The sequence below is a fragment of the Rhea pennata genome, chromosome 2 (genome assembly GCF_028389875.1).
Source record: "Rhea pennata isolate bPtePen1 chromosome 2, bPtePen1.pri, whole genome shotgun sequence".
Taxonomy (NCBI): Eukaryota; Metazoa; Chordata; class Aves; order Rheiformes; family Rheidae; genus Rhea; species Rhea pennata.
Window position 1 is genome coordinate 143,205,840 of NC_084664.1, and position 144,179 is coordinate 143,350,018.

The 144,179-nt window shown below is 39.6% G+C and overlaps 2 protein-coding genes across 2 annotated transcripts; one reads left to right on the forward strand and one right to left on the reverse strand.

Annotated features, from left to right (window-relative positions):
* Positions 1-3,183: 3,183 nt before the first annotated feature.
* NECAB1 (N-terminal EF-hand calcium binding protein 1) lies at positions 3,184-65,036 on the reverse strand. The gene is made up of 13 exons (XM_062568557.1): positions 64,991-65,036; positions 49,716-49,824; positions 35,744-35,769; positions 32,425-32,522; positions 32,243-32,296; positions 19,692-19,873; positions 17,140-17,327; positions 13,883-13,959; positions 11,028-11,078; positions 9,386-9,498; positions 7,171-7,248; positions 6,112-6,203; positions 3,184-3,247 (listed from the first exon to the last, which is right to left on the reverse strand). Exons 1-13 carry the CDS (start codon positions 65,034-65,036, stop codon positions 3,219-3,221), a joined length of 1,143 nt encoding a protein of 380 aa, XP_062424541.1. The 3' UTR covers positions 3,184-3,218.
* A 40,686-nt stretch (positions 65,037-105,722) lies between these two features.
* TMEM64 (transmembrane protein 64) lies at positions 105,723-119,231 on the forward strand. The gene is made up of 3 exons (XM_062570527.1): positions 105,723-106,472; positions 112,288-112,443; positions 116,638-119,231. Exons 1-3 carry the CDS (start codon positions 105,738-105,740, stop codon positions 116,830-116,832), a joined length of 1,086 nt encoding a protein of 361 aa, XP_062426511.1. The 5' UTR covers positions 105,723-105,737; the 3' UTR covers positions 116,833-119,231.
* The last annotated feature ends 24,948 nt before the right edge of the window (positions 119,232-144,179 follow it).

Sequence of the window (144,179 nt, forward strand, 5' to 3'; positions counted from 1 at the left end):
TTTGCTTATTCCTTCTCTCTTCCGTGGCAGTAATAATGGAACAATAACTACCAACTCTAAGGTGTACATACATACTTCTTCAGCTTAATTTTTTGGAGGGTCAAAACTGCAATTGTTTTTTCTCTTCATTTGATAACTCCCTGTTGACACAAGAGATGCCTTAATCTTCTGTGCATACATACCTTTTTTCAAGCTATGAAATATCATCTTATTAACAATTTCTCTAAAACTAAAAAATCCTTCCTTGCTGGTCAATGCAACAGAACTGTCAAGTGCTGCAGTTCTTAAAATTCTTCATAAATAATGTCTGGTGTTTTTGATTTCTACAAAGTAGAAATAATGAGAAATATTCCAGAACGAGACAATACTTAATCACTTGTCTCATATGAGGCAAGTTCATATCAATATGAACTTCTTAGTGGGTGGTGTAACTTTTTTCTTGAAATAGAATAGTGTCAGAAAGAAAAGTGGAGAGCAGTAGATTAATGTGTGTTTTCTGTAAACATTTTTTCAGTTGATAAGCTTCAGTAATAGTTATTTTATATAAATACAATTATTTTCAAAATTGTATGCATTCAGACTTGCCATAACATGCTTTTGATGCCAAAAGAACTCTCTTTTAACCTTTCTAGCAAATGATAATGGAAACTAAATTGGAGTATATTGGATGGGATTGCAGTAGCACTAAAAACTTGCAGGTTACACTTGATAAATTGTGTTCCCCCTCCTCTGAAACTGCAAATAACCTTTCCTACAGATTCTTTTCCTTTTATATTTAGAAACAGTTGACAATCGCTTTAAGTCCTGTCAGTGTGAGTTGAGATTATCTTAACAAATGTATTTTATTTGTGTAGTGTCTACAAGTAATGTTACAAAGAACTGAAATCTGCTCAGATTTTTATCACTATGAATGTTTTAGAGTAAATAATATGGATCATTTCTCCAGTATGTGTTGAAGGCCATTGCTATAAGTAGCTATCTCAAATCTCTTAAGTGAAACTCAGATTTGTTCTTGTCTATTATTCATTCAAATGTTTGTTTACTAGTAAATATATAAAGGAGAATAATAAGTGTTGGTGATGATGATCTAGTAGATGATCTGCTAAACTTTTTTCCCAGCGTTTTTCCATGATGTTCCTCTCCCAGAAAGACCTTCAAAGATACGTTTTTTCATGTCTAAACATATGTTATAAAACAGTTTCTATTTTAGACTTTTTCTTCTTTTTTTTTTTTAACTAGCATTCATTAAACACAATTACACATGGTAAGGCCTCTTCTTAGCTAAGATTATGATTCTATGATTTTTATCTTTTCTACTATTTAGGCTGGCTCTCAGGCTTCCAAGTTAATTGATGTTTCTTATTTATGGTTGCAGAAGGCAGTGGATGTATTCTCAGTTGTGTAACGTACGGCCTCATGAAAAGTAAAATGGTCTAATATGTGCCCATTGAGCTCTTTCTTCTTTTTTCTTCTTCTTTTTTTTTTTTTTTTTTTTCTTTTTTTGGACATCAAACTCCCCATTTATTTGAAATGTTGTGCAGATCATGGTCTACCCTGGACATGTGCAGGGCAAGGGGAGGTATCCGGAAGACATCTGAACCGTTTGTTCTGATGTTATTGTAACACAGTGCTAAAACATCTGGGAGCGTATGCAGGCAAGGTTGCTTACGTGCCACAACTCTGAGTTGATGAGAGAACAAACTGCCCACTAAATGGAGAACAAACACAGTTCAGTGTGGATACTGTGATGCTGCCTTTTGCAGCATTTTCTGGAACAGGCTCATTTTCGATGTTAAAGAACGAGTACTGCCATTTCAAGGTTCCTTTTAGCATAACAGGAAATATCCTGAATGCTGTTTCTTTTGTGACCTGGCAGATGTAACCTGTTTCTGTCTTTGGAAGAGGATGGTTTATTGAAAATATGGGGTCAGTCTAGTGACCCTGCTCTCTTTGCAGATTGCAGGCAGTTGACGGATGGGCTAAATTTCAGCAGATTACTGTGCTTCACCCCAGGCATTCCTGTGTTCAGAAGGTAGGGGTGATGATGGACTTATTAGAGGCATTGGCTTCGTAACAGCTGGTGACTTCTGGATAAATGGATTGGTCTCCCCAACTCCATAACCAGATAGAGAAGAAGATTGCTGCTTGTCCTGTTTCAAATTTCTCAAGGGAGTGTTTATTTCGTATTGATCTTCCCTGGGACTGCTAGATAAGTGGAGAGTGGTCACTTGGTACATAGAGCTTGTCAACTGTCATGGGGTTGCAAGGTTACACTAGTCTTTTCCTACTTCCCCACCACCCCCCCAAATGAGCTATGAGCATAATTGCTGGCACAACATCCCAGTGGGTTATTTGGACTCAGAAGTGATAGATGTCGTCGAGCTGTGTGCATTTATTTCTGGGCAGAAGGGCACACCTACTACTTAGATGCCAAAGGGACAACAGCATGACTTCTTGGGGAATATAGTATTTCTACTTCTAGGTTTATGGCTGTTTATGATCTAACAGTAGTTTCTCTTACAAGAACCAACAGTGAACTGACAGTTTCAGGATCTGATAAAATGAAAATTGTTTCTTGAGTATCAGGATGTGGGGCTCAAAGCACACTGATAGTGAGGGATCCAAAGCAATCTGACAGACATGTTTCAGGGGAGAGGAGGAGGTTGGAGGAAAGGAAGGCAGGAAATGGGAAGAGAAAATGGTACTCCCTTACTTTTTCTTGGGCAGTTTATCCCCTATCTGGGTGAAGTTCTGTGTTTATTCTCCTAACATTGTGTTTATTCTCCTAACTGATGACTTTCTTTAAGATAGAAGACAAGAAGTTCATGACAATACACATGTTCAAGTTCATACTCCTTTCTTTTGAAGAAAAGAAGTATGAAGTAACAACTCTTTATTAATATAAGGCTAAAACTATTCACAAATACTTAGTCACATCAATAAAGGCATGCTGCTTTGACCATTTGTGCTAGGTTGAATGTACACAGAAAACGGTTTAACACAGTTGTCCTGTTTTGGCTTTTAGAAAGCATTGTTTCACTGAGCTAATCACAAGAAGAGGATATGTAACTTTTCATGTCTTAAAATGGAAAGAGCACACTTACGACTAACTGTCACATGATCATTTCTTATCCAGGATACGTATATACTACTATATGAATGTTGCTGTAATGAAAAAGGTAATGGTATTCTATTAGCATTACTTGGAACCACAGCTTCTAGTTGTTATTGAGGACCCACCACGATGCTGAAAGAGAAGAGAGTTTATGTAAGCAATGTTTTTTCTGCCTCTTGTAAAACTAAAGAAAACATCTCTAATACATATGTGACCACTGGTATGAAGATGTGGTTGTTTATATGCACAGCTAATACTGTTTTATTATGAAAAGTAGTATACTTTCAAGGACAAAACTGTGTACTTCCAAGGAGAAAAACACTCCATACATGGGGAAAGTACTTCAAATGGTAGGAGAGCTGAGCATATTTGGTGGGGGAAGACTTAAGGAAAACTTTACATTTCTTAAGTGCCTCTTTAGATAGTCTCATAATATGCCTTACATATAGTTGCATAGAATTCAGCATAGAAATCCCAGAAGCCAAACTATATAAGGCCTCTCAAAGAGTGAGGATAAAGAGCTACTGCATGGGTCAGTATTTTAGAAGAACAGTGTGTTCCCTGAATGACTGTACTGCCTTTAGTGACTGTTACTCCTGGTGACATCATTCAAACCTGCTGTTATCCTTACACTATTCAAGGAATTGAGTCAATTGCAGAAAAAGAACTGCAAGATTTGTGGAGAGAGACAAAGCAAGGAGAGGAAATGTAAATGCTAAGCTCCTTTAGTGGAGGGATGGTAAGGGCTCAAGGACCGTGCTTTTTGCACTATGTATTTTGGGGATTAGATTCATTAATAGATATGTCTCTTTGGATGTGTTCATAAATCCTTCAGTTTTTGCAATTTTTCTCAAAAACTTCATTCTTGAAGAAGAATCTTAGGATTCATAAGAATCATACCTGTCTTTGGGTGTTGAAAGTCTTAGTCCCTGACACATCAGTAGATTAGTAAATTTTGGTCATATGAATGTTAATTTAATAGTTAATGTCATAGTGCCATAAACATTAGAGCGTTTTTCCTCTATCTTTTGTTTTCTTCCCCCAAAGGTTCTTTAGTGTTCTCAGAGTTCAGATCTGTATATGCAGATCAGGCTTTGAATTAAAGATGGAACCAAATGATTCATGCCACCCTTGCAGATTGAACTGAAGCAGCTTGGTCAGTTAGCAGGTGTGCAAGTGATTATAAAAGATCATGGTTCTATTAACAGAGAGTAACTGAATTTGCAATCTCCAGAAGTTACTGCTTTTGGATAATACTGGATCTAACAGTCCTGAATCCCCATGTCTTTCTGAATCATCCTTAGCCAGGTAAGTGTATCAGTCTTCATTTTAATTGCTCATCTGAGTAAAGATTCTTAGGTTGTAATCTTCTATTGAGTCAGATGCAGAATATGACATAAATTGTTTCATTTCTTAGGAACCTGCATGTGTAAAAGAGAGTAATTGCATTTGAGCTGGGGTAAATTTGTTTTTAAAATACAGCTTATGTATTAACTGTAAAAAGGTGGTGAGTTTTTTTTCGTTTCTACAGCAATATCCCTTTGCACTGTCTAAACTCCATAAAACGTACTGGCCATTGCGGCCATCTTTTTTTTTTTTTTTTTTTTCCTTCCCGTGATGAGACCGAGCATTTTCTGTCTTTCAAATTGAATGTGCCCTGTATAGTTTATACATAAGAAGTGCTTCCCGTTAAAATGGTTCAGATATCTACATACAGATTTCTAAAATACAGGTAATCTATAAAACTGTAAAAACAGCTGAATGCATCACTTCACCTTCACTCAGGGAATGCATGGTGAGAAATGTTGTTTCTATGGCAACTATCTGCTGGGGTAGAATGCTATAGACTCAAATCCTATTTAGCAGTCTGAATGGTTGCTGTGATGATTATTTTAAATCCAATTTCAGCCATTTATGTTTAGGCACTTTAAAATAATGTTTACTTTTTATTTGCTAATTGCAATTTCTCTAACCATGAATAACCCAGCCATGGAGCACTCCTGGCTCCTACCCACTCTAGCCTGTGGACACAGAGAAGTTTGGGGAAAGGCTGCATTGTTTTCTAGAGGCAAGTTTTTGTCTTACCACTATCAATTTTCGAGTAAGAAATTTGATTTGAAGGGATTCTGAGTTCATTAACTGTAATCCTCTGATATGGCAGGAGTCCCCGGCAGGAGTCTCCAGCATGTATTTTTGTTTGTAGCAGGCTTGTCAAGTCTGAAAATTACTTGTCTTGGCTGATTTATTTTAAGGAGAGACCTCAGGTCATCTAGGAGTAAGTAATTCCTTTTACTAGGTGGATTTTTTTCCCCCCCATGTAGACAATAAAGATGTGGGAAACTAGGGTTTCACTGTAACAGATTTGTGCTGTATAAGGTAAAATACTTAATTTTTGCTGTCCTCTATCTGCAAACAGGGACTGATGTTTGCTGTGCTTCCTCCTTGACCTCTAATTATTTCTTCTTTTAAAGAAGATTTTTTTTTTGCAAGTTGTATGCTCATTGGCTTGTATTAGAAAGAATAATTTGGAATATTTATCATTTTTCAGAGTAGAGCTTTTTCTTTTGCTTTTACATAGTAGGAAGCATGTACAATCAATTGATTGGTAAACATCAGTTATTGGTAATTTAAGGCTCCATTCAGTCAACGCAAATATAATTAAATTGAAGTCTTCATCAGAAAGGGTTTTTTGTCTCCAAATACTTAATTGGATCCATTTTACTATTCACAAACAAATATTGCATCTTCTAGACATTTTCTTGAACAGTGTATGCTAGCATAATACTTTGTAGTACATAAAGCAGTGTGGGTTCTACTCTGGCTGATACATTCTTGTGCTTAAAATACAAATGTCAGTCTTCCTTTCCTCTCCATATCTTACAAAAGAAGATCTGACTAAGGGTGATGATACCCAGTTGCTCTGCATGTAGAACATGCTAATACAGTGGAACTCTTCATATGGATCAAATAAAAGTTTATGAAAAATTGGCATTTACCAGGGACTAGCATGGTTGTTGTGAGTTCGGGTGTTTCCAAGAAGTCCACGTTATTTCTTTGGAATGTCTTGCTGTAATTCATTTGCAGGTGGCTAAATAATTACAAAAAAAATGACAATATGGTAAGCTTTTAGAGGCACTAAATGTTCATGCGTATATCAAGAGTATCTAGATTTGTTACAGTTAATAAATACTGCAAGAGTAGAGTACACTACTTATTCTGAACAGTGAACCGTCTTTCTCCTCCTGATGTTCATGTCTTGGTTGTGGCTCAAGATAGGAGTTCTTTGTGTTCCAGATGTGTTGGTGTGTGTTACTAGTTTTCAGTCTTTTTGAAAATAAACTCACCTGGTTTGAACTGGGCTTTATTCAAAAGCAAAGATACTAAGCTTCAAGAGTTCTCCATCTTCATTTAGAACCATTTCTGCCTAGATCCTAGATTTAGATCTTACATTTTAAAAAAACCAGTAAAAATAGTTAAGGAAAAACTTTCTGTCTCTACTCCTTTTTTTTTCAGCCATGTGTGCTATAGGCTAGAACTTAACTGTTAGGACTTTGAATCACTGCAGTTTTGGGGGAGCCCGAAGAGATGCTTTGGGAATTGGTCTGAAGGGGTTTTGCAATGTGGGTTTGGGAGATTTTGAGAGCTCCTTATTACTTCCTGCATACTTAAGTGGGTTGCTGGAGGATATGCTTCCTGTCTCATTCATGGGCTTTTTTCTTTGATTGTTCATTCTCATCACTGAACTATATTGTTCAGAAACAATATTGTTGTTTCCTCGTTCTTTAGTCTGCGGTAAACTACTGTCCATCTGATGTCGTATCTTTGTCTTCACTTTCAGCCTTTTTCTGCACTGTTCAGACTAGTCGTGTCTCTCTGATATTTTTAACTAAAATATGTTTTAGTCTTAAGTGCTTGAACTCCTGTTGTGAACTGTTAATGGTGATACATTTAGGAAGAGATCAGTTAGCCATATTTAGAGTAACTTATATTCAGCACTTCTACACATTTACTCTATAACCTTCAAAATTTTCTCTAATATACAAGATAATACTTACATATTCCAGGTACTGCTGTTCTCCCAGAACTCATAAATTATGAAGCAGGAGTCATTTGAAAGCTTCTGTATGGAAACACTAAGAATTGTAGAATAGAACTAATTTAATTAAATCATGGCAAAGCTATCAGGTGTGCATATTTTTTTTTTCCAGCTTCCTTAAGGGTGAACAAAATAGTGATTTTTTTTTAAAAAAAATCTTAAGTAAATTTTGAAAGATATATATTGCAAATGAATAAACTTACAATTTGTTGCAATCTATTGCAAAATAAAGCTTTTAAACCTTTTGTCTATGAGATAATATTTTCATGGCTTTTTTAGTATTGATTAGTATTTTTACAGTTACAGATGCTTATTTATGAAACTTATTTTTCATATTACTCCAATAATTAATGTAATTTATATAAAGAAATGTCAATCAGTAATACAGAAAATGAATCCAATTGTGGTTCAGGGCAAATCAGCTGATACAGCATATTGCACATAGAGAACAGATCAAGCAAGCTTGAGTAAATCATGCTGTTTCATTGAAGAATTACTTTGTAGAAAGTCTATCCTTCTGTGGAGAAATGCATCAAAGTGACGTTAGGTGCTTTGGAAGCAAATAGCAATGGAGCATAAGAAAGGTATGTTGAATCGTGTTGCAGATGTGTTTTCTAAATATTATCTTGCATAGCTGTTCTCATGCCATTTGGCAATCAATTTATGAGTAAAAAGTGACCTATAGAGTGTCTGATCCTTCACACAAAACCATCCTGCTTATTATTTGTTGGAAAGCTGATACGCTCAGGAACTTCTGCACTTGGGTACTCAAATTGGTGGTTAGATGTATAGCACATAAAGTACAGCTGTCTGAGTGCCCAAGTGTGAGATTCCTAGTCTTACTACTAATGTGCTTGAAAACTGGTCTCAGATCATTTCATTTCAGCATGAAATATAAAGGTAATAAATTAATGAGATTTGTCCGTGTTACTATCTCCTGTGTGAGAAAGTACATCGTGAAATGCTAACAGTGATCAAGAACTGTAAATGTGGCTGCACTGAAACATAGATAAACTCAAGAACAGTCGGTAGGTGGCACCACTGACATACCAAATGCTTGCAAACTTGGGGGAAAGAAAGTAATTTTTTGTCATCTTTTGCTTAAGTTGTGTTCTGCAGTAGTTAGGCTCTCTCCACGGACAATTTTGCAGTCACTGCAGTGTTTTGATGGATGTTAATTTTCAGAAGGAGAGGGGCTTCTCTTTGCTTTTTCCACCTTTTGGCTCATGCGAGAATTCTATTTTCCTTGTAAATCCACCATTACAAGTGAGCCAGTGAATGGTCACTTTTTCTTACTCCAGCTTACGTTTTTTTTTTCCATGTTTGTATAAATCCTACCTATAAGATCATAAGTGTGATGATCTCATAGTGACAAAGCCCATAAATTAAGGACATGAAAGGTGGTAGCCTTCGAATGTATGAGAAGATTCCATATTTGTACACATTATAAAAATATTTGTTTTGTAATTTTCTCTAGTTGCATATATTAGTAGCTTTTTCAAAAAGGTTTCATTTAAGAAATTCAGTACAGTGGTGACTCAAAACTAATTCCTGACCCTGTTCTAATGCTTTATTTCCTTCTAAAAGGAGCAAAGCAGAACCACACTTTCAAGGAAACTATGCTTTTCAAAAAATTTGTTTTATTCTTCATTATGACTGGAAATCTAAAACAGATGAGCAAAATGGATGATTTTGAAAACTTCCAAGCAGAGAGCTGGAAACCAAGCTAATAAGTTGCTCCCTTACCAGGGTGATCAGTTTTCCCATGGAGGTTGTCAGCCTAGGAGCCTCAGGAAGCTGTGAACTGGCAACCTGCACAGCAGAGAAGCCTTAAAAGAGTGTGTGCTATCTTTGGAATATCCTGTATTATTATTATTTTTATTATTTTTTAAAATGAGTGATAGGATGCCAATTTTTCATAGTAAGATTCAATTCTTATTCTGTTCATAGGTTCAGTTTTTATTCATTAAATTTTTGTGGTATCAGTGAAGGTACTTGCATATACTTTTGACGTCTCTTTCTGGGTTTACTTTTCTTACAACTACTCTATCTTAATACACACACATAATCCACCCAGGAAGGAAGATGTTGCGGATCCTCTCTTCATAAATAGTCCACTGCAACTTAGAAGTTATTCAAGGAAATATATTACATCCCAGTACCACTGTACTTACTGCAGGCAGCCACCCTGAGCAGAAGCGGATTCCACGTACTGTTTCAGAGCAAGCTGGAATGCTTCTCTCTCCTCTTCTAGCACAGACATTTGACGTTGAACAATCATTATATGCTGATACAAATAACATCATAGTATTATTGTCATAATGTGCTATGGATTCCTTGTACTTTAAGAAAATCTGTTATAAAATGATAAAAACATTGAATCACTGAAGAAAAACCGTAAGTTTCCTTAAAAGTTCGCAGTGCCTATTTTAGTGCTCTGAAATGGATAAGTAGAGTAGCATATGACTGTAGCTTTTACACCTAGGTAGGCTGATGCACAGAATGGAATTCTAAAAAGGAAAATGCCCCAAATGAGCATCCACCTCAGAGAAATGATGCGAGTTGTTCAAACTCTGGATGAGAGAGTCTCTTTGGAAAAGTGTAAAGCAAACATTGATCTTTGAAATACTTAATAATAAAGTGAAAATATTTCTTTGGGTGAATGTATATGCAAGCAAGAATGAAGTCTGAGATAAGAGAATATGCCCATAACTTGAATTAGATGCAATGTTAAATTTCATTGAGGTGTTCTTACCTCCTTTTCTGACTGCTTAGAAAATGCATTAAAAAAAAAAAAAAAAAAAAAAAAAAAACACCTTTCAGAGCTCTGACTCATACCTGAATGAGAGGCCTAAGGCAGCCCATGTTAGTTAATGAATAGGAGTTTTTTTCTCCACATTTCCATAAAAAAATAAAAAGGATAATATTGACAAATAGCAAAAACCATAGAAACACTTAGCACTAGAGAATACCTATTTATCCTCACTGCTGTGCTTATCGTTCTGTTTCATCATTTAAGTAGCTTGCCTATTGGCTCATCCATTTAAACTTGCCAATTGCCCTGACTAAATATTTAAAGAAAGACCTGACCAGTACAACTTCATTGTAGCACAGGTTTGACTCTTTTCTGTCTTGATTCTTGATGCTGTTGTGTCATGGCTTACCCCCTCATAAAGCAACCAGTCTAGTAATTTTGTTTGATCTCATTTAAGAAAAAAAATCAAATGTAACTCTTCATAATCAGCAGTTTGATAAATATCAGTTTTGGTTATTTTTTTTCTATATGTATTTGATTTTCATTTTGTTGTTAGATTCAAAGTCTGGAAATTTAGGAATACTAGGATATTTGAAAAATTGAGTTGAATCTTGGGACATGAACACAATTATAGATGTTTTCTTATCATCTTAAGGTTTGCTGTAGCAGTTTTGTGAGCGAGGCTGTACAACCCTGATGCATGCAGCCTTAAGTGATAATAAAGGAGAAGAGAAGCTACAACCCCATAAACATTGTTGCCAATGTGAGTAAATCTTTTTAATGATGCCCTTTCTTCCTTTTGTGAGCTGTTTTTGGCTCACTGTACCTTTTGAAAACAATGCAAAAATTGCTGTAAAAGTCATGCCCAAGTATTAGAGGTTTTGCTTTGCTTTGTTGCTTCTTGCACAGTGCATTTTGTGGATTTAAATATATTAATATATTCTTACCACTTGGAAAAGTGAGAATTAAAAAAAAAAAAAAAAAAAGCAGGTGAGATTGTTGTCTCAATACCTAGAACTGAAAATCAAATGTCAAAAGTCATTATCTTGAAAAACACTTACAGATCTTGCATTTTCTTCCAAAACTTCTTCAAATGGCTCAACCTTTAGGTCCTTTCAGGCAATTGAAAACAAAAAAATAGAAGTGTAAGAGGTAATACTACAGATGTAATCTTGACTTTCTTTCTTAGCAAACTAATAGCTCGGTTCTGTTTTATCTCCAGAAATTTTAATTAAGCTCCTTGTTTAATAGCAGGAACTCTAATATAAGCATTGTTTGGAGTGTTGCACGGTTCAGTGGTTAAATTCAACTTAGGCTGTTCTGTATACTCTTACTTAAAATGTTTTGGCTTTTTCAAATCAAGTAACTTAAACCAAGAATGGGTAGTTTTTCATTTGTAACAAATCTGTTCGCAAATATGTTGGACTTCATTTAGAAAAGACAGGTGTCTCCTTGAGTTGTGGCGGGGAGGTGAGCAGCATGGTCATCTGGAATAAACTGAATGTTAGCTACTCTTCTATTGTAATGAAAAACTTTATACAAAAGAAACATTTCCAGAAACTTTTACAGTCACAAGTGACTCTCTTCTAGGATTGCAAAGTAGCGTGCAAATGATTCAAGGTAGGTTTCTGCGCTCCTCTGCTGCTCTTGCTTCTGAAGACAGACTAAGCAGCAGCAAACAGGTATGTTCGTAAGGAAGTGATAACGCTTGCTTCGTATGGAAACTAGATGTGTGTTTAATGATTCAGTGATTTTGTGCCAGCACCATCTAGTAATGCACACACAATTATAATTTATATAGTAGATCCATGTGATACCCAGTCATACATAGATATTTTAGCACCTGAAAAAGCAGAAATAGTTGCAATAAGCAAGCAGAGCAAAATTCACTGTTTGTCAGTGGTGCTTCACTTATTGCAAACAACTCTTGTGTCACAAAGATAAACAGATTTTTCTACATTCAAATGGGTAATTTTGCTGGTATTTTGCCAGCACAAAATACTATACTTCCTGAGAAGATGGTAAGAGGTGTGTGGCTAGAATCCAAATGAACAGGGAAACTCCACCAACAGCCCATGGCAGAGCAAGTCAGCAACAAAATAGTATTCACACGTTTACTGCTTGTAACTGCACCTCTCAGGCAGAATTTGCATAGAAAATCATGTGGGGAGGAAAAAAAATCTTTTGATAGCTCATTTCTCAGTGCAGACACTTCAGATAGAGAAGAAAACTGTTTTCTGTAACATTTCTGTTGCATTATTGCCATATGCCAAGTTTCATTTTTCAGTAAAATTCTTTTAAAGTTTCCATAAACTCATTTTGGCATGTCAGGAGGTCACTGGGGTAGGCCTGCAAACTGCTGTTTCCAAAGCGGAGTTGGAAGTAAAGCTGGACCAAAAGAGATTCATGAAGGATTTTAAAATTTCAAAATGTACTTTATTCAGAGAAGTAAAATTGCTACTGAAATGCCATTAATACGGCAACTGCTGCGTAATTGCTTTTCTGATGCAGAAATGAACTCTAGGAAAGCTGTGGTGTGCAGGCGGGTGGCTATGCCCTGGCCCGAGCCTTCGCTAGGCCGCGGTCGTGTGCGCGTGCGGGCTGCCCGCGCGTGCGTGGTGCGGGTGAGGGCCCTTGTCTCGGGGTGCGAGACCAGCTCTGCGTGCGTGTCTGCCTCGTGCCCAGCCACGGCCTGCACCTGCGGAGAGGAGCAGCAGCAGCAGCAGCTGTCAGACCGAGGCACGGGAAACCTCCTGGGTCGGAGAGTGCACTTGGCTCTAGTAGGCCAGGAAGGAGAAATCTCCCAGGTCCCAACATTCATGGAATTCAGCTTCTTCCTTAGCATCTCTCTGAAATCTGTCAGCTGGGACACTTCGTATAGGGAACTATATAGGAGTTTACACCTCACTTCTGCCCTCTTTTCCTTCCTTCTATGAAAAAAAAAACTTTTCAGATCCTAAAAGGAGAGACCCCTGTTCCCCAAAACAAGCAGAAGTAATGTACAACTGGAAGATAGTGTTGCATTTAATGTGGCTTTTCAGATCTTAATGAAAAGTAGGATCTGTGGAGATGTCCAGGGGAGGTGTGGAAACCCGTGTTGGATAGCTGGCAGTGAGAAGATCGTGGTGTGCTGTGTTTGGGGAATGGCTGGAGTTTCCACTGGTGGGATTTGTGACACTGGGGGGTAACTTTAAAAATGACCAGTAATTTTTTTTTCTGACATTTTGAGAACCTTGATCAAATTCAGTGCAACAGCTTTACCTGGGGGAATTGAAGGGGAAGGAAAGGGTGGAAAACCCCAAGCTTTGAGTTCAGCGTTGTTGGTTTTTTTTAATTTGGAGTTATGCTTTCATTTCCAAATTGTTACTTGTTTTCTAGAAAGGGTGAAAACATCTCCAAATAAGATACTTATTTTTGGATTTGTCATTTTGTTTTGTCAAAATCAATCCCGTTTTTTAATCCAGAAAATCAAAAAATCTGACAGCTACACAGCTTTACACAAAGCCTGAAATGTACCTATTTTAGCCATTTTGTGCACAGCATGTCACATATACAACAACCTTAAGGGTCCCATGGCAATGTTTTTGTAGTTGTTAATATATGCAAGGAGCGCGCTTTGTGTATATACAGCATGTGCATGTCCAGCATTAAATACACTCATTTGTCTGTCAACTTCAAAATATAGCTGTGTAAATATTGATTGGATCTTGCACTCATGAAACAGGAATAAGCAAGGTGAAAGGAAAATGTAGGCATTTAATGAGCTTTAGCTCACTTAGCTGATGCTGAAGTTTCAGTCATTACTAGCTGGAAAGACGGTATGACTAGGACATTGATAGGTATTTGTGGTTTTAAGAATTCCTTCAGAAATCTTTACTGAAAATGAGAGAAAGAACAGATAAGAAGAAATGCATACCTTCTTTTCCAGTCTGTTAATCAGCTTTTGGAGTCTGTTTACCTGGGTTATCCACTGACTGTCTTCCTCAGTCCAACCTTTGGAAAATACAAATAATGAAGAATAAAATGCTATCAAGTGTGTTGGGATGTGGTATATTCATTTATTATGTAAAAAAGAAGTTTAATTCAGTTTGCAATTAATTTTGTTTCCTGACAGAAGATTGTGGTACAATTAATTGAATGTTCATTTAGGTATAACTAGTTAAACGTGATTTTAATTGTAACAATGATTTTCTTCCTTAAAACCAGTAGAAATCCAAGACAAAATGCAAATCCAATGCAAAATTACATTCTATACTAACTCCAGTGTTTTTGAAATCGCTCTGACAGCTGGAGAAAGGAATACCCTCCTCTGCAGAAGGAACCAACTCATAACCCGAGCACATTCTACTCAAAATGCAAGGTAACTTTTTAGGGGGTTAAAGCTTTCTCTTTGCTAGCACCTCTGCTAGTTTGAGTGGGTCAAGATAAAATGTGGGGGAGAAAACATGAATCTGGATATCCTGAAGAACTACAGCCACACTCTGTTTGGACTACTCTTTATAGTGACTGATAATTTAGGAAAGGAGTCTAGGTATTATTGTTCCCTATTTCTTAATCTTTGCAGAAAGGAATTTCTGTAAGTCAGCTCTGCTGTTCCATGGCGAGCCGGTCTCTGGGACTCCTTCCACATGCAGCCCACGAGCAGATCATGCAATACGTCTTCTCTGCAATCCCTCTTTTCCCTGAGAGCACTGAGGAAAGTCAAAGAAGTGTCGTCAGCACTGTCTTTAATTGTCCCGGCATGGCCAAGGCAGCTTAAGCTACTGGATCTTTCCAACACTTGCAGAGAGACACCAGACCTACTGTTAGGGCCCCAACCCCAACAACCTTACCATGATCAGCCTGTTGGTGCTCTCAGTGTCCCCACACAGTGCTTTTCTCAGTGTGATTCCCAGATTATTCAAGGGTCAAGAGTGTACCTGTTCCTTCCCAAGAAGGACAGCAAAAACTGACTTAATCAGGTGTACATGTGTAGCTAAATGATCTGGGTTTCAGGCACGGTTTGTTGAGGGATCTGTAATTCCTGAAGGAGCCTGTTGACATGTTCCCCTACAGTGTCTCTCTCCTCTGTATTAAGAATATGGGGTTTTATTAGTTCCAAAAAGTTTCATTTAGCAGCACTAGTTGTTTTTTTCACTTACTCTGATGGGGGTTTCAGCTTTGTTACATTCATCTGCAACATGGCATCTTACAGGTTTTTCTTGTGTTCTCATACTAATTAGGTGTATAGTCTTGCAGTGGACTCTCTGTAGTAGATTTGCTAACAGTACCGGGGTGTTGCCTTCAGCCAACGATCCTTCTTTACCTTTCCAACCAAACAGTGCTCTTAGGTGCTATTACGTAAGTTTGGTGAGCTGGAGAAATAATGACCATTAGGACTGATCTTTCCTACACTACATTTTTGTTTTTGAGTTTTGCTTTGAGATTTGAGATGCTTTGGAGATATGCAATTTTTGCCTGTGGTGACTGCAAATTTTGACCAACTTAAGAGTGGTTACATTTCATTTTTTTTTTTTTTTAACAAGTCACAGAAGTCAGCAGCAAAGACTGAAGCCACTGGATGTTAACTGTATTTTGAATCTTTGTTTGGATGTTTGGATATGACATGATCCTTTCAGAAGAATTCTTAGATCTGCACCTCTCCTATAGTGATACCTGTTATCATCTAGCTAGTAAATGTAGTTATACAAAAGCACAGGTATCTCTGAGCCTCCCTAAAGTCTCTAGAAAATTTACTGTTCTGTGATACCTGAGGCTTTCAGACGGAAAGGGCAATATTCCAGAGAGCGTGTGTGTGTGTTATGAGAGCACTTCCTGCAGTCACCTATAGTATGAATGTTCACGTAAGTGATTAAAAGTTGCTTTTCAAAATGGAAACTTTTCAATGTGCATTATCGATACACATATTCATAACCCACTCCTCTTCCAGCTCAGAGCTCTTGTGATATTTGGAATATATTTTGATCAAACAAATCCTAATGCTGAGGGCATACCACAGGTGTGATTCATAGGGGAGGCAAAGTATGGCTTTACCCCAACAGGTAGAGTGGCTGAAGACGCGCTGGCTTGCATGCTCGGGGGTATGCACCTATGGTACAGCTGTGCATACGGACAGCAATCGGTAAGCAGGAAGACAAAATGCTAAGTCAAACACAAATCGAGATGAACTTATCTTTTGCTGACTTATCTAGCAAAATACACTAGAATAGCTGTTGAGAAAGCTGTTGGCTCGTTAGGGCTGCATTAACACAGTAGCACGTTGTGGTATGGTATGGGTATGTGTGGGTCCCTCTGTACTCTGTGAATCAGGAATGCAGTAACCACAGCACGAGACCTTCCTTGTCACAGGCGCCAGCGGGTCACAGCAAGGGGCCAAAGAGCAGCGTGTAGCGCTGCGTTGAATGAACAGTATCATTTCACTGAGTGGCAGAAAGTGAGTCACGGAAGCACATGGGAGAAGGGTCTTCTAAATGGCATTAAAAAGGAGGAGGTAAGCACGCGGCTGCAAACAGCGAGATCTATGTGACAGGTCAAGAAATGGGCTTGACCTATTGTGGTGTTTGATATCTCAAACATATGTGTGTATGCCTTAACTCTGAGAGCTGTCACTAAGCCTGAAGATGCCTTCACTGCAGCCTTGGGTTTAATATTACTGCTTCCAAAGAATCCACTTTTTACCCTCTTATTTTTTCCAAAGCGGAAGTCGTGTTTCAGATTTTTCATGTCATCTTAAATTAAATCTTCTCTTCCTTCAGATTTTGTATTTTCCCCTTTCAGTATCTTGCTTGTTCCCCTCAGCTGTGATGTAAGTCATGATAGACAACCTGGTTCTCTATAATCTCAACTTTTCCTTCATCTGCAGGCTATAAATATTTCCTAAGAAATGCTGAGTCAACCCACAGCCCCAAAATAATATCCCTGTGCGCTGTCAAAGAGGAGTCGGTGCAAAGGAGAATTTGGCCCATAATTATGTATGTATTTTTATCGATTCAGATCTATGGCTATATATTTGTTTTCTTTACATTTTGCACTAATACCTGTTATGTCAAATTGAAGGTTGATTTCTGTTAGTAAAGCACTTGAGTTGATTAGCATTTCTAGATTAAGGCTTTGGGGTGTGTGCGTGTGTTTGTGCAGGTATTTAAAGTGCATTTAAAATGTGAAATACCAAACCTGCATTAAAATGAGGGCTGTTTGGCGATAGGCTATTGTTTCTTTGAAGCCTTTGAGCCGAACGTTTTCCTGGCCATTGAATTGAGAGCACTTCTGGTTTTGTGGGGCCTTGTCTGTGTAGAAAAAGAGGACAGGTCATAAGGTAATACATGTGAATGAGCAACTCTTTTCTTTCCGTTTTCACAAAATGCGTTAGTACGTTCTTTTCTTGAGTGAAGAAATACCTTTTGAGACTACTAAATTATTTTCTAGATTTTTCACAATTAATAATTAAATGTGCTTAGATTGCTAGTCATTACAGAAGGGGAGGGGGGAGATGTTAAGTTGGTAACTTACACCAGTCTTTTACAGTGATAAAGCTAGATAAATCAAGTCAGTGATGTGATTTTTTTTTTCCCTAACCCAAGCAATCATTCACATGGATCCTTCACAATTCCTAGCATCTCTGTGGCAGACCTGGAGTCACACAAGCAGCTGACAGTCAGGGATCAAACTTGAACTTTTAGTTGAGAAAATACGCTTACTCTTTCAGCTTAACGGTAAAAAAGATAAACAACAACATATACCCATTGATAAGGAAGCAATGATTATGAAAATTAGTTAATACTGGATAGACAGCAAATGCATTTCTGGGACCAGTACTGAAACGTAACAGATTGAGAGTTGTATGTGCACTGAGGGCTGTCTCTAGTGGTTTCTTCTTCATGGTTCAAGTGAGGAGTACTGAAGGACCAGGACTACGTTTTGAATGTTCGGTTAGCTGCAAAGAATATTAGATAGGAATCTAAACAGTTCAGGAAATAACTTGTAGATAACTGCTTTGGAAGGCTGTGCTGTTTCTTGAAGCACAGAATGAAGCCAAACCTCATCAAAACCTCACGAAATATCTAAAGGGATATTTCAGGATGTTATTTACTGCAGCATGTGAACAGGATAAAATGCTTTAACAGTCAGCCAAATTGTGGCACTTTCCCAACGTGAGAAGTTTGCTTCTGAGTTAAGTTAGAGGCAAATAAGATGAATTTGACATAGGGTATCTGTTTACTGGGGCATCTGCACTAGGAAGTCTCCTCATTGCCTCCAAAATAGCTGTAAAGTACTGAGATGACCTGGCTTTTGTTTCTTGCACTGCTATATCAGAAAATTGGGGAGATGGTATTTGGATCAACTATATCTCAACTCCTTCTTCTAATTTTATTTGCCACAAACCATAGTGGAAATCCAAGAGGATATTTCTCAACAGCTATACTGACAAACCCAGAAAAAGAGACGCTCTGTCCGAAGAGAAAGCTAACAACAAAAGGGATTCTCATGTTACCCAAATCTCAGCACCCAAGTTAGTGATTTGAGTTACACGGATGGTCTTTCTAGACTTTATTTCTAGGGAGGCAGTCCTAAAAGGCAAGTCAGAGCAGAAGCCAATGATTAACCCAGAGGATGGCTTAGCATGCCCAAAATGGGCTCCAGCTCTGATTCTGTGAGAGAAATCAAATCAAATTTTAAAATGTTTGTTTCATTGCTCTTTTGCAGTATAAGAACTGGTCTGAACTTCTGTTTCTTAAGCTTTCTGCTTCTCCCCCTTTTCTCTGCCTTTCCTTTAGACTATAGGAATGGTTTGAATTGATGTGGAATGAAGGGTAGGGCCCAAGTCACGTTATTATATGTGTACTTCCGAGATCTCACTACCAACACCAAAGCAAGCAAGAAACTCACATTTTCGAGAGAAAGAATGAAAAAGTAATGTATTTTATAACTCATGAAATGTTGAGATCATCTTTATCCATCATAAAGGGCAGACACAACAGCTTTTGTTTTTTTGTTTTCCCTATCATCTTTAACAATAACATACTGAGGAAAACACATGAAGCCAAATACATTTTCAAAAAAGTTGTTTTGGTGATTGATTCTCTAAACTCTCATCCCTAAGGTGATGCTATTAAATTCACTGAAACCTTTTGAATGTGTATGGGTTCCCCAGGTTGTTGAAAGTTTATAGGGCTGTGTGTAAACCAGTATATGGGTCCTGTGTTCTAGGAGGAAGCTGTAACAGGCAAGACCCTGGCTATTTCTCCTGTGAAAATTGGGACTGTTGTGTAGCCACAAATGAAAAAAACTCATAGAGGCTGAAGAAGCAAATAAGGAGACTGTCTGTGGTCTTAGTAATTACAAAACTGTCAGCACTGCAGCGGTCTGGTTTTTGCATGTGATATTAAATAGTCAATAGTTATTTCTTTTTTAAGTTAAAGAGCAGAGAACAGGATGTAACAAAATGCTCACAGTCTCAGCAATCTCTCAGTCCTCTAACAAGCTATGCACCAGAGGATTAGAGAGTGGAGTCTGCCTTTATTCATTTTAAGGAAAACTCATATTAGTGTCAGTCAGTTTTTATATGGATTTTTTTAAAAAAAGTCCTTATTTCTCCTGTTATTCCCTTCACTGGGGACCAGGTGAAGCATAAAACAGTCTTGGGAAGTTCAATGCCCAAATCAGCTTCCTAATATATTTTGCATCCACATACAGCTTACCCATTTCTAACACCGTTCTCGGTCCCCAGCTCCTCATCCCCTTGCTCCACGTCGGGTGGAAAGCTGGCTCCCCTTTCTTGCTGAGTCTGCTCCTCTGTGGTTTCCATGGCACACTCTAGAGAGGTCTGGAGGGACTGAAGCTGATTCAGTGTTTCCTTCAAAAGAAAGCGAGTCACAAACTGCTCCAAATTAGAAGCTTCCTGATAGTCCTAAAAATAAATTAAAAATTGGTGATAATTAGCCTAATATGTTAAAAATACGTGAGAGGAGATTCAGATTTAATTCAGAAGAGAAGAAACATGAACGTTCTGGTGCTTATGCATGCAAACTGCATAAGCAACTTTGTATTTTGAACAAAAAGATCTCTGAATTTTCAGGTTTATGCCCTGTTCCCACACATGCTGAAGGTAGCACATCTTATTATGCAAGAAGGCTAATTTATCCTAAATTTGCTGACTTCTCCATTCTAACTGATTTAAAACGTTGTTGCACGTGACGGAGATCATTTAATTTTTACTGATTTTGATTCTCTGTGGCATGTTAGAACAACATGTGAGAATTTGTGTAACATGGGCAGCTAAATAAAACCTGATGGTAGAAATTGATGGTATGCTTTAATTTCTCAGCTTTCATCAGTGCATTTGGAAACAAATGAACAAAATATGAATGAATAGAAGTGATAGAACTGACCGTTTATTGCAAGCTTTTGAATGCCAAAACAACCTCACCAAAAGAGGATAATCAAAGCACATCCAAAGAAATAAATGCTACAGATATCTCTGCAGAGTTTCAGTTCATAGTCATGCTGAATCTGTTACCAGCATTCTGAATTACAACTGAAAATGTCTATCAAAATGATTCTTTTACAGACTGTTTAGGTGGGCCCTTGTAGCCTGTGCGATGGGGTAGACAACATGTATGTTGTCTCCAGCTGGCTGCTTTTTGACTCCTTCAGAAATGCTTTCCTGCATCTGAAAGTTAATAAGCTTTTTCATTGGAAGTGCTCCAGGTTTGTACATGCAGTTGGATTTAGCCCTTATTCTTCCTGTTCTATTGTCCTTTGGGTTTTATTTAAAGGTTTCTTTGAAAATAGCTTGGGGCTACTTATCAGACATGCACAATCTTTTGTAAAGATTGAGTAGGCAGGATTCTGACATAATCTCTGGGAGCCTACAATTATCAGAGTCTCTTTCCTAATATATTTTTTTACCCAAGTATTGGTGTTTGCAACTCTTTTATGCAGAAATATTTAACTCATTGCACCCAATAGGTCAAGTGACTATTCAATATTTTTCTTCATATAGTTGGAGAATTCAATAAAAATTCTCTGCATGGATATCACTTAAATTTCACCATATTTGCAAACATTGCTTACCTGCAGACTGAAATTAGTGCGAATATTTCTAGTGATTGTAATGGACATTAAATGAGGTCTCTCTATACATCCTAATCAAAGGGTTAAACAAGCCACATCCCTTTGGTTGGGAATTAACGTGGCTCAGTGGCCTGTAAGATGTATTGAGAAGGAGGAATTTGGCTTTAAGGACGACAGTTCTGAACTGACAATGACACCAGGCAACTCTGCCCACCTTGTTGAGCGTCATAGTTCCTGCATGTTGAAAGACACCTGTTTTACTCATCCTTGTAAGATTCTGTGATGACTATGGAAGATACTTAACACATATAAGTTGTCAATATTATTATCATTTAAGTCTTGGGGAAAAAGATTGTCCATGAGAATTCGAATTAAATCTCAACTCCAGTTCTTCACAATGAGGTATTACCAGTAATGCTTTGTAATCATTACACCACCGTATATTTCCTAGAGAAGAATGCCTCACTCTCCTTTTACTACAATATTTCTCCAGAAGAGAGAAAATGTTAATTCTGAGTTAAGAAAAATGTGTATCAATTCATTAAGCATATACTATGTTAGAATCAGATTAACAGACATGCACAGCATTTGTATTACCAGCATACTGCACTACCCATTAAAAATAGGATGAAGTCTGTAAGTGAACTAGAAAAATGACCTCTTTCTTCAATTTTATTAACTATGAATTGCAGTTCATTATGCTGCACAGCACTTTAGGTGGTCCAGATAAAATAAGTCTGTGTTAACCTATCACTCCCATTTTTACTTCTATTGATTGTGAGTGAATGAGGGTAATTTTCCACATGTCCCCTCATCAAGAGTTGTAGAACTGTGACCTTTGTGAGCAGCTAAGATTGAGCTTCCATTATGCAACTGAAAATAGATATAATTGCAGATTTTCCCTGAAAAAGGTCTCAGTGATCTTTAAAACTGGCTTGCAGGTACCTTAAAAGGAGCAGAGGAGGCTCACCTTTTGTAAAGGTGGAGTAGGAACAGTTCAGGTATCTTCTAAGAGATTCCACATTTCAGACTTAGTGATTCTTTTGATCCCTTTGAGCCCTAGCTCCAGCTTTGATTCTCTCCCCTGACACAGCGCTGATCCACCTTTTGGAAAAGAAGCTCCTTGAGATGGTGAAGGACAAAGATAGCTGCGTTTGTTTCTTTGCGGCAAGCGAACTGAAGCTAACTCAGACAAAAAGGTAACTGAATTCTTTCAGAAGGACTGAGGCAAGAGCCCTGCAAACTGAAAGGGTGGAACCTCTCAAGAAGGAGGAGGAAGGACCCGATGAGTGATGGATGGATCCAGTCAAGTAAGGCACCACCAGGAATCAAAATGCAAGCAATAGCAGAGAACAAGTTTAGAAGAAAAAGAAGGGGGGGGGGGGGCAAACGTCTGTGTTTGGTGGGGATAACCAATTTATCTGGTGTGGAAAAGGCAAATCCAGAATACCTTGGATTACCTCGGGTATGTCTATCAGAACTTGCAGAGTGTCAGAGATGGTGATTTTAGAGACAGAACTGAGTAACTGTGGGCTAAGCCAAAGGCTGATCTGTTGGTAGCTGTGTCACTTATGTCTTTGTGACTGTGCAAGTATTTTGTGTCTGGACTAGTAGCCTTAGTTTTGAAGGAATCCCATTTCTCAAGTTCTCTTTTACATAATTTAGTTATATATACATGTATCTGCAAAAAGCATAATAATGCATGACAGAAAACAAATTTATAATTATTCTTTTTTATTAAAAAAGAAAAAAAGAGAAAAAGCACTGTGAATACCTAGCCTGTTGCCAAGATTCAAGATGTGTAAAGACTACTAGAGTGTGACAGAATTCAATTATGAAGTTTATACAGAAAGACCCAACCCCCAAATCATTAGGCTAGAGGGCTGGAGATCGTATTTTGTTCTTTTTGCTATGCATTTGAGTGGCCTAGTCTTTATGCACAGATATCTTTTGATCTTACTAGGGAACTGTTGCAGCAAAGTCAGATCCTCTCTTCTCAGTAAAAACCATCTCACTCAGCATCTAGAACCAACAAGCTGAATTTGTCAGCTGAAACAGCAAAAAGCTTATTAATAATGTGTAACAAAAAAATCCATTTAATCAATCATAGAATAATTTAGGTTGGAAAAGACATCTATAAGTTATCTAGTCCAATCCCATCAAAGCAAGGACAACTTCAAAGCTAGCCTGGGTTGCTCGGGGCTGTGTCCAGTTGAGTTTTGAACATCTCCAAGGACGGAAACTCCACAATCTCTCAAATGCTCCTGGGGCTACATAATAGGAATACAAGTAAAACATCAAAGCTGTAGGTGGAGTGTTTCAATAAATATTGGCAGAGGAATGGATGGATGAAATGCTTTTTTTTTCTGCTATGAAGTAATTTCTATGCCCTTTTGTATTTAAAGGCATGGATATCAACTTAATTAAGGTTGTGTTTTTTAAAAAAGTTCTGACTACTTAATACATCTTCTGCTACCAGCAAAATTTGAGTATTGGCTTCTTCTGACCCATTAGATCTAAGACTTCCACAAGAAGATCAAAGAAGTTCCCAAGAGCTTTTATTACCCTGATAAGGAAGTAGGAGGAGGGGAAGAGGGTAAATATCTAAATTATCCTTGCACAACTTCTCTGAATTCATTACTTGAAGCTCTTTGAATTTTTATGTATTTGACCTGGCTTACAGTAAAAGCCATGATCTTAAAATTATATAGGAAATAAGTAGAAAATCCGATGCAATGAAATTCCAGAATTTCTCATAGCATTAATAGTGTCCCAGGATAAAAATAGCTGTTCAGTCACAGGATTCTCTCTGCCTTACAGCAGAGGGTACTACTGGTGATATATTTAGCACTGTCACCAGCATTCCTCTCTCCGCATGAACTTACAGCAGACAGCTGATGAGCAGTTGTGTACGTGGATTTATGCAAAAACCTCCAGACTCCAATTCTAACCACTGGCAATTGTGTCCCATCAAAAATTAGAGAAAGAAAAAGGTATCAGGGGAATTCAAGCTAGACATCCAAGGTCAAAAGAAAAGACTTTTGGATGGTTTGTTTTTAGGAATTTGCAGATTGCATTTAATCACTTTTGTAACAACGGAAAAAGCAGAATATGTGAAACAACTGTGTCTGCGGATGGGAGTATTTCTTTAAGGCCTAGTATAGCTGAGATTTTGTGGAAATTTGATATTTTGATGTCATTTTTTATCACTTGAGTTCTGATTCCTCAAAAAGGATTGGTTGAAAAATTCTCACCAAAATTTTAACTTGATAAAGCTTTGAAATTTATATAACATAAGAAAGTTTGAAAAGCATCTGTTTTCTTCATTTTCCCCCCTCTTTTTTACTGAAAATTTGTTCAAAATCACTGAAAGTGTTTTCAGAGTTCAGTTAAAAGAGGCTGGTCTTTAGGACTTGGAATTTCTTTACCATATCAACATTAGCTTTAGAATCTTGTCTCATTTCACAGATTTAACTATGGCCACAGTTAATATTGCGAAGGGATATGTTTGGTCTGATATTAGAGCCAAATGAAATGCCTATGTGAGAAATGGGGGTGGGAGCTTCACTGTATTAGTCCTTTCTTTGAATGAACTGTATATATGAAATTATGAAAAGAGCTACAATATATGCCCAATTTAATTAGTGCAGTGGTGCAAACTTATTAAAAGCTAGCTTGAAACAATTAAACAAATAGGCAGAATTAACTGTGTGCAGTTAAAAAATACGTCAGATTGCAGTGATGTAGATGTACAACGTAGCTCCTTTCATTACAGACAAGGGTTTTGTGACTCTATGCAATTATTTAAGAGGGATATTAATTATTATCAGCTGGTTTAAAGTATTAAAAATAATCATTGCAAGCTGCTAGTACGTATCGCTGCTGCTCTTTGTTTTGAACTTCATGTATCTACCCTCAATCCTTTATGTAATCTTCATCCTGAACAGATTTCTTTTTCTATGCAGGAAATACTAAAAGGAAAAACTCCTTTTTGTTCTGACTTTCCATTTCCAGCTGAATCTGGCCATTTTGTCCACTTAAAAACAGAAAGATGATAGATAGCAATGGTATTAGACTGGTGCTGACTTGAAAAGAAATATTAATGAATGTAAGGAGCAAGTGACCTGCATTCAAAATCAATATATGTAAATTCAGGCAGCAGCAGTATAGTACAGTTATGTGTTACACCAGGGCACATTTTTCCTGCAAAAGAGCATATATAAAAAGGGCACTTTCAAGGAAACTAAGACCGTGATTCTGTGAAAGTTGTTAATAAATTCTAGTGATATGTAAAAACTAGTGTCAGCCAATTTAACACGAATTTCAATGAAACAAAAAACAAATTGAAATTTCATTTTTTTCTCAAACAGAATGTTAGTTCTGGAACTCAATTACTGACATATTTTTCTAGCTTTTTCTTGGTTATTTTGTTTTAGGTTATTTTGTTGTACTAATTTACATAATCATTACTACCTTACTATTATTCAAATATACGATTAAAAAATCTAGATATTCTGGTTTATAATGGATATCAAGCCACCAGAGTGCAGTGTTCTCTATAATTACTATCATCAGTATTGCATGTCCTTGTGTTATTCTTTCAGCCTGCACAATCTTTTCTCTATTTTAACTTGTTCCTATTTTTAGCATATTGAAGAAGTTTTCTGTAACAGTAAGGCTGCATTGACTTCACTTAATTTTTCTGAGTGAAGCAGAGAAATTGAGTCATTTCCATAGGAGTGGAGAATTAGAGATGCTGTGTTGGTGACTGAGGCTAATAGCACTCTGTTGCACAGCAGGCACCCTCCTTCCTAAATCTTGGCAAGCAACAGGTAAAGGGTAGTTACATTTTTTTGGCCTCAAATGCTGGGGTTGAGAGGCTGTTTCAGAGCTTGTTTCACCTGGAGTGAATTGGGATTCTCTTTTGTTTCTATCCTAAAGTTATTCAAGGCTGATTTACGTTTGCATATTTAAATACTGGCTATAAACCAGCCATGGTTAGTGCTGTAGGAAGAGTGTCTGCTAGTTTGCTTGAGCCTTGCTCCCAGCTATCAGAGACCTATCTCCTCATCTCTTTGATAAAATATTTGAAAAGCAGGGGAACCCCCCCCCCGCAAAGCAAAGACTGTTTGACTATATCAGAGCCTGAAAAAGAAGTTGTGTAATCTCCATCCCTTATTTCCTGCGTTTGTCTGCCGTTACTGGCCCATTTGAGTCTGCAGTGCTTCTGTCTCCAAAAAGAAGTGGTACGTTTCCACCAGCACGAGGTGTGCGCACCCAGAGGTCACCTGGCCCCGACTCAGCTCTGAAAGAACGTACCGTGGCTACTCTAGCCTGAGAGCTTGCTCGCTGCTGCGGAAGAAAGAAGATCTTGCTGTATGCATGAGGAGAAAAAGAGACTGAAGAAATGGAAAAATGAAATAAGGGTGATCAGAGGGCGGCACAGGAGACTAGACAGTGGGGGGATCTCTAACATTTGTCTAAACAATTTGCTACTGTGCTGACAGTCCTTTCTGGTTATTGTGGTGCTTCCTTTACTTCAGATTTCAATTTCTCATTTTGCTGCAAAATATTCATAAACACTTTCTATTAGCTATGCAAGAGCCAGCAAGTCCAAGTCTGTCCGGAGGCTGCTCTTCCTAGCAGCCAGTACAGCTGGCAAGGGCTCAGGGAGGGGGGTGGTTTCTACATTTCTTAAACATTTTTTACTCTAAGATAACCATAGCTAAGTCATTTGGCCACCAGCCAACTAGGCTTTTAGCAAGACTGTAGGATGAAGTGCCTTAGGGAGAAGAGGGTTTTAAATCACCTGAAGCAGCCCTTGCTTCCCCTTCCAGCCTCAGCTGCTGGTTTTCACTGTGCAAGTGCCGGTGCTCGTGGGACCTGTGTCCTCTCTGCCAGGCTCGGCAGACATCCTGGACATCCTCATAAAGACCCTGGACATCCATCCCCAAGGTCTCCATATCACTAGACACCTATGTTCCATATTATCCTTATTTCCTATGAAGATGATATTTTTGGTAATTAAATGACTCCCTGAAATTCTTTTTCCTGCTTTGCTGACTAGTAGAATAATTTACCACTGAGAGCAGGTTGCAATTGCAACAAATTATACTGGTATCAGGAATAAAAACGATAGAACAAAACCTGTTCTTACTGAATAACTGACAAATAGCAACAATTTTACAGCTTGATAACCTAAGGAAGACATGTTCCTTGGTCTATAAGTTTCCTCACTTTCAGCATTCACAAGTTGCCAATAAAGGTTACTAGAACTGAAGTCCCAAGCACCTTAAAAAACCTGCGGTCCATTTTTATCTACATAGGTAATTACTCTGTGATAGACATCCTTTTTATGTGCTGTGGGTTGCAAAGTTTCTCTTCATGTATTTGTATGTGACTGCATGCTATGGAATGGAATAAAAATGTAGCTTCCTAAAAGTGTTATGTACAGTTGAGTAATAAAAATGTTGTTATTAAATATTTTAAATATTTTAATTAATAGGTTTCTACATCTTGCTATAAATGATGTCAGAAAAAAAAGGCTTCCAGTGCCTCCACAAAGTTTTGCTGAGTCTTTAATTTTTAATGCTTCCTGTTCATAAGACAAAAAAGAAATGAGTTAAGCATAGCCATCCCAGCTTGTACTTTGATCAGGAAAACAGCAACTTGCCAGCTACAAGAAAAATAACTGACACCAATGATTAATCTATCCTTTTCCACCGCTGTCTCTAGCAACGGAACCAACTCATATGTTCTCTCCATGCCGAGGATAGAAACAATCAAATACCAAATGCCACCAGGCTCCCTATAAATCCTCAGATAAACATTTCCCTTCCTTGTGTAGTGGTAAAACACCTGGAGAGCAGGACCACACAGAAGGGTTGTAGCTATGCCAGTATCCTCTGGTAAGATGACTTTTGCCTTTAAAGTGCGTTGACTGCAAATGTAATTAAACATTTCCCCTGCTGAAAAATGTTTCTTTTGGTATGTATTTCTCTGCATGCTTTAGGCTAGCATTTTCCCTCGAGACAAGGACCACAGGACCTGTGCCATTCCTCCACTAGTGAGGGCTTCCTGCGTTCCTGTCTGATACACTGACCCAGAACTGTTCGTATTAGGAAAAAAAGTCAGAAATTGGGATTTTGCTGCCCTCATGCTCACTGTACAGCATCAAGATCTGCTAACACTTGTACTCGTTTGAATGAGACCACAGGAAGAATAAGCTGCTGGTTAGTTTGGTTAGACTGAAAGGATGTGGCTCCAAAGTAGTAAAAGAAAGGAGTCTGGATCCAAAGTCCCTTGAAACTGCTAAAAGGCTGGAACATTTTCTCCCTTAGGTAACTCAGGTTTTTCCTAGTACAAGAATGGTAGCATGGAGAAAAGCTCAGTTCAGGAAAGCTGCACTGACGACCTTTCCAAACCACAGTGAACGCTGTTAAATCCTTCTGCTCTGGCTTTGAATCGTTCAGAGAGTGCCTTGCGAGGAAGGAATCTTGCTCTTAAGACATATGAGTATCCCCAGAAAGGCAACTACAAAAGCAAGCGATGTAAGAAAAGCAAAGAAATTCCTCAAGCAGGCCAAATAAATCACAGAAGCTTTGGAGGGAAGGCATGGTAGCTCCTCTAGCCTTTTGCTTTAGTATCTGTATTTCTGCAACTATTTTAAATGCATGTGGATTAATGATACCTGCTTTCTCTTACATGCACCTAATCACTGCCTTTCATTATGGATAACATTTTATGCCATCTTAGTTTCTTCTCACAGTATTTTTAAACCTGCTATTTGCATTTGAGTGAAGTTTTTCCCTTCACAGTTCTCTCATGTCTCTCACATCTGTTCACAGCGGGCAAAGCAGTGTGAATTTTGAAGACATTTTGTGTAAGAAAATGTCTGTTTGTAAATATTATGGAGGTAGATAAAGTATATTGAAATTATACTGTAACTACCTTGGAGGAGTCAGTTATCTTCTAATCTGCTGAGTAAGAAAAAAAAACCAAAAAGACAACAGAAAATCATTTGGAATGATGCAGACAATTTGATTAATCTTGATTTCGATCTAGGAATCCATGAGCCAAGCTCAAATTGCTCTTGGTGAGAATTCTTTCTGACTAAAGACTGAAGGAGCTCACGGGTAGAAAATACTTGTAAACAAAAATTATGATTTTTATTCATTAACGCATGTGATTTCCAAAATTTATAGAGAATTTAAAAAGCCAACATAAAGACTCAAAACTGTTCATGAATAAAAACTATTCGATGTACACTTTTGTACTGGCTTTATGGATGCGAGTCAAATAACATCTTTCTTTTTCATGTTTTCAAATTTAGATTAATACACGCCAGGAAGCAAATAAAAGTATATTCATCTTTACTTTTTCTTTTTAACTTTTAATTCTGTTTGTATCTAGAATAAGGAAGGTTTAGAGGTTTGTTTTTTAGAATTTCAGACATGCTGGTCCCCTGTTCAGAGGACTGCATGCTGATCTATGTTTTCTGCTAAAGTCTGACACTTCTGGGTTTCCTTGGAAACAGAAGATGAGCAATTTAGCTAAGAATCCGACTTTGCAGATGCCTCTCATGTAAGGTATCTACTCAGTAAGGACAATATGAATTGGTAGAATTGGTAGGAAAGCAGGGTTTTTCTGTATGAAGCACATATTGGTGATTCTTTATATGACTCTAAACTGGATAAATAAAATGAGTGGAGTACCAAACAGCTCCTTTTTTCCCCAAATGCTTAGGCAGAATTAGCTGCCTCTCTGAAGTGACACATGATCTGGAAAAGTTTTGTAGAGGTGCTGAGCTTTCTCAAACCCAGGAGAGGTCACAGGGGACAGAAAGCCCAAGGCAGCCCTGAGGACCAGATCTGTCATCAGCCCCATGCCCTGCAGACTGGGGCTCAGGTTGAGCCTGAGAAGTTCTTGCCACCAGCCAAAGGACCCTCACATGTATATATGAAAATGTATTCCAAAAATAACTAGTAGTCCATTAAAATACTCAGCTTTTACTGTGTCTGACAGCATACACTATCTTTTCATTCTACCGTTGATAATAAGATGTAATAGTGAATCATTTATATACTATTTATTGATTTTTGGAAGGACAATGTTCCATCGTCTCTTTTGTTTGTTTTTTTAATAGGAAAATTTGAATTAGATTACTGGAACCTGGCCTAGTCACTGTCGATAACCTGTGTGTTTGTAGCTATCAAAGTGTAGGTCCTGAGTTTTAGGCTTTTTTTTTTCTACATATGAATTCTCCAAATAGATTACAGCTTATGTGATTGTAATAAACGCTGACTGCGCTCAGTGGTTGTTTAAGGGACCAGGCTGGTGCAATGGCAGAGCAAAAACAGTGTGTTCATGGGCATTCAGAGGAGGTCCAAGCCTTGCTTTGGGTGCACACCACCGGCCATTCACTGTCAGCTCACTCCGGCCCGAGTAGCTGCACGTTTGGGCTGGGGTGTCCACTTTACCTGCAGCCAATGCTAGCTGCATCACTTTGGCTTGATGGTGATGGGACTGGCCACGGAAATCACTTAACCGTGCTATCTCAGCATGCTAACCAGCCAAAGCTGCACCTCCAGCTCTGAATTTAGGTGGATATATTCCAGCTTTTAGACCATCAATTTCAATAAAAGGTTGGACTATTTAAGATGGGAGTATTTAGTATTTTTACTCCAATGATTTGTATGTAGGTCATATAATAATTGAGAACTGAGTTCCTCTTGGGAGTACTCTAAAGGTTGAATTTAGAATTTAATTTCTGTACAAAGCCAGAATTTCTGTACAAAGCTGGGTATATCTTTGATGGAAAACTATGTTAGGAGCTTTGTGGACACATGTTTTGTTTGATTAACTGCATTCATACACTTTGTCTGTTAACTGGAATTTAAAAAAAAATTCTTGCAGTATTTGCTTTGCTCTAGTCTTACCACCTTGAAAGAATATTGTCAACTGGGATATTCCCACAAGAAGGAAAAACCACTAAGTTTGAATCTTCAGACATGAAGATAAAATTTAAATGAGTTTTTCTTTTTTTAGATTGGATCCTCAAGCAGACAAATGCAGCTTGTTAATATTCCAGCTTGCCTTATTCATTGTGTAGTCAGTTCAATGCTTACTTCTCATAATTATGATTACGCTACTGAGACGCCTCCTCTATAATTAACTTCTGAAGTTATTCTTAAATGCCTCATTCTGTTTACTTCTAGTAGCTATCAGATGACTTGTTCTGCCCTTTAGCTATGTTTCATGCATGTGGCTAATTAAGCAGTTAATTTTTTCAAGTTATGCGTAGCGAGAATAAACCGATCTGCTCCTTTTCAGTGTCCAGGCCAGTAAGGCAGTGAGTCAGCCTGCATTCACCTCGTTAGGAATGGAAGAGGCAAAGCATGAACTGAGAGACATTCAACTTGCTGGCTCAGGTTCTAAATAAATATGATACCCTTTCAGGATTTTATTTTGGCATTTTATGAAAAATGTATGGGTGCTGTACTCTTGCAAATGCCTGAGTGCCAGAGATAACGATTGCACTAGAGAAGCACAGTTTTCTCTGTGTTGATCACTGACTGAAGAATACAGTTTTTGTTGCCTCCACAGGATCTCACCAAATAATTCTGTCTCAAATTTATTTTCAGGACTAGAATCAAAAAACCCAGTGTTTATGGTTTGCCTTTCAGTGATAACCTAGTGTTGATATTGTCAGATACTTTCATGTGATTTTCACTGACCAATTGTATTTTGTAGAGTTATTTTGGGCCAGTCCCCCAGCATTTATACGGCCACCACCAGGATCGTTTTATAATCATGGGAGTACTGGGATTTTGTGGGCTTCAGGGAATATGGGGGAAGACAATCCTTTTTAATCTTTTAAAAATATCCTGGAATCTGCATTTAACCATAACATAAATATGACTCCCCACTATGTCTCCAAATGACTCCTGCTTACCTAATGCAATAGAAATCATTACTATAGCTGAAGTTATTTACATAACTTTTTGCTAACGTGTTTACTACCTCCACAACTTTGGATTAGTTTTTCAACTTTGGACTATTTTCAAATGTTGGTAACACCTACCTGCATTCAGAGCGGGACATGGAAGCCTCTCTGGGCTACCACAATATGAAGAAAATCTTTCTGGTCATTCACACAGGTAATTCTGATCTTCTCTGAACTGTAACACTTTGCAGGCAGAGCTTTACCACGGTGATACCTGACCACTTTGACAAGCCTCTTCCTTCTGCGTCTTTGCTACAGAACCATATATATGTGGAAGAATCTAAAGATGAATTAGCAACTACATCTACATAACAAAATACTGGATGCATGTTCAGTTGAACAAAATAATGTGTAAAGAAAACCCCGTGACTTTTACTTACTTTCTTTGTTTTGTCCATTGCCTTCAGTATGGTAATGTTTAAGTCTTCCAAGACAGAAAGAACATTTCCATACTCTCCTAAGTGCCGGGAAAAATATTCTAAAAGAAGAAGAAAACCCGAGTCACCTATTTATGACCTGTCAAAGTGATATTTTGTGAAACTTCAATTTAAGTGAGTCTGAGTTCAGTTACAGTATCATTATCTGAATGTATAACGTGAACAAGATCTACAATAAAAGAATGATTTTACTTTTAAATTTTATCATTTTTATTTCCTTCAAAAACATGGGAGTACCTAAAATACCAAAATCAGGGTTTTGAAACTTTTTTCCCAATAAATGAGCTGCCAAAATGACAAAAATTAAAATATCAGTTTGACAGCTGAAACAGACCTATTTTCAAAATGTCTACATTTTATTTCTAAAGTAGATTTTCAGTTTAACAATCTAATTCACAGTTGTTGGCAGGAAATATTTTTTTCGTGGATATGTACTGAAGCTGTTAATTTTTACATTGATAGAAAAACGAATAACTCTACTAAAGCCCTTAGAGTTGGAAGAGAGAAGATTAAAAGGGGCTGCAGTCAGCTGAGACCAGCCATTTCTCCCAAGGCTTCTGAGAAGTGGAGGGAGTGTGAGCTGGCCAGTTAAGCTTCTAGTCGCATGTACCGTGATTCTATTTTCAGTGACTATGATTAATATATTTTTTAGATTAAAAGCAGAGAAATAACATAAGTTGCAGAAGATAGGTGCTATTTAAATAAAGGACATATAAACAAAAAGAGCCGATATCAAAGCCAAAGACATACTTCAAGGTAGGTCAAGAATAAAAGTGAATTAAGTCTTTGTGTGAAAATTGTATTTACTCAAATCCTAGTTATATTTATGTCTGACTAGAATAGCATAAAAGCAAATACAATTACTATTGTATCAGCTGACTTTAGGGATTCCTCTGTGTAAATGCTGAAAGTTCTTAAAAAAGGAACATAAATACAAAGATTAGCTGATAGATGTTTACAGAGTGGATCACATGGACAAAGCCAACGATACACATATTGTCAGAAGGTTAATACTGTATGAGAAAAAGATTTATATTAATACAGGGAATATACTAATCAGGTGAGAAGAGCAACATTGTCTGTAAACACAGTAGATATTAAATCAACAAAACCTAAGAGAGGAAAAAGGCTGAAATGGGATCAGTGAGGCATTTTGGAAGGGTTCAAACTGTGAAGATAGTTCAGAGACTAAGCAGAGGCTGCATAAGATCAAGAAGGATGAGTAGCTGTAGACGTATTTCAGAGTTACTGTCAGATAAAGCAGGCTCCATTGACAAAGCAGTGCTAAAATGATCCACATACATTTCCTTTACACTCATTTCTCTTTCTCATATGACAGTCTTATTATCACTACCTGCCATACGACAACGTCTGTATCAACCAGAGGGCTTTGCTGCCGCGAGTCCTGCTGCAAAGAGGGACTCAAGGAACCAAGGAATAGATGAGTGAATGACACCAAAGCGGCTCGTCGGGGGAGCCGTGGTGCCGCACCGTTGCGGTTAATGGGATAGAGTCAGAGGAGGCAACGGTGGGAGATCACCATGCAGATGTGGACTTGGTGAATATGGAGCTCAGGGAGTGAAATATAGGAGTGAGGCACAGGCATGGAAGAGCGTTAAATAAGACAGAAAGTGTTAAAGCTAGAAACTGTTTTAGAAAATGCATTTACAAATCAGATTATCTAGAAGAATATGAAAAATAACAGGCAGAACAAAATTAGAATGGAGCCTTCTGAGACAATAAATAGCAATATTTTGAGGTTGTTAAGCGGTCAGAGCAAGTTTCTCACGGAAACCATGAAAGCATAAGATTGCAGGAGCACTGATTACAAAATCTGATATTCCTGAGTGCTTGAATGAATGATACAGAAATAAAATGTATTGTGAAATAATATCCTGGAAATGAGCCTTCATTTTACTGGAGAGAATGGAAATAAATAAGAAAGAGCTGCATAATCACCAGATTAAATGTGTGTCTCCTAGCTCTGGTTTTCAGGGCAACTGGCTCATGTGGATTCAGTACCAGATTCATAAATAAGGAACAACCTAGCAGCAATTTATGAAAGATTTACAGGGAAGTTGGAGAGCTCAGATATCATGAGGACTGCTAAATCAGCTCGTATTTAATCAAAACAAGCAGGAAAAGAAAGTAAATGTCAGACTGAGACCCCACGTAGTGCCTTCGGTCTGCTTGGGTCTGCTTGCTTGGCTCACATTGCAGAGCGGGTGCTAAGGAACCGCGTTAGCCTCTGGTGTAAAAAAATCTATCAATAGCAGTAAATCACTTGTGAGACAAAGCTACTTTCTTTCTTTGCCGCGTTTACATAATTTGGGCCAAATTCTCAGCTAGGAAAAGTCATCATAGCTTAGTTAACTTCAGCTGCATCATCATATATTTCTAAGCTACACACAGAGACGCTTCAATGGGTTCCTGACTACGGACAGAGTCACCTTAGGGACGAGTAACTGAGTTGGTATTCAAACTGACAGTGTTTTGAGCTTCCAAAGTCTTCCATATTGCTGATCCTGGGAAAATTCAACAGGCCATTATTTACTGACACCTTTTCCCAGGAAATATGCAGTCTTTGACAAGTATAATTGATTTTTGACCTTTCTGAGAGGACTTGCAGAAGTTTTCTGTTAGTTATTTTCCATTGCAAACAGTACTCCTAAATCAGGTGCTGTAAAATTAGCTAGAGAGCAAAAAAGGATTTCAGGGAAGCTATTCCATGATTCACAGCCTAGAATAGCGACTAAAATAGGTCGCTGGCCAATTTCTAGGCCTAGCAAGAGTTTTTCTTGATGAAGGATGACAGAACTTGTCAAACTGCTGTTTTTACTGAACCAAGTTGGAGGAAGCAATGAATGCCAGTGAAATGTTAATATAACAATCTTCTTTCAAAACTGTCAAAACATTTATACCTTTGAAAGTAATGTACTAACAAAAAAAATCTTGAATGAAAGTGGAATAAGACAAAAGCACTGATTTTTTCATCAGAGCAGAGAAAGATGGAACTTAAAGCACAAACAATGAGAAACATGTTTTAGAGGAAAAATATTTTCACAGTAATTTCTGCATCTAATGGAATCAGAAAGATTATGAGCTGGTATCTGCACTCTCCTAGGAGTTCTTTCCATGTAAGTTGTATTTTTTCTCTTTCAACCATGCAAGCTAAACAGAAAAAAATTGTATCACAATGTACGTTCACTTGCATAGGGCTGTTGCAGGTATGCGTTGTGTTCTTGTTCAAAAAGGAACTTACCACAGAGCTCTTCTGGGTCAAGATTGCTAGAAAGATAAGAGGACAGAAGGTTAGTCAGTTTAGTAACAGTTTGTGTTGGATTGGTAAACAGAAGGGCTCAAAAAATTAAGCTTTTTGTAGACAGGAGGACTACTTAGAGACAGAACGGTCTGTTAAAAGAAAAAGATTAAGGAGGGAAGTTCTCCTCCTTCCTACCCAGCAGGAACTAGGTAATGGAGTTACCCGGCAGCGAGAGATTCAGGCTCCAGACTCGGTCACGGATCACCAAATTCCTAACGATCATCAAAACCAGCCTGAGTCGCGCAGTCCTGCAGGGCTCCCGGGAGGCACCGCGCTCCGTTCGCAGGTGCCGAGCAAAGCGGCCAGGATGCGGCTCCGGGGCGCAAGGCGCGCGTGCAGGGGGGCTGCCCCCTCGATTTGCCGCTCCGCGCCGGCCCCGCCGCGGGCACGCAGCCGCTCTGGCCAGGCTGCGGCAGGAAATTTCCCCCCTCCCTTTCCGCGGGCGCTCTTCCGTGGCTTTCACAGCCGAGAGCGCGCCCAGACAGCTCAGGTCTTCGTCTTTAGCAAGGGAAAACCCAATATCTTTTTTCCCATCCTCACCGGACGGGAGCGCTGCACAAGCCAGGCAGTAAGGGGGGAGGCTAAAGCTGGGCATAGCTTCTCCAGGCAGCTCAGAAAACGCACAGTAACGGGACACATTAGCGAATCGGCTTTCTCAGCACCATATTCTCTCGCAATTTCGAAGTCTTTGTGGCTGTGTGGAGCAGTCTCACCACGACTTGCTTTAGCAGGAAGCAAGAGCAAAATTGGTGATATGAGGAGAATAGTTCTTCTTGCCATGCCAACATTATACAAATGCTTAGATAAGTATTACATAAAATTCAAATATGTTTATTTCAGCTTGATCAACTGTCGAGCAATATTTGCTCTTTTAATAATCAAAAGATAAACAATCTGACCTCCAGCTCAGTTGTAAAAGTTACAATACACTTACTTTTTCCAAGAAAGAGGGGAAACTGATGATGAAAGAAAATTAAAGCTTATGTATTCTTTTTGAATTTTGCTCATGGGTGATTACTGAATGGCTGATTGCATTTAGAATTTTTTCACTTATATTTTTTATAGGATTTTTGTATTTATTTTTTAGAAATAAATCATTATCTTAATGCCACTCATCCATAAAATAGCGCTAACTTTCATACATCTTGTTTTACGTGTGTGTGTGTGTCAGAGAAACAGACAGAAATTGCAGGATCCTGGGCTGTCACAAACTCGCATTCTCAGGGCTATAAAAACATCTGGATGTTTTAAACTGATGATGTAAATGAGATTTTCCCAAAACTTTCATTAACTAAAGGTGACCTGATTTGCATTTGAATGGAGTAAGGTGGATGGCTTCAAATACATATTGCCTCTGATTTTTCCAGTGACCTTGGTGGCAGATATAGTGAAATCCATAGCCTACAGGATTCAGTGCTGAAGCTGGGAAACTTAACTCGTGGGTCAGCAAGCCATGAGGAAGACAGGGAAAACAGTGTCTGCGAGTCCTTGAGGCTGTTCAGCACAGATCGCTACGGCATCAACGATCAAACCTTTCTGACCTCTCAGCAATCACCTCTGGTAAATTTTCAGATAGTCCAGGCTTTCACTCCTCAAATTCAGGTTGAACCTAGAAAGCTATAGAGTAGCCTGAGTCAATAAGAGGTAACAAACTACCATGATATTAATCGACGGGAGTTTGCTATTACGACCCCTTCTCTTTATTCATTGTCATCCCTACGTTTCTTGCCACCGCACATCATCTGCCCTAATTCTTTTTCTTTGTAGAAGACATTTTTGTATTTCTCAATGTACTCCTTGACAACTAGGTTTAAAATAGCCTTAAACATTGCTAGCAAGTCAGATTTACTTTCTGTTTTCAGATGTCACCGTAAAACCCATTTCTTCCACTCTGATCCCTGTTCTGCAGTATCCTCAGTGGTGTAGCAACTGAGTGGCTCAGCTTAGAGGCTTTTGGAGTTGATAGTCATCAGATGATCACTGTTAGTGATACAGTGCAAATAGACTATGAGTAAAAATGTATTCAGGTGCCAAACTAATTTTTAGTTAGGACTGGGCACGAAAATAATAAGAAGACTATTGTCCAGAGTGATTTGCACCATAGCTTTCAGAAGCCTATGACAGAACATAGAGCTGCCATAAAGAACACAAATTTCACTCTGACAGCCTTTTCTGTTACAACAGTCCCTCTGAGGATCCACTTTCCTCAGCATTTTCTTTGTTGTTCTAAGCAGGGACATTGTAATTTTGTGCATCACTGAATATATCACTCTCTCAGAAATAATAACATGCTTCTTCAAACAACACAGTCATGAATAAACGTAGAAAATCTTTCACCACGCACAGAAATTTCTGAGCTACCTGCTACAGATGCTACAGAAGCAATTAAAGAAGATTTGAATGTATTTAATTGTACAAGGGCAAGATGTACACTGGGGGCTGTTTCTGCAACACAGTACTCAGATTTATAGCGGGCACCTGTTCATCACTTCAGTGGGTTATATGCCAGGGATATGCTTTTGCTTAGATCTCTAATCTGGTAATGTCAAATATGTTATTTGCAATATTTGCTGGAAGATTAGGATCCAGGCTCCAGCACTGCACTCAAGATAAGCACATGAGGCATTGGGTGCAGCCAAATGCATTCATGTCACGTCAGCACAATCTTTTCTTAGATCTCTGCTCTCAGTTTGTCATCTGACTACTAAATGTCTTTTTAAATGTCTGACTTTATGTCTAAAATGCTATCTGCCTAATAATATGAGCTTTTTTTTAAAGGACTGTTATAAATAACCCAGTGAACAGTCCTGATCACTGCAAAGCTGGTCATACCTGCTGCTCAGTGACAGACACAGCAGCAAATGCACTTGAACGAACTCTGGCAAAACTGCCTATTTGGGGTACTTCTTGGAGAAGTGAGGGAGCAAACTACAGGAGTGTAAAGGGGCTATGGTCACGTCTTAGTTCTGCCTAGTGCAGTTAGGTAGGACTGGGGCTGGCCAGGACAGAGGCAAGGTTAAAGCCAATCTAATCTGCTGACATGAATCCATCAATCCTCAGCACCACCAGTCAAGCTTTACACAGGCTATCTTCTGGTATGAGAGGCACCTCTAGGTAGCTATATCAGCAGAAGATTTACACATTTTCCCAGGACCACAAGAAAGACATTTTGAAAGTTATCAGAACAGGAATTATATAATGTGCAACTTCAGTCATCTAAAGCAGTTGTTTTATTGAAGAATCAGAAAGATTTTAGGAACTAACTTCATTTATGACTTTCATTGCCTTGACATAGAGCTGGAGAAGGATAATGCTTACTCCTCCCAATCTCTCTACCTTCTGTAGAGGTCCTTTTTGTCCAGCTTTGACACAAGCAGTGGAGTCATGGCTATTTTACTGTACCAAATCCTGATCCCTTGAGTAATTGCCTGGTTGCTTATGCTTAGCTCCAGGCAAAGTGGTAACTTCAGAATCAACGCTTATTGCTCTACATGTGGCAGGGATAGAACACAGACTAAAGGTTTTTCTCCTGATTAACAGCTCACCAAAAATCAACTCTTTCCTTGCATTAGGCAATTTTCACAAGGATGCAATGACTACATAGCTGGCTAGCTACCTTAATTGGTCCAGTTCTGGTCCTGCAAGAGTCTTGGTGATACTTTTAAAAGATGGTGTGCATTGTAAAGATTATAGAGAATTGTTCAAGGGCTGCAGAGCCATGCTTTGTTAGTACAGTCTGAATCACACCAAACTAAGCTAGGAGATGAGTGCAACCTTTTGCTACAAGCTGAGCAAATTTCAGAGTTTTCACTCTGTAGAAGATCATAATATTTCAACTTCTGTTTTTCATTCAACTTTTTTTATGAGATTCAACATTTCATTCTTACCCAAAACAAAATTTTTCATTTTGGCCTATTAAAGTCCTCTTTAGCAACATGTTGACAGAAATACCTTGTCATTTCTCTGGGAAACCCAACATATGAAAGAGAACTTCAAACTATACCCACCATTAAGCAATAAGCTCACTGCTGAGAAACTAATGTAATCTTCTGAAGAACTGATCTGAAACAAAGCATTTGAGGTCATCTCCATTTAGGTCAATGTGATTGAAACTGCTCATTTCATTTCCATTTTCCCAGTGTGAGTGATTCTCATTTTTTTTTTCTGAAGGAAACTGAATTTCCCATTAAAATAACCATCCATATGGAAAATTTCCAAGCAACTCTATTTGCAGTTTGTCTGTCTGAGCAGAGGATCTGTGTTAGCATCCAAACTGTATAAATCATTCTCAGTAAACTTGCTTTATTCAGTCACAAAATAGTAAACCTAACAATCAGCTCATTCTGGCTGGTATCTTGCCCTTTCCTCTGGACCTCATTCCCAGACTAAATTCTGCAGCTACTGTCCTGAAAAACGGGAGAGCTAGAGCGAATATCACAATTGTTTCTCTTAAATAGCAATGAACACTCATCACTAAACAGTCATGACATCCTTTCTGATGTCAGTGCTGCACCAAGTACCTGAGACTGTCATTTAATCCTAAAAATCTAATTTTAGAAGATGATTAAAGTCTACTGTATTATTTTCCTCCTGATTTTTTTTTCTGTTGAATAATTCCTTTATGGAAAAATACTTTTTGCTCCCCTGCAGTTTACTTAATTACAGAGCTTGCCTGTGTTCCACACTGTTTTTTAATAAATCTTTCTTGTTTCTTCATTTTGCTTGAAAGTTAATTCTTTTTTTTTTTTCCTAATTGTATTGGACAGTGATAAATCAGGAACAGCATGACTGTGCCCTCTGATTGAAACAAAAGCAAACCAGCCAAGGAACAAATAAATCCTATGCTTAAACTACTGTTAAAATACTGAGGATTTGTCATTATTATTTTTACCATGGAAATCCTGAAGGAAGCACTGTGGGGCCATATAGCACGCGTTGCACTTTAGTTACAGTTCAGAGCCCTGGATTCCACACTAATGCAGACTGATGGATTCCCAGGATTGCAAGGTTAATGTTAACCATCCTTTTATTCAGATAATGTTAAATTGGCACAATTTGAGGTTTTACTTTTATGGCAGGTGATCTCAACCTTTCTCCTGTGACCCAAAGGAGGAACTAGAGCTCTGCTAATGAAGACCTGGGCAGGCAGGAGGGAGGGAGGAGCATTCACTTTGGGGCTCAGAGTCCTAAATACAGACATGCACATGTGCACTGGTTGCCTAATTGCCCCATCTAGCCATGGGAGGCCCGTGATATTCAACGCAGCTGATGAAGCCTTGACAGTGGGACCAGCCAGTAGGTGCTTGATTGGCCTGATGTAACATGGGCAGCATCTAGCACTGTTTCAGGTGATCTAGGGTCTTTCCCCCAAGCCTGTCCAACTGCTTCTCCTGTGTCATACCTGTCCACCTTGTGCAGGTGTCTCAAGTGAGAACACCTTAAATGTCTTGTGCCTTGGCAACTAAGTCAACACCAATGTGAGCAGAATTGCTTCCTAGGTGTCAGTAACTTTGTGAGTATGATGGGGACTTGGACACCACACTGGCATGTAGAAAAGGACAGATGTCTCTGCAGAGCCAAGACCCCCCTAACATGAGCATTACACTCAGCATGACAGCCAGCCTCTGCTCAGAGCCACAGATGCTGCGAGTTGCCAAGGCTTGCAGGGCTTCACCAAACTCCTCTCTAGCTTCTGCATAGTTTATCATCTTTAACTTATGCCCCACAGAAAGGTTTAATCAGATACCTACCTGCCTTCGGGAGCTTGTCTGTGCCCCAGGTCTGCTTAGTGCTCCTAGCATCCTTCCTACCCTGTAACTAAGGTCTGAGCTGAGGATTTCGTTTTACCAATAAAGAAAGTGAGAAAAACAAGTCTGCCTCCCCACTGACTTACACGAGTCAGTAATCAGCATTGCATTTTTTGCACTCTCTCTCAAACAGTGCTGCACACTGAATCCCCTCAAGATCCTCAGCACATCTCTTAGTCTGTAACTTTGCCAAATATTCTCACTATCTTCTGACACCTTTTCCCTGGAGATGTCATTATGTAAAAGCAATTTCCATGAGAGTTATGACTGGTGGGGAGGGAAGGGAGAAGGGTAAGAGAAAAAGGGAGATTTACATTTGTAATGCCTGCTGAAACCTATTCATTGAACCACTACCTATTTCAAGGGTTCTTACTCTGCTGAAACATAGGCTCATCACAGCTGACATTAAAATTAAGCTGGGGTAGATTTACGAAGGAAATTAGAGGTAAAAGGATTCACCCCATAAACCACTAATTTCAAACTTTTCCTGCATACTTCTAACAATGTATCTATGTATAAAAAGACCTGTGTTGCTAATACTTTTTTCTACTTTTAATACTATTATTCAGGCAATAATACAGGTAAGCAAAACTGTATTTCTACAGAACTGTTCTCTCTGAAGCTGAGCTGTGCTGCAATACTGCCTTGCATACAAGCTGTCTAGCATTCAGTAAAGGCAGATGAAGTCCAGGTAATGCAATTTATTAATTGTTTGGATAAACTCAGAAGTTAGTGCTTTTCTGAAACTCAGAAGTTAGTGCTTTTCTGGCTTGGGACAACTGTGAATTTAATTAGATTCTGCAACAGTATTACAACCTCCAGGTGGCTGCACTGAACACATACACACACACACACACAAACACACACACACACACAGGATTTATAAAGCAGTTAATTATAGAAAATGAAGATATAGCGAACTCACAGAGCTCACAGAAAGATTAAGATACAATCTATGTAGTATGAATGATGCACACATTATGAAAGTACTTAAAATATTAATTTTACAATTAAAAATGCTACTTTATTAATGTACTTTATTGTACTTAATGTACTTAAAAATGCTACTTTATTAAATGTAAATTTGGGAAGAAGGAGATTTTTCAGATTTGGACTTGGTATATACATTGATTTACTGATTCACAAAGGCCAGGAATTGAAATAGTAACTAAAATAATATCAAAAATATTCTTTAATGTTGCTAAAATTGAAAGTCACCAAAGCCAGTCACATTCAATGATTCTCTTTTTTTTTTAATTCCTATATAATACTTTTGTGCTCCAATCTGCTCCTGAAAATAATGCTTAGGTGAAGAAACCCATAAAAGAAACAGTGCTTAAAGTTGCAAGGCAACTCCACTCCATCTTTCTCTCCTCTGATTTAAAATTCCTAGATTTTGCCTTTGTAAAAGTGTAAGATTTTTGAAATCATGTTTTCTGTAGTTAATATCATCAGGAAAAGTAAGCTTGCTTTTTCCATCCTCAGATGGTCTTGAGCATTGGTAACTGACAGCCCTTGCCTTGAACTGTGTGCAGTCATTTACACTTGTGTCAACACCGTGCAAGATACTCCCAACTGAAAGGGGCGCGTTTGACCTTTTTTTCGTTAGAGGGGTTAATAACCAGGATGCTCCAAGACAGCAGACCATGTGGGTCTTGAACTTCAAAATTACTGCAGTGATGGCCTGCAGACCATGTCCTCCATGAGCTGCCTTTTGTCTGCCCTGGGAAGAGCTACTGGTGCCTCTGCAGAGCTTCTGTTGACCTCTCCCATTGGCCCTGTGGGCCCTCGTTGAGCTCCCTAGCAATGCCCAGAGCAGAGCTGAGGCTGTGATGAGAAACCACACCATGCTTCCTTCACCCTCACAAAACTCCTCCAAAAAAATAACTCTGCTTTCACATAGAGTGGACTGGGTTTTTCAGTGACTCAGGACAAGTGATGAGAAGCATCCAGCTATGCTGTTATAGATGTATTTATGCCATGTCAAATATATGTAAAATCAAGAGGCGAAGATAGCTCTTCCTCTTGCACCTTCCCTGCTCAGAGCCATACTCTCATGTTGGTCTCACTTGTGCTGTGGCGAGTTGGCTCCTACCTGACAAGCTGAGGGGACCTGCCTTTGCCTCCTGATACTGTCAGTATAGCTTACGGCGTAGCCCAGATGCTTGTAGTGTGCTTGCTTCTTGGGCATCTGCAAAATGTTTGAAATATTATGAATGAGGGAGGATAATCACAGTACAACTCTAGGCTGAAGCTGGACTTTTTCATAATCACTGCTCTTTCTTTCTTTCCTGTGTTTTCACTGTTTTTTGAGACCTTACGTATAAGATACTGCTCAGTAGTTGATGCAAAAGCGAAGTACTCCACATTAGAGAAAAAAACCTCAACAAGCTGAAGCGTACACCTGTAGCACTCACATCCAGCTGAACTGTGCTTTTGGGGCAGCACGAGCAGATGTCTGCCTGGCTTGCAGCCTGAGCTGGAGTGACACAGAGTTAATCACTGCTGCACAGAAATAAAACTTTTTCTTACAGTGGCAAAGTGTGAGCATCAGCGCGGGGACCTTCCATAACGACTTCATACTATTTACTGACCAGTGTTTGTACAGGGAATGCCCCAAAATTTCATGAGCTCACAGAAGGCAAAAATAGAAATGACTTGCAGTAGAAGTTAAATGTCTGAATGGCTTTCAGCTTTAATCCGAACTAATGACAATATTTGAAGTAGCATTTAAGAAAGAGGAATCGTTAACTGCTACGCAGTTACACAGGCATCTCAGGCTAATTACATGTCAGATATGCTAGTTATATGGCCTGATCAAAGCAGTTCACTGTTTCTTTATGCACCTCTAATTCCTTTTGAAACACAGTAATCTGAATAACCGAAAGTTGCCTGTTTTCCTGAAGACCGTTCAAATTAAATTAATATATAACAATTCTCTATCTTGTCTCTCCTGCCTTAATTAGCAGCCAGGAGACTGAGATTTGCTTGGTCACCACAGAGACCCACTGGTCCAGCCTCCTCTTGCTTCTCTGTGGTCCTAGGAGGTTTTTTTGAAAGGAAAAAAAAAAAAAAAAAAAAAAAAAAACTATGTTAAGCTGCTGCAAAGAAATATTAAGTTAGTTTGCCTGTGGGGAGAATTTCTATGTAACTCTGCACAGCTAGTAGTTGGCTTGCAAACTAATTTTTATAAAATGTTATGGTTCAGCAGACAGAGGACCCTTCAGTAACTCAGATTGTTTACAATTTATCTTTTTGATCATCAGCTCTTACCATATAATCCTTATATTAAAACATTGCCAACACAGGTAAAAATTTTTAGTAGTGCTAAAATGTGGGGGGAAAAAACACTCTTTCTAAATGGACATACTACTTCACCTAATCTGATTGTCTGCATAGTTATAGCACCATTATTAATTTGCTTTGTACCTGGTATACATTTGCTTATATATTTGTTTCTGATTCTATCAAAAGGAAAAAAATAATGGAGATTAAAACCATCAAGCATTCATCTTGTATGTTGTGTCTCATTGAAATTTATTTAATGCAAAATCTTTATAAAAATGTAGTGTTCATTCTATGAAACAGAGAGAAAAAAATTATTCAGTCTATATATATGCACATTCATAAATTGAAAGATATATGCCCAAAATGAAGTACTGAAGAAAGATCCATAACTAATATAAATCGCTAATAAAAGCAATGATCTGCCCTGGTTGAATGGCCTCTATTTCAGGGTCTAGATGAGTTGTAAAATTTAAGTTCAACCTGTATAAGTAGTTATATGAGCAAATATCAATCAATTTTTCCCACCATAATGACCTCCAGTTCCACCTGCCGTTTTGGAAGCTTTGTGCAGCGGTATCTAATTTCTGCCCATTTTTTTCCCTGGTAATTATGGTCACTGCAGTAGCAAGTGACTTTTCTTTTACTTTGTAAAAAGATATGATCTGCATCAAATAAGAAGGTGCAGCAATCGTAGTCTGTTAGGCAGACAAGACCTCAGTTCCTGGAAGTTTAATTCCCTATTATTTGCCTTAGCATCACACTGAAAAAGGTAATTACTCACTTTAGCAATCTGCCATAGCTTGTACACTTTGTAATAGATGTTAAATGCGCTTGGCTTATCTTTTTAAAAGCTAAAAATCTTCTAATCCTCTTCTTCTACAAGTCTGACATTAGGACCTGAGTAACAGGGTTTTTTAAATACCTAGTTAATTTAGCGCACTTAGAAGCATTAAGCCAAGGGCGATCTTTTATGCTTCGAATCCTTTTTTGAAAGCTTGCTGTAGCAGAGCTGAGACTGGAATACAGATTTCCTAAGCTTGAGGTCCATGGAGATCACCTGAGGCCATCACTCTTTTTTATCTTTCAGGCTTTGAAGTACAAAGACTCACACACATAGAAAGTGAGGTTTTGAAAGCTGGCAGAGTTAAAATATTTAGTGCAAGTGGAAACAACCTGAAGTCTGCTCTTGTGAAAAAATGGCTATGAAAGTTTGAGATACTCCAGAAGTGATCCAGCTGATCATGGCATACGTCTTTCTTTAGCTAGCTACCCTAGGCATTCACACGCAGTGCAAATCACTGTAGTGTATGGACACTGCGCATTCTCAGTGCTTACAACACATTTGCGGGATAGGGAACTGTAATCCTCATTTTGTATACAGTGATCTGAAGCACAGAGAAGATTCATTATTTGTCCACAGTTTATCAGAGCCTGTATTTAACTGACTATAAAAGACAGAATAACCTGTGTGAGTTTTCTCCTGCTAGACACACAGCTAAGTAGAATTTCTCATCCTTCCCTACTAAATAAAGCCTCCCTACTAAATAAAGCCATAAGCTACTTGGGAATTACAGGCACAAGCCAGACTTTCATTCCTTTGGGTAATTTGTAAGAGAAAGCATCATATAATAGATGGTTTTAGGATTGTTTGATATGTACATGATCTTCTAATGCTTGCATTACAAAACTTCCAAGGTTCAGTGAATTTTTTGCTCCTTTTCTTAGTCAGTTAGTTAATTAGACACATTTTACATAACCTGTCCTTTTCAGCAAATGCCAGTGAGCCAAGTTTTGGCCTCCTTATTATATCTGCTTCATGTGATTTTTGCTAGAAAGCCACACTAGCAAATAATTTATGTCATATTGCCCAAGCTGTCTCTCTTTGCTACATCCTTCTGATATCTGGCATACTTCGTCTTGCTTCCCACTTGATGACAACATTTTCAAAGGCAAAAAGGGTCTATGGAAAGCCTTCAAAATGTATTTGCTGCACTTCTGTTAAAAAGAAAGATCAAATGGTGTAGAATGTTTTTCAGCTGCAAAAAGTCAGACATTAAGCCTTTTATCAATTAAAGACATCATGAAAAAGCATTCCAAAAGTTTCTTATTGTTGTTTTAAATTTAAGCTTATTTTCTTATTATGTACAGCTAAGTTTTGTTCTATAACAAATGTTAAGCACACAAAAGAAAGGCCCTTTTCTTCTGGTTGAAGGATGTAATTAAGTAGGTTTTCTTAGCCTTCCACCTATCCAATTCCCTGAAGCCTATGAAAGTCTAATATTTTGCATTCCTTCCCAGTCCATTTTTTCTGCAACCCTTTGTGCTTTGCTTTCTGCTAGGCTTTGGCTGGATAGTGAGACATATCACGCTCTCAGATAGCTCCTGTGCCAGTTTCATCGCCTATTCTCAGTTGTTAACTGTAGCATTTGACAAAGTCCCTTCTGTTCTTCAGGTACACCTATCTCCCAGTAGGAAAATCATAATATTATTCTCACTTTTCTACATATTCTACAGGATCACATATTTGCTGGTAAAGAGAAAATGCTTGTGTGTTTTGTTACAAATAGAAAGAAATGAAAAATAGAGGTATAACAACTATCTTTTTTTCTTAGAAGACCTACACAGCCATCACAGACATCTGCCACCGTCAGGGCACTCCCTGACAAATGCAGACAAATGGAATCACGATAAGCTAAAACTGCTCTGGTGCACATATGTGGTAACATGAAAAAATCCAAAGCTCTAGGAATGAGTTTCTCATTCTGAATATGAGCATTAAGTACTACTGACACACTATGGAAATATGACAGACTCTTTCTTCTTTTCTCAGATTAAAATGCAACTTGTTCATATTGCTTCTTCTCCTTTATTGTCTGCTAGTGGGAATGATATATCAGGGAAATCTGTTCCTCTGTCTTCATAGTGTCTTAGTACTGAGATACTCTTCAGTATGGAATGGTTTAATGGATGCGTTAGGACGGCCTTGGGATAAGGACTACTATTCCTCTCTTCCACTTTGTGCTGACTCGAATCTATTGATCCTGGGGAGGTTTTGCCTGATTTACAGAAGCATAAGTGAAATTTGTTTATAAAAGGTTAAAAACTGAGATACATATTTTCTAGAATTTATTTGTACAATATTGATCAGATTTCACTTGATTTCTTTGCTAAATAAGATGTTTTTTGTGAAAAGCTGCAGTGGTTTAATAATTCCATCTAGACTGAAGGGAGACAAAATTTGTAAGAAGGAGAGAGAATATATTAGACTAACTGATAAAGGTGGAGAAAATAGACAAGCTTCCAAGCACACAAGGCCTTAGATGAGGCTTGTTTGGAAGAATAAACTTTGAGATATTTCTCACAAAAAGCATCATTTGGACTTCCAGACCTTCTGCCATGGGGGAAGTTGGCACTTCTTGCCAACTGTTGACACAGTCTCAATGCCTGGTCATCGATATGCTTCCAGGATCATGGGCTTGTGGTTGGGTTGGCATCTGGGGCGGAAGATGCACAGCAGTCATTTGGAACTGGGACTCCAGTGAGAGGGAGCTTGCTTCATCACCAGTAAGAGGAGAGACAGAAGCTGAGGAGGACGGGAATGAGGTAAGGTGTGATGTTGTGACACAGGCATAAAAAGGAGAAAAAGCCATAGGAGAGTCATGGTTAGGAATAAATGGCCCAGGAGAAAAGCCTATCTGGAGCTACCTGAACTAATGTGCGAGCCCCAAGGAATTAAGGTGATTGCTAAATTCATGAGTCTGAGAAAGAGGGCTAATAATTTCTCACTTTGTGTTAATGTCTGTATGATTATGCAGTATATGTAATTACAAAATATCAGCGGCCTAGTTTTATTTCCCTGTGGAAGAAGGAAAAAAACAAGGATGCATGAAGTAAAGTCAGGTCCTGTTACACTACTCCTAGCTTTTCTACATAGTAAACATACAAAGCAGGGCTGTAATAGCATTTTAACACATATTGCTCCACTGTATGCAGCTGAGAAAAACAAAATTGGTATACAGCGTATTCACTGCTTTTAAACAGAACCACAACCCAGACCATGATTGCCACACAATATTTTCATAACCTCCTAGCAAGGGCAGTAAACGACGTCTCCTTGGGAGTTTTTCTACCATGGAAATGGTCCAATTTAAAAGGCACTGCATTAGTAGCAGTCTCCTAATTAACAATAAGTGGAAGACCTGCTATGAACAATTGTTGATGGCCAAAAAGCAAGTAAGAGGAAGTTCAATATCTTCTTCAATCACTGTAGATAAAGAAAAGTATAGCTTAAAGAGAGGATGTGGTGGCACAAATTTGGTTCTGCTGAAAACAATAAGCACATTTGCACCCATATCCTGTGGCCTCATTAAGCCCAGCTGTAATGGGGACATCCAATTTGCCTAAATGACAATACCAACTCAGTTCCCATGCCAGCATCAGACATTACTTTTTCTGCTCTTTGCTATCTGTGACAGCTTCAGCTATTTTTTTTCCCTGCTCAGTATTTGATCAGCTGAATCAGTGAAGAAAAGTCAAGAGGAGGAACTTATATTTAAGGGCTGGATGAGGCCATAGCCCCTCTTCCTTACTGTAATGGGAGGGGAACACAGAAAGCATCCAGTTTCCACCCTATGTTCTCAAAGCCCAAATCACATTCAGCAGAACATGCACACCAGCTTCAGAAGCACTGCAATCACACAGTTCAACTTCCCCGAAGCAGCCTTCTCCATCAGCTTGTTTTCTAAAAACAGGCTGATGTCTTGTTTCCATGCTCAGATGAAGAATGTAGCACTTGGACTGTAAAAGGAGATACTTACTCAGTACTGTGTGTATCGATGGCACGAAAAAGTTCATGCAGTTCTTCTCCACTCAGAACTCCATCAGCAAAGTAAGCTTTGAATTCGTCGAAGGATAGTTTTCCATCATCTGAAGCAATGAAGAAATGGAAATTGCCTTAGTTTTGTTTATGATTTTTCTTTTTATTCATGCAATAGAAGAGGAAGCAATTAAAAAATTAGCTGTTTGGATTAATTTAGATGTAGAAACATATTCCGATCAAGACACATAAAGGATGTGATGTTAAACAGTTCTGCTCTTTTAGTAGAATTCTCAGTTTACCCAATAACTCTGTCACTCTTCATCCTTCTCATCCTTCAAACACAGACAGTTTGGATTTGGTACATGTCTACTGACACATTAGCATGATTCTGTCCTTCTCCTGATCCCATTCACTCTTGCTTCGCCTCAGCCTGCCCCACGCTGCCCCTCCCTGCTCCCTGCCTCCGCATGAACATCAGTGACCTTCTGAGACTGAGAGGGCCAGAGAAACCCCAGGGTTTCAATTTTTGAAAGAATATGTTGGGTCAATGGAAATTTCCTCACCTGTCTAGAGAATTTATTTCTTATTCTTTCTCATCATCTCATCACATTCTTTCTGCTGCTCCTTGCCCCTCCTGTGGGACAGTGAGACTCAATAACAGCAGGGATTTGAGCCCGGCTCTCCTGTCTAGTTAAGGATGCTAATCAATACACTACACTGGTTTGCATTTTTTCAGTCTTTTTTTTCGTAAAATGTCTCTTTTTGAAAAATGCTATGCTTGGTGTGGAATTATCAAATAAAAATGTTTGGCTTCCATGGACTAAGAAGTTACTTTTGTGCCCACAACCATAAGGAAGAATTTCAACTCATTTTCTCGGTCAGCATAGAAAACCAAATTTCAACATGTAATTTTTCTAGAAAGTAATATAAATTTAGACCTAAGAAAACTGAGTTGGACATATATCAGTAGTCTATCAAGATCTTCAAATGATTTTTCAGATGGAATTTGGGTTGGCCATGTAATATGTAATGAAATCCAAATATGAAGAAGTTGACTTTTTATCGTCTAAGTATCAGCTATTATCATTTGTTTGGATGAAGAAAAGTCATCACCACATGGATCTTGACACATCAGTAATATGTTATTGCATTTAGGAAGTGTCTACAGACTAATGGGACTTGAAGTGAGAGGAAGTACTGTAGGATAACATTTAGAAGAACAGTAATTAGATGTGCCTTAATTCAAGAGGAAAGACTCCCTATTACAAGCCCTTTGGCATTTAGTGGAGTCTGTTTCATCTGTTTCTTAATTTAGCTTTAATTATAGCAAGTCCTTGCCTACATGAGGCAAAATCCTTCAGCTGAGATGTGTGACGCAGAGATTAATTCCTCTGTTATTTTCAGAATGTTATCAATTCATGTTGAGACTTGACCCTCTGCCTGTCAGATTAAACCCTGCACAACAACAAATGTTTTCGAAAGGGCGTATCATTACTACAGTACTTCATTGCAGCAGGGATCATATTTGTATCTCAGATCACTTAACCATGTCTGAATGTCCCAGAGAGTGGATATACAGCAGATGCTTTCTAATAAACATAGATTTTGATTTTGCATGCTTCTTTTTTTTTAGTAGTGATTTTAAAAATGAATGAAATGTGTCTCAATTTGAACAGTCTGTCTCATCCACCGTGTGGCTCTGACTGCTATGATGGAAGCTGCAGACTCAGACTATTGTCTGTTTTGAAGCATTTGGTCCTATTATTAACTCTGGCCTCTAATTATATCACACCTACTATTTAAACAGCATAGAAAAGTCAGCACAAGAACTATTTTTTTTTTCCTGAGTATATGATTCAAGGCTGAGTAGAAGGAATCACCTACAGGAAGAAATGTAAAAGAATTCTGGCTGCCAAAATGAACCAGAGCGCGAATAGGGCTGACATTGTACAGAAGGCGGCAATGGAACCAACGCTTGTCAGCAGGGAGAGGATGAGAAAAGTAAGAGAAACATGGATATAAATGGAAAGCTGGCCCCACAGACGTCTGCGAGATTTTGGCAGGCCAGGTGATATTGCTTCTATGTGGAAGAAGAAGTGTCCTGTTTTGTCTGTTGGACAGCCGCGATTTCAGGAGAAGTCCGTGGGTGAGGCTGAGGCAAATCCACAACTCCACTTACACGGTTATGGCAATTTGTTCCTCATTGACTAGCATATCTGAGTGAGTTTTAAATGTAAGATTGATAACTAGCAAACAAAAACCAAAGAGAGAAGGAGCTCCACCAATTATTTTTACTTAGAAGAGGTTGGAACCTTAATAGTAGTTAAATGTTAGTTTATCCAAACTGATTCAGCTTTTGCATGAAGTATAAAGAATGTTTTCAGAGCCTGATACTTTGTAACACCATTGAGAATTCAATTTAAATTCACGTGCTCTTTTTCTTCCTTTAACAGCATACTGAATCACTCCTGGGGCACTAACAACTGTAGAGGATAAGGTAAAGTGCCTTGAGCACCAGCAAATCTACAACATATTGCAGCCTAATTTTATAGTGGTCAAGAACATGCTTTGAAAGTAGTAGTACCTGAATCCTGTAACTATATACTATACTGCAGTATAAGCATGGTGAGTAGAGCTGAGGAGTTCTTCACTCTCTTGCTTGCTCTGTAATCTTCAAGAAGATTCCATATTGGTCAAATTGAGTGTTTCAATAAAAACATTTTGAACTGTTTAATATGAAAAGACAGATTGTAGCTGGTGATAATCATCATGATAATCAAAATGAAATGTCAAGATCTGTAAGAGCTAAAAACCAAGATGGCATAATATTGCATTTAAGACACACAATTTCCTTTGCCAGAGTGGCCACAGTTACCCAATTAAGAATTTAAATACTTCTGCCATTTGGCACTGGATACAGTGAATGACTACCAAATATTGAGCATGATAAAACAAGCTTCTTTTCACAGATATGCTTTCTTTGGCTCATACAAATACAATTGATGTTTTAATCAAATTGCTTCTGCAGCTTTAGCCTTTGCTGAAAAGAGTGATTCGCATGAGTTATACAAATATCCAAGAAACTAGGGTTTTCTGGTAACTTTCCTGAGATAAACATGAGTTTAGTCACATAGCAGCAGCCTGAATATGATACAAAGCTTGAAACGTCTATTTATATTCTATCCTTCAGATTCATTGGCTTTAGACTGATCCAGAAAATTAATGTTCTGACAATGCAGCCAGATTGGGCACTATAACTATTTTCTTTATATTTTATCATACAAAAGCAGACATTGTCTTTTGCTTTATTGTTTTTTATTCTCAATCACATTTTGCAAAGTCTATCTTGAACGTATCACAAAACTCGCCGCTGGCAAAAGCTAAGGAGATTTGAACATGCTGAGTTACTTCATACAAACACATTTACTGAGAAGCTCTGATTATTCCACACATTTCTCCCATATACTATGAGGGAAATTCTTGCTAGTGTAATCTGCCACCAATGAGCCAGGCCACCCATATACATCTTCCTTGTCTGGATGAAGCCCAGATCCTAACAACCTTTCCTTGGCCGATTTAATAAAAGACACATTTGTCTAGCCAGGGCTTTTTTCAAGTTTCAAGAATAGCTGTTGTTTTTAAGGATGTGTTACACATCCTCAGCTCTGCCTCTTCTGTGGTGCACTTCCCTTCCTCAGAGCTCCCTGGCAAACATGGTCCGGCCCAAGCACTTCAGAGCAGCTGGGATGAAATGCCTAGTGCAGACTCTCTGATCGCTGTTACAGGTAAAACCAAAGAGGATGATGATTCATGAAAAACGAACTTATCTGAAGTCATATATTCCTCAGAAAAATCAAATTTTAGCAACATTTGCCTTGGCAATCTTATAGCAGCTGTGTTGCAAAACTTGCTTGCTTGCTTTTGTGTATCTTCTCCAATGTCTTTCATAATCATGATTTCTTCAAAAATAAGCACAGTTGCCTGTCCTTTTTGGAGCAAAAACATTCCTGACTGGCAGACAGAAATATAGACAATAAAATGTATCTCCTTATTAGCTCTGATAAATTTAGAGGTATATTTACAATGTGTTTTATAGAAGAGTTTTCCTTCAAGTTACAACTGACTTCTTAAATAAATAGAAATTCACTTCTCTGTTGAATAGATGGTTTTATGTGCAAAATAAGCATGATTCTATCCCCCAGTTAGACAGTCAGTAGCATCACAAACACTAGCAGATTGCAGGAGACACTTTGAACAGTGTATTATTTTAATAGATAACAGCATCTCTCACAAAGGATATCTTCGAGTTGAAAGATGACCTCTAGGAGCAAAAAGACATCAGCAAAAACTGAGCAAGGCCATTTATAATCTGTATTTCAGTCCCTGTCCCCAAAGAAGACCGTGAGCCTGCAGATAGTAAAGGATGTTAGGGGGATGCAGCTGAGCAGGATGGCAGTGAAGGCAATGGAGCAGGGAAAAGAAAAATGTGATTCTTTGGCATATTGTACATGGGCAGCATAAACATAGGTCCTCATTCCCACCTCAGCCGCCTCCAGGGACCTGCTCTGTCCCTTGCCTTTCTGGAAGCAGCCAGTAGCCAATACCTGCTGCAGGAGGTTCAGATCAGAGCACGCTAAATGATATTGCCATTTCTCAGCTCTACTTACAGAGAAAATAGTAGGGAGGAAAACTGAACCAGATGCAAAAAGGAGAACAAAAACGTGATTCATTGGAGTATGATGCATAGTCTAGGATCAGACCAAGGGTTACCAAAATAATAAACTTCTGTGTGCTAAAGAGCATGTAGAAAATATTTAGGTCCCAGGCACTTGCATAAGAAAAAAACATGAACAAAACTCCTTTATTTAACACTTACACTCTTTTGTTAGACTAATATTTGCACAGTTTTAGAGCTGGGCTGAAATCTTCAAGCAATCCGCTGCAATCGACAAGAATTTGGCTACTGCTTGAGTGCTATGTGTTTTACAGTGGGCACAGGATGACATTTCGTCTATAATTTCATATGTTAAAGCCAGATGAGAAGGCACTGATAATACCATGCTATTTTATATAGTTTTAGAATTCTACACTTAAAATGTTATTTCCCTGCTCTGTATCATGGACATCAGGGCATGATGAATGCAGGCAGCTCACACAGCAATAAGATTAATCATTTCATCTGACTGTATTTTTTATTTAAAAGAATGTGTTTCAGTAAAATGATTAAAAAATATATATTTTTAGGGGAAGCTTTCAGTATGCATTTGTTTCAAATGTCAGAGAGAAAATGAAATCAAGCATAAACATGTTGGTCTTGGCAGTAGACCAATTTGCGGTTGATCTGTGCTGGGTGTTTGATATTCTGGCTGGGCTGTCTCTGGAGCTTTAATCTTGGTCTGTTTAATCGATTTTTTCATTTTCCATCATTTGATTGCAGTCACTCATGATTGCCTGCAGCATACTGTTTGCTGTACTCCTTACAGTTATGGCTTTTGGGGGGAAAGTTTCTTCTTCTATAGCAGATCTTACCTCTGGTGTTTTCAAGTATCTTCCTCTTTGGAGTTTTAAGAATGTCTGAAATATAAGTTATATTCAGTGCTTTTTCACAACGGCAGATCCCAATTTGCAAATCAATGACAACATTATACATAAACCATCGTTCTTAAATCTGTCATATTTGCTGCCCTTGTCAACTAATCCCTGTTTGGAGCTGATCTAAGGGTTTGGGGATGGGAGCTGTGAGTTTGGAACAGAAAAAAAAATCCATCTAAAATTGTGGAGGAGACAGACAGCAAAATGATTCCCTTTTTGGAGGATGTGGCTTGGGAGAACTTTCTCCTCCCTCCAAACTTGACTGGATGGCTATTTGCACACAGAAGCATGCTAGGGGAAGCTTTAAAGGCCAGGACATGCTTTGCAAGCCCAACTTCCCAGGGCACGGGGTTAGGAGCAATGTATGTTCTCCTTCGTAAGAGAATAGATGAGAAAGAGCCAGGCCCCCCTCAAGAAAATGCTGCAAATGATGAAGCTGAAAGAGTCTATGAGCAGGGAAGAACGGCCCTTTCTCCGATCCCACTCGCAGAGGGAGGGAGGGAAGGGAAATGAAACCCCTCAGGGTGCAGCCAGGACAAGGCTCTGTCATTGTTACGCAGTACTTGGTGACTCCGGTCAGCATCGAAGCATCTTCCATCCAAAAGAAGACTGCTACTCTTGTAAGGTCAAGGTCTCTTGACAGATTATTACCTTCTTCCTTCTGCATTAAGACAGTCAGACTGTTTGCTATTGGATTTCTGCAAGACTGCCTGTATTTGAGTTTCCATTCCTGGGCTAACAGGCGGGAATTATAGTAGGAGACTTTCTTAATAGGGTACATGTCAAGGCTGCAAGGTCCAGAGGGCCCTAGGGTGAGCTTTACCAACAACTAGTATCATTTCACTTTATCGCAATCAACTGCAAGGCTCATGGGGTGCCCCATGTCCCTCTTAGTGTGTCAGATAGTAACTGAAACACCTCATGTAGATGAGCAAGAGGATAAGCACATACAGGTGCTGCAATCACACACGTGTGTGTGGCAACCACTGTTGGTTGTGAGATGAAGGGGTAAAGAATTTTCTAGGTTGGAAAAGACTGCACTTAGCAGTTCCAGTCTTTTATATTTCTATACTTCCCTGGCCAGGGGCAGGATTTTACTTTCTGAGAGGAATTTGTTTGCAATGAATAAGTTTGCAAAAGGAGTGAAAAAAAAATATTTTTTTCTTTCCTCGCTGGAGTTTTGCCAGATTAGTTTTGTGTCAAGTCCTTATGCTTTCCTTAGATCATACAGAGTTTTGTAAAGAAAAACTAAACAAATGCATCATTTTAACATGCAAAACTGAAACTTCTCTTTTCTAGAAAGGTCAATACACAACGTCTCATCTTTATGAAATTGCTTTTTTTACCCCAATGGTTTTTTGTGACTTTTGTCAAGATTATGAACTGTGTATTTCTTAGAACTATGATATTCCCTGCTTATGCCTTGTGTTCTAAGAAATTCACATGACATTTTCAGTTACTGGAGAAGTGCTGATCTAATCCATACGAAGTGGAACTGTTCAGCCACAAAATAAGAACTACAGACAGAGTCTATGAAGCTGACCTTGTGGAAGTTGGGCATAGCTCATACTTCCAGAAATGGCATGGTAACAGGATGATATATGTATCTGGACGGACAAAGAAAGAAACCACTGCTACAGCAGAAACAACATCTACATGACTTATTTTAAATGGGGGTTTGACTGTATGATAAGTTTCTCATTTAAACCCCGGTCATAAACATTTGCAGCATTTCTGAGTAATGGCAATTCAACAGGATTTCTGTGCTCTTTTGATCTCTTACTTTCTATTATCTTTGCAAGAATAGTTGTCTTTCCTTGTCTGGAGGGTTAAACTGGAGTCCCGCAGTCCTGAAATTCACAGAAAGCTCGCTGGGTTACTTCAGCACCTATTTACACATGATTTGATCTGTGCCCTACATGAGCCAAGTTTGGTCCCGACTGGTGAGCTCCCAGGAAGGATGAGGGCTGAGCAACAGCAGCCAGGCTCGCTGTCTCGTGTCCATCTTGTCCTTGGGTGGCTTGAGGTAGGCTAGTGCACTTACCGTCCCAGAGCTCCCCTTGAAACTTATACTCCTTACAACTCTCAGTGGGTATTTAGTATGAACTTCAAATACTTGAGAATAAATTTTATCGAAACTGCACAACACCTATTCTTTGAGAAGTGACTGAGGACTACATATCACGGTTGAACCTGTCTAGGCTGTGAGGTTTGACATTGTGTAATTCTTTCAGGAAAAGATAAGTTTCACTTCTTTGATCAGAAGCGCTGTGTCCTCCTGGTTGGCTCATACAAATCGATGTGCCATAGTCGGGGAGCAGGGCAGGCCAGGTCTCTGGTGAACATGGGCCAGGCCATGCCGTTTTCTTTCCCATACTCATGTAAGTGTTAAAGGAGACTCTCTCCTGCTGCTTTGCTGAGAGGGAGAAGAGAAGATGCTCAGTTTCTTCCTGCTCCCGAGCATCAGGACAGGGCAGGTCTTACAGCAAGCAGGTGCTCATGGACATGCAAACACATGGCTCTTGAGGAGTTCCTAGAAATAGTCCCTCTATGTTTCTCTCCTAACTGCAGCAGCAACGATCTGGAGCTTTGACTGTGAATAAAGAATTTTTATTCTCAATACGGTCTCCTATAATACTCCTATTTTCCAGCTTGATCCACTTTTTTTTGGATGTACCTTTCTTCTCACTGTCAAGCAAGTACCTAACTAGGTTTTGATGATAAAGTATTCTGAATATTTAATCTCTCACAGATAAAAAATATGGCAATTTTCAAAGAGCTCTATTAAGCATGTATAGCAGAACTTTAGACATTGTGTCACATATTTGTTACTGTAAAGCAATGCTTGGTTCCTGTATCTCATAAAAGGTGACACTGAAAGTGTAAAGTATCCTAGTCACTGTGAATTATTAATAAGCTGAGTTGACAACAGTGTAAACATATTAGATATGTGTTCAAATATCCAACAGTCTTTCTGAGAAGGTACCTAATGTCTCAGCCTTAAAACAAATTTTCTTCCTATTAATGTGGTGTAAGACTATGCAGCACTGGACTAGCAGAGTAGAAGTCCCACAGCCAACTGATGGTTGAGCAAACACATTAAGCACTTAAGAGCTGAAATCGTTTCAAGCTTATGGACTCAAATTAATAGAACTAAAATGGTTGAGCTTAGACACATTTCTCCTGATAATATGTTATACAGCATCCATATATATGAACATGAGCGAACAAAGTCTCCAGGGCTGATGTGGCATTGCATTGTTCTGGAAAGGGAAGCAGGTTTGTCATTGATTGCATGAACTGTTTCCTCTACCTTAACAGCAAAGTTAAAGTTAACATATACCAGAAGGAGGATTGAAAGTCTTATGGGCCACAGAAGTGATATGTTTCTACTGGGGCTGAAACAGGCCATGATTTCACTATCATGACACAGGCATTCAGGATTAAGAAACAAAAAGTCTTTTTGACTTCAGTAGCCTTCAGTGGGGTCTGACCATAGATGGAACCTATCATGGTGACCAGAAGAAGAAACAGGAGATCTGTGACAGAGCAGGTAACCTGGTTAATGCTCAGTCACATTCTGGGTCTCTGGGGGGATGAGGACCACTGTTTTGCACCACATACGACTGTGGTTGTATTAGTCTTCAGTGCAGACACATAAACAACTTTTCCAAAAACTGTTAGGAGGTCTGTGGGAACACCAGCAGAGTTTGGGTTGCATCTAAGCCAGCAAGGCACTGCTGAGGAGGGAAGATCTTTCTCCTCTTTGCCCTGACGATGGGGCTCTGCTTGCACCACTGCTGGCCTTGCAAGCCACTGGTGAGCTGAGTGAGATAACAAAAAGTACTACCAAAAAATCCTCACGGTGATTGGTTTTGTACCCAGTTAGCTCTCTGGACTAGCCTGCCGTGTCTGAGTGGGAAGCCAAGTGCAGTCCCAAGCTGGGGCAGGAATCCACAGCCAGAGGTGAGCTGGTGCATCTCTCCATTCTGAACTTCATTTGCACAATGCCACACAACCACAAGTTTATATTTTCTTCCTATTCTGTAAGATTTAACTCTGATATCTGAATTAAGTGTAAATATTATTATGGTAACTGCAGCACTGCAGCACTACCATGGCCATACTGAATCTCACACTCTGCAAGATAGGATGGTAGTGGTATTGGCTTCATTTTTCTGATGGTGGCATGTGGCACAAAAAGACAATGTAACTCGTCCAAAATTGTGCATTAATTATTAGCTGGGAGAAGGAGTTGAAGTTGGGTTTAAGACTATGACGATGTGTACCTGCAAAAAAGACAGTGATTGCCCTTCTGGCCCATAAGGCAAGATCCTTCCCTTACTGTAGCTGAAATGGGAGCACGTGTGTGTGAGAGGGCTTCCAGTGTTGTGATCCAACTTGCTGTTTTTAAATACAGGAAAAATATACGTGGAAGGAAAATTAAGTTTGTAGTACAAGGATAAAACTTTCCATAAGGAGCATATTAAAAGCTCATGGTTTTCTTATTATAGATATGCAAATTGAATCCAAGGTTTTATTCTGTTTATTGCCATACAGAATAAATACACATCTGCAAAATGTTGGTGAAAAGCAAGTCTGATTGACAGATATAGTCTATGGTGTTTTAAAAAAGTAGTAAGATGGAGCTGTTAATAAGAATTTCAAAGCTTCTTGTGAATACAATACTGCTAAGAAAGCACACAAATGCAACAGTGCAAACTGCAAGTCAAACACACAGGCTAATCTGTGAAAGCACAAGATCTGCCCTTAAAGAGCTTGTTGGATGGACTGGTCCCCAGCAATGTACATTGCACTGGGCCTGTACAAAGCATCAAAGAACATGACAGAGAGCTGGTTTTCATGTTAAGATGTTCAGGGCATGACTTAAAATGCTGTATCAGAGTGATGGGGTTTTTTGCAAAGTTGAGAGGGAAGAGAAGTGACTGGTCTTACCATTCTTGTCTGCTCTTCTTAATATCTAAATAAAAAGAGAGAAAGAAAGGAATCACTCTTTTTTGTATGGGTTAGTGGCACACTGATATATTTAATGAGCATTTACAGTTTGGCCTTTGTATTACATTTTCACAAGGCTGTATACAGTTGAAATTGTGTATCTCGATCCTACTCTCGCACTGCTCGTTTTAACTCCTCCTGTGCTGTGTGCACATAAAACCAAGACCATAATAACAACAAATCTTATTTTCCATTTTGTGTATGGCTTACAAGGATGGTACTCAAACACAAAACCTGGGCACCTAGACATAGCTACTATGCTGCTGTGCTGATAGGGCTGATACAAGTGGTTTAAAGAAGCAGAGCAGGGGTGATAGCTGGGAGGATGCTCTAAACATCAGACACAGTGAGAAAGACCCAGGATTTGCATGGGGGAAGGAAGCCAAGGGAGCAGTCAGGAGAGGAGCTAGGGTGAAGTGATGGGATCAGACTGGGTGTAGGAGGCAGCAAAATCACACTGGTGGGAGAGAATTTGAGGATGACTCTGGAAGCGGAAGGGGAAGAGGAAAGTACAGACATTTATAAGCAGGGAAAAAGCAAGATGAGAGAAACAAAATAAAAAAGCATATTAGTAAACAATCTAGATAAAGAGGGAGATCAGCGGGAAAAAAAGACTTGTAATCTTGACAAGAGTGGAAGCAAAATAGAAATCACTTAAGAAAGCTAATAATCTCTTTTAATGTCAGCAAATGGAAAGAGTTTGCCCCAGTGCATGCTGTAGTTCCTTTGCCACACAAAACCTTTGAGAGCTGAGATTATCCACATAGTGTGCAGGCTGCCTTTTCTCCCTGCTGTAAATGGCCCATGCTTAAATATGTAAATATGTTTAAATATGTAGGTGAGACTCTCTAAGCCCTTGTGCAAAGCCTGAGAAGAGGACCCCAATCAGCATATCCCACGAGGAAAGGGTGACAGATTGCCAGAAACAGTCCTGCCACCAGGAGCAGGGACACACAATGCCAACACAGCTGGGAAAAAGGGGCAGGAGGAGGGAAACGGAGGCACAACAGGGCTACTGTGTCCAGAGCAGGGCTGGCTGAGCCTCACTGGCAGGACACTAGACTAATTTTGCAGATATCATGGCAATATCGGCACTTAAACGGTTGGGACCATATGACATTTCGAATGTGAAGAGCAACCACCCTTCTGTGACACTGTAGCATTCCCATCATAGTCGCTATTGCTACTTCAGCCTTGGGATTTCACCCTAAGCAGCAACGGAAAGTTGTCTGGGCAACGTTATAAACAGGTTCATGAAAAGGAAAAAAGAAAATAACTTCCATTAGTGTTAGGAACATCAGTAATGGGTAAAAGTTTCAAAATGGGCACATACATTTCTCACAGCTGAAGGCAATGCAAATGTTCTCTACTTTGATAAGTAGCAGAGGCATGCTCTGCTCTCAGAGGTGAATCCAAATGAAAAACTGGGGTCCAAGTGCCACCAAGTGCTGTTAGATCATGTTTTATTATTGTGTACTGCAGAGTAATGGAGGGAAAAAATAACAAAATTGGGATCCAAATTTGGGATTTCACTTACAGCTTCTGAGCTGAATTTTGTGATGGACCAAGTTTAGAGCATGTGCAGTATGAAATAAACCTACAAGAGGATATACCTCCTCCCTTTATTTCCAATAAATGATATATTGCAATTCAATTTACAGTATAAGGGTTAGACTGTTTAGAGTCTGAAATTTTTGCTCTAAAATGGAGATTTTTCTCCTAACACTGACAAAAGCCATTTGGCCAAAAGCCAAAATCCAGAGCAAAAGAAAGTGACTCTGAACAACATAAAATCTCTCTTTACAATCTCTGTCATATAAAATATAGTCCTGGATCCCTGGCAGATTTGGCTGGATATTTTGGGGAACTGTTTTTGGTCTTCTTCCTATCTAACGGGCAAGCAGTCTTGTTTTGCTTGTGCCATCCGAAGCAAAAGCCCATGTGCTTGTCAGTACACCAGCCACGGTGATGTGTGTGCAGGACAGCTTGCCGGTCTGGAACTGGGGACTGTTTTTCTTAATACAGACAGCAAAGACAGACAGGGAGCCAAAAGATTTGGATGTTTTTCAGCTGGAAGTGGAGAAATCCGTGAAATTTTGGGAAGACAGAGAAAAATAATGTTCTGAGATCAAAAGCAAAGAACTGTGCTTTGGTCTGCACAGTTACACCTGGATGAAAGGAAGCAGAGTGTGCCCCCAGACAGACGCGGATCAAAAGGACTAGTGCTGAAGTCCTGCTTCTCGACGCAGAGGCGCCTGGGCTGAGCTGCCTGTGGGGCCACCTACGCACGCACGTCCCATGGGAAAAAGCAAGGCGTGCTTCAGAGAAGGCAAAAATATGCCCAGCACAGGCCCAAGCAGTATCAACAGATCACAAGTGACTTGTGCCATGAGCCTCAATGGCCCACGCAGAGCCACAGTGGGTGACATGGCTCACACCCCATGCGAGGTATTATGTGCCCTGGAGCCCGGGCACCGCTGGGACAGACAGCAGGTCCTCAGAGGCACCTGCAGCCAGGGTAGCGCTGATTTACAGCTGCTAAGCTGCCCCAGAAATCCAAGCAGCGCTAAGTCTTGGACAAGCGTGAAGCAGGGAATCACTGGAATATTGCTTCGGATATGGGAATAACACAAGGAAATAAGGCTCAGTCCACACCGGCTAATCCAGGCTGTGTAAATGAAGAGAGCATGACTCTCAAGAAAGGTTCCTGTTCTGCAGCAGGTACAAAACACACACATCTAGACCTCTGCATGTATAAGACACATACTTGTATCTAGACCCACACATACACAGAACAGACCTGGGAAAACCCCGCATTCCTGTGATTACTGCATGCTGTGGACATTTAGTAGGGATTTTGACAGAGAAACAGGGGAGGTTGTGTTAGAAATCAGGTCTCATTCTCGCAAGGTCTCTGCTTAATTCACAGTGAGACCGGGACAGTGTCCTGTCTTTCTTCTGCGGTCTCCTGCTCAAATATACAGGTAAGTGTCATACGGATGGAGGTACTTCAGCAAAGGGTGATGGGAGAGCTACACACCCCAGAGTACCTGTGATACAAGTATACACTGCTTTGAAGCAGGCAGGGTCCAGATTTGAATCCAAGCTTTTCCTCTGCAGGTAAGAGCAGATATGTGGGAGGGATAGGTGGCAGTAACCACTCTCCCTCCTCTTTGCCAGTTTTCCCAATTGCACCTGCTTCTCTATAAATATTACCCTGACAATGGCTTAAAAATTGCTGAAAATTAAACAAATAATTTTGATTTGAAGACATTTTTCACTTGGGCTGAAATGAGATGTTTCCAGGGAGTCTGGCCATATGCAGGTTCCTAACTGCTGAGCTGAACTGGGGAACAGGCTCCATCTGAACATGTCCTCCTCTTTCCTAAAAACCTATGTTTCTCTTCTCTTTTCAGTATATGCTTATAATTTTCCTGTTTCTTTTACAAGAGCTATTTGTAAGATGAAAAAGTTGCACATTCATTACACACTCAAACAGAAATAATAAAAGTCAATTAAGAGTCTAACTCAGACAATTTCTTATGGACCCTACAGAAATCAGGAGGTGAACACACATGACTTTTATCAAAGGCTATTTGAAATATTTCAGGGAAAAGCTTGGGGAATTTAATGTGGTCACAGAGAAAGCATCTGGATAGAGAGTCCTTAAGACAAGCTTTATTACATAACATGCTGTTTCCAGCTGACACTGTGGACTGCCTCAGATATGAGTTGTTTTGAAGTCAGTCACAGTTGGGACCAGAGGTGGTCTGTAGATCTGCATGTCTCATCAAAGATAGAGGATATTTTGGATATCTTTGGGCTGGAGTTTGCCTTTTATCTAGGACTTACCTTTACATTTGGACCAAAGAAATACTCTTTGCTCTGCTATTGTCAGGCAAGTTTAGACAAAACTCCATCTCAGCGACAGGACCAGCTTCAAGGTCCCCTGAGGGTTGAAGGGTTGGGTCCTTGGTGCCGAGGGAGGGCAGAGAAGGGTGCAGGGAGCTGGCAGAGGGCTGATGAAGGGAGGTGAGGGCTCCTCCAAGGTGCTTGGGGCCTCCCAGCACATGAACCTGGGCACCCTCACCTCCAGCAGGAGCATAACACGAGCAACAGCTTGGGAACAACCCCCTACTTTTGCAGGGGTGAGAAACTCCCTGACTAAAAGTCCAGAAAGCAAAAACAGCAAGCAACACATCTTGCAAAGCAATGTCTTCACTCCACTGCAAGTTGTAGCCCCTATTCTGCCTGCTCCCCCCGCGGCTGAGTTGGCAACTTACTGCGCTCACACATGCCCACGACTCCAAACACCTCACTCCCTACCACAGATATGAAACGTAACAAAAAATAACAGTTAAACCCCCCCCGGCCCCGCGGCAGTCCTGACAGCAGCAGCGCAGATGGTGCCTGTGGTCCGTTTTCTGTGGGTACCGGCCAAGCCCCGGGCAGCTTGCACCCCTCTGCCTGCCGCTGCCCCCCACACCCACGGGGATTTGCCGCTTCCCAGCCCGCCACGCACCCGTGGAAAATGTCATAAAAGCAAACGAACAAAAAGACCCCCACCGCAATCCCCTCTCCCCCCACAAATAAAAACAAATAACAGAATCCCCTTGTAATCGCCGAGGGGGCGGGGGGCTTGTAAGGGGCGGGGATGCCGCGTACTCACGTCGCGGAAGATGCGCGGCCCCGCGCCGCCCTCCTCCGCCATCCGCGCGCGGCTGCTCCGCCCGGGGGGGTCCGGGGGGGGGTCCGGGGCGGTCCGCGGGGTCCGGGGCGGTCCGCGGGGTCCGGGGCGGTCCGGGCCGCCCGGCGGCCGCCGCCCCCGCGCGGGCTGCGCTGCGGGCGGCCGCGCCGGGGGTCCCCGCTGGTGGGTGCGGATTTCCCAGGGCGCTGACGGCGTCCTCCCTCGGCCCGACAAATCACGGCGGGGGGAGAAAAAAACCCGGCTGGTCTTGCTTTCTCTGGTTCGTTCAGTCTGTCAGGTCGCAGTTCCCACATCTCTGACCGTTTTTGTTGCTTTCTCGTTTTCTCACTGTTTTTGCTACCTCCTCCTTTGAGCACGTCAGCTGGGGGGAGATCTTTCTTGAACTACAAGAGCCAAACTGAACAGGCTTTGAGGTCTTTGCAGTGCCGACAGGCTTCTGAGATTAACCGTGTTGTCACTTCCCTGACATCATGGTAACCTACAGCTCTGTAAAAGCACTCAGTTTTGAAAATAAAGTCCTTGAATAAAATACACCCTGAAGATGGCCTGGCCGAAATCAGGGGCTGAGAGGTACTGGAAAGTGACGGGGTTTCTGGAGGGTGTCAGGAGCTGAGGTGGGGTAGCAAGAGAGCAGGGACACGAGCAGGCGCTGGGAGCTTAAAGGCCGCTGATGTGAGGCCAAAGGCAGGCGCTATGGGACTGCTAGGATGGGGGGGAGCCAGAAATCCCCCCGTGCTACTAGCCCACCGTGCTGTGCTGTGTGAAGTGTCCTTTGCTTTCACACTTACCTGGGGGCTACACACCAGAGAACAGCACAGCCCACCACCCCGAGGCCTGTGCAGCTCCTGCACCTGTAAGAAAGGAGGTTGCACAGATGCAGCACAACCTCGTGCTCAAGCAGGGTCTCTCTGTGCTCGGACCAGGTTCCTCTGGGTTTTGTCATATCCCAAAAACCTCTACGGAGCTGGCACAACCACTGAGCAACCCATGCCACTGCCCCACTGTCCCCCTGGGGGAAAACTTTTTCCTTTTTCTAATCTGAACCTTTTTTTTTTTTTTTTTCTTCCATTTATGCCCTTCATCTCTTGTCCTCCCACCGTGAATCCCTGGTAGATGGTATTGCAATCATATATAACGTATTACAACTGGTAAATGGTATTACAGCTCATAATAAATGTTAGAGAGAAGTTCTTACTTTAAAACAACTTCTCACACTAAAAGCCTCTGTTGTGGCTTGGCCTTGGGTCCTCTGAGCTTCCTCTGTGGGAATATTTCTACATCTTCCACTTCTGTTTTCAAGTTTCAAAAGAAAATCAGAGAGGACAGAGAAAATTGTCCAAAAAGAAACAGAAGACATTTCAGGGGGCAAGAATAATTATCCCATTTACTAAAAAGTACTTGACAGAGAAGGAAAATCATCTCATGCTATTTTTGTTCTTAATAATACTGAAAGGCTTTTATTTAATCGTATTTTTGTAACAGAAATACAGGAATGTATTTCTTTCCAGACAGAAAAAAAGAAGAAGAAAATCCAGAGGCTGTTTCAAGAGCCACGAGGGTGAAAGGAGATAAGGAAAGACTTCTTTAGTCTGTATATGGAGCTTGTGTTTGTTAACTGTTACAATAACAATAATAATAATAATACTTATTTAGCTATAATGACTAATTATTATCTTGGAATGAAGAGATATTTTTTAAAGACTCAATATCTTTCCATTTGTATTTGTCTTAACAATCAGTGTGAATATACTAAGTCTGTCTAGAGAAAACCTTCATTAAAATCAGTGAAAAAAACATGTGTAATACTGATATTTTTAGGTAAAAACCAGACATGTAAACCAATAAGAAACAGAAGTAACTTTCAGGTCTTTTATTACATAAGGAAACATGATCTCAGTTATTAAAAGCTTTATTTGCAAATTCTTTCCCCATGAATAAAAAACCCAACAGTACTATTTAAGCAATCATTTTACAGAATATTTAGTTTTAAGGTTTAGATGAGATGAGTACATCAATAACTTACTGGTGATACATTTTTTGACTACTTTAACATTTTCTGAAGCAATATCTCAATTTTAAGAACATTCTGATGAACCTACATTTCTAAATGCCACAGGCAGGACAAAAGTTCTAAATTTCAGGCAACTTCCTCACTTCATTCAATTACTTCATTCTGCAGTGGAACAGGGAAGTAATTTCTGAATAAGATGATAGCAGGGAGGTGGGAAGGGGTACACACTCATGTGCTGAATGCAAGCATTGCACTTACCACACTAATGGTAACAAAATGATTTTGTGACCTATCTATGTGAGGTTAGCTGAAATCAAAAATACATTCACTTCCACAGCCACAAGGCTATCTGCTGCTGGTAATCTAAACAGCAAATAGAGTGGTTTCTCATGTGTAAGAGGCCAAAACTTGAAACTGTCTGCTATTTCCTTTGCCATGTGTCACATCATTAAACTTTCATCTAGCATCCAGCCTACTGCATCAATGTTTTCATTCATGTGAAATGAAAAGAAGTGGCTAGCCAGTATTTAATGAATTTGCCCTTCTATCTGGGGAAAACAAACAAATAAAAACCCACTGTAACATCTTCCGTACATTTAGGGCTATGCAACAAAAGTCATCAGTACTGAAATAAATAAAAAAGCTTCCTTTTTACTGAGGAAATGCAAGCTGCCTCATTCTCTGGTAAGGGCTCTAAGTCATTCTGTGATGGTTAGCTAGGTGCATTGCCTGCAAGTGATACGAAAAACACTATATAATGCCTATGTCAAAATATAACCTTTCAGATAGAAGGACAGCTTGCATGCTAGGGTACCCATGAGTCTGTACGGAAAAGTATTCCTTGCCCTAGGCTAAGGAAATGGATCTGCTTTATGGTCCTTTTTGGCCTCAGGAGTGGTATGGTACGTATCAAAATAGCCGAGTTACTCAGCATAACACGATGTCTCCTCTCACTTCTCAAAACATAGTGTTTCTTCTTGGTTTGAACATCTGGTGTCCTGTAGGCATACCCGTAAACAGCCGTTGGTTGGGTTACTCAAGTGCTGTCTCTCATAGTGGTTCCCCCACAACTTTTCTTGATGGGAAGCTACAACCACAGAAAAATTGCTGAAGTAGTATGTGTGCAGCCATGGGTGGTTATAAGCAGTAAGAAAGGATGCAGCGGCCACCTTTCTGTTCCACCACCTTGTATCTCTGCACAGGCTAATCTGGCCTGACTTGATGACTATCTCTGTCACTCCAGGTTCTCTATGACTTGAATTCTGAGGATGGAAAAGTGAGTCTCCTTCCACAGGGAAGTGCCAGGGAGAGCAAGGATAGACCTACTAAATTCTGAAAGGTGTGATGATGTGCCTAGAAAAATGCTGGCTTAGCCATCTATAAAGGGAATGCGTGGCCACGGCTAGTTCACCAGATGAAAAATGCTCAGACGTCCAGGAGCTCACTTTACTCTCATCCTGATCCCTCTAGGAGAAAAACCTAAGCCTGCCCCAATCCACCCTTCCTCCTCTCCTTCCCCTCAGCTCCTGCACCCACATTTTGGTGGAAAGGAGCTACAGTGTGCCCCAACAGGAATCCAGTGCAGATAGCTGGATACTGTAAGCCCAGCACCTACATCCGCAGGTAAAGCTGGATGCAGTTTGTGTGTATTGGAGCTTCTCTAATTCACCCAGGAAAAGAGATGTAACTTAAACCCATAATCGCACATGAAGAATTAAAAGAGAGATGATAGTTTCTGTGTTGCTTCTGCAGGAGGAAAACAAATCACTTGTATTAGAACATTATTTTGCTCTTTTTGTTTATTTGCATGTTCTTCCTATATGTGTTTGGGAAATGACTAAAGCCTACTCATTCAATCTAATTTCTACATAGGGTTTCAAGCCTTATTTTTAGCTAAGTGTCTTTGACAGATTCTTGCCAACCAATAGGAAATGAGAGATCTGGCATCTTAGATAGACTTTAGACCAGCAACTATGTGCCTTAGTTTATCTTTACCTCTCCTTTCTGTCTGTAGGAGACAGATAATACTCCTGGGAGAAAAAATGAGCTTTATAAAGGTAAACATTGTAAATGTTGTATTCTTCAGGGTCAGTAATGCACAGTAGTGCATTAAAAGTGCCTAGGTAAACTAAATGCACATCATTGTACATGGAATATGTGGTGCTCCTTGCATGATGTAACACACATTTCTTATATCATCTTTCACGTTGAGCCAGACATCTTGGTAGTTTTTAGTGCAACTTTTTAGGGACATACTTCTGAAATGCATGAGATGTGTGATGCAAATTAATCCACTGCATTGATTTCTCCGTGTACATTCTGTTTATTCTAGCTCTGCAGGAACATTTTGGGAGCAAGTAGTATAATAAAAATGACTGTAATGGGGCATCCAACAGAGATTATGGATCATTTTGAGAAAAAGCCTGCTGTGTGGCTGGATGGCTAAGTCAGATATTATAAGAAAAGGAATAAATGAAAAAATCAAAACATGACACAGAAGCATTACAGTGCTTTTCACAGAATAAACATCTTTATGTTTCCAATATTTCCCCCCAAAAAGGTGGAGGGAATGGCTATTGTTAGCTAGCCTGTGGCTGACAATAGTTCCAGATCTAATCCAAACCGGAAGTGGTCTTTTTCACAGTACAAGTCACACTCAGATATAAGGAATGGTCCTGAGCAGTCTATAAACTCTGGATCCTTTCCCAATCAAAAGTGAGGCAAATGGTTATTTACACTGCAAAGCTTTAATCACTAGTTATTAGCGTAACCTGAGAAGACAGTTTGCAAGTAGAGCTGAAGAAGGGAGTGAGGCTCCACCAAGGGGTTAAACACAGCCCTGAGGGTCCTATTCTAGAGTACTCTGAAGGAGTCATGACTGGAGCAATTTTAGGACCCTGGCTGATTCATTCACGTGCCTGAGGTTTGTTGGGCAGTGTCAACTTTTACTGCCCTCTTCCTCCATGCCTGTGCAGCCTCCCATCAATCCAGACCAATGAGTAACAAGTCTTGAATTAAAATGTATTTGAGGAGTGCCACTGAGAAAAATGTCAAAGCCTTTCTGCCTCACAAGTAGTCCAGAAGTAAGTGTATATACACCTAAACAAAGATGTAAACCACAATAGCTAAAAGAGGTCTGAGCATCTTCATTTCAGTGTTATGTAAGGCCATTAATATAAAATGATTTATTATTAAAAGCTTACTTATAAAGTTCCAACCAGGCCGAAGCAGAGGGATCTTTAAAAGAGGACTTGCAAATTGCCTACTGGATTCAAACAAAGAAAGTAGGAGCGCATCCTCTGGGGGTTGCTTTGGACGCATCCATGAGGATGCGTGGCGTTGGAGCAGTGCTCGGACATCAACCTGCCTGGCACAGCTCTCCTGTGAATGGGATGCCTGACTGACCTACAACCAGACATGGTTGCACGTCCAGCCCATGCAGAATGAGGACGTGGCAGGCTTCGTCGATGTACGAGGTGGTCTCAGCTGGCCACATCAGATCTTCTGCTCAAGGTCTTACCATGGGGCCATGCCATTGGAGATATGCTTCCTGCTGAGTGAGGAAGAAAACAGAAAGGGGACAAGGCAGTAGACGTGGAAAACCAGAACTACTGGCAACTCTGCCTATTTTGGCTTCTAAATTTCAGCATGTAAGTGATAAAAATCAGGCTCATGCAACTGGATTAGTGTTGCACAGTCTTCATGGTAAATGTCCACTCCTTCCATTGAGGCTGTTTAATACACAATATAGCAATCTCCTCATACTGGAAGAGTGTCTAAGCACTAGGACACTGAGTCACATTTTTATGCTTGCTCTCTGAGGCCTAGTAATTTATTTATTTATTTATTACTGCTTATGATGAACAATTTCAAAGACAGGGTACCTTCAGTTCAGAGTATTATTTAACCTAACAGAGCATAGAGGTGAGAGAGAGGTGAGTCTCCCTAGGGTCAGGAGGGACTAGGTGTGTGTTTGAACTACTCACTGTGTCAGTACACAGCTGGTGAGCTCTGTGATTACCACTCCGTTGTGCAAGATAGGCAAAGGATTGATCTGCTTCTGGTCTTACCTGAGAGTTAAGGACAGAGCTGATCAGCCTGGGGCAATTTTAGATGTGTGTAGGGGCAGATTCAATGTGGCAATGGGAGTCAAATGTAAAAAGACATCTTAGGCGTTATGCAGCAAATGTGAAAAAGGTGAGAGAGAGGGTAGGACTTCTAAATCATGGTTTTGTTTTTTGGCAAATTTTAGCTATCTAAGTTCTGCTTTAGGTGCCTGAATATTTTACTAGATGCAGGCTATCATCCGTCATATATTACTGATATCTTTCATATACTATTGATATGCTTCTATATTATTGATTTTAATAATAATTAATATAATTATTAGATATCTATTAAAAACATAAGTTCCACCAGCTAAATGACAGAATCAAAACCTATAATCCAATCGGAGGAGAAATTTATACCCAAATACAACTCTGGATCAGATATCAAGATAATTTTCAGTATTGAAAGGCATGAAGTCAGTTTTTTGCTGCTTCTGAATATTGTGCCTCTTTGGAGAAATTCTAAATAAAATATTCCCAGATAGATTCTACTTATGGATGAGATATAGATTTTACTTATGGATGAGATTTGAGACGGAGAATAGCAGTAAGTGATCTAGGACAAACACATCCCAGTAATGCTGTAATTATCCCAGACCCAGGCCTGCAAAGGGTGGTTCAAGATGTTAACTCAACTCCAAGGGAATTAAATTAAATTCCTGGCCATATTTCAGACTTTCTGTATGGACGCAGGCAAATAGTTTAGTGGCATGGATGTGCCTAGGACCTACAGGCTGAGGTGGGCACTCCAGCTTTGCCTTCTCTCAGGGCATGATCTGAATGGGCATCGGTGCCTCGCCACACGCTGAGTAACTTGGTGCCTGCACATACTGTCCTTTTTTCTGATTTGTCCTCCAGCTCCAAAGATTATAGTCAGGTTGTTCTGAAATACTTTTCTCTGTTTTTCTTTCTTTCTTTCTTTCTTTCTTTCTTTTTTAAAAAGACTGAAATTTTCACATGGTTTTGTGTCTTTGGAAGCTGAGACTTTAACAAAACCAACAGACTGGAAATAGTGTATTTCTGTACTGGCAGATATCAGGCCTGAGTTGGGTACCAAATTTTAACCATATAAAACTGAAGGTGTGGCTTTCTTCAGTATCTTAATTAGCACTGGTGGAGGACTGATCTGTAAAAACACCTCTGCTATTATGGAATTATTCTAAAAGTGCACTGTTTTCATGAGGGTACTGTACAGACCACTCTGTTGGCTAATCAGTAAATGTTATGGTCTGCACGGTGTGTTCCAAACTATGTAAGAGCAAACCAGGAATGCAGGCTCCATATATGGCGAAATTTGGCTTCTTGCTTAAACCATAACCTGGGATTATGGCATTGCCACCTTTCATACAGGTCAGCCAGGTATATGAGAGATAAAGGAGCTGCAGGTTCATCGTTCTCCTCTTCCTGAAAGTTCAACTTGGGTTTCTATCAGAAAAATGCTGACCTTACCTGCCTCTGCATTCCTCTCCCAGGGCTCAGGAAGACTATTTTCACATGAGAAACGGTGGCAAAGGAAAAGCATGAAGAGTATGACTCCTGTGGCCAGAGCTCAGGTTCTGCTCACTTTGTCTCCAGGTGGAGAGAAGCAGGAAAAAATGCGCTTCCCTGTTTCATGTATTCAGCTATTTTTCTGTCACTCTTGGGCTTAGTATGTCCTGTTGAGCTGTCAAGAGGTAGCTGAAACTACAGACACTGCTGCTGATAGTCTCATTTAGAAGTGTTTGCCTCTCTCTTTTGGAAAATGTAAAACTTCACTCAGGCTTTTATTTTTTGCTTAAAGAGGCCTACAGGAACCTACTATAGCAGTCTTATGGTTTTTTATTGGCTCCATTGTATACTCCTGGTTATGCTTGCCTTGGAAAGACTAGCTTTTAGATTGGTTCTAATAGCTGTCAACTGGTGGCTAGGTGTGCTTACTATGACACTTAAGTTAAATGCACCCTTTCCTTCTGTGCATGACTTGGGGGAATGATTTCTTGTTCTTCAGAACAGTAGTTCTAGAATATAGTTATATTTTCAATGTATACTTCCTATTACCTCAAAGAAAACTTTACTAGCTTTGGCTACACCTTAAATAATTGATGAATTAAATTAAATAATTTCCTTGGAAGATTTTATTTTGCCCATACTACCTGGTAAGACCAGTGACTCCCAAAACTTAAGAATATAAAATGGAAGCTACAGATATACCATAGGTGGTTTTTTAAGTAGCTGCATTTTCAAAGCACCTAATTATTCTCTGTAGTCTTAGATCAACTTCTAATGTCTGTGGATCGAGATGATTTGATTGTAATAACTAAAGCACCCAGGTGCTGTAGAACTTACCAACTTGTTATTTCATTGTATGTAAGGTCTCTTCTTTTCAAACTACAGATTAATAATATACAGCCATTCTATTTGATCTCATAATAAACAAAACAGGGATGAAAGGCAAGCATATGCAGATAAATAAGGAAATACGTACAGGTCAGTATTATGTGGAAAGCTCTCATATTTTTCTGGGAATTCAGCATGAGTGGGTGCCTCTCTGAAGTGTCTGTGCAGCAGTGCACACAACTTGGGAACAAACAGGAGAAAATAGAAGCTTATGTGCATTTGCATGGCTGCAGTCTCATTTAGATCAAGGAGGCTCACATGACTGAAGCTCTGTGATGGATGAATAAAGGCTATTTAGGAAGGACAGATGAGGAAGGTGAGGAAGGAGAGTTGCCCTTTACGTGAGAGAGCAGCTAGAACGCATAGTGCTCTGCCTGGAAATGGATGACGAGCCAACTGAGAGCCAATGAGTTGGGCTTAGCAGACAGACCAATATGGGTGATATTGGGGAAGCTGTCTGCTATAGACCACCTGATCAGGAAGAAGTAGATGAGACTTTCTTCAGACAACTGAAAGAAGCCTCACATTTGCAGGCCCTGGTCCTCATGACGGATTTAAGCCACCCCAATATCTACTGGAGAGACAATGCAGTAGGGCATGAGGAATCCATAGGATTTCTGGAGTGCATTGGTGACAAATTCCTGATGCAGGCACTCGAGCAGCCAATGAGGAGAGATGCTATGCTAGATCTCATGAACAAGGAAGAAGTGGTCAGAGATGTGTTAGGGGCAGGCTTGGCTACAGCGACCACGAAATGGTGGAGGTTAGGATCCTGAGAGAAGGGAATAGGGCAAAAAGCAAGATTACAACCCTGGGCTTCAGGAGAGCAGACCTTGGCCTCTTCAGATATCTGCTCAGAAGAATCCCATGGGACATGGTCCCAGAAAGAAGAGGAGTCCAGGAGAGCTGGTTGATTTTTAAGGATCGCCTCCTTCAAGCTCAAGAATGGTCCATCTCAATAAGCAAGAAAGCAAGCAAAAGCAAAAGGAGGCCTGAATGGATGAACAATGAGCTCCTGAATAACCCAAACATAAAGAGATGGAAGAAAGGTCACATGACCTGGGAGGAATATAGAAACACTTTCTCAGCAAGTAGGGTTAGAAAAGCCAAAGTGTATCTGGAGTTGAATGTGGCAAGGAACATGAATGACAACAGGAAAGGCTTTACAGGTTTATCAGAAGCAAAACAAAGACTAGGGAATAGGTGGGCTTGCTGCTGAACAGGGCAGGAGACAAAGGGTTACAAGGGACATAGCGAAGGTATTCACTGCCTTCTTTGCCTCAGTTTTTACTGATAAGATTGTCTTCAGAAATTCCAGGATCCTGAGCCTGTGGGAAAGTCCAGAGGAATGGAGACTTACCCTCTGTGGAGAAGGATCGGATTAGGGAACTTTTAAACAGACTGGTCATACAGAAGTCCATGGGACTGATACAAACTGATGAAGTAGGGCCAAGATAAGAGGACAGTGAGATGGACTGAACATGGGCTGAACTGCTGGGCTGAAAGGTTTTGATCAGTGCCATGACATCTAGCTGGAGGCCAGTCACTAGTGGTGTGCCCCAAGAGTCAATATTGGCTCTGTACTGTTCAATGTCTTCTTTAATAATCTAAATGACTGGACAGAGTGCACCCTCAGCAAGTTTTCAGATGATACAAAACTGGGAGGAGTGGTTGATAGACTGGATGGCTGTACTGCATCCAGAGGGACCTCAACAGGGTGGAAAAATGGGCCAACAGGGACCTCATGAAGTTTAACATGTGGAAATGTAAAGTCTTGCATGTGGGAAGGAATAACCCCATGTAACACAACAGGTTGGGGGCTGACTGACTGGAAAGCAGGTTTGTAGAGAAGGACTTGAGCGTCCTGCTGGACAGCGGGTTGCACAAGAACCAGCAGTGTGCTCCTGTGGCAAAGAAGGCCATTTGCATTCTGGGCTGTGTTAGGCTAATCATTACCAGCAGGTTAAGGGAGCTGATTCTTCCTATCAGCACTGATGAGACGTATCTGGAGTGCTGGGTTGAATTCTGGACTCCCCAGTAAGAGAAAGACATGGACATACTGGAATGAGTCCAAGGAATGGCCATAAAGATGACTAAGGAACTGGAGCACCTGACATATGGGGAGAGGCTGAGAGGGCTGAGGAGTTCAGCCTAGAGAAGAGGAGGCTCAGAGGGATCTTATCAATGTACAGAAATACCTGTTGGGGGTAAAGAAGGCGGAGCCAGACTGTTCTCAGAGGTGCCCAGTGACGGGACAAGAGGCAATGGGCACAAACCAAAATACAAGAAATTCCACTTAAGCATAAGGAAAAATTTCTTTACAAGGAGGGTGACAGAGCACTGGAACAGGTTGGCCAGAGAAGTTATGGAGTCTATACCTTTGGAGATATTCAAAATGTAACTGGACATTGTCCTAGGCAACCTTCTTTAGATGACCCTGACTTGAGCAAGAGGAGTTTGGACTAGATGATCTTCAGAGGTTCCTTCCAGCTTCAGCTACTCTGTGATTGTGTTCTTTCATGCTTGCATGGATCCAGCTAGAATTGATGGCAAAGTGGATGTCCTGTGTCTGTCCCCTTCTGTTGCCTGTAAGTGGCAACAGTTCCTACAATACTCAGAATAAAATTATACCTTTTATCTTTTCTTTTTATGTGAAATTCACTGATAGAGAAGGGCAGGGAAAGGAAATTCTACAGAAGTGCAAATGATCTCAAAAATTTGTGCTCACTCACTGCGATACTAGCAGAGAACTGTAAACAAGGTTTTAGGTATTCTCTGTAAAGGCCAAAATACACAAGCCTCATCATTAAAAGATGCAATAAACAGGGATATTGTATGTGTTTCACTGTGAGAGACATTTTTAGCGTTCAGCGATTGATTGTATAGATCCCATTAAAATTAAAGAGAATTGCCAGCCTGAGTTTTCTATATGGAATATCTAGCCTCTCTGTGAAATTTTAAAGACTCTTTATTACCTTCAGTAAAAAATGAATGGAAGTTTAAACTTCTTTAATCTGTTTCTGTGCTGAGTTACATTAATATAAGAACAGAATAATTGTATTCTTTAGTTTCAGTCTGTTAAGCTCTAGAGAGTCTACTGAAGCAATGTTGCTGATTTGAGTGGAAGACCTAATGGTATGAGCTAGGAAGTAGACTGCTTCATTTCAGTTAACATAACAGCTGTATGAATCAACATTTTTTCTTCTCTTCTTTCTTTCTTTTTTTCTTTTTTTTCATTTTCAGAGCTCAGAGTGTGCATTCCTTCCTTGAGAAGGATTTTAATCTGATGACTCAACCCCCACATCATTACAAACTTCCTGAAACTGCGCTTTGTGTTCGGAAAATTAAGCCCTGAAGCAGATACAACACTACAAAGGAGGACAACAACAGAAGTGATAGAAGGCTTACAGGAGGGAGAGCATTATATGTTCAAATCTCTCACATTGTTTTGAAAATCTTGTCCGTGATTATCAGTAAATGTCAGTAATACATCTTCTTACTTACTAGGATAGTCTTTATGAATATTTATCTAACCTTAGCAGGTTGCTAGCACAGGCACAGTCATTTTCCAGTTAAAATAAACAAGATTGACGATGTAGACCTGCTAATTAAAGTTTCATACCTCATTTTTAAAAATACAGTATCTCACTTTACAAGTCAGATAGTAGTTTGTCTCATTGAAATGTATGCAGGTTGCCCAGGATGATGTCCAGTCAGTTTTTGACTCTCTCCAAGGATGGAAAGTCCACAACCTCTGTGAATAACTTGTTCCTGTGCCCCTAGCAATAAAAATGTTTTTTCTTATATTTTAAAGGAATTTCCTCTGTTTGAGTTTGTGCACTTTGCCTCTTGTCCTGCCACTGGGCCTAAAGAGCCTAGCTCATCTCTTTATACTTTCCTACCAGATATTTATATACAATGATAGTTCAGCCTCCTTTTTTTCAAGGCTAGAGTCCCTGTCCCCTTAGTCTCTCCTAACAAATTGAATATTCTCAAAGTCTATGGGCAGAAGGAGCATTGCCCTTCAGTTAGAAATTGATTTTTTTTCATGAGAACAGGAAATATTTTATCTCTTCCCTCAATTCCCTCTCCCCATCTCTAATAGCTGTTAAATACTGTGTTAATTTTTATTTTTTAACCTGTTCATACTGGACTGCCTTTTCCAGTTCTATATTGCTACTACAGCTATGCCATCTTGTGGTTTACATAAAACTTGTAAGATTTTGTACTTTAAAAATTAATCAAAACTGTAACAACTTGTCATCAGCCACAGCCAAGAATGAAATATCAAATGATACATCCCTAAGCAATAGTGCAAATAAACTATTGATTAGAATTAATTAATTAATAGATACCCTCCCCAACCAAAATTTCAGGTCAGCAGGTTTCAGACTTGGTGGGCAGGGAGAGCAAGGACTTGTCACTGTGACAATGTCCAGCAGTCTTTTCACCTTCAGAATGCAAACATACCTGAATTGCATTCTCAAAGGCTCATGAGAAGGGTCCGTGTAAGCTTTCTCATAAGGTCCTACATTTTTTCTGAGGCTTTACAGAAAATCCTGTGCTATTAAAGTTCAACTTAGGCTGCAGATTTGAATGGCGGTTGAAGCTACTTGATTCTGGGCTTGTTGTTCTTCAAGCCACCTTTTGTTTTTAGGATCAGCGGTAGATGGCTCTTCTGAGGCTAGATAGAAAATCTGATTACAGTTTCATTTAAAACTATCCAGTGAGAAGAAGTAAACATGCTTGTTCTGTAGGACTGTCCTTTTAATCTCAGCCTTAATAGCCTGTGCTTGGAGAGAAGCCTATCCCCTCAAGAGGAAAAGAGGTAATTTTAATCACTACCACGCAATTCTGTGTCAGTTGGGCTTCCGTGTTTCCAGATGCAACTTAGAAACGCTTTAGTGCTTCCTTTTCCTGCCCTAGCATGGTAGTTTTCAAGGTGGCCCTTTTGCATGCTGATCAAACGCTGTCCTAAAACTGTATAAAGTTTTATTTGCCTCTACTGGGAGACCATTTTGCAACTCTGCTCCCTTCTCAGTCAGAAGTCTTTCCCTAATTCTAGCTTAAATATATTCATGGCCAGTTTCTACCTATTTATTACTGTGCCAGCTAAAAAGTTCTTTTCCCTCCCTCATGTTTGCTCTTTATAGTTTTGCAGAGAATAACTGCATCCTCTTTCAGCCTTGATTTTGCAAGACAAAGCTAAACTGTTTAGCTTTCTTCTCAAGAAGTTGTCTGTTCCTTTATCATGTCTGCCTTCTCAGCACTTGCTCCAGTCTGCTCATTTTTTTTTCAAAGCAAAGGACAAGTATTTTATACCATCTTCCAGAAAGAGCTCACAAGGAAAATATTAAATATTTCTTCCTCTTTGAAGAATTATCTCAAAAAATACTTTTTAGGTACCCCTGCTTCTTTGAAAATGCATCATATTGTCAGCATATGGCCATCACCTCCCCAAATGATAAACCTCTAGCCTGTAACACAGATTTTTTTGTAAGAAGTCCAAAGAACATAGTCTTACAGTATTTTTGATAGAAGCTCATCCCATTGCCGTGATTCCAGGACCTAAGGTCCTCCACTTCCTCCTGCATGATATTGCAGTCTTCTCCTTTGCCACATCTGTAATTTTAGTTAAAATTAAAATTTTACAGTTTTCAATGAGAACTCAATTCATTATTTGCCTGTTTCTATTCAGCAAAGGCACCTCTTTATCAGCTGGAGGAGGATCTAGTAATACTACTAAATGGACACCAGTCCAGAAAGTTTTGCTGGGTTTGTGTGGTCATGCTGAGCTCTTCTTGAAAGAAGGGGAAGTGCCCCCTTGCCCAGGGGAAGTGGGGACCCTGCTACCTCTGCAGTTGCAATGGAGGGCCCTGGAGCTCTCCCTGGGGCCATCGTTTGCGGCCCAGATGAGGATTTCCCAAAGAGGATGGGAAGGGGGCTGCTGCATGGCTCCCACTCATGGGGTCACACAGCTTGGGATCCAGGGCAGTGTTATATTCATTTCCTGAGCAGCCACCAGAAGCATTTGGTAAACCCAGGTACCTGTGGGGCTGGGGAACAGAAGTGTAAGCACTATTACAGAAGATGGCTGAACCAACCGCAAATCCTTGAGGATCTCTACCAGTAATCTCCTTCCACCATAGTCAGTTCTCTTTCATCTCAATCTGATTGCTGTCTTCCCTCTTCCCAAGCTTTTTAATTTTTATAGTTCTTTTATGAGTTCTTTTCTTATTCATCTAACAGCTATGGTCCCATGTGGCAGCGTGTTACATGTTTTTCTGAAGTTCTGATAGATGAGATCTGCATTTCCTGTGCTGATCTGTTAGCACATCAAAGAAGCTTAGTCTGGCATGAGCTACCATTGATAAACACATGCTTCCTTTGATCTTATTTTTTATTAACCTCTATGAGCTAAAATGGTAATAGAAGATGTGCAATGTTTCTAAATAGGAATCAGAGTTCCTGACAGTCTCATTTTTATTTCTATTTTAATGGCTTCCTTTTGTTCCCTTTGCACTTGCTTTTACATTCATGAGTATAAAGACAAGCATAAAGTATATATATATATATGTCGTGTTCCTGAAAGGCAGGAAATTAACAGCTTGGCTGCTGACTCCAGTAATCTACAGATCAGGTACAGCACAAGCTATGGTAGATTCCTAACACTGTGCTCTCATCTGTCAGACTGTACTAGGAAAGTCTGAACAGAAATATTATATGTGAAGGGTCTAGAATAGAGTGTTTGTAGCACTAAGATACCAGACTGCTTGTAGTTTGCTCTCAGCAGCCGTATGCTGAATTATTTACTAATACTTGCTGAAATTCAGGCTATGTCTGTCCTGCTGTCATGGGTCCCCACTACACCTTACATGGGTGTTGTGTTGAACCTCATCACTTGGGAAGTGATAGCAATGGATCTGGGCAGCCTGGGCTCCCCAGGAGCCCCAGAGCCCGCGAGAGCGCCCTGGGGGGCCGCAGGGCACAGGCAGAGCTCACTGTGCCGGGGCTGGGCTGGCTCGGCACGGCCACAGGCTCGCGTCCGACCACCCAAACCAACGCTCTGTTCCTTTAATGGCCATGTTAACACATCTCTGAATATCACCCGGCTCTCAGATTTGGGCTTTTTTTTCTTTTGTTTTGGAGGTACTCTATTTTTGACTTTAATCTCTGAGATATTTTTCTCATCTGCTGCAATTTTGCTGTAAAAGCATACAAAATTCAACTGTTTTCAGCCGAGGAGCCAGTGACCCAGACTGGAGGCACATTTTAGCATTCCACCTGTGTTCCAATCTGCCATGGAAAAAGGGCTCCTCTTTTAATTTAAATTTTACTTTTTACCACACAGCCTAACTCTGTATAACCAAAAGCTTTAGGGAATTTTCTCCAGTCTCTTCTAATTAAAGTGCTAGAACAGCATATATTCAACAAATGTGCCCTCTTCTTGCTCTCAACTAGAGCTGGCGAATGCAGTAATAATGTTTGAACAGTCTTTCCATCCTCAACATTGGGGTGTTTGCTCAGAACTACTCTAATATACCATCAAACATGCTAGTGAATAATGCATTTGACAACAATAGTAATAAATTAAAATTACATTGATGACTATTCTAGATCACTGTCCCTAAAAATGTGAAAGAAACAAGATTTTTATTTTACCTTCTTAGAAAACAGAGTTTACAAATCTGTAATTAATAATATTTCAAAGTATAAAACACGGTGCCTATATTAATTTTAATTGATTTTGAGATAGTTACAGTTATTCAGAATTGAAATTGTTTAGCAATAAAAAAAATTGTTCAGAATTGTAATCATTAAGCAACATGAAGATAGTTTGAACAATATAATTGTTCGGTTTTTTTATTGGCTTCCTCATTACCAATGGCTGAAGTTCAGTCTGAAGCTGAGTACTTTAGAAATTCTGAATCTTATCTACCAACTCATTAAAATAAGAGATTTAAAGCTGTGCAAAGCTAGTCTCCTATTCTCATCTGCATGACATATTCAGCTGTCTTATTTTGTCTTTAAGAGGTTGTGGTGCACAGAAAGTGGTTTACCAGACACATCTGGTTCCCATCTTATATCCTCGTTTTCTTTCTCTCCACTTTGCAACTGGAAGCATATGAAAATCTTAGATCAGAGCAGAGGAAATAAAGTGCATACATTTACAAACTCCATCTGCACAATAAGCTTTGCCCACATTAAGTCTTTCTCATAGATAAGAACTCTAAAGTTAACACAAGTTAGAAGTATTTGTGGCATATTTGACTAAACTAAACCATCAAAGCAGGGAACGGGATTATGGCCCAAGATACCTACTAACAGACCATCAAAACAAATTCTCAGGCATTATGCAAACTACAGCAAGGAAAGAGCTTAGATTAAGAATACTCTTTGCTCTAGCTGTCTGAAAATAAGCACGTGCAATGTTTATAAAAGCTGGCACGTGCTCTTAGATGCTTCTCTCTTCTTAGTAACACTGTGTGGTTAACCTGGTCATCCTTAATAGCTCAGAAGTTGTTGGGTCCTGATTCTGGCTCTCAAGATGGAAGGTGATTGAATTATCATGAAAGACTAAGAGCTTTAATTCTAGTGAATGTAATAAGAAAGTCTGTGATGGATACAATGCAAAGAAAAGTGAGGAAGTACCCGATTTAATCTTTTATCTATCTGTCTGTAGTAACTACTTGATTTGTGAGTATGAATCTCCTTAGACAATTCCAGTTTCTTGTCTGGGAGTAGATTTAATGGCTGAACCCCCTGGTATGGATGAGAAAGTTTGTGGAGGGGTGGCTGCTGTATCTGTGCATACATTTTTTTTTTTTTTTTTTTTTTTACATTTGCAAGACCCTAGCTGAGGTTTCCTTTGTTTATAACAGATAAAATCCACACAGCCCCAGGACCTTGCTGGAGAGGAGTCTCTCCCTTCAGCTGTGTCTGCAGGCGCATGGCCCCCTCTGGCTTCCTTCCTACAAACCCACTTGCTTCATAACCTGCAGAAGAGCTGGAGCCACCCTTGGACTGAGCATGCTGCCTGCTTGCTCAGCCATCGTTCGAGGAAGGCAGGCATCTGCCTGGAAAGCAGCACACAGTGGAGGAACGTCTACACTGAATTTAAGGATAGCTGGTAGACAAGTTATATGAGCTACCTTTTCACATTCTGTAGCTTACATTAAAACTATCTACTCTGTGCTCCTTGGTTCTTGCATGCAGCAATAAAATGGGTGCCCATTTGAGGCACCATTCTTAATTCTCAGTGTAACTTTAATTAACAATGTAGATTTACTGTCTTTTCTTGCTTTATGCTGTTGACAAGGAAGGATGTTTAGGCAACTGAAAAGGAAGTAAATTAAATCTAAGTCCCTTTAAGTTACTAAAGCAGCTTTAGCAGAAGACCACCACCACTTTCAATAGAAGCCTCAAAATAACTTTATGCATTTTGCTCCCTCTGCTAGGGATTCTAGACCGTCTAAATTGTCAGGATGAAGGACTCTGCAGGAGATTAAGACCCTGGACTCTGGCTACAGCCAGATCTTACTTATCTTGCTGAATTAGTGGCGTGCCAGTGCTGCAAAGTGAACGTACATCTCCTCCTCCACTGTGGGACAACACACACTATTTATTGCGAGGTGCCATGTACGTTAGTCTCCCTTTTATCATCGCAGTGTCATTCGGCTAGTGTTTGCTCTAGCATCCCGCTTTGGTAGGTAAGCAGCACTGTTTGCAGTGGGGGTTCTCTGCCTAATCGCATCTTCGTGTCAAAGGGCAGATTTCCATGTGTATTTTTGGTAATAAATGTCAGTAATCTCTGGCAAATGAGCCTTGATTCTTGTGCTGGTATTTCTTCTGCAGTTGTTTTTTCCTGTCCTCCAGGAACAACAGACGTTGTGACAGAATCTGCCCAGAGGCAAGAACTTGTCAGTGGGAACCTTTAAGAACTTTAATGGTTTCCTACCCACAGATCTTTCGCTTTGACTTCCATTGACCCACTGATCTATAGCTATTTATATATATAGGCATCTATTTATCTATGTCTGAACTTTATTTCTTGCCACTATCTTCAGGAAAATGAATGTCTAAAGAATGGAAATCTCCACCCACTTCATTTGTAAGAGCAGACAGTGAAATTACACAACAGCTTTCTAATACTATTTCATCCTCTTTCTAATTTCATATTGCCCTGCAGAGAATCAACTAAGTTTTTCAACATGCTCCAAGTGCATCAATTCTTTGGAAAGCTTTTCCTGTTAATTAAGATGCTGTGGGCTAGTTTTGCAACTTCTAGCCCTATTCCTTCTTCCTAATTTTTTAGCTAAGCTTCTTTTCAAAATCTACCCATTTCTCTCTGATCATCTCAGCAGAAGGTCCTCATTTAGTTAGCACTCACTTCCAACAGATACACAACTAGAGTTAAAGCTAGAGTATATTATAGATTTACAGCATTTACTGGTAAACTTTCATATAATTTTTAACCTTTAGGCAATCTTTAATATTAAATCTTAAATTAATTTATATTAAATTAATCTTTAATATAAAATGCCATATACACACAGTTGTAATGTCTATACTATAATACATCTCTGTAGTGGCAGATGGAATTAGAGAAACATACCTAGAAAAAATAGTAGTGGTGGTGGTTAGAGGTTTTTATGTTCAGCACTTGTGTAACTGAGTTTCAGATGAACACAGTATACAAAACAGAGGACAATATTAAAGAAGGTGAGAAATTTTCTGCAGGAAATTTTTTCCTTTAGGAAATGAAGTTTTGTTAAAAGCAGCATTCTGAAAAAAAAGAAATGATTTTCATGAAATTTAATGATGAAGGAATTGAAAAAGCATTTTAATAATGTCAGTATGTTAATTTATCCTTTTTATTATCTTTTTCAGAATAAATTGTCAGAATTTGAAACTCAAGCTTTTTATTAGTTAATTCTCTTAGAAAAATAATTTCAATTTTCCTGAAACAGCTTCTCCTCCAGAATCTTGTGTTTTAAGAAACTTTAAAATGTTGTTTTTTTTCCCCCCACTTGCAATCAGAAGAACTTTCAAAAAGTCAGAATTTCCTTAAGAATTCTGATTGTTGAACAGCTGAAAATAATTTGAGTAGTACAATGGCAGAAATATTTACCAGCTATTTTGAGAGTTTCAGTAGAGATAATAATATTTACAAATTAATTCTAAGCCTGGTAAATTAGTAAGCACATTCTTCTGCTCCTTCTGCCACTGGAAAATCTCATGGGAAGGATAATATTAATACTTTTGCTCTGGGTCTGATCACTGAATATTAATGTATTGATGTGAACGGTTACAGATGCCCATGTTTCAGAGATCAGCACATTTGAAATGTATTTGCAGAGTTAATTTGCTCATTGCTTAACAAGCACAATGACACAACTTATGAAGTTATTAAATAATGAAATTCAGTAATTAATTAACCTCATGAAAAGATGTTGTTATGTTCTGAAAAAAAAACCCAAAAGACTTTGCATAAAAAATTGCATTGTGGGAAACTTTCACCTTAAAAATGTTCATTTTATAAGCAAATTGTCACCAGTAAGGGCAGCTAACTTTCTAAAAAAGGCCAAAAGCTCTTTATCACTAATTCTCTTGTTGATGTAAATTTAATGCTGATTTTGATCTAGATCAGTGCTGTTGTAGGTGATGACTGAACCCAATTGTTTTCTTAATTCTAATTAAGAAATTAGGGGTGGGGACCCTCACGACATCTCCCTGAAATGATGTAAAATGGTGAATATCCACCAGAGCCAATGTAAAACATCACTGAGACAGATACTAGAGCTAGTTATTTAATTGTAAATCTTACACCCCACAGGTGCTCCTTCTGTCCCTTGTATCTTCATCAATTAAATTTCCACAATTGGAAATCTGCTGATAGTTTACTAATAATTCATAAGACAGAGTAAATAGTAGCTAGATCTGCTGCCTCTACAGTTACAACAAATAAAGTTAAAGCTTTGCTTTGTTTCCAAAAAGTGCAAATTCAAGCAAAGCCACACAGGAGAAGGGTATGATTAGTCTCTGGTGATACTTGCACAATTCTAAATCTGGTCAGCACATCTCCAATTATATTACATTTATGGAGGTCTTAACCTTTTAGTTTTCCAGATGGTGAGTATTTTATATATTATGTAGCATTTATTAGCATTAGTGGGAATTGCATTGTTGGGGTAATGAATTTCTATTGCTCTGATCATAATACTTCATCTTCCTTATTTGAATTAATGCCGACATGGGCCTCTCCTCTTCTCTGCATAAGTTTTCAGCTGCTTTTGTCTCTGTGCTACGGCTCTGCACATTTCACATCCATCCCACACCCAGCTTTGCTACTGTTTTTCCTTTAATGTCCACCCAGACCACACAGCTCTTCGGAAAGAATCAAATGAGCTTTGTATCCTCTTTCCATCAGGAGAGGTTTTGCAAAAAAAGAGGACAAAAATGTGTATAATAGTCTTTGAATAAAGGCTATTTTGTTTCTCTCCCTTTTGTTTGAGACCTTTTTTCTCTCTCTGTCAGCAGCGATTTCCTTCGGCCCAACGTACTGAGTAACTCTAACAAGAAAATAATTGTATATGGGGGTACTGCTTCATAAAAGGGTTTCCCAGGATGATCTAGTATTTTGGCAGCTGTGCTGCTTTCAGCCAGGCATATGAGTCCAAATACAAGTCTTTGCTTTGGTTTCGTACTTCAGAAATAGCAATCAGAGAAGTGTCTTTGGTGTAATGAAGTACTTTCCACAGATAAACGCCCTCTTCCCTTTCCTCCTCCTCCTTTCCTCTTCCTTCCCCAGGTTCCACTGGAAAGTCCTTTACGCCACTGTTCTGTTAATAATAATGCGGTAGGTATCTCCATCTTTAGTTTGAAGGATGAGGGTGGTTCTTGATGACAGAAGGAAGAGAATATAGGGAAGGATTATCTAAAAGACAGGGTCTGGGGGATCCCCTACTCCCAGATACTAGGTGAATCGTGTAAGTTTGTTTGCAAAGCCAGCTCTAGAATGAGAGGGATAGATAGGACTCCAGTTCATGTCAAAATACCTTACAGTTAAGTCACCATGTTTTTGAGGAGTTAAACAGAGTGTGGGTTTGGCAGCATAGAAATGTAAAAGCAAAAAAAAAAAAAAAAAAAAAAAAAATCATACTTCCTTCTTGTACAGAAATATTTTTTGCCATAACCAAAAGCAGTCAAGTTATTCCTCTCTTTCTTTTTGCTTTTGTGTGCATATTACAGGAACTACATCTTTTAGACTCTTAAACTGTCTGTAAACACTGAAAGAAGAAAACAGTGCACAGTTTGGCAGAGGTTCTGAGAAAAAAACAGCAGTAGAAAAGCATTTGATGAACATCATTGGCACAGCAGTAAATATGAACAAAGCTATGCATGGAAACATCTGTGAGCAAGGAAACATCAAGACAGTATGTTTCACTTAGAATTTTAGACTTAATCAGTGACAAAATTAAAAAAAAAATAATTATTTTCTCGCCTGCTAAGGAAACTGTAAGGATTCAGGCTTTCCTACAATTCAGCACTTCCTATGAGACTTGTTCTGCCAGTCATACTCAGCTGAGCAGTTCTATAAATCATAAAACAGACCCATGGCAAAACACCCTTCGTTCTTTATTCAGAAAAATTGACTAAAGATGCTATATCTCAGAATTTTATTTATTGTTCTTCAGCAAAAAATGAGGAAAAGACTTCAGTATAAACTAGTGTCCCTGAACTTTTTGTTCAACTCTCCTGCATCAAGTGGGCTTCTAGCTTTGATAACCAATGTGGCGTGATGACCTCCTACACTAAGAACTGCTGGTAGAGTCCTTACTCGGGTAAGGTACAGAGCATTAGGAGAGTACATGTTGCTTACTTTTTGTAAAATGCATTTTGTAAGGGTATAATTATTTTCTATTTCCCATTTTTTTCTTTTCATAGTTTCTATTAAAAAGAATAAGCCTTAATAATTTATTTTCTTTAAACCTTAAAGAGTGTCTTCCAGATGTTGAATAACCTGAACTAATGAGATTTCTTTAAACATAAATGACAACAAAATCTAAATCAAACTTAATGGATGTACTATATTTGCAGTGCTTTTCCTCTCAGACTCTCCAGCTCTGAGTGTTCCTGTTTCCTTTTTCTTCAGTCTCCAGCACAAAAGCTACAAGTCTGCTGAATTATAGATAGTGAGTAAAGTTAGACCAGGGTGAACTGCCTGAAAAGGGTCTAGAGATGGGCAAAGGACTAAGGGCTTGTGTCAAGCTCTCATTCATGGTTCACTCTGCATGCAGCAGCCAAAACCTCTCTCTGTGATGGAACCCGAGCTGCTGACTCCCAGGTGCTTCCACCAGCGCATGCCTGGTGTCACACAGGACAGACTGCGCTGCATGGTGAGAAGTGATAGTGTGTCTACACCCGCTGCAGTGTGTGCACCCAACTTCGTGCGTGAAACTGCCTCAGAGTTTGCCACAAGGAGGGGACTCTAATGTAGGTGATCTACTCTTCTTTCTGTGTACATGTCCCCTTCTGCTCCCTCCTGCATGGTAAAGAGAACCTCAATGACCATTTTGTCAGTCTCAGAAGACCCTGAGTTGCTGGGCTGTGTGTGCTGCATGGAGGACAAGGAGTCCTTGATAGGATCCTGGGCTTATATCCTCATTTAGCATGATACAATACAGCTAAAATTGAGACTTCATAAAGGACAAAGATTTAAAAATGTGTTCTCTGAGAAAATCTGATTGGCACACTGATATTTTAAGAATTAGATGAGGGGAGTAGAAACAGAAGTACTATGGGACAAAACACCTCTAGCAGATTAGTTTCACTTACAGTCTCTCCTAAAAAGTCCGTGGCTTCTTTAGATGGATTGACTTTTTTTTAAGGATTCCTGCTGCATATGAAGCTAATCTATCTTGTGAAGTGCCAACTAGATGGCCTCCAGGTTTATCTCTTGATTGTTGTCTAATTGTTAATGAAGTGTTTTTGCAGGAAGCTAGTCTGCATTGTCCAGCTAATAATAGCCTGGGAAATGAAAATAAAAGAATATTTTAAATCTGTCTCACTACTTAATTGATACCTGAATATGTCATAACATAACCCTTGTTTTCTTGATGTCTGTTTGCATTTTTACTTGGGTTGAAGAGTGATGTCTGAAGTGAGACCTGAGAATAATCCTTTTAAAATTGCTATCCCTTTCAAGAGATAATCAAACAATGCAGGAGGTCTTGTAGGACTGCTAAACAAGTTTGCAGCCTACAGTCAGTATTTACAAAAAAAGTAATCCTCATATTTTGGAATGCGTATTTCAATGTTAGATCATGCTAAAATAGTAGAGACTTTTATTTACAATATTAGGTGATTTTTCTATGTACTTATTAACAGCAGAGGGTTACCCAGGAACTAAGGCATTCAAGATCCAGGGCTTTTGAAAACCTCTCCAAGAACAATCCTGTTTGGCACTCCTTTGGGGAGACATAAGGGTCGACTGTAAGTTTAAATCACTTTGGTATACTAGTAATTTTGGTCTGCTCTGCACTGAAAGAGGTCTATTTAAGCACAAGCCTCTCCAATTCAAAAGACTGATGAGCAGATTACTTCCTGTACAAGAGGCTCTTTTGGTTTAAAATCAGGTTCGTGAAAGAATTAAAGGTGCAGCAGACCTGCAATATGTAATAATTTATTCAAATTTGATCTACATGAATTAAAAAAATTCACAGTAAGTTTAAGCATGATCTGTAAGCATTAATTTCCCAATTGTGGAAATGCAGGAAAGAATGTTGCAGGAATAAGACTACTGCAACTACAGTTGCAGTAATGAGACTAATTGTGCCAGTAACGTAACTTAAATTTAACAATAAAATCCCATAAGATGAAGACTTATGTTTCTATGGTAATCTTTACCATAAAGGGACTTCAGTGGGATTTAATACAGTACAATCTATATATCTCTGCAGCGAGCATGAACAAGACAGTTGACCTGTTTCCTGGGTTCCACTGAAAGCAAAGACCTATCATAGACAGGCTGGTTGGTCTCTTTCCAGGTACATTCTTCTTCTAATGTTCAAGAAGAAGAACGTCCTCTCTTCTGTGAGATCTTGGTATCAAGTATCTTTACCACTCCTTGCCACATGTTTGCGGTTTTGAGTGCTGAGAAGGGAGGAACTCCTTCACTCCATAGTTTGTCCCCTCATTTGATCAAATTTTCCTTCCTTTCCCTTCCTGGTAAAGCAGATACATTGTTCCAGACCATAAAGTGGTATGCTTTGTCATGGATATTTTGATTTTACAAGTGTCTCGTAATGGCAGAGCAACATTTTCTCTAGCACAACAGGCAAAATAGACCCCTGTTGCCACACGGAATGCTTCCCTCATATTGTGCTACTTTGAAATCATAGCTTCCCCCTTTGGTCTTGTTTCTGAACCACAGTGACAATTATAGCCTGTGAAAGGGCAGGAAACAGGTGCAGAAATATTTTGTGGCTTTTTACACTTGCTTTGCACGGACCAAAATGATCGCATGTGGAGGAGCAATTTATTGTCCAGTCATACACGACATACATCCACTTTCTCTACCCATAGGCGGCCTACAGTGGACTATTCCTAATAAACAGCTTTAAAAAGCTCTTTCTAAGTTGGTAGATGGAAATACTGGCTACATAAGTGAACCTATTTACTTACGAACTCTGGATGAAATATGAACCCCACACCTGTTTCCAGGGGTGGTAAGTGCAAACTTTTTACTTTTATACAGAAAGAAGGACCTTCTATGCTCTGGAAATGTAGTCAAAATTGTGCAGATCAAAGTATATCATAAAGGTGTTGGGCCCTACTGGGGAAAAAAAATAAAAGAGGAAAAATCAAACCCTTCTCTTTAAAATTTTCTTTTGTTGAAATTTCTCTCTGCTGTGTGCTTCCCTGGGACCTCTCATTATTTTTCCACTATCAGTTAAGTGTCCTCCTCAGTGAATCAGCTCATCTACTCTCCTTCATCTCGCTGCAGTTTTCCAACCAGGTTAGCAACAGCAAATTGCTTTAATATTAAATAATAAAAACTAACCCTTTTATCAGTTGGCTGTTGCTTTTTTTTCTCTTGTAGATACTAATAAAATAAAAGGAGCTCCCCTGAGCAGCATATCTGAGAAGCTGGAATGCTTTCAAGTGGGCCAGGTTAGATGAGGTCTTCAGAGTTGGTCTTCTCCAGTGCTCTTTAAAATAACCTTTTAAGGGAAATTCTACATAATTCTTCATAGTTAGAAACTCTATAATTGGTCACAGCAGAGTTAAAACTACTTCTTTATTGTATCTGCTGTCAAAGCAGCCTTCTATTAAATTGAAAACTAGGTAAGCCTGACTGCTTGTGCGTTTCCTGTTTTTTCTGCTCATCCAAAACCACTGACATCAAGGAAGCTAAATTGTCCTGAAGCAGTTGTAATGCTCTGTTGAATCAGACCTAATCTTCAGCTATGTAACTACTTGTGGCATAGACTTTCTATTATTCTCCCTCATTCATGTTGTTATCTGTTTACAGAAATAGGTTTAATTAGAGGACCATATCCTCAGGTGGTATCTACTGGGAGTGGCAGGGTGGTGAAGATGAATGGGAGCAGGTAAAGTGGCTCTTATCCTTCGCCTTCTCCCCATCCATCTTTCAGTAGCTTCAATCAGTGTGCCACACAGATTTTCACGTAGTGTGAGGGCTCACACACAGCAAAGCTCCCAGATCCCGATCAGGGTTGGATCTAGTCCTGCTTGTGTTTGTTATGAGTTGATGACATTGAATACTTTTATTGTATGTACTGAATCATAAAATACGTGATAAGAAGGGTGGAGCAGCAATAAAAATTTACTCTGATTAAATACATTGTGTAAAAGGGATACAGTGAAAACAAAGCCTTCTTCTGGGAACATGAAGGAGAAGAAGATGACTGGGAGCAGTCAGCATGGATTTATTCAGGGTAAATCATGCCTGACCAACCTGATTGCATTTGCTGACAGATAAAATAATTTGTGCATAAGGAGAGAGCAGTGGATGCCATTTACCTTGACCTAGCAACCTTCCAGCCTGAATTATTCTATGATTCTATCAAATATAAGGTTTTTTTACTCTTTACTTACATGATGTCCAAAGGTCAGTGCAAAGGTCAGGTCCTGTATTCAGTATGTCTGCTAAGGACAGTTTATAAAAAGCTTCCTATGTCTCCTGGGAAGCTCCTGGGATTGATTTTCTCACTATACATTTATTTTGTGATTAGTTAGCACAATTCTAAAGCCACCTCCAAAGGTATTGCCTAAGAAATGTAGTCAGCTTTCTGCCCAGCAACATTTGGCCAAATAGACAAGTGGAAGAATAGTGAATACTGAAATAAGATGAAGCATCTGAAGGGCTGAAAGGTTAAAGTGCACCAGAGCTTGTATAAAGGCACTTGGGCAAATAAGAGAGAAATCATAAAATAATGAAAGTCTTGCATAGACCCAAGATACTAGATCTCTGCTCTCAGCAGGAGCTCAACACCTTTAACCCTGCATGTCACCTTCATTTCCACTGCCATGCAAGAAAAAAGAAATAACAGCTACTGTAAAAGTCATTTTTACTGCGAATGCATGATCTTCCTCTATACTAGTCAGTCTCTATTAGTAAATTAATCATACACAAATCAGACAAGCAGTTTGCATTTGTAATGCAAACCTCCTTGGAATTAGCAAAATAAAACAATGCTGCCACTGTTTAATTAGCAGTTGAATTAAATTATCTTTAATTGACAATTTGGGATATCTGTACACATAATGTTGGTGTTTCTTAGCATAGTGGACAGCAGGTACAGTTTGCCCATGAAGAGGTAATTTACTCGACTATTGTCATTACTTGAGTGTGTTTCTATGATAAGATTGACAAAGATGATTTAGGAAGAAATAGCTTACACAAGATGCTTTGTGAGGAAGTAAAGGCTTTTGTAGGAATCCAGCAATTTTCAATTGGCATCTTGGACTAAACTATGTATTACAGAAAAAATCTGGAACTTGAGTCATGAAAAAAGGCACCACAGCCTCTTATGACTGCAGGGAGTTACAGTGGAATGCCAAAGCTCACAGCACAGCACTCTGTAGTGTGACCCATCCTAAACTACTCCAGCCATGATTAGAAAATTGCATATTAGTTCCTTCATACGATATAGTGTATTTCAGAATACAAGGAGAGTACATATATTGGGTATGGCTGTCTAACTTGGTTTGCTCTTCATACTAAAGGATAATTGCAGTATCACTGTTACTGTTTGCTCAAGCTGTCAAATTTTGAAGTCAACTCCAAATAACTTCTAATGATTTTCAGCTTATTTTTTTCTGACAAATAATCATTTAATGGTAATTTTTGTGAATTTTATAGGAGATGAGGCAAATTGTATGTTTTCAAATGTAATTATTTCATAGCAAATAATTTTTAATATTCTTGTAGAACTTTCTAGATATAAAACTAATGTGCAAGGCCGTAATGCCATAAAGAAGAAAATTAACTTTAAGAATATTTCATATTAAGGCAAATTCTGTGCTGAAGCAGTGTGGAGATGCATTCAGAGTCCATTAAAGAATCATATGTAGGTGTCTGTATAATAACTTTTGCCATTTGCTTTGGTGCAAAATTAGCCTTGTTTCAGAAAGACATTTATTAATAATGAACCTAAATTAATGAGGAGAGAAACTATATTTTTAGGGAAAATATAGCTGATCAGGTTATCTAATCCAAAACTGAATAAAATGAGACATCAAGATATACAGGGGAAAAAAAATTATTTCTTGAGCTATGCTTTCAGTTCATGGATTTTTTAATTGTAGGAGATGATAGATTTCCATACTTGATTTCACTGCACTCATAGATTATCAGATTTAATTTTCTATTTACTACATGCTGTAAGTATACTTGTAAGGGATTTGAACCAAAATTCAATAAGAAACAATCTTATAATAGAAGTTTATCCTGAACTGGCATAGTGAAATGACTTGTCAACTTACACTGCTTCTGCGCCTAAGTAGATTTTCTTCCCATTATGATTAAAGAAACTTGAAAATTAAAGCCTACAATATACACATCTACTTCAGAAATCAGCTAAGTCTTTGATGTGAGTTTAATTTGTAGTAAGAAAATGGAGTTTATATTTCATAAAAATTGCTTTCAGAAACAACTTAAAATTTGCAGGCTCTGAAATGCTTCCACCAAATCAGAACCTGTCCCTAACAAGGAGATTCTCTTCCATAATGGTAGAAACAAATATTTGGATATCTGGCAAAACAAATGACAAGCGGTTACAGTTTACCCGCAAGCAAGAGAGTACAACAAGGACTAAGGTTATAAATGCAGTCTCCAGGGTTTGACATACCGCTATTGTTGAACCTGAAAGGTGTTGAAACAGTGTATAAAAATGGGAAATTTATGACACCAAAAAGAGTGTGTCATAAATGTTAAATACAAAACATTTCCACAGCATTAAATAGTCATGTTTTCCCACAAAAGGCTCACTTGTATCTTAAGTATAGCACAGAGATGCATAGCCCAACTGAAGCCTATGTGATTTATCCCCAGGAGCCTATGTGATTTACCCCATTGTCTCATATCGGTGTTTGGGCACAAAGAATCACATGCTGTAAGAATGAGTTTTAATTCTGTAGAAAGCTATGGGAACGGAGGGAAAGGGTAAGAATGCATTTTTCAAGATCACAGGTCTGATTCTAGGCTCTCTGCTAGGCCCCTATATTGAGAGGAAGTCTAATGAAGTCAGTTTAAGCAAGGTTGATAAAATCAATAAATAATCAGTAAATCAGTGCCTAGATTTTCCATTTGTGGGAGCATTTAGGAATCTTGTAACAGATCTTATTTTGATTTCCACTTTTTAAGTAGCTTAGTAAATTTTGAAAATGATAATCCTTATGAAGCTGGGTGCTGGAGATTCTTACATTCCTTTATTATGTGGTTAGGAACCTTTTATCTTAGTTTCAGCCTCTCCTTTTTTCCCTCTTCTTCTACAGTTTAACCAAGTTCACTGAACTTCACGAGTTCATTTCCAACAAGGAAGGCTAAGGCCCATTTGGAATTAAGTCTGGCAAGGGATTTCAAGGACAACAAGAAAGGATTCTTCAAATACATCAGCAGCAAGAGGAGGACTAGGGAAAATGTGGGCCTGCTACTGAATGGGGCGGGGGCTGTGGTGACAAGGGATACAGAGAAGGCAGAGTTACTGAATGCCTTCTTGGCTTCAGTCTTCACTGCTAAGGGCAGCCCTCAGGAATCCCGTAGCCTGGACGTAAGGGAGAAAGTCTGGAGAAGGGAAGACTTTCCTTTGGTTGAGGAGGATAGGATTAGAGACCTTCTGGGCAGGCTAGACATCCACAAATCCATGGGCCTAGATGGGATGCACCCACGGGTACTGAGGGAGCCAGCAGATATTGTTGCCAGGCTGCTCTCCATCATCTTTGAAAGGTCCTGGAGAACTGGAGAGGTGCCTGAGGACTGGAAGAAAGCCAGTGTCACTCCAGTCTTCAAAAAGGGCAAGAAGGAGGACCCAGGCAAATATAGGCCAGTCAGCCTCACCTCCATACCTGGAAAGGTGATGGAACAGCTCATTCTGGATGTCATCTCCAGACATATGGAGGAAAAGAAGGTGATCAGGAGTAGCCAGCATGGATTCACCAAGGGAAAATCCTGCTTAGCCACTCTGATAGCCTTCTGTGATGGAATGACTGGCTGGGTAGATGAGGGCAGAGCAGTGGGCAGAGATGTTGTGTACCTTGACCTCAGCAAGACTTTCAACAGTGTCTCCCATAACATCCTCCCAGGCAAGTTCAGGAAGTGTGGGTTAGATGAGTGGACAGTGAGGTGGATTGAGAACTGGCTGAAAGGAAGAGCTCAGAGGGTTGTCATCTGTGGCACAGGGTCTAGCTGGAGGCCTGTGGCTAGTGGAGTTCCCCAGGGCTCAGTACTGGGTCCCATCCTGTTCAACTTCTTCATCAGTGACCTGGATGAGGGGACAGAGTGCCTCCTCAGCAAGTTTGCTGATGATGCCAAGGTGGGAGGATTGGCTGACACCCCTGAGGGCTGTGCTGCCATAGAGAGAGACCTGGCCAGGCTGGAGGGCTGGGTGGAGAGGAACCTCCTGAGGTTCAACAAGGGCAAGTGCAGAGCCCTGCACCTAGGGAAGAATAACCCTAGGCACCAGTACAAGATGGGGGCTGACCTTCTGGAGAGCAGCTCTGCAGAGAAAGACCTGGGAGCGCTGGTAGATGACAAGTTGACCATGAGCCAGCAATGTGCCCTTGTGGCCAGGAAGGCCTATGGTCTCCTAGGGTGCATTAGGAAGAGTGTTGCCAGCAGGTGGAGGGAGGTGATCCTGCCCCTCTACTCAGCCCTGGGGAGGCCTCACCTCGAGTACTGTGTCCAGTTCTGGGCTCCCCAGTACAAGAGAGACATGGAGCTGCTGGAGAGAGCCCAGCATAGGGCTACAAAGATGATCAGAGGGCTGGAGCACCTGCCCTATGAGGAACGGCTGCGAGAGCTGGGCCTCTTCAGCCTGGGCAAGAGAAGACTGAGGGGGGATCTGATCAATGTGTACAAGTAACTGAAGGGAGGGTGTCAAGGGGATGGGGACAAACTCTTTTCAGTAGTGTCACGTGACAGGACAAGAGGCAATGGGTTAAAACTGAAGCACAGGAAGTTCCGCCTGACCGTGAGGGGGAATTTCTTGACTGTGAGAGTGACAGAGCACTGGCACAGGTTGCCCAGAGAGGTTGTGGAGTCTCCTTCTCTGGAGATCTTCAAGACCCGCCTGGATGCAACCCTGTCTACCATTCTGTGAGAACATCTCTCGTGTCTTTGGGCTTACCAGTAATAATGCTCATGCTAAGACTCCTTTTGGGGGAGAGAGCATCATATGTGTGCTTCCAGCACACAGTGATCACATGACAGTTCCTTAATTTTCTGGCAGAACTGTCAACACCAGGGCCCATGTGGAGAGCTAAATATTTTAATTATGGAGCTCACCGAGGATAAAGACCAAAGGAGAGACAATGCCCTGTCCAAATCAAACATCAAGCTCACAGTGGGGAATTTAGCAGCTCCTCTGCTATATGAAGGGAATGGTCCAGGACTGGTGCCTGCTTACCATCTGGCAGTAAATTGATAAAGCTGCAAAATTTGCTAAGCCGCATGGAAAGTTCATTTGAGGAGAAATGCATGAAGTATGATATGCCTGAAGTAACTGGTGCTTGAAGAAATAAGCTTTATGGCTCCTACCCCACAGCCACGGGCAGAATGCCAGAAAGGCATGGGAGGAAGGAAAATAAGGGGCAGCTTCCAATAGCTATTGGCTAGAACCAACGAATAAAGGATCACAGTAAGTGTTACCACTGGGACCATACATAATGAAGAAAGCTAATATTTTCCTCAAGATGGAAAAATATAAGATGTCAATAAATTAATGAACACCAAAACATTAATTTCAGAACATTTTAAAGAAATTGGAGGAAATCTGAAGAAATATGAAGAGGTTTGGGTGAAGTTTTCCTTTTTTATTTCTGATCTTAAGTAGTAAACAATCAAGCAAGCAAACTACTTCCTAATCATAGAATCAGTAAGGCTGGAAGGGACCTCTGGAGATCATCTAGTCCAACCTGTCTGCTCAGCAGGGTCACCTAGAGAATGGCAGACAGGGTTGCATCCAGGCGGGCCTTGAAGATCTCCAGAGAAGGAGACTCCACAACCTCTCTGGGCAACCTGTGCCAGTGCTCCGTCACTCTCACAGTCAAGAAATTCCCCCTCACGGTCAGGCAGAACTTCCTGTGCTTCAGTTTCTGCCCATTGCCTCTTGTCCTGTCACACGGGACAACTGAAAAGAGTTTGTCCCCATCCCCTTGACACCCTCCCTTCAGATGCTTATACACATTGATAAGATCCCCCCTCAGTCTTCTCTTGCCCAGGCTGAAGAGGCCCAGCTTTCGCAGCCGTTCCTCATAGGGCAGGTGCTCCAGCCCTCTGATCATCTTTGTAGCCCTACGCTGCACTCTCTCCAGCAGCTCCATGTCTCTCTTGTACTGGGGAGCCCAGAACTGGACACAGTACTCGAGGTGAGGCCTCCCCAGGGCTGAGTAGAGGGGCAGGATCACCTCCCTCAACCTGCTGGCAACACTCTTCCTAATGCACCCCAGGAGACCATTGGCCTTCCTGGCCACAAGGGCACATTGCTGGCTCATGGTCAATTTGTCATCCACCAGCGCTCCCAGTCTTTCTCTGCAGAGCTGCTCTCTAATACATTAGTATAGCCAGTTCAATGTTGAAGAGAGTTTTTAAGATGCTCTTTCAATGACGATGAAATTTTCTACCTAAGTTAGGACTTGCTACAATCGTTCACATAATCATTTATGGTATATTGGGAAGAACATTGGGGAAAACTATATTTTATGGCAAAGAACATCTTCCTGGGATATCTTTGATATGCTGTAGATGTGTTTATTTTTTGAGGGGAATAGCTGGATGTGCAGACTGCCTGTTTTGGCTGATGACTTGGAAAATACTTTGGAGCAGATTCATTCAAATGTATAACGTGTTTGATTTAATGTACATGTATTTTAAAAAGGCAATTTATAAAGGAAATTTTAAGTGTTTTAAGTGACAGGTAGAGGCAATAAATCCAACACAAAATGCTTAGATAGTATTTTGAAGATGCAAAATATTGTATTAGTAAGATAGGAGAGTCAGAGAGTTGAAAGATTTGTTGTAGCCCAATGACGGGTACACAACTTTGAAACAGCTGAAAAAGATTAAGCAACAATGATACAGATGGCTTTAAAAAAGCCAGACGACCTTCACAAGCAAACTCTAAATCCAGGTAAAGATCTGACCTAAAGGAGAGAGAAGCTGTAAAGTGTAGCAATGGAAGCGTCTGGATGCTTTCAGGTTTTATGGATGTCTTTTGCCTGAATATGTCTATCAGTGACATGTATAATTTCTCTGCTAGCTTAGTAATGCAATTGTCTACAATACTCCTCTGGACTTTATTGGCTGCTGAAAGTATAACTTTGTCCATGATATAGTAAAAACAGGGCAGACCAAAGTGCCTCCACATATGACTAAAAACAATGTCCTATTAGCTTGTTGGAATACCTTTTTGATTTTATCTAATAACAGAAGTTAAACCAGGTTTACTAAATAACCTTAGTTTAAATATATGCTTTGGCGGTATCAAAGAAAGAGCAGTTGACGTCAGTCTCAAAGTCAGTAAGTAATTTCAATGTGTCATAAGTTTTTTAAACATGGCTACTCTGGTGTTGTTGAACCAGGTAAGAGGTGTTATTCGGGAGTGTTTGTTTTCAAAAGTCCAAACTGCCATGCACCTGGAATCCTCTTTACATAAGCTATGGTCCATATAGATCTGCTTTGTACATAGGTAAACACTTAGCAAACTCACTAGTCCTGTTTACTCTGTGCAAGACTGGCTCCTAGAGTTCATCCTTCTTATTCTGGAAAGCTGCCCTTAAATGCAAAAAAGATTGCTTGAAGCATGGATGGAGTGGTTTAGAGACTACAGAGATCAGACTTTTTTGATGTATAGGCCTTGTCCTTCTACCCGATTTCTTGTAGTCTCTGCTGTATAACTCCAATTAAGTAGTACTAAAGGGCATTTCTATGTTTACCTCTTGTGACTTAATGGGGGGGGGGGAGAAAACTGAAAAGAACACACAGACCTCTTTCATGTGGTTTCCTATCAACATATTTTCTTTAAGTCCTGTCACAGCCTTCTCTCATCTCATCACTCGACTGTTTGTGTTCTGTTTTTATCTCCTAAGTTGCTGGATGTGGAGCACCTCTTAGAAGTTACTGAGTGTCTGCTAAGCCTGCTGAGGACTTTTGAGGACTTCTGAACTCCTTCAAAAGAAAGAGACGACACTCAAAGCCTTCGGCAAAGTCTTTATTGTGTGCTTAATGGATTGCTGCTCTTGCAGCTATGTTGTGTCTCAGCTCTCAGCTGCTGGAGTAGCGGTGCAGATCCCAGAACCAAGAAAAAGCAGGAAAGAAGTGGCGTTTTCTGCACTTTCCATTTCTCAGTATCAGTACTTAATAGGTGAGACCTCTTAGAAGAGACTGGGAACCATTTTCCATGCTTAACCATAATCTGCTGCCTGTTTAAACTAAACAATAGAGGAGCATCAGCCTGTCTGCTAAACTCTGACATTTGGTGCTTCTAGTTTAGGTGCTCTTTTGTATAGGGTTTGGACTATAATAATTTGAACAGGAAGCAAATTAGGCTTCAAATCATGTTTTGACTGATGCTTAATATAAAATATGAACCTCAGAGGTTTGTAATTCCTCAGTTTGTCTGGCTGGAAACTGTTAAAAAAATAATTTTATATATACTACAACATTCTAAACAGGTAGCCTGATATAATTTTGCTTTGCTGAAGTAACAATGCCTGATATAGTATAATACTCAGGCAACAATTCAGCCATTGATTTTAGAAGCTGGATTTTTTCCAGTTCTCATCTAGTACTATGTACTACTATGTACTACTAAAACTACTCTGTCAAATGCCTGCCAGCATTTACCACATTGTGGTTTCTCAGAAGATGGGAAAGGACTCCTCAAACTTTGCCCAGCAAAAAGCAAGACAACTTATAAAAAATAAATACATTGAGCTTCTTTCTAATCTTAGATTGCGGTAGTTGAGATCAGTGGCCTACTTTATACCATCAAACTTTATACCATGTGTTTGTTTATCCAGCTCACAAACTCAAAGACAGTGTTCTGCTTCAGTGCCAAGGCGAAGCTGTCTTTAAAGCTGCTTGACAAAGCTTAACATCAAAACTCAATCAAGTATTACTGTGCTGTTAGAACAGAATCTTTAGATCTTTGGTTAACTTTTAAGGTTAAATACTTTTACAAAAATCAATGATGCAAAAATAGTAGGAGAAACTGACCTCTGATCTATAACCCTGCCAGACTTGCCATGACCATAGAAGTAAGCAAAAATACAGTTTATTTTTGCTTCCTAAGCTAATCTAATATACTTTAAAAGGAGATAGATATATTTTTTTCATATGGGATTGGATAGTAAATGTTGCAAATACATCAGAATGAATGTGATGGCTTGTTGAAGTGCACCAAGTATACTGCTAAAAAGCTGTAAATGTATGGAACTGATGAAAATGTGAAACGAAGGGTATATTAACATTTTCAATTTGCTAAATTCCTTCCATTAAAAGTGCCCTTAGCATGGCATATATTTAGACATGTTTCTTCTTTTAGTTCTTTTTAAATAGAGGAATCTGTATATAAACAGTCTCAGTAAATTATTTTACTGCAACAAATTCATTAAATATGCTTTGCTGAGTGTAAATTACTTCTTGATATCCAGAATTATTTTGAAAGCACATCTCCTAAACAAAACAGTGCTCCCAGGAGCTCCATAAGTTATTCTGCTGCATAAAAAGGCACATTCTGCATCTGTGGCACTTGTAGAAGTAATCCTGCAGTTAATATGTTGAGGTGCATGCAAGTTGTGCACAGCACAGTTCAGGAAGCCACTATGAATATAATAGCCTTGTTTTTCTTCTACACCCTACCATTTCCTAGGGATGCCAATGATAGTCTAGACCTCATCACCAGCTTCCTAACTTCCAAACTTTAAGTTAGTAACTCTACATTACACCAGCTGCCACTGGCTAATGGGGTCTTTTGGCAAAAAAGCATCAGCAAAGCTCAGTCATGTCACAGAATGAAAAATTGGCAGAAGTTTCTTCTATTAACCTAAGAATATCCTTTTGCAAGGAAGACTCCCACATGAATCCTTAAGATGAATTAGCTTAAATTTTCCATTACTGTAACAATGAAATGCAGCTGTAGACGGTCTGAGGAAAGAGCTGCATTTTTGCTTTATATATAAAGATGTTCAGCTTTTTTCATTTATTTTTTTCTGGGCTAGGACTCTGTAATGAATATATGACATAATTCATCATAAATTATCATACTTCTACTGAAATGGACTTTTTAAAGGGATGTCACTACCAATCTAATACCACAGTGATGTCTCAAAATCTTTCCTTGAGTATTTCAGCATGCTGCTTTATGTATTTAATTTTCTTACATGCCTTACATATTAGTTCCATAAACTTTAACACATACAGCTCCAAAAAAATCTGTTTGAGATATTTATTCTAAAATCATTGTATTAAACATATATTTTATATACAACACATATGAAGATAAACATTTTCATTTTCAGATTTACAGAGCATATGATAAATATAATAAACGATTGAATGTTGTAACATGATCTTATTGCACTTAGCAGGGAGGCTAGGACTATTAATAAAATTTTTAGTCCCCTATGTAGACCAGATTCTGACTCTAAGAATAAAAAACAGTAGACTTTACAGATACTTTTACTGAGTTTATAGGTATTGCATTTAACTTTTGGAAAAATTCTCATTCTCTTTAACAAAAATCTGTGAATGCATATGTATATAACACAAAATAGCCTAAATACACGGTGCTCAATCCATAGCCTGTAGACCTAATTCGGACAAATATAATAATTCCTCTGGTCATGGATTGCTCCTTGCTAATCCCTTCCCCCAAATCCTTGCAACTCATCCCCTGATGAACAGGAAAAAATGTGTGGCCTGCCTGAGCAAAGTGCGCACACCTTTCTTCATGAGGGTAGTAAGGAATAACAAGGGACACTCCATATAGATAGAGGAACTTCTAGTGACAGAATGTGCCTGCTGTGGCCAAAAGAACGCACATTCCTGGCATAAATTATTCAACTGCAGTTCCCTCAAGAGAACGTCCATATTACTGCTCACAGAGTTAAATAGCACAAGTATTAAGAAGTAAAATGGTATTATGGTCCTTAATATGCTGTTTTGAAAAAAAAAATCTGCTTCTCACCCCCAAAGAGGAATTCAGAAATAACTATGGCAAGCTTTCCGTAGCTGGCAACTCAGAATTATTTTGTGTCCTGATTTGTGGCTTAATGTATCCTACAATCTCTGGCTTCAGGACCCCAGTCAGCATGGAACAGAAGCAGGGGCCTAAATGAGTCGTGTCTCATTTCAATAAGATGACTCACATGCTTAGTTGGGTGTGTTTGCATACGAATATTCCTTGCAATAAAAAACAAGATCGTAGATGCAGAGTTCCAAAATCCAAAATATCTTTCCTCCATTTGTCATGGAAAATCAAGGAAATATCTTTTTCCTACAACAGGGGCCTGGAAAGAGATCTGTGTTTTCAGCCTATGTGACAAAAATTCCTCAAAATCCAGTACAATCTATATCATCAAGAGAGCATCTTCCTATAGCACCTTTCTTAAAGCAGGGCAGTATGCTGTTTGTTGCTCTGTGCCCCAGAGGTTTTAGACTGATTTGTTAACAAATACCAAACTAAAATATTAGGACAAGAAAGACATTAGCTCAAATGACAGGTGAGTTTAAAGAGAATTTAAGTAATTCAGTCACAAGTATGAGAAGTATGAGAGTAGTCTTAGTTGATGTAACATAATTATTTAAACTCACATGTACTAGCCTGTAATTTTATCCCTAATATTTCACATAATTTCTGAAACAAATGCCATAAGAACTTTATTGAAGAATAAGTGAGGCAAGATCTATTGGAAATACTCACTAAATCAACTAACATATGTGGAAGAAAATGGGCTGTGTTTTGGAGAATAAAGTGATTGTCTAGGAGCTGTGTTTTTCCAAGTGTAAGGACTGGTCTTTTGAAAGCTACTGCTTCTGCCTGCACATCTTGCCTTGCTTATATCATCAGACCATTGCAACTACAACATCATCCTTAGTATGGTAATATAATTCCATGTATAAGTCTAAAGGGAAGACTATTTAGTCCAACAGCTGGTAAATTTTCAAGGGTACGTGAGGTTGCTTTTTTTCTCCTCCAGATAAGATGGTAAGCATGCCGGAAAGAGCTTGTTGGAGCCAGCTGACGCTGCCTCTCAGCTCTGTGTAGGACCTGGCTTGTGCGAGGGAGAGGCTCCCAGCTCTGCCGGATTCCTGTGGAATTCCAGAGGACTTGCTGCTGCTCCGGGGCGTTTATCTAAGGATGCTACAGCTCCTATCCCATGACCATGCTCTGTGTCACTCAAAATCTGATTGCATGTTGTCTTTGCTTGCTTGTGTGTCTGTGCTTCCTTGATCCAAGGATCTGTATAAGGACAGGATTAGCCATTTTAGGGGTCATGGATGAGATCAAGGAGTTCCAGCCTTTTTACTCCTAGAGACTATATGCACAAGGCTGGGGATTTGTACAGGCAGAGACAGAAGCCTCTCCACTGATAAACTTGATGAAACGTGTTTATAGTTTGGAGTCTAATGTCAGGGCTGTCATTTAGACAGACTATTATGTTACCCATATCCTCTTTTGAGTTGTTTGCTGTGACTTTGAGTACAGAACCCTGTAACAATTACAAGTGGCAGTAAGAGATTTGTTCCAGCCCTACTGTTTTAAGGAGAGCAAAGTAATGCACTATTGAAACGAAGAAATGTATAGACATCATAAAGCAGGCAACTCTGATGGGCATTTCAGCTCAGGCTTTTTCATATTCTGTGAAAGTAACTATGCAACAACAAAAAATACAAGCTGAATCTACATAAAAGACACATGCTTTCAGTATAGATAGAGAGTTTAAGTTAATATTTCGTTTTGGTTATTTTCTACTGAACCCACTTCCCAGTTTACTGAAATGCCTTACTGAACATATAAGTATGCCCAGCACTTTATAAGCAGTAATACAGGGCTTTCTTGACATTCTTATTCTGCATATATACCCTGCCTGTGTTTGCATCATGAGTAAAGAGCACACACAAAATGAAACGATCTCACTTACACACATAACAGCAAAAAAGCAGATTATGTGGAAGCCATTTACAGCTTTCCTGCTGTGCAGAGTCTGCTAGGATTGCTTCAATCCACTGTGTTGCTCAAAGACACCTGTCATTTTCTTGGACTGATTTCTTGGATCACCCTGGCTATATGCCCTCTAAAGGTGTATTTGTGGTACATTTTTCACAATATGTTCATTTTGAGACCTGAGATTTTTTAATCATCCTTTAACCTTTATAACGCCCACACGCATTTCTGTTTTATATACACTTGCAAATTTCCCCGCAGAGGCATGCAACTCCGCCGCAGCACGCTGCACTCTTAGGCCACGCAAAGGAAATGGAGCCCTCTGTCTTCCCCTGCTGCTGCCATTAGCGACGCCACATCCACAGTGACTTGGGGGGCCTGCGAGCAAGGCAAGGCTCCTGAGAAACGCCCCTCCAAAATGGCTCAGAAATTAAGCACAAGTTACCCGGCGCCCAGTTCGGCAGGCACACAGGGTAGCCAAGCGGTCCCGCTTGCGGGAAGCCACAAGCGGCCCGGGGAGCAGTGCGAAGGGCCGGGGAGCGGCGGGGCGTCCCCGGGCCCGGCCGGTGTCCCCGCAGGCGCCGGAGAAGCCCGATCCTAACCGTCCCCTCGGGGCTGCAAGGAGGCAGCCCACACCCTTCTCTGACAGGCACATCTCCATTCCAAAGCCTGTGGCCCTACGGGTAAGGAGCTGCTGTGAATGAAGACGAAACGGGCGGAAAACGTTCGAAACGGGAAACCTTCGGTTTCAGCGCAGGCAGCGCGGCGCTCCCGCTGCCGCCGCCTGACGCACCTCTGAAGGGGCCGCGGCAGACGCCGACGGCGGCGGGAAACCCGGGGGCGGGGCGTGCCGCCGGGGGCGGGGCGGGGCGTGCCGCCGGGGGGCGGGGCGTGCCGCCGCGGCCGCACCTCCTCCCCCTGCGCTGCGAGCGGCGCCCGGGCTGCCACATCGGCACCGCCGCGCCGCGCCGCGGGGCGCTCCCCGGAGTAGAGCACCGCGCCGCAGCCGCAGCCCAGCGCGCCGGGACATGGAGCCCCGCTGCCGCGGTTGCTGCCGCTGCCGCCCGCCGGGACCCGCGCTCCGCCTGGGCCGCTGCTGCGACCGCCGGGGCAGCCGGCGCGGCGCCGCCGCCGCCTAACGCCGCCGCGCCGCGGGGAAGGGAGCGGAGGCGCTGCGGGCGCCGTGCCGCCGCCGGGAGCCGGGCCGCGGCGGGGCCATGAGGGCGCGGCCGCGGCCGGCCGCAGGCTGCTCGGCGAGGCGGGCGGCGGGCGGGCCGGGCGGCGGGGCGGGGGCATGTGGGGCGCGGGCGGCGCGGCGCTGCAGCTCCTCGGCAGAGCCGTGAGGCAGGCGGCGGCGCAGGGCGCCAGGCAGGACGTGGGCCGCTGGCTGTCGCGGGCGGCGGGGGGCGGCGGCGGCCTGGAGGCGGCGGGGGCCGGCGCGCTGCTGCTGGGGCCGTGCGCGGGGGCGGGCGCGCTGCCGCCGGCCGGGCTGCTGCTGTGCCCGCTGGGCGAGGCGGGCGGCGGCGGCGGCCCCGCGCTGGCCGAGCCCCGCGGCGGGCGCTGCGCCTGCTGCGCGCCGGGCACCTGCTGGTGCAAGAGCTGCCTCAGCGTGTGCGCGCTGGCGGCGCTGTGCTTCGCCTCGCTGGCCCTGGCGCGCCAGCACCTGCGGGACCTGCTGCTCTGGGCCGAGGGCCTCGACAGCCCGGCCGGCGTGCTGCTCTTCGCCGTGGGCTTCATCGTGGTCTCCTTCCCCTGCGGCTGGGGCTACATCCTGCTCAACGTGGCCGCCGGCTACCTCTACGGCTTCGTGCTGGGCATGGGGCTGATGGTGCTGGGCGTCCTGGTGGGCACCTCGGTGGCCCACGTGGCCTGCAAGCGGCTGCTGGCGCGCTGGGCGCTGGCGAGGATCCAGGGCAGCGAGAGGCTCAGCGCCGTGGTGCGCGTCGTCGAGGGCGGCGGCGGCCTCAAGGTGGTGGCCCTGGCGCGGCTGACGCCCATCCCCTTCGGGCTGCAGAACGCCGTCTTCGCGGTGAGTGCGCCCCGGCTTCGGGGGCCGCTCGCGCTGGGCGGCTCCTCCGCCCGTCCCGCCGCGCGGGGAGGCCGAGTGCTCCCGCTGCGCCAAGCCCTGAGCCGCAGCAGCGCGGGAAGCTCGGTAGGAGGACGGCTCGGAAAGCGGTGACCCGTGCGGTGAGGTTGCCCCAACCATGAGGAAATCTATTTTTTTTTCTATTTTTTTTAAAGGAACTATAAGCAACCCCACTAGCTACTTTTGGTGGCAATGCTCTTGTGCCTATCGGGGGAAGGAAGGCAGGACCTTGAGACACCTTGTTGGTTGGTGCTGTTGTGCTACGATTGCTGCCCGCTTTCATGCTTTTACGACTACAGTATTAGAAAGAAACAGCAAGATCTCTGCAGATCTTGGGGGCTTTAAAATACCCGAATTTTTAAAGTGATGCGAGTGGGAGGGAGAGTTGAGCAAGCCTGCCAGATCACTCTTAAGTGTCTTAATGTAAATAATAGTATTGGAAAGAAAGAAGTGGATGGGTTAAAGTTCTTTCTCTGATCATTGTTCATATTTGTGAAAGAGGACAAATACTTTGGGACAAGCAGGAAGGTACAAGCTTATAGCTGAAGAGGGACTCGGTAAACTGGAAGGGTACTTAAAGTCAGTTTAAGCCTAAGTTTGAGAAAGTGTTGGACTTGCTCTTCTTTCCTACTTGTAAGTTAGTGCCTGTCTAAAGAACTTATTATTTACAGTTTATAATCTTACAATTAATCTCTGATCATTTTAAAAGAGAAAGTAAAGAGCATAAAGTGCACTTTTTTTTTGAGTTCATGCTGATCATTAGATTAGTTTCAGATTCTCTGCTCTTCCTGAAGGCTTTGCCTAAAAAATCTGGTTTTGGGTGTGTATTTTGCCCCAGCTAGGTCTGCAAACGTGCAGAAATCCATACAAAGCACACCGGATTGCAGAATGTTTTAAATGTTTAGTAGTAACTCATGTATGTTTTAATATAAGAGATCATACAAACGAGGTCTGCTACTTTCTTATAAGAAACTTACCTTCCCTCATCTGAAGTTCTGATTCTGTGTACTTTTGAAGCGCTTGCTTAAATTTTGACAGTTTCATCTGGTTGAAAATGAGTAGGTCACTAAATCCTTAAGTATTTCTTAGGCAACGGATTCAGATAGTTAGTTCACACTGGACTTTTAAGGACTTTCCCACAGGCATTGATTGCTGTGTATTGCTGTGTATGAAACTTCTGATTCAGATGTGTGCTGTGCTTTGGTGTTAGTCTCAAGAGTGCAATCTCTGTCCATAGAAGCTGTAGCGACTTAAGGGATATCATTTCTTCTTAAGTAGATCCTTTAAACATTTTTGGAATGGAAGAACCTTAGCCATTTTACTTATTTATATTGCTGCAGGATTGAGGAAGCTTTGATTTGTATGGTAAGTGGGATGAGATAGGAGGGAGCAGGCCGTGGTGTCTGCAAATCCCTCCAGAATCAAAGCGGTGGCTTCTGGTTTAGCAGAAGACACTTCTGCTACAATGTGACCCTTTTAAAGTGGCCGGGGTGGGGGGGGGAGGGACAGGACACTGTTATGCTTGGGTTATTTGTGGCTTCTAGGTGTCACTTGAAGCTGTCAGCAAATGTTCTAGAGCAATACTGAATCTGGTATACAGCTGACCTGAGAATAACCAAGTTAAAACATTTTCCTTCACTTTCTTTTTTGTAAGCATTCTGTTGTGCCCGTTGAAAAAAAAAATGGTTCCGCAGGGTATTCAGGCCTGTGTAACTTTAAAATAATGCTATAACTGGTGGCTTATATTCTATAAGTAATGTAAACTAAATAATTTTCTTTGCAAGTGAAAGGTTTCAGCATAAAAATAACACATATGGAAATAAGATAAAACCAGATTCCTGAGTATGCTAAATAACTTGGATGTTGCTACCTAAAATTAGTTTTGGGAGCTGTGTTTATTACTCCTGATCTATTATTCTAACAGTGTAGTCAGATAAAAGAGTATATTCAATTTTTAATCAAGAACATTTGGTATGAATGACTATGTTACTGAAAATTTTAAAATATTGCACACATCTGGGAATTCAAAGCTGTTTCTCACTATGAGTTAAGTTTAAGCTGCGTATAGAATACTAAATTCTACTCACATAGACTGAGCTATGATTTCTTTGAAATCTGACTCAACTGAAAACTTAGTGTTCTACTTAGATTTAACATACAAGGGGGTTTGGGTGTCATTCATCTACTCCCCTTACTAGCATCTTACGAGATGAATTGCAGGAGGGTTGTTTTTAGTAGTAAGGAAAAGAACAGTGAACTCAAGACTCTTAAAAAAAAAAAAAAAAAAAAAAAAAAAAAAAAAAAAAAAAAAAAAAAAAAAAGCTGCGAGTCTTTAATTTTCCAGAAGACTGGCCTTTGCTTGTTTTGTGTATGAATGTTTACGCTTATACCTAAACTGGAGATACTGAGAACGCTTGAGTGAGAGGGATGGGAGGAAGTGACGCACGGAGTCCGGGGCCGAGGCTTGGCCTTGAGGCGAGAAGGGAATCAGAACATCTGCAGAGGCTGGGCTTACTGGGTTGCTACAAGTTCAGTGGCCTGTTCTTGTGCTAAGGGTTTTGGTGAGGATGAATTACATGGAAAGACAGAGATGGGAGGAAGAGGGCTTCCTAGTGTTTGACTGGTGATCGTAGTTTTCTAAAACGAGATAAGAAGAAAATTGACAAGAATTTCTTAGTTTCTCACTGGCCAGACACTAACATCTTCCTGCTTAAGACCAATCTGCTGCTCTTTGAGGAAGCTTTGAGGAAGCTACTGAGCAGTAGGAGCAGTAGGGTAATGAAGCTACCCGCTTTTCTGGAAAGCGTAGAAACTTGTAAAATGAAAGCAGTGTTCCTTTGAGTGGTGTTATATTTTTATTTATTTATTTATTTATTTTAAGCGTAGTTGTCAGTCCTGTAATGTGCTACCCGAGTAGCCAGGACTGGCAGTTGGGATGCTCTGGTCGCTCTCACTGAAGTGTTTCCCCTTGCATAGCCCTCGCCCCTTGCAACTCTGAACATTTTGAAGGTAGGTCTGTGAGGAGGCATGGTATGCAAGTTATGGCCTCCTTCCAGCTAGTGGGTTCCTGGAGCTAATTTGTGAAAACTAATTATTTTTAGTGCCTGATTTAGCTTAGATCAGAATTTGTCTGTCTTTTTTTTTCCCTCCTTCTGGAGAGGGATATATTTTATAGAAATCTAATTTGACTAAAAATTTGAGTGTCCAAGTGTACTCTCTGGTTCCAGAAATGCACACAGTGAAATTGTAGTTCAAAAAATGTTATCTCCTTTGGAGGAACATATGGCCTGTGTTTGTTGGAAAGCTATCAGTTGTTTTGTTTTGTTGTTTTTTCTCTAGGAAAGCAAAGACTGATACAGAATAAAAATCAGAATTGTTCTTTGCTCTCAGTAGCTAAGCCTACCTGATCTGAAACGCGTGGCTTTGTAAGTTCAGGGGGAGAGAGCTGCTCCAATCGCCCAAGGCATTTGACTCCCTAACAGTACTCTGACACGTGCATTTATTCTTTGACAGAAAAGAACAAAGATGTCAACAGCAAAGAATCCACAAAGGCTGGACCAGACAAAGCCTGTCCAAGGCTTAGTCAGAGAGTTTCTGGCTAGCGCTTTTGCTACCAGAGAGGTTGGGTAATTCTTAACTTGTAGTTTGGTCTGGCCAGTAACAGCATTACATCTGTCCTTTCTTTGGGATTTTGTTCTTAATTTTTTCTTGCTTGAGCTTCCTTTAGAAACAGAATCCTGGTAGAAAATTTCCCCAGTTTGACAGAGTTCTAGAGCAGATAAAGTTTTATAGAAGAAAGATGTGTCTGCTGCAAGATGTATTGAAAATTTCTCAAATTTCTTAGGAGGGGCTTGGCCACCAGTGTTGCATTATATACCTACTGTCCCCTTCCTGTGCCTCCTGGAGGAAGGGTTACTACTGCAGATCTAAACCCTGCAAACCAGGGGTTAAGGGAGTATCTTCTACATATTTTTTCTTCCTCTCTTCTTAGCTTTCATTTTAGCAGAATGCATAAGTCACAGTCCAGTGTGTCTGTTGGCAGCCTCTCCTTTGTTTGGAAATGGTCCCTTTCATAGCCCAAAATGTCCAATTGCTTAAGGATAGATCCAGACATGCAGGCATGTTCCTCTGCAACTGAAATGTTCTTAATACATATTCAGAACTGAAAGAGGTGCCCACGAGCATTAAAACAATCTTTGGGACGTTTTCCAACTCCATTAGACTTAATGACAGTGTCCTAGTTAGCAATTCTTGCCTCAGCGTTAGTGTTTCAGAGACTTTTAATAGCAGCTCCTTCATTCCCTTAACAATAAGGGAAGTTTCTGTTGTGCGTTCTTATTACGTGGCCCAGATTACTGTAATATTAAAAAAAGAAAAAGTCTTTTGAAAGCATCTGTCAGATATGAAATCTGATGTAATTACATAGTGCTTTTTCATTAGAAATCTAAATTGAACTTCCATAGAGAGGAAATGTATTATTATTTGTGTTGCTAGTATGTATTTAAATCTATAGGAACTGTAATTTGCAGTGTGAAGTTTGGAATTGGCTGAATGGATCTTATTCCAGTGAGTTATTCTTAATCTTTATGTTCCATTGCATTCTCCTCCTCCTTTGCCCTTCCTTCCCCTAGAAAACTTTCCACTGGTGGTCTGTGCTTAGAGCTCTGAGAATTCAGCATTGTGACTTTCATAGTAACTAGCATTTATTTTAAGAACATCATGATGAAATGAGTAACTTTGCTACTTCTTTTCCGTCTTTGATGTTATACAAAGCTGTCAAGGTCAATAATTGCATGTAGACTTCAGGTTTAGGGGCTGCTACATGATAAACTGAACCATCTGGAAGAATTTCTTAGATCACTTACTTCAAAAACTCTTTTTTTAATACTTACATTATTTTTAACCCTCTGCTTCCTTCTGTTTTCATTTTCTTACATAAACTTGTTTTGGATTGTTGGCTCGTGCACTTAATATTTCTCAATAGCTACTGATACTAATTTAGCTAATGCTATGTAGTTTGTTCCCATATAAACTGTTTGTAGAGTATTTAGTGACTTGAAAGAGAAGTTTCTCAACACAGAGAGGAAATTCTCTAAGTATTATTCGTGTTTTTTTTTCCCCCGCAGATACTGAGAAAAACTATAGCTGTGTGTACTAATTTGTATTTTGTTCACTAAATAAAGCATGGTACAAAATATCTTTGGCAGAGGATCTTAATGAGCTTTATATAATTTCCTATATAGAGGCAGATTGTGTCTGCCATTCTGTTTATCTAAATCTTACTTAACACTAACATTTTTGAACGGATTACCTCTTTATCAGTTTTCATAGATGTAAAATGCAAAGAAAATAGATGATAAATATCAAATTTTGCTTTAGACCTTCATATCTGGTAATGTAATTTATTTCTGAGAGCAAGAGCATAAATTGTAGAGCTCTGTTCACTGTGAAAAAGTAAACATCTTAAATAAACAACATAATTGCATCCTTAGTTAATGACTTTACGTACAGATGTTGTGTAATGTAAGGTGAAATGAAATAAAGCCCAGTAATTTTAAAATGATGACCAGATGGAAACTAGCCAAATACTGTTTTATTGTATTATCTTAGATTCACCAACATTGGAAAAGTTTAAGTGAAGAAATAAAAGAATTTTTTTTTTATTTCCTTGCATGGGTGGTTGTGGGAGAAGTAGACAGATTAGTTACGCACGTTATATTGAAACCATGCATGGTTTCTTACACTTCCTTTTGCTTAGATTACAGATTTGTCATTACCCAATTACCTGATGGCTTCTTCAGTTGGGCTACTTCCTACTCAGCTCCTGAACTCATACTTGGGCACTACCTTGCGTACCATGGAGGATGTGATTGCAGAGCAAAGTGTTAGTGGATATTTTATATTCAGTTTACAGGTAAATTAAAGTCATTTCTTTCATAGACTTTAACATTAATGTCAGTCTTTTTGTTTTGGTAAGCACTTACTCTTGGCAATGTTGTCTACTTTTTCTGTTTGAGCATATTTCTTTATCCCTTAATCCCTTTATCCTTTAATTTCTTACTGATCTGCTGTGCCGGGGGGATTTGAGACAGATTTCGGTTTTGGAGCTAAACAGGCAAGTTTCTTTACTGTAGCGTTATCTCAGTCTTTGAATTTTTACTTTGGAAATTGTATCCAAGTAGTAATAATGTGCATAATGCAGAGAGATCCAGCACTGCTGATTTGTCTTTCAGATTGCACAACCTCTAGTGTAAATGAGGTGGGCTCAGAGCTTGTTTTGGGGAGGACACACGTGTCTCGGTGCTTTCTAGCTGCTCTGTTTGGTAAAAAACTCTGTAGTCTGAAGCAGCTGACCTCTTACAGACTGAACGCCAAGCAAATATGGCATACAGTGCCTAAATAGTAGCAGTTTAAGTGTTCGATTTATATGTTTTGTTGTATTTTCAGTATATTCTATTAAATGGATCTGACATTTCTTTTTCACAGTTTAATGACTACTAGATACTCAGCAAAATGGATTTCCAGTGTACTGTCTTGTTGTTTTGTTTTCTTCTGATAGAAAAGTTTAATTCTCTCACACCTCATGTGATACAAGGCAGAGGTTATTCAGTGTTCTGTTTTCTTTTTCTGTCGCAATTCTGTTTATCAGGTTTTCTTCTCTTGCCCTCTGTGGTCATCTCCAGCTGAATTTTAGACTGGTCAAACCATCCCTACATAAGTCTGTATGTTACCAACAGCAAAGTGGTATACTTAGACTCAGAGTCTGTGCAGTGTTCACTATTAGCATTGAATATTCCCAATTTTGCATAGATCTTTCATATGAAAGGTGCTGTAGAAATACCGTTCTACTAATGGCTAAATCAAAATATCCTAATCTTGCAATTCAGTAAATTCATGAGAAGTGTATGATAGCTATTCAAGAGGTTAACTGATTAAATAATTTTTCTTTAAAAGGAAAGCTTTAACTCAGGTTATAGTAAGCATTGAGGTTATGGATATATCAGAATCAAATTGTATGCTGCAACTACAACCTCATATGATAGTGCCAGCACTTTCAGATTGTATTTGACCGGCAGTTACCATGGTTTGCAGATTTTCTGTTGGTATTGCAGTCATTCATCTTCCTCATTTTTTTTATGACCAAAATCTGATGTTTAACAATGCTGAGATATAAGCGTACTCCAGGACTGGTTTAACACCTGTCCCTCCCCACAAAAGACCCTCTTGCACTTAAATAGAACATGTAATTTATAGCATTGATAGACCAGATCACTAAAAATATATTTAAAGAATATAAAAAATGCCTTGGGGGATGTGGGATAAATAATTAATAAAAATGAAAAAGTTACTTGATCACCTGTCACTTGAGTTATGAAAGCTCATTTATGAGATGATTTTCAGAAATGTTTTCCCTTTTTTTTTTCATTAAATTTAATTTAGAGTTACATTGAGTCTTTTTTGTGGATGTATGGATGCCAGCATAGCATAGCTGTAACTCAAGTAAGTGCTAACTGGAGAGGCACAGTGTTTGGATAGGAGTGCTCACCTCCTTGAGAGCAATTTTTAGGAGATGGTTGACTAAGTCCAAGGCAGTCTATTAGTGAAGGAATTGCTTGTTCTCCTCCTTTTTTCAGACATATGCCCAGTACTTTGCCTGGCTGTGTGGCTTTGATGGGTTTTAATTTAGTAAATACTTTAGAAACTCTTTGTGTTCATTTGAATGTATCCAGAATAACAAATGCTGTTTGATTTAGCTTTTTTCGTAGTTGTCTATGTGTATATGTTTTAAACTATTTGGCCAGGGAACTGAAGGCTGTTGGCAGTAATATTTCTAGAAACAGTCAAATTTAAATATTTGGGTAAGCTTTTATAATAGGATTTTCCCTATAGATTCAGAATTTGTTATCCATAGTCTCTTTTTGACTCCTACATTGGCTACCTTTTGAAACATATAACTGGAATTAATAAAGAGTTGTTCGTGAATTATTTGGAGTAGTGTTTTTTTTAGAGAGTATTATATCCATTTCATTAAAGAATAAGTTTGGAATAATTGTAAACTCTTCATTTGATAAGTTTATCAAATGTTTATGCTGCTTGCTTACTAGGGCAATTACTACAATTATAGCCTTATTTTCCAGCAGTAGGATTAAACTTGGTATTTTGTCATGTCAGATCAGAGTTTCTAGATGTATTTCAAAAACTTACGCATTCAACGTGTTTTTGGATCAGTATTTCTGTAGCAGTGGAATAGCCTACTGTCTGCAGGAGAAGCCCTCTTGTACAGCACTAGATAATACTAACAAAGATCTGTTTCTGCCAATTATAAGTTGAGTACCTCAACTTCTGAGTGATAAGGAGTTTTATTGTGTCACCTGCAAAGCAAAAAAAAATAAAATAATAATAAAAAAAAAGGGGGGGATAACAGCAGCTTGGGAGCCGAAACAGGAGCGTAATCACTAGATTGATTTCACGCCGTGCTCATTAGACTACAACTAGAGTACTGCATCCAGTTTTGAGCCCTCAGTACAAGAATGGTATTAAGGAACTGAAGTGTGTTTTTATCGGAGGTAGTGGGGACTGGAGCACTTGCCCTATGAGAAGAGGCAGAAGGACCAGGCTTGTTCAGCCTGGAGAAGGGACAGTTTTGGAGAGGCTTTACAACAGCCCCCCTAACACCTACAGGAGATCACTGAGAAGATGGAGCCAGGGTCTTCATGGAGGTCCACAGGAAAGATCAATAGACAACGGTCATGAATTGGATTGGGAGAGATTCCAGCTGGTGTCATTCACCACAAGAACAGTTGGGCATTGGAACAGGTTGCCCAAGGAGGTTGTGCTACTCCATCCTTGGAGGTTTTCAAGATCTGACTGGATAAATCTCCAAGCAATCTGGTCTGATCTTGCAGCCATCCCTGCTTTCAGCAGTAGGATGTCTAGAGACTTCCTGAGATCTTTTCCAACTTGAAATATGCTGACATCTGTTTTAGGTGATGGTCTTTAATGTTAGAGAAAACATAGCCCCCCCCACCCAGTTAATAATTAAGTTCAAGTTTTGGACTAGGGAGCTCTAGGTTCTGTTGTAAAGAAAATAGTGGTTTTTTTTTGAAGGAAGTTACAGATTCTAGCTACTGCATAAAACATTTTTTTAAATGTAGAAGGATTTACTTACTTCTTGTAAAGAGACTCTTGTTATGAGACAGCTTGATTGAACGGTGGGTGTTTTTGTTGTTTTTTTTCTTCCTTAAGGAGAATCCCTGCTGAAAACCATAACTGATGTTTTCATTGAAACCAGACTGCCTGTGAGGAGTACAGCACATGCATTAGCATGCATGGCATTACTATAGAATGAGTAATTTCTAAGCAAAAATTGTACAGGTTTATTTCTGGTCATTCTTTTGGTGAACTTTCAGAAAATGTTAGTAATAAAATTCAGAGCAAAAGTCCTGGACTCAAATTTCTAGTTCTAGATAGTATTGCCTCCTTGAAAAAAAGGACAGCCCTTCTGCCCCCACCCCTCCAGCATACATCCCAATACCAAGTACTTCTCATACAGACTCCTCTAAGTTGCTCAGACTTCAGTTCTGTCATATTTTCTCCTGATATCTCAGGAGCACTGCAACACTGCTGCTTTTTGCTGTATCCCTCGTGAGAGGGACAAGGACAAGTAGTTTAGTTTTCTCTGCATCATCCCTTTTATCTGCAGTTTTGCTAATTATAGATATCCACTTGCTATTTAGAAAACAACTCTTGATTTCTAGCAATACATGTCATTTCTTTATGGAAGCATTTTTGCCAAGAGATGACCCGAAGAGATTACTTTCTAACAAATGTGTGAAAGATGGTGATGGAAAGAAAGAGCATATATTTGCGATTCATACTAATATTTAAGTTCTGTCTGATGTCTGCTATTTGGCATGTTAGTAGTAGCATATATTGATCTGGAGTCACTCGGTGATTAAATTAATCTCCCTTTTAATGTCTTTTGACATAGTCCTTTGAAACACTGAGTCAATAGATATCTTCTTGAATCTTGGACTAACTTTTATGTTTGCGTTCTATTCATGCTTATAGTTTGTATATCCGACAGCACTCTTTGTTTTACCTGCAGATTGTCATAAGCATAGGACTCATGTTTTATGTTGTTCACCGAGCTCAAGTGGAACTGAATGCAGCCATTGTAGCATGTGAAATGGAAATGAAGACATCCCTTGTTAAAGGCAGTCAACCGAGCATCAGTGGTTCAACCACATCATGCAACAAGAGGACAGTAGCATTTTCTGGGGGAGGGATCAATATTGTGTGATTCCAAGTATTAATAAAGTAAGGTTTTGTGAACTTAAGCTATTGCCTAGAAATGTCTATGGACAATTCATCTGGATTTAAAAAAAATCCCCCCCCTTGCCCCATGGCTACAGGTTGTACTGTGGCACAAACTGACTGACCAGCTCTTCATTTGCACAAGGGGTGACTGACAGCAAGAACTGTAAGATGGCAAAGTAACTTCAGATATAAATTTGGCTGCACCCATTGGTCGTTTATTATGCCTGTCATGACCTGTAGTTTGCACTTTAGTTTTCATTTGCTCCTATAAACTGAGAAATGCTTCTGTAAACGGAGAAAAGTAGCACAGAGATAAATATTTTTCTGCTTAGCATTATTTATAAGGATGAATAATTATATGCAGTAGAACTTTATTACTCATAAAGATGAATGAGAAAGTATGCAATTCAATGTATGTTATTCTTGAATGTGCTTAGCTTTCAGTTACTTCCAGAAATCTAGTGTATTATTTTGCTGATTATGGGGCCATTTGGCTTTCTCTTCATCTTTGATTAAAAAAAAAAAGAAGAAAAAAGGAGGGGGAGGTGGGAGAGAACCCTATATAAAGTTCTGGTTGAATGTATTTTTGTAAGTCATTAAAAATGTTGCAGAGCCATGCATATGTATTCACACAAGCTTAAATCCTACGTTGTGGGACTGAAGTGCTCTTAAATAACATTTTAAGTTACACTGTGTAATATGCAAAGTAAAAGGGAAAATATAAAAGTTATAATAGATTGCAGTGGCCAGCACTACTTGAAGGAGACTCTTTGAATTAACTGTTGCATTGGTTTTACCACCTTGGTGATTGTAACAAAGGGCTGTTCCATGTTAATCCTATTTATAAATATTTTCTATTTGTTAAAAGGGTGGAGTTGAACATATTAAAGTTTTCCAGAATAGGGAGCTAAATCTCTCCTTTAAACAAAATTGATGGGATAAGAGCAGTACTAGTCTTGCATGAAGGTGGCCTTTATTTTGTCAGTGAATTCCCTCCTCTTTTTGAAAATCTTTAAAAATTAACTTCTGTTTGTATGACTTTTTTTTATAAAAGCTTTACATTTTTGAAAGATGCAATCTATTATAAATCTCACTAGAGTGAAGAAATGAAGGATAGAGGTTCTCCTGGAAAAATAAATAATCTAATGATGGAGAAGGGCAGTAACGTCTTTGAGACTCAGGAATTCTGACTCCATTTTTTTGCAAGACAACACTGTATTGGATAATGCTCCTTTTATGCATGCTGTGGACTGTTTTTCACAGCATTTGAATAGACTGGATAAACTGATAGTAAGTGTGTATGTGTGTGTTTGTGCAGATGAAAAGAAAAAAATAATTGTAATACCTGAATCTGGAGTCTTGTACATGTGACTTTCATGTAGTTACACATACCAATGTTCAATTGCTCAAACACACACAAGTCATCTGGTACAAAAACTAATGTGATGTATTGCTTGCTTTGTAGTTACTTTGTTACAAGTTTTTAAGGACATTTTCATTCTTCAATTTTTACGTTATTTTCTAACAGAGTATGACTGTGCCTCCTTTTTTTAAGGCTGTTTGTAGGATCCAAGCTTTTTGTTGTTGTTGTTGTCTTGAGAACAGCAGGCCTTCAAAGTATCTGGGAAGCCGAGATTTGATAGCTTTTAACAGTCTTACTGGGGAGCAGGGGGATGTATGATATTTGAATAACTTGACATCTAAACAGTCCTTGGTAGTGATTTTTTTTTTTAATATATATTCTTTGCAGACTCTGTTCTTGGGTCATGTGACCTCAGGAACTAAACTAGTTAGATGAAACCACAAAGTTCAGATTGTCCCAGGAAAAAAAAAAAAGAAAAAAAAAAAGTGAGGTAATCTGTACTTACCTGGAAGTGTTCATTTACCCATCTTTGCCTCTAACAGCTCCTGTATGAAAACAAGAGAGCCAGATAACTTTTTGATGGCGTTATTTGTCATCAGAGTATTATGAAGCCCTTTAATAACTAAACTTTTAAAATTTATTTCTTGGAAAGACCAGCCCTTGAATAAATGAACCAATCTGAACTTTGTTCCATCTTGCTCAACCGATAATAGTGTTTTGAGGAGGGTATCTCTTTTTCCTTCCATTTTTAAACTAACTTAAGCTAGTGTTGATTGTTCAAGAACATTTCTCAAATTGTATTTTGAAGTGCTTTTATTTCCATAACATTTTGTAAACAGAGTAAATTCACTATGTGAACACTTTTGTAGTATGGAATTAGTTCTTAAGACTTTTGCATTTTGCTTGATACTTGTAATATTTGTGTACAAGTTAATGGGAAATGTGCTTTAAAAGGAACTTTTCTGTACCATGCCAATCATAATTTTATACAATAAATTCACTTAAATTTCTCTAAGAAATATGTTTTAAATTTTCAAGTTGCTACAAAGTGGTATTGGAAAGAGTGCAATGGAGTGTCATTTTTATATATGTACACATAAAGAAGCAAAGAAATGTGAATTATTTGAATTTAAGTATTTCAAAGAAAACTGACTAGGTTGAGGAAGTAACAAGTTAGGATTTCAGAGTGAACCACATGGCATATGAGTTACTGACAAGGGAATATAGTAAATTTTTTTAAAATAGTTTGCTTAATTCTGTTAAATATTTTGAAGGTTGGATATTTGTAGGTACGTTTTTGGTAAAGAATAAGTGTATTTTGTTTTAGAAATGTGTTAATGAACCTAAAGATTGCTATTTCTGAATGTAAAAATAGTAAGAGAAAAGTGATTTTTTTTTGTCTTCCTATGTAGTGGAACTAAGAAATAGAACAATATGAATCCAATTTAGTAATATATTGCAAGTCATCATGTTTTTTTCTTTTTTGATGTTGCCATGCTGGTGAAATTTCTGTGTTTTTTGTCTATTTGTTTTTATAAAACGTGCAAAATTACAGGTGACATAGAAAAGGGAATTTCTCTCAGCTGCCTGGTACCAGAAACTTTACTACTTTCATCATGTGGTAAGTGCAACTCTAGCAAATTTATCAAAATCTTTTTTTATACTAAATGCCTGGGAGGAAAATGTTTTCTTCTCCAAGAGCTCTACATATTATAATTTTTATACAGATTAGCATTATAACTCCAACCAACATTGTAAAGGTCAAATCTGAAGAATAGGAAACTGCTTATATGTATATAATACACATGCACACACTATCTATCTATGTATATGCGCACACACTATATATATATGCACACACATTCTCTCTCTCTCTCTCTCTATATATATATATATGTATCTATGTATTATGTGTGTGTGTATATATATATATGATATGCAATACTAGCCACTATGTATTGGCCAGTATTGCATATCATATGTATATGTATGTGTGTATGTGTATATTTTAGTGACTAGTATTGCAAATCAGTTTCTTGGCGTTCATTTTCAGCATTCTATTTGAGGCTTGTATGATTTGGGTTTTGATGCACCAAAGTTCCTGAGAGTAATCAGTGACCTTGCAGATAATCTACGATATGGCACCTACACAAAATACTATGTTGCCTTTCTAGGATTATTCTTAATGACAGTAGCTAAACAGCTAAAGGATCTCTGCGACAAGGTTTCTTAATATAATAGGTCAAGAAATGTTAGCAGTCCTATCCACATAATAGGAAGATGAAGGACAGGAAGAAATAGGAAATCCAGTGCAGCATGGAAGTTGATACAAATTGTGCCTTTGCTGGAAAAATGTGTAGTTGCTATGGAAAGCAACTCTTCCCTGTCTTATATCAAGTCCTACAGAGTTTGTGAAGTGCCTGGCAGAGCAGACAGGTGTAATCCACATCCTTTCTTCATGCATATTGGTGTTTGTCTTGCACTGTTTTGCTGTATTGATTTATTATTATTATTTATATTAATTTGTTAGTGATAAGCAGCAAGAAATACAAAGTCTGAAGTGTCAATTCTTTTCCACCTTTAGTAAGTTATTCTTTTCTATTGCTAAACTTAAGACTACATTTTAATGAAGTCTGCGATCACTAAAGTAACTTAAGTGCTTCTTGGTGGCCGTAAGACTAATACCTGATTGGTTAGATCTGGATTCTTTGTTCATTTGAAAAATTTTCAGGGCAAGACTAACTATAGGGAGTGTGCAGTTGTCTTTTAACTTTCCATTTAATTATTAAGGACTTAGATAAATTGTGAGAGAAATTAGCAGAATAGATTTATAGTGCATTTTTTTTTTGAGAGAGAGAGAAAGGAAAAAATGTTAATAGCAAAATAGAAGAAAAAGGATTTGTTCTGTCCTGATACTGGGACGTGAATACTGTGACTCGTTTGGGAGGCAAGAGAATTTCTGCCAAGATCTAGCACAAGTAGGCTTAGGCATGAATCAAGATAATTAGGTGTCTACTTCAGTAATGAGAATATAAAATACTTGGTCCTATATCTTAAGGTCAGAATAGTGGGAGTTTTTTTTTGTTGTTGTTGTCTTTTTTTTTTTTTTTTTTTTTAACTTGTAGTTTATAGACCATGTGTGTCTCGTGGGAATTGCTTGCCTTTACTCCTCCCATCCCTCATCTGTGAGACATCTAGAAATCTAGAAAACTACTAGTCTTTTGAACTGAATGGAAAGAAAGAATAGAGCACAGTGGAGTGGATGCAGTTTGAGGACATTAATCTAATCTTAGCGTTGCTAGAACTATGAATGCGTTTAGAGGTCTTATTTTCTTCCAACTTAACCTGCCTCTTTGATAGTTTTGGCTTCTTTCCACCCTAGGGCAGCTAAGTAGGTCAATATTTTCTTTTGGGAAGAATTTTGGAAAGTGTGGGACCTCTTAAATTCTGAAATAGTAATCTTTGACAAATTTTGATTACATTTCTTAGTTCTAATTTTACAATTTAGTTTGTCCTAGTGATGGTACAAAATCAGCTGAGGTGCAAGCACATAGGTACTAGGCGATGTGTTTGCATTTGTGTCTAGCCTAAGCATGGCCTTACTTCTGTTTTGTGAGATGCGTGAGCTTCATCTGCTGAATTTTAGGTGTTTCCCTCTGTTCTTAGCTATATTAAAACCCTTAAAGCTTGTGAGTGGGAGGAGGGAAAGGCCAGTGGTGATGGACTGTTCTTACGGTAAATTTATGCTCTCTGCCTTAGAAATTGTATTGCATAAGATCACAAGTATTCTCCATCTGATGTGAGAAATGGTAGGTGGTGAGGGAATAGCCTAATGAATTCTTCATTATAATCATGATTTTCATGAGGGAGTAACAGCATTTGCTTTAGTACTAGATGAAGCACCCAGATGGCTGTGAGTTTTGGTATTTTGGGGGTGTTGTTGTTGTTGGTTTTTTCCTTAGCTACTACTGAAAGTAAGGAACACTGAAATGGAAATGATATGAAGTTGCTGATTTTTTTGATCCTTACCTAATTATGACTGTTTCAGATGTCTTTTATAGCTACTGGGAATATTATCTTGGAAGCCAACAGATGGCCTCTAAGAAGCAGCATCTAGGTTTCAGCAGAGTTACTGAATACGTAGCTTTGACTCTAGGGCTGGCTTTTATAATCTTGGATAGCAAAACCAAACAAGGAGTGGTGGATAGTTCTCATCAGAAGGGCAGAAGAACATTTATTGCTGGTTTTTTGATATCCTGTGCTTAATATATGACAGATGGCCTGCCTGAATTCCCAAGGCTTCCTTTTTCTGTTGCTCTGCTTTGCATGGCTCAGGTGGTAGCTGGTTGAGGAAGAGCTCTAAACTCACTTTTATTCCAGTTGAGGGATGGGGATTGCTGAGGAGAAGCCAGAGGTTCCTCTACTTTTTTTCTTTTTCAAGCGAATGTCTGAATGGCTTCCTTTCTAGTCTTGAAAGAAAGAAAGAAACCTTGCTCTGTCAGGAAGTTAATTTCCTATGTGTTCTCCTGTGGATGTAAACTGAGATACAAGATTAATGTTCTGTGACCTATATGCTCACTGAATGCTATACAGTTATCTGTGCTACCCTTACTAACTCCTGCACCAAATGCTTTTCTATCAAGTTTGCTAGGTTTGAGTATTACAGTCGCTATAAAAGGACTTGTTATTGCAGCTTACCTGTGAGTTGTATCAAAATTGTTGATTTCCAGTCATTTTAGAGTTGCACAGAATTTTAGGCTTTCAGAAATGTTGGGCATAATACCTGTGTGTGTACATGCAGCACATCCATAGAATAGTACAGTTCACAAGCAAAACTGTAGCATTTTGAGGGTTCGCCCCAAAATCCTGGATTTGGATTTCTGTTTCTTCGGTACAGCTGAATGTTTCATTGGGTGTAGTATACCTCTCTTTTTTTCCAGCTGACAGCAGTACTACCTCACCTCAACTGCTGTGATTTACCAGATGCTGTATAGTTAGTTTAAACTGCAGTCAAATAAGACTTGCATATTGCTGGACATCCAGCACTGAACAGATCTCTTTCTGTGGCTGGCCTCGTTCAGCTGGGGAATCTGTATCTTTTTTCCAGCTACATCTCTCGCTCTAATGTAAGATACTATCTCTCCTTGCAAAGTGTGCTTCCTTAGATAATGTCATTTTAACAGTGCTACTATTTCTTTCAAACAAGCTTTGAGTTGGGAAAATGGCAAGGCCTGAAGGAAGAATTCTGTGAACTCTCCATGCTCCTGTTCTTTAAGAAGCCATTTGAGGCTGGAACTGAAAACTTGAAGGAAGGAGGTAAAAAAGTTGCAATTAGTACAAGACTGCTAGTAAATTTATGAGGTAAAGTCCTGATAGCTATAATTGACCAGGTTACTTTCTACTTCTCAGTAAGTCATTCTTTGGAAAATGGATTAAATTTGTTTCTTTAGATCTTTTTCAATTCTTAAAACCCAAGTAGAAAAGGAAGAAGTTGCAGAAGAACGTGTTAACAATTTAGTTTCAGAAGGTCTGGAACTGTACTTAAATGCAGAAAATGCAGACTAAAGATTACAAAATCTTAACCTTGAAGCAAGTCAGAAACTTGCTTTAATGAGTGGCAGGTGCATTACTTTGCAAATTTTCTACTTTGTTTTGTTATATTTATTCTGATAAACAGTAGGAAAAAAAAAGCTGGTTGAAGCATGTTTAGATCTGTTTTATGTGGCATGTATTCTCATACGAAAGTGTCTGGGATTTCTACATGGTGCAGAAAGACCTCAAATCCTCTCTCTGCACTCCATGCTGACTGCATATTAGCCAATTCTAAGACACAAAACTAGTTAATGTATAGCTGTATTGTCATAGCATGAACCTGAGCTAGTTATCCCTATCTTTTACCAATACATCTTATCAACTTGGAACTTGAATAAAGACAAGTTGATTCTGCTTGTGGAAATGCACCTGTATTTCCTGGTAATGGATATCATTATTCTTAATGATCTTTATGGTGCTTCAGGAATCTTTGAGGGAAGTACTACAGGTGTGAAGTGTGATTGTGTTTACCCAAAGAAGAGCTGGATTTTCTCCTAAAAAATTGTATTTCACTTAGTATTACTTTATTGTGAACTAGGTTGGTAACTGCTGCTTCAAGCAGACGAGATAGTATTAGTCAATTGATGCTCCTATATCAAACTGTTGTGCTCCTGTTCATAGAGTTATAGAATGAGAAAGGTTGGAAGATGACCCCTGGAAGTCATCTAGTCCAGCCCTTCACTTCAGACAGCTCTGGTTAGGTCAGGTCTGGTTGCTCAGGGCCACATCGAATTAAGTTTTGAACACCTTTGAGAATGCAGGTTGAGGAGCGACTTGGTCTGGTCTTTGACCACCCCCAGAGTGCAGAATCTTTCCTTATATATGCTCAGTTTCCTGTGTTGCAACTTGTATTCTTACTTACTGATTCTATGATTCAATGATTCTATTCATTTCTTCTCCTCCTGTCACAGTGCACCTCCAAGAAGCATCTAGCTTTGTCTTCTCTCTACCCTCCCATATGCTTCCTCTGTCCCCAGAAGTCATTGGACGAGACCAAAGGTTAGGACTGGCTTTGTAGGTTTTTCGGTAGCATGATAGAGCAGCTTCACTAGGCAGACAGCAGTAGTTCAAAAGGTCTTGTTCTCACATGCAGCCTGCCAGGTTGAACAACCACACGTTTCCTTGGATTTGCTTGCTGCTATGTGGTTGTTACAATGTGCATATGCTTTCCTTAGCTGAACTGCAAAACAGTGTTATTTGTGGAAGAAGAAAAGATGGGTGAAGAGACGGGCATCTCCAGACGCTGGCCTTGCCAAGTTACTGCTAGAGATGAAATAGAAATACGAAAATCCCAAGTAATATCTCAGACAAAGCTCTCTGTTACTCTGCTGAATATGCATTTTTTGGCATTTTATGGAGTAATTCCTCAGACACATTCCCAAACATTGAATATTTGGATTATTATATGTAACTACCTAAATGGAAGGAGCAATGTTGTTTGGTTATTTGAGATTTCCTTCACAAATGTTCTTTTAAACTCCACTGAATTTATTAAACTGTTCTTTTTAGAAGTAACACTAGGTTTCCTTAACTGCTGTTCCTTAACAGTTGTTCAGAGCAAAATATTTTTATTCATAGAGATAAGCATCTGTGATAATGACAAGTAGTGAAAATCTTTAAACACTTGCAAGTATGTATTTTAGGTAGTGTGAAATTGCTGTGAGGCATTTGCTGACCTGTCCAGCCCCAGCAATTATTGTTACTTTCCTGTTGTTTACAGGTAGTGTGAATGTTTAACAGTAGCAAGACAACTGTTAATTCTGCCAACAGAAGAAAAGAAAATCATTATTTTGGACTTCTGAAAGGACACAAAGTCCTGTTTTGTGTAATAGGTATTAGATATTTTTAAAAATCTGACCTCTAGGTATTTTGGGGCCTGAAGAATGTTTGTGGCCATGTACCGAGGGTTGCCAAAGCAATTTGATGCCCAGTGGCACTGAAAATTTCTAGCTGGTGTCTACCATACTTGTGCAGTGATCCATGCCCTTGTCCTGTGACCTGTTAGCATCTGTATTACTCTGTTCTTACCCAGCCTTCAGGAATCTATAGATGGCCAAATGTACCTGTGAGATGATTTTCAATGGGGCACAAAAGGATCAGAAACTGAGTGCTGTGGTATCTTTGAGAAGCAGCAGCAGTGGTTCCCACTGATTTCTGAACTTAGCAGGACTTGGTGATCTCCACTGTCACCGAATCAAAATCTGTGATAGAGGCATTGTGCCTCCCTAAGAGGGACTGTCTCATACTGAACTGCCTCAGGCACGCTTGCCTCTAGTTTGGGGAAGAAAAATAAAATCAATCATGCCAACTACTAATCTAACCTAGCTGTCACCATTTAAATGTAGACTTCAGAATAAACTCAGAAATACATTTTATTTAATGTGAATTGCAAGTAAGGGATGCAGTTGTGTTGAAACAGTGGCCTGTGAACTAGACCTGCTCCCCGGTAACGTTTTTAATTGCCTAAGCTAAATTCTGTGGGGTTTGTGTGCCAGAGTGCAGTGCAGCGTAAAAGCGCTGCTATATATGGTCTTGCTTTGCCCTAGAGACCTCTCAGCATGTGTCTGAGATGATCTTGAGGAAGGTGGTGCTGACACACTTTGCTTTGTACTACATGCAGGAAGAGGGAGGAGGTATGGAACAATGAGGCTAGGAAATGAGTTGTTCGTGTCTAGTACTGCAGATTAAGTAGGCTAGCAGCCTTGAGACGCATGCAGGCATTCTGGACTTTAAATATCTTTCTTCTTAGTCTGTCAAAGAAATGTACCAGCAGTGCAGTTTTAACCTACAAAACAATTCTGTATCAAGACTTTTGTGGGACTCTGTGCCTATGCACGCAGCTTACAGGTCAAAAATCTTTCCTCAGATTCTTGTTGCAAATTCGACTTGAAATCTGGCTGCAGGGGTACTTTTATGAAACTAGTTCTGAGCTGATGCACTTGTCTTTGCAAGGAGAAAATGCAGGAAAGAACTATGACTGCTAAATGAGGCTTGTAATTAAATTCAGTAGCATCCTTAGTTTTACCTTCACAACCCTTCCCCCCCACACACACACTTTGTCTTTTCAAGGTTATTTCTGATTTACAGCAAATAAAAAGAAGCACTGATTATTGAAGACAGTACCATTGGATAGCAACGACTGGCGGCTGCTTTAGCTAGGAATAAAGTTTAAGCCCCTTTGGACATAATTTCTTTCATTAGTTGGCAGCATGCAAGATTAGTCTTCAGCTGTCACTTGGAAAGGCTGAAACTTTGCAGTAAGAAAGTAGTAGTATACTTCATTATCATGTCAGTGTTACTACAACATTAACTTCACATGGATTCCAAGAACTCTATTCTAGTTTTGTTTCCTCTGCAGAGAAAAGCAAAAAAAGTACAATTTGTGTGATTACTTTATGTAAACATGTAGGTTTATATAAACTCATATATTAAGTTTATATATGAGATGCATAAAATCTCTAGCTCCTACTTAAAGGCTTAAGAAAACATTTATGCAAAAAAAAAAAGAAAATTGTTAAATATTTGAAATTGGAGGGTTGAGAGAGAACTTCTCTGTCATATCTGAAGTCCTCCCCCACCCACAACAAGGGGAGACCAGGCATGTGTAAGACTTACTTAGAGTTAAAAAAGTAAAAAAAAAAAAAAAAACGTTCACCAAATATCATCATTTTCTAAGTGTTCTTCATGTGCTTAAGTGTAATCTAAAAGGATGGAGGACTGTTCTTTAAAAACTTCCCCTGTACATTTATCTCTAGAGAAAGTTAAAAAAAAAAAAAAAAAAAAAAAAAAAAAAAAAAGAATCTTAACAACAAGAAGAATTAAAAAAAAAACCCAAAATTGTCCCTCGCTTTCTCCCTTCTCCCTTTGAGTATGTGGACAAAGTCCCCAGTAGCATTTTTGGAAAATGGCAAAGCTCAGACTTAACATAATTAAGGTCTGAATCCAGCACAGAGGTCTGTACAGTAAGGTAAACTTTGCTGGGCAGTGCAATATTCCCCTGAGAAACTTCTTGCATTAAATGTTATATTCAGTGAAATGCTTATAATCATTTCACTGTCTAACTACTATTACTTTAATAATCATACTATTCAGTGGAGAAGAAAATTTCATGAGAAATAATAATAAAAAAAAACCCTGTTGATTCATTGTGAGCTATAGATAGAAAATCCCTGCATTTAGCTCTTGTGGGACATTAAACTTTAGGTCAGAAAGAAGGCAAAGCACTGTTCAGGAGAAATACGAGAGAAATTTGAGGTAGCTATGGTACAGGGACGTAAACAGGCACCTTCCTGTACAGTGTGCATTTTGACCATCTTCCTCCTTTCCCCCATTTCCTGCATCAAAATGCATCCTTGTATTGACAGGGTCAATAGCTGTTACAGATTTTTTTTTTTTTCTTTTCTTTCTTTTTCTTTCTTTCTTTCCCTCCCTCTTCTTTCTTTCAAAGGGGCAGAAATTTCTGTGGATTAGGAATCTTTTAAACTCCTGTGACAGCAGGAATCATTGCTATCTTTTTAGCAGAGCTGCCTCTACTTTCCCAGTTTGTTCTGCTCCTGGTTATGCTGTCTGCCTGGCTTCTTGTTTGCAGCAGAAGAGAATGAAGTGTTCACTGTCACATGCGTCCCAAATTTGCCTTTAATAAGAATACAAATTGATGCAAGACTGACCTTAATTTTTCTTCAAGAGGGATGCTTTTGGATAGAAAACTACTTTACATTCTGTTAGTTCCACTCATTTGCATATACTTCAGTAATTATCTCTCTCTAGGATTAAAAAACAAAACGCTCTAGGTGCTTCCTAGACTTGATAAACAACTTTCACTAATTAATGGGAGAAGTCTCCCTAATCGATTTGTGTTGTCAACAGGGGGAGTTCTGGTATGCAGTTTGTAACTTCCCTGACCACCTCCCAAACAGGGATTTTTGCAGAAAAACAAATGACTATTGGTTATAGTAATTCTGTCGTCTGTGGCAGATGCAAGAGTCGAGATTCACAGCAAAAGTCTCTTTTCTTTCATCTCTCACACTAGTGATTTATTTCAATTGGAGCTATCTGAAGAGGAACTGTACAATTTGGCAAGTAGGCTTATGTGCTGTAATTAATGGAGAGCTAGGGTGAGACTATACTAATAAATTAGCTACGTCTGGGACTCTTCTCTGATACTGAGACATAGTGTCATGGAGCAGTCTACGTCCATGCTATTAAACTTGCTTGTCATTTTAAGCAGGGTGGAAGTATCCAAACTGCCTGTTGAGATGAGTTCCCCACATACTAACTCTCAAACTCTACTAGGACTCTACTAGGAAATATTTTAAGAAAGCACCAGTTAGCCTGGACTAAAGCTGGTAGGGACTGTTTTAATAATTTAGCAGTGTAGCCAAATGAATTTGAACACTTGGGAACATTCTCCTTTCTGATAAAGCTTTTGTGTTTTGTAAATCAATGTATCGCTCACTGCACAGGAGCAATGAGATATCCCTAGAAGGAATGTTTCCATTACAATGTGGCACGTGAACCTGCACAGCTCAGGCAGATTTTCCAAAGTGGAAAAAACATCTGCCAGGTAAGGTGGTGGTTCTTCTGCTGTGGAGTGGTAGAGGAAAAACTCTGCTGCTCTCCGAAGAGTTACCAGGTTTTTCTTGCTGGATGTTCCAGTCCTATCTCCTTCAGACTGAATACCTTCAAGCTAGCTTTTAACCATCTTGCAAGTTCACAGCTGTCCTGCTGAAATACACATTCATTCCACTGGGGACAAACCTTATGATCTGAGAAACTGCTTGCAAAAACAGCAGAACCAAAGAGAAGACTGGTCAAATCATCTCTGAAATAGATTACAGCATGTATATGCGGCATGGTAGAGTATGGTAAATAAGAAACAGTCTGTTGTGGGAAAGTTGTGTGGGCTGTTTCAACATCATTGTAATCACAGCCAAGTGACACAGCCATCCCCCATGGTAACTCACATGAAAACCACACTTGGATAATTTCCATCATGCTCGTCCCTCCTTGAATGATCTTGTTGCTTAGTAAGCTTCAAAAATTCTCATCCCCATAAAACCAAGATTTAAAAACTGAAAGGCCCTTCCTTTTAGTGAAGGAAAGGGCAGGCCTGCTGTTATAGTAATGATAGGGGGAAGTAAGTCTGTGCTTCAGGTTGTATGCTCATGAGAGCATGGCCTGGCTCCTAGTGCGAGCATGTACAGACCTATTACGGAGTGAGTTCTTCAGCCATGTGAAGCCTCTAGGCACAGCTGTAATTATAAAAAGTAAGAAGCAGGTATATGTAGTTCTCTAGATGGTGGGGATCTGGGGATTTGCAATTCTGTAGACTATTTAGAAAACTCTCTCTGGAGGAATAAGGATTGTATTTTGTTCTTTTGTGCAAGACACCTCACAGTTTTAAGTTGAGATTGGATTGATGTTGGAAGCTCTTATGTGACATTGTTACTTATAATAGCAGGCAACTGAACTCAAACAAAAGGATGTGGGAGGTCATGATTACTCCAGTGTGACTGTGATTCAGCCATGTATTTATTTAGATACAGAATTTACTCGCTTGTCTACAGCTCTGCACTGCTGAAATCTTGCAGAAACACGGTACCTATATTGCCTTAAAAATTAGATGCTAGCTATAAATGTCTGTAGCTAGATGTGTGCTGTGAATTGTTCAGCATGCCTCTTCTGTACTGCAGAGCATGTTGCTAATGTTGATGTAACAGTATCTCATTTGATTTCACATGCAATACAGTTTGTGCGGGATGAATATGCCACATGGACAGCAGATGTCTGTCATCAGCTAGCTTGGGGACTGAGTGGTGAGTAAAGGTAATTGAAAGAGTAATTAGATTCCAATTAGTAGCTGTTAAGGCATCTGCCTTCTCTAGCTTGTTTACCCTTGCAGTATTATGCAGTCTTCCCAGCTGACAACCCACAAACAGATTTAATAGGCACTGTGTGTTTCGGAAAACTTGGAGCCTCTTGCTTGCTTCCCCCACACGCACACACACTTTGCAAACTCAAGTGTTCAGGGCTTTGGCTGTGACACAGGAAGCACATAACGAATAATTTCAGCCATGTGTAAAACAGAATATATACATATTGATAGGCACTATCATCTCTCATGTTCTTAAATCAGAAGGCTGTGTCACAGGAATATGAATGGAAAACAGAATAAGCTACCCCAGCCTACTTGACTGGTGCGCCCACATGCACAAGATGTATTTGTTATTAACCGCAGATGTAGTCCTGTATTACCTCACATTTCCAGCCCTTTTCTGAATTTTCTATATGTGCCATGATAGCATCTTAGTGACCAACCAGCCTGATCCAGTGATGCCTGCAAGACACTTAGTACTTCCAACTCTCACTAGAGTCAGTGGAAAATAAGGTGTTTTTTTGGGAGGTCAGATCCACAGTTACGGTGTTAGGAGAGCACGTGTGTATTGCTACATAGCAAACTAATGCCTGAAAGAGAATGATTTTGTGTTCAGATGTGAGAAATCTCTTACATGACACGTGTACTCTTCATAAAGCTATGAATATTTGTTTTCTATGTGCCTGAAATTGCTTTAGGTTTCAGTATTTTATAGTGCCTTTACTGATGACAGGACATCCTGAAGGTGCCAGGAGTATAGGTCTCCTGGTCAAATGCCCTTTCTGATAGCTGGTTAGGGCAGGTAGGTTAGTAAATGTTAAGCTGTCTGTGTGCTGAGAAGGGCTCTTCCTAAGCCTTATGTTATTTCTGGGCAGAACAGAGCACACACTAGTGTCTGACTGGCTGCTCTGAGCTCAGTTGTGTTCAGGCGTGTGTGTGTGTGTATGCCGTCCACGAATGTTCACTGCAACAACACTCAAACCACTTACCCTGAGAGCAGAGGATTCAGTTCACCTAACTTTAGGTCTCTGTTTTGCTTCCCAGCATTTACTGTCTTGCTCTCTGCTCTCTCCAGAGCTATGGAAGGACCCTATGGTGACTTGGCTCAGATGTATTTGAGACCTAACCCACATCTGATTGAATGAATCTTGCTGTCTAGAGCTTCAAGATTCAGAGAATAACCTTCTAATCATCAAGCGAAGACATGAAATTATGTTACAGAGCTCACCTGATGCAGAGGTAAGTGTGCAGCTGGAACTAGATCTGGTCCTTTAGCTTCTTTGATTTAAGCTGATTCAGCCTAATTTCTATCTGTGTTCCTGAACCCTGCCTTTTCCTTCAGTGTGGCACTTCTGAAGGCCTTGAGTGAGCCAAAAAGAAATACCAGCCCTTGCCATCAACATAAGCAGGAACTCTTTAATGTTCTAAGTAAATGCGTTGTGCTACTGTGTTTCGGAAGGCTCTACTATAAATAGGCCTGTGTCCCTAACACAGCAAGCAGTCCCCAAACTTTACTGCTGCATATAGATTGCTGGCTTGGCAACCAGCTGTTTTTGTACTGTACTGTAGATTTTCTGTACTAAGTCTTTAGATTCACTCAGGGAGAAATTGCTAAAGAGCTTAATGTACGTGGAACAAAAACAATCGGATGTAATGAGGACAGTAAAATAATTATTTAACAAAAACTATATTTTTGTAAGTACTTTCAGGAGGACTTTCTTACATGTGCGAAGTACTGGCTCTTTTTTTCTGATTGTTAGAAGACTCCTTCTTTTCCCCTTCTATTCCCAACAATAGTCTTAGTCTTTTTGCCTTTTAAGTAGCTGGACTGACAAAATAAGAAGTTGTAGTTAAATGTGTTGTTTGCCAAGGAAGTTGTTTCTGCAGGAGGAAAAACTCTATAGAATCTCGCAGGACTCCCACTTTGATAGCTCATTAGTTCATATGCTGCTATTGTTCATCAATAACAAAAACCATGCAGGTCACATTCTTGTGATAATTTTAGCTTAAGGTGCCTACAGTCTGGAACACTTGGCTATGTCAGTATTCATAAATTAAACATGTCTGGGAACTTTCTCCCTCACTGAGACCAACTGGCACAGAATAACCTGTATCCAACTGTTAAACTATTTCAGCTCCCTAGAAAAGGATGGTTACATCCAGATTTCCTGCAGGAAACAGCCATGATGGGAGCTAACTCCTGCAATGTGCCTGGGCAGGTTTAGTTCAGTTGGGTGGAGCGTGGTGCTGCTAATGCCAAGGTCACGGGTTCAATCCCCGAATGGGCTACGCTGAGGGTTGGACTAATTGATCTCCAGAGGTCCCTTCCAACCTTACCATTCTATAAGTTGTTTGTGAAGGTGCTAGCTGGCCTAGGCCAAAATAATGTTAGGGACTTTCTAACAGTTAAATGTATAGAATGTTTCCTGGCAATATTTAAATTACAAGTACAGATATAGCCTTTGTCACTGGCAGCTTTATTGGTTTTTTTTTTTGTTTGTTTTGTTTTTCTCCAAACTACAGTTGATTTTTTTTCTGTCTGTTGGTAAGGTGATGTTGAGTCTAAACTTACAATTGGTGTTCACTTGTAGACATAGGTTTGGTTTGAGTATATATGGTTTTTTTAGTCTTAACTGTAGATTTCTTCCCTGAAAGCTTTGGAGAGGATTGTGAAAGCCTTTCCCAGTGAAATCAAGAACACTCCCTGCTTCGTTTAGTAGATCACTTTCAAAACTTATTTACACTGGTTTAGGTTAGGTCAATATCAAGAGTTTATATTGGTTTTACAAGTGACTTAAGTCTCTTACTTCTTAAAGGCATGAGAGAACTTTCATTGTTTTGAACTAGTGCATCAAATGTTAATTTCGAACTCATGAGACTTACTCCCTCAAAAATCTTATCAATGAATATTTCCATACACTGAAGATATCCAATGCCCTGCTTTTGACACTTCACATTTTCTCACTGTCAGTGATTTAACCTTTGAAAGCTTAGTCTTAGGTTTGTAACTTTGTTCCTATTCTTTTTTTTTTTATTTGTTTGTTCTACTTTTACTTCGGGATTTAAACTGAAGTGTTTTTTTTTTTTTTTTTTTTTTTTGCTTGTTTGTTTTTTTTCCCTTGCTCTGGATCTCTTCTGTTCAGCAGCTGGGAGACACCAGCAAGTACAGATTTAGGTGTCTGTGCATTCTCCAGCCAACATGAATTTCTGCAGTAGGGTTTATACACTGTTCTTCGGAAAACATCAAGGATGGAGAAGCCTGACAAGGAACTGGAAAACAAAGTACTGTCTCTGTCTTGGTTTGGGTTACTTTAGGTGCCTTTAAAGTTCAAATACCTGTGAATACTTCTCAGTATGGATATGCCAATTGTCTGGAGGAAGCACAGCTTTGTAAATCTGGGTATCAAAAGCATTTCCATCTTTCTGACACTAACTTAAATTTTTTGAGAAGTCAAAATTCCAATTAAGAAAATACCCGGTGTCCTTAGTAGATCTTTTTGTTTTGCATATGAAGTAGTAACAGCCTAAGATGTGGATCTTAAAAGGTATCAAGGTTCCTACATCTGACTCAACTGTGCTGTGAGTCAGGAGCTGGAATATCTCTAAATATTCAGGCTAGATTATCTTTTCTTAACAAGGACAAGGAAGGAGTAGCTCTGAGCATTACAGTAATACAGATACTTTCTAATATTCTGCACAGGTAAAAGCTAAAATGTTCATAAAGGATTCTATAAATTCCTGACAATGCAGGAATAGAAGCAAACACAAAAACTGATTGATTTATTTACTTATTATTTCAGCCTGTGGAACAAAAAATCTGGGATTACACAGTCTTCTCAGTATCTCAGTATAATGGTCACCATCCAGGGAACAATTAAGGACAAGGAATATAATAACATTTTGTATCGTATCTTAGAATAACCCTTTAGGAGCCTAAACCAAGAAGGCTCAAGGGAAACTCAAGATTAATATAAGTAGACCGAGGATTAAGCAACTCAATGAGGAAGGAATATGTACTTGCATCAGTGTAAATTAGGCAATTTAAGAGGAAAAAACTCTTCATATATGGACATTGATTTGACTTTAGGAAGACAATCTTATGGAGATTTTCAGATGAATCATTTTTGATTTTTGGATTTTTAGACTGAAATATTTGGACCTCCATGTAATTAATTTAAGCTAAGTTACTTTCCTTTAGTTAAGTAGGGTTCATGCATCCTTTAGAATAGCCTGTGGATGCTACAGGGTAAAAAACTGTTACAGCTCATTGCTTTCTGACATTTTAGGAATCAAGACGTTAGTATAGATGTGTTCTTTTTTTAATCTGATTGTTCTGGTCCAGTCTTTTTAAACAAAATACCATATAGCTTGTAAAAGCAGTTCCAGACTGCAAAGGAGCTTTTCAGCTGTGGCAGCATTATATATTTTAGTTGTGGCTTTTAGGTGTATAGACCAACTTAGGAGACACAGAGAGATGGGAAATCTGGCAGCTGCTTTTCTTGCATCCTAGAATAACTCTTTGGGGGCCAAGACAGGAATATGAATAAAGTGCATTTTTCAGAATAGCTTTTACTCAGTTGAGAAAAAGTGTTTTCATTCTCTAACTTAAGTGAGAGAGTGCTGGCTTTAAGGTGCACTGCACTTGTCTTCATCCCATCTCAGTATCGAGACCCATATGTACCCTGAGAGAACAGTAAGCTTACCGTGCTAATGTGTGCACACTTTAACCAAGTTAATCAGTGGGACAAGATAAGCAGCCAAAATTAAATGTTTTGCAAGTGTTTGCATAATCTAATATATATTATTGGAATGCATTTTTTGACAAAAACAAGTAAAACAAAAGAATATCTTCCTCTCAAAATTATGCGTGTATTTTTAAATTCCATGTCTCTGCTGATTCATATTGTTGACAAAGGTATTTATGAAGCTACATTCTCTTTTCTGATGCATGAATAAATACAGATAATGCAGTGTTTTAAACCAGTCATTGCTGTCTTCTGTGACAAAGCAACCACATATTTGAGAATAGTTATTTCTGCCTATATATTTTTGTGGGATTAAAGTTTAAAATTATTTTCCAAATATTAATCTCTACAAAATGGAAAGGCAGGCATAAAATAAGCAGAGAATTAGAATGGATAGGAGGCTGTCAATAAGAATTATTTTGTAATTGATTTTTTTTTTCTCTGCAGTTGCCATTGATTCAGAACCTTAATGTGCATTTGTTTGTTTCTAGAAAGAGATAACAAATTGAATTTGTCAGTGAGAAGATGAAAGCAAAACTTCAAGGTTTCAGGTAGAGCTTCCACTGTCAGCTCAGAGAAATAGGGAAAAATGCAAACTGTATAAGATAAACATGTTTTCTTACTTGTGGAATCAAACTCTTAGTGAACATCAAAAATGAGAGGCTGAAGGTCTAACAGTCTATGCTGGATCATATAAGTTGATGGCAATTAGTACAGTAATACTACAGTTAGAGTGTAAAATGAGAATTAAGTATTGTTTTTTTTAATCACTCATTCTGTAGAAGAGAAAGTCCTACAAGTACATTTTAGGCAGTTTTTGTGTGAAAGAGTTGTTGGAGACAATTTGAGATACAGGGGTATCAGGGAAATAGGTTAGATGACCTCCTAGTTTTTTCCATCTTTATTCTCCAACTCTCTATTAATAATTACTTATTGAGAACTTAGATTATATCATTTATTACTCTTTTCCTGGGAAACTTTGTCCTTTTTTATTTCCAGCAGAATACTATTATTTTTCTTTTAAAATTTGTTCTTTTCTAAGGACTCTTGTTTGAATTTTTTCTGTAGAGTTCTACCTATTTCCTTTGTCAGTTTTTTTTCTGTATCTATATAGCAAATCACTTTTTATTACCTGAAGGTTGCTGCTTGGGTAAATCCTGTGATGTTTCTGCAAACTGACTGGATAATGGCTAGCACAAAAATGGTGAACAGAAATCAAAGATAAGTATGTCCAAGTAGTTGCAAGAGCTTATCTTCATATAATCTTGATAACAGAAGAAATTTCTTTTCTAAGCGGGAAGGGGAAATGTATTCAACGTATACCATTAAAAATGAACTGGGTGGCTTTATGAGAAAGAGTATTAACTCCTTTTGTCCTGCCTCTGGAATTTACCTATTGTTGTCGTAGAGGTGCAGACTTATAGTTGATCAGGTAGGACCTGGAGATTTGTCATGGAAATTCAGAGAATGGAATCAAACTCTAAATACCTCTTCTGAGATGAATGTGTTTTGCCTTCCCTCTCTTCAACCATCTGTGTAAGTCATATTTCATAATGTCTTTCACTGTGTTCTGTCCTTGGGATTTTATGGTCAGTAAACTCCTTTGGTAGGATTTTCATCACCAGTTCTTTAAGCTTTTGAGATAGATCAGACAGCATGAAGATGCTCTAGAAACCTTGGTTCTGGTTCTGAAGGGGCAGGGAGAGAGGGAGAGAGGGGTTCCTCAAATGCAAGCACTACAGAAGACAACCTTATAGCTTGTCCAGGTACCTCCATGCAACCCTTGTGCATGGGGAGGGGCAGGCACATCAGCACAGTGCGTGTTGCTGTGTGAGATCTGGATTATGCTATACTAGCTGTATCTGTTGTAGGTAATTTAACTCTCTGCCTGTGAGAGCTGAAATGGCAGCAGCTGTTCTAACTTTTCCATGTGAACAGTGTGTGATCAAAAGTTATATTTGTCATCTCTAAACTGCTCTGGGGCCTGCCAAGATTATAGTTTCGGATATTCATCCTGTATATACAGTTCTGAATAGTGGAGGATGCAAATTCAAGTACTGCAGTGGAGGCTGTACGAGTGGACGTAAGGCAGATTGGACTTTTCTTGGAGCGTAAAAACAGGCCTTACGGCAATGGGGTGCATACAGCAAATGGGGGGGGGAATGCTGCTATGATAACAGCTTGCTCTAACAAGGGCTTGTTTTCATTCCCGTGAAAAACCAGTGTTACCTCAGAATGATGAATAAACACTAAGATACTAGTGAAGTTGAAATACTATATTTTTTTTTTCTACAAAGTGATCCATAATCAGGGACGTATCAATGTTAAGCACTTAAATTTGACTTCTTTTTTGAACTATGTTCTGGAAAGGCCTACTTCTCTATTGGCAGTATAGGAAGACCAGCCTCTCTGTTACCTTTCTTTCAGGCCTAAAATTGGGCAGAGTGAATAGCTCCCTCTTCCTTTTGTTGATAATATTTATCAACCTTGCAGAAAGAGTGTAGTGCTTTTGGCTTCACTGGGACTTGGCAGCAATCAAATTAATGCACAGTAATTATCCTACTGTCAGAACAAAACTTAACACCTTTCCATCCTGAAGGCACAGATTTAAGGACTAGGGTGAAACTACTCCAGATACCTCTGCCCAATAGTAGTGAAAGTGATCTGGATTACTGCTTCTGGTCACCATGTCTCTAACAGGTGCAGGCAGTATGTCACTTAGGATATCTGCTAAAGCTTTTTATAGCTTATCATGGAGGCGGTAGTGGTGACTGGTTGTGCTCCATAAAGGACAGAAGAACACATGTCCAAATTCCACGTGGAGCTTTGTGGACCTGCTCCACACACATGTGGGAAAAGTACTGCAGGCACAAATGAAGGCTGGGAAGTGCCAGGTGGTAGTTTCTCCAGTATCAATGTTGTTGTATCTTTGAAGCTGCTGTCACAGAACCACAGAAGGTTGGAAGGGACTTCTGGAGATCATCTAGTCTCCTAAAGTCTCCCAAAGATTTCCTAGTGCTGGTTCCACTGGGGCTTGAACCCAAGACCTTCAGCATGTAAAGTAGATGTGATAACCACTACACTATCCCTCCTTATGACTGTGATCAGATGTAAACTGAGTTGTTATAAATCACAAAGATACTGTATCATTACTGCTTGAATGCTGGCTATATTACTACTACACTAATTGCATTCAGCTTACAGAAATCCCCCTTGCAGTTATCACTAGATATGTTTCTTTGCATCTTGACATATACTGCTGTGCAACTTAGTTGTTCTGTGCAAATGACTGCTGTGTCTTAGTTGTTTAAGTGGCTTGATAGTGAAAATAAAAGCCAAAAACTCTATCAGCACAACCAAGGATAATGCTCAGTAAATGCTGATTTGTACAACTGAGTTCATGTATGCTTATTATAATTTAATAAATTATTCTGTGTATCAAATACTGTAACAGAAATAGTCTCAGCAACAGGAGTAGCTAGATTTGTAGTAAATCTTGAAGAGCAACTGGGAAACAGGATTTTCCCAGAACCAATAATTTTTCTGTATTTTCTTAATGCTCAGCAATTTTGCACTTTTTCTAGGTTATGTGCTAAAGACCAGAGATGCTGAGGTAGTAATGGTCAGTAAGGTACCTGTGCTGCAACAGACCGCATTCCTCCTTGGTGAAACTCCATTGGTGGTGGTCTCTGAATAGTCTATTCCTGTGCAGCATGCAGTGGGCTGATGCAGTGTTTTTCCCCTTGAATTCCTTCTATGTAATTACATTAACACACCTGCTAGAATAATAAGGTATTACACAAATAAATCAGAGCTGACTTCTCTTACTTCTTGCAGGTACGTAAATGCCTGAGTTCTTTTTTTTCCTCCTCCTCTCCTCCTTTGCTTGAAGCCTTTTTTATTTTTTATTCACTGGCTTTCTCTGATATGTATGTCTTGTATTTTAATTGCTGATATAAAGTTTAAGGCTCTCTCCACCTGAATGATTTCCTGCCTCTATTGCAGCAGGATTCAGTCTAGGCCCTGGTGTGCCACATAGGGAGTACAACACACCTTGTCACAAGCACCCCATATGAATTATTTTTAAGGGAGGATGAAACAGGTGGATCATGATGGGGAAACAGAAGGGTAATGGCTAAGTGCGTTTTTTATGGTAAATACTCACCTCTGTTTCCGGCATGTCTGATTGCTGAGATTTTTCTAGGTATTACCATTGCAAATAAGCTTGATACTAAACCTTGTGTATCTAATGATAGATAAGTTTTACTATCTAGAGTGCCTGTTACACAAACCAAAGAACATCAGCAGTGTTTTATTATTCACTCACTGTCTGTAGTTTGCAAAGGGAACTTTCTGTTCCCTTTAAAATTGCTTTACTTTCAGTGGAGATGAATAAAAGAAGTCTCATATCTAAGCACTCGTTCAAATGTGCATCCTCTCTTCTGAAGGAGTACGGAGACAACTTTAGGTGTACCTAGTCTGTAGCTGCAGGGAATAATCCCCCTGTCACCAAGAAGACTCCTGGCTTTACAGTTTGTGGACATTTGGCACAACTATCCTTGATTCTCGAGAACTCACAGCTGCCAGTATTGCTCTGTCTACTTCCTAACCTGCTCTGTCTCAAATGTGGGCTGTACTCAAAATGAGGAATAAAAAATGATTAATGCAAAAAGTATAAAATGCTGTGGGATTAATTCTGTCACTTCACTTTCATGATACTGCACTTTGAACCCAAAATAATAGGTTCAGAATTTGTGGAGAACTTTGACTATTGGTGAAGACCATCCTAGAGGTATATTCACCCCCGCCACTGCTTGGTGTGCAAACTGCGATAAGAGGCAGGTGGTCATACTCACGGCTGCAAATCCACCGTGTTCAGGAACGTTGTTCAAACTGCCAGAGGCCTGGCCCAGTGGTGGAGCAGCAGCTAGAAGCCAAATCTGCAGCCAGATAAAATTGTTCAGTGATGTTGGTTGCTGAGAGCTGGGGCGGAAATCCAGTAGTCCAGTACCTATCACGCGGTTAATTCAGGGGTTTGTCAGGCCTTTTCAACTCTAACTACAGTGAAACTACTGACCTAAGGCAATTCTCATTTGCTTGTCTTTTCCTCTAGAGTTACAAAAGTTTCATATTAGCCAATATGAGAAAAAAAATGCCTTAAATCCATTAAACTGAAGGGTAAAAGTATAGTTAACGGACAACAAAAGAATCATTAACCAGGCTGCCCAGATTAATCTTTTCTAATTTAGCAAACTAAAGCAATGTGAGCAACTATGAGGAATGAAACATCAAAGAGCAGCAGTCAGCATGCATCATCCTCAGCAAGAGCTGAGGATGAAAGGATATTTAAATTTTATACCAGAAACAAAGGTCTCAAATTTCCTGGTAGTGTTGAGAAAGGAAAAAAAAGCACAGAATCAATGGAGAATCGACAGGGTTAGACAGCAGGTGAGAAGATGGGGGCACACTTGTTCAGTCAACTGCAGAGACTGAAGCCAGTGTTAAAAGGTCATGATATTCTGCCCCCTCCTCCATTGAATTTTACTTTCAGGGAGAAATTGTGAAGGTGACTTTAATAAAGTTGATGCATATTATCTTTTTAAAATGGCATGCCTCTGGAATACAGGATAAATCACAACAAAGCTTAATCTATCGTTTTCCTAAAAGCAACAAATGTTAGCAAGGATTCCAGAGCAGCACTAATTGCATGTGTAACAGTGGCTTAACATTTCAGCTCAAATTCTGAATGTTTTGGGGGTAGGTGTTTCTTCTGTGTTGTTGTTCAGGATGAAAATGCAAATATTCAGAAGTTTTCGTCCATTAAATTCAGCCGTGTTTTGGTATTCCTGTAGTGAGGGCGTTTTGGTATTGATAAAAGATGCCTGCTAGGCTGATTGGGAGGACATGAACATTTGGGTTTGATGCAGCTGTCTGTGGGCTGGGGAGAAGCTATGGAGCAGAGGCTGGTTTCCTGAAAGAGATTTAAAATTTTCCAGGAAAATAGAAATAAAATTCCCCTTCACATTACTTTCTCAACATTAGATCATGCCAATGGAAATTTTCTTCCATTCTTTAGTAGACTTCACAAGAAAGGTAAAGGCTACAGGTGCTTTTAGTGAGATGTGTTAATGTTATCCAAAGCTTCCAGATTTTTTTCCCCAACTTTGATCTAATAAAGTTCTCTTTGCCATAATAATAGTGCCCTGCTGTAGTTCAGGGAAGAGGATTTAAGAGTATATATTAAGGCCAGGTCAGCATCTACTGATGTAGAGGATGAAAGTTCTTTCTTTGGGGATTTTGGCAGAAAACTCATGGATGGGAGGGTGAGAACTTTGCTTTGTCTTTTCAGGAATGTATTTTCTTAGAAGGGATTTCTCAGTATCTTCAAATTTTCCTCTGTGCTTCCCTCTACTAGCTAAAATAATCTTTCTCAGATTTAACTAGCTGTTAATCCCCTATGAGTTGATCTTTTCTAAGCTCTGGACCAATCTGATTGTAAAAGTATTGTTGTGTGTGGTGAAGGAGAGAAGAGTTTGCAGATGTTGATGCTTGAATCCGCCTAGCTATTTCTTCTGAAATGTAGATACTGTGTGTGACTGCAGAGAACGGTTGGGGTCTACTGGTGAAGCTATGACTTCCCACCATGGCTCCCAAGGCAGACCTATTTGAGGAGGACTTCAACTGTTTCCATTCATAAACTGGCTGCATTTTAGAGTACTTCCTGAGGCTCCTGCCACCCCTTTCAAGCAGTGATGAGAGAACTCACACAGGAAGTTTGCTAGTGGCTGGTTGCCGTTGGAAGGAGCTAAATATGAGCAATGACAGAATGACAACAGACTTTAAAACATTTTATCTGCCCAAACAATATCGAGTTGCTCTGCTCTGGAGGCAGAATAACTTCCCATTTATGAGTTATGATACTGGATAACATTACACTGGATAGTTAATAGTTATAATGTGGCACAGTTCAGACAGGGATATTTCAGGTCCTTTCAGAGTTTTTAAATAACTTCTTAGTGAATGCTTTGCTTCATCTGTAACATTTGCCTGTGGAACTTTACTGATTTATTTTTGATCAAACTTACTGAGTTCCACATTTTTTGAAAATTGTGTATGCTTTCTTCATAAGACTCCTGAGCTAATACAGTCATTTTATTTATTTATTTTTTAATGTGGTTGAACTGATTTTTTTTAGTGGCTCAGTGCTATGGATCACTGCTGTGTGAATTTGCTTTCATCTTGGCCATCTGACAATGTATTGTCTCTCTTCTAGGCCCACACTGATAAAACAGATGGACATCTGTTGGCAATGGGATTAGGACATAATGTGAACTCAACACAGTGCTAAAGAAGTGGACCAGAACAGAGGCAACTGAATGACTTTTGATTACTATTTCAACCTAGAGGCTGGAATAGAAGTTGAGGGGTTGTTACTTTAAACAGGTGAGGTCCTGTGGCTGTCCAGGAGTGCAAAAGGATGAAAATGTTGTGTCTGTGCTGCTTACTGTGATTTGAGGACACATGTCTGGAAATATTTCTGTGGAAAGGAGAGAGTTGGAGAGAAAGGAGAAGTTGGTGTGTGCCCAGGAATTGCCTTGATACGGAGCTAGCTGGGGTATGCATCCAGACCTTGAAAAGGATTTTGGTTTCCATAGCTTAGAGCACAAAGCTACTTTTCCTCCATTTTGCATATTGTGCCCCATGCAGCATGCTGAGACTGAATAATCTGATGCAACATACTTACTTCTTAAAGCTCATTTGGTATAGTAGTAGGATGCAAAGTGACCGATTTTTCTGTACAGTCTGGAATTGAATAAGATTGGGACATACTCATTTATCTTCAAGCAAAGAGTTAATGTTACCAATGTCATCAATTTACCTATGGGTGTCCCCACTGCCTGATATTACAGCATTGGTCCTGAAATAAAAGAAATAGCAATAGTCATTTAAGCATGTTTCTATATATGTGCATTAATCATTCTCATTCAGCACAACAGCATATTAATAATTACATGTGATTAATAACTGATGTTTATATTGTAACATTTTTCTTGTGAAAAAATGTCAAAGTTTTAAAACTGAATCATAATTTTAATATTAAATATAGATTTTGCAAGCAGTACCGCAAATAGGCACACGGTGGCAGGCTGATGACATTTTTAAGTAGATGTCTTAAGCACTGTGGTAGTTGTAGCAACTCGTTTGAAATGCAGTAGTTAAAGTATGTTTTGCAGAGGTAAATATTTTTCATTTCTCATTTTGAGGTGCTAATTAATGCACTTTTTTAGTTAGCATTAAAAGAACAGATTTTGCAAAGTTTCATTGAAAAGAACTTTTAAGAATATAGTACCTAGCCTATTTGCTACAAGCCTTAACAAAAAAAAAAAAAAGAAAAAGAAAAAAAATGCAAACAACAACTTAATGACTTTTTTGTAAGATTTGTCATTCAGGAATCCTCATCCTTATTGTACGTTAGAGGAACTTTGTTTCCTCCCAGTAAACTGGAAAGCCTGAGTTTCCCATCAGTGATGAGTTTGTAGGGGAGAGGGAGCTACTTTTCATTTGCTCCTACTGAAACTATCTTCTGTATCCAAAAACTCTCTGAGCTGAAAGTCATTTGAAAATTAACAATTTCATGCCAATTATATCTTTGCTAAAAGAGCTGTAGATTTCTTACACTGAAAGTGAAAATAGTTTAACAAAACATAAAGGTGAATTTGAAGATTTTAAAATAACCATGCTGCATTTAATCTGCA

Excerpts from the sequence above, each read along its gene's own strand:
- NECAB1 (XM_062568557.1), bottom strand. The coding sequence starts at position 65,036 with ATGGCGGAGGAGGGCGGCGCGGGGCCGCGCATCTTCCGCGACGTGA. Across the intron at positions 19,874-32,242 it reads TCAGGTATCACCGTGGTAAA|GACTATCAGGAAGCTTCTAA; the intron begins GCTCTGCCTGCA and ends ATTTATTTTTAG. Across the intron at positions 7,249-9,385 it reads GCTCAGGGTGGCTGCCTGCA|TGTTTCCATACAGAAGCTTT; the intron begins GTAAGTACAGTG and ends TACAATTCTTAG.
- TMEM64 (XM_062570527.1), top strand. The coding sequence starts at position 105,738 with ATGTGGGGCGCGGGCGGCGCGGCGCTGCAGCTCCTCGGCAGAGCCGTG. Across the intron at positions 106,473-112,287 it reads TGCAGAACGCCGTCTTCGCG|ATTACAGATTTGTCATTACC; the intron begins GTGAGTGCGCCC and ends CCTTTTGCTTAG. Across the intron at positions 112,444-116,637 it reads ATTTTATATTCAGTTTACAG|ATTGTCATAAGCATAGGACT; the intron begins GTAAATTAAAGT and ends TTTTACCTGCAG.